The sequence below is a fragment of the Neoarius graeffei genome, chromosome 15 (genome assembly GCF_027579695.1).
Source record: "Neoarius graeffei isolate fNeoGra1 chromosome 15, fNeoGra1.pri, whole genome shotgun sequence".
NCBI classification, from domain to species: domain Eukaryota; kingdom Metazoa; phylum Chordata; class Actinopteri; order Siluriformes; family Ariidae; genus Neoarius; species Neoarius graeffei.
In genome coordinates, this window is record NC_083583.1 from 77309520 (window position 1) to 77453698 (window position 144179).

The 144179-nt window shown below is 44.8% G+C and overlaps 4 protein-coding genes across 8 annotated transcripts in view; 1 reads left to right on the forward strand and 3 right to left on the reverse strand.

Annotated features, from left to right (window-relative positions):
- cmtr2 (cap methyltransferase 2) overlaps positions 1-994 on the reverse strand; it is a 3482-nt gene extending 2488 nt beyond the window's left edge. The window contains exons 1-2 of one of the 2 annotated variants that reach the window (XM_060940637.1): positions 702-994; positions 1-336 (exon numbers count right to left, since the gene is read on the reverse strand). The exon at positions 1-336 is cut by the window's left edge and continues 2488 nt beyond it. In XM_060940637.1, coding sequence (XP_060796620.1) covers positions 1-327 — 327 coding nt within the window. In that variant the 5' untranslated portion in view covers positions 328-336; positions 702-994. Of the gene's footprint in view, positions 337-687 lie in introns of both variants that reach the window. The other variant, XM_060940636.1, reaches the window with a different exon arrangement.
- Positions 995-12129: 11135 nt separating this feature from the next.
- LOC132899756 (helicase with zinc finger domain 2-like) lies at positions 12130-61381 on the forward strand. The gene is given in 14 exon segments (XM_060941880.1): positions 12130-12226; positions 14028-17018; positions 17021-17120; positions 17261-17346; positions 17501-17635; positions 19736-19924; positions 20406-20550; positions 28193-28291; positions 51874-52066; positions 52307-52441; positions 52546-52758; positions 52862-53027; positions 58098-58271; positions 60968-61381. Coding segments are annotated over 13 exon segments (4740 nt in total). The 5' UTR covers positions 12130-12226; positions 14028-14035; the 3' UTR covers positions 61090-61381.
- Positions 61382-64116: 2735 nt separating this feature from the next.
- Positions 64117-80111, reverse strand: LOC132899757 (very-long-chain (3R)-3-hydroxyacyl-CoA dehydratase-like). 4 transcript variants are annotated; one of them, XM_060941882.1, is made up of 9 exons: positions 79690-80111; positions 78405-78478; positions 71445-71493; positions 71243-71353; positions 70960-71087; positions 70378-70490; positions 70196-70290; positions 64827-64958; positions 64117-64710 (listed from the first exon to the last, which is right to left on the reverse strand). In XM_060941882.1, exons 2-9 carry the CDS (start codon positions 78420-78422, stop codon positions 64637-64639), a joined length of 720 nt encoding a protein of 239 aa, XP_060797865.1. In that variant the 5' UTR covers positions 78423-78478; positions 79690-80111; the 3' UTR covers positions 64117-64636. The 4 variants fall into 4 exon arrangements, with proteins under 4 accessions (XP_060797865.1, XP_060797864.1, XP_060797866.1 ...); XM_060941881.1 differs by having other exon boundaries at positions 79666-80111; XM_060941883.1 differs by lacking the exon at positions 79690-80111 and adding an exon at positions 79497-79576.
- A 16260-nt stretch (positions 80112-96371) lies between these two features.
- arih1l (ariadne homolog, ubiquitin-conjugating enzyme E2 binding protein, 1 like) overlaps positions 96372-144179 on the reverse strand; it is a 49043-nt gene continuing 1235 nt past the window's right edge. Inside the window, exons 2-14 of the mRNA XM_060941885.1 lie at positions 126265-126332; positions 122374-122518; positions 118892-118984; positions 117262-117317; positions 117087-117153; positions 110007-110113; positions 109828-109870; positions 109646-109717; positions 109417-109547; positions 107875-107932; positions 104126-104386; positions 100264-100376; positions 96372-99334 (exon numbers count right to left, since the gene is read on the reverse strand). Coding sequence (XP_060797868.1) covers positions 99250-99334; positions 100264-100376; positions 104126-104386; positions 107875-107932; positions 109417-109547; positions 109646-109717; positions 109828-109870; positions 110007-110113; positions 117087-117153; positions 117262-117317; positions 118892-118984; positions 122374-122518; positions 126265-126332 — 1299 coding nt within the window. The 3' untranslated portion in view covers positions 96372-99249. The remainder of the gene's footprint in view (positions 99335-100263; positions 100377-104125; positions 104387-107874; positions 107933-109416; positions 109548-109645; positions 109718-109827; positions 109871-110006; positions 110114-117086; positions 117154-117261; positions 117318-118891; positions 118985-122373; positions 122519-126264; positions 126333-144179) is intronic.

Sequence of the window (144179 nt, forward strand, 5' to 3'; positions counted from 1 at the left end):
AGTCTCGCGAAGGTAGGACGTAACAGTTCCGGCTCGGTTGGTGGAGCAAGTGTGCTGGTGCCATACTGCCAAATCTTTGTCACCGAGCTGATCCTTCACCTCGTTTAAGGAGTTTTTCAGATCCTGGAGAGGTGGGTGACTCCATGGCTGATCGCAGAGGGCCACGCTGGGGTCTGGTAAGCACCATTCGGTTCCGGGCGGAGCGCTGTACCCTCTCACCTTGCTGAAAAGCTGCTTCACCTCCTCCAGAATCGCTTCATCAAAAGACTCGAGCGGGTCTGGCTTGTCTGGAGGAAGCCTTTTCCTGGTGTCGCGTCCCCGGTTCATCCTCCAGCCCTGCAACCCAGACCAGAGACAGGACAAGCTCAGGGTCCGAAAGCAGCAACTCCACAACCTCAGGGTCTAATCAACTGCACATCAAGCTGACAATAAAACACTGAAATGTTTCCCTTACACTTAATATTATTAACACCCTCCTCTGGTTTAATGCAGTATTATTATAAGTGTTTTGTTACACAGCCGACACACACAATATCCTGAATACTAGCACATGTAAGTAACTGCAGAGTAAACACGGAGGACTTTTCAGGAGAGTTTGTTACAATTTTAAGTCACTTTACCATCAGAATAAACTACACCATCACATTAAGCTTTATTTTGGGGAAATAAACTTGAGAAACTCCTCACAGTCAACAACTGACCGCGACTGAATCCTGCAGCGGCTCCGGCTCAGCGGCGGACAGAGAGGCGCGCGGCCGCGCTGTGAGGCGCCGAGTCTGGGGAAGCTCATCAGGAAAACCCGGGGTCGCGTTCCGGGCCTGCTAACGAGCAGCAGCTAACACAACCGCCTCTGCTTTCCCACCCGCGCACACTTACACTCAAAATACTCAAAATCAATAATTTAACGTCATAAATGTTTACTGAGCAAAATATTTCCAGCGCGGACCTTCAGAACACTAACCCCGCCCCAACCCGGAAGGAGACACGCTGGCGTGACAGCGGGGTTGCCAAGTGCTTCTACAAACTCCCCATTTATAGAAAGAGGTTGAATGAGGGCGGAGATCTGAGGCAGGGAGTCTCATCATCATCATCTTACTCCATCGCTGCCCCGGAGATCATTACTCCATCGCTGTCCCGGAGATCATTACTCCATCGCTGTCCCGGAGATCATTACTCCATCGCTGCCCCGGAGATCATTACTCCATCGCTGCCCCGGAGATCATTACTCCATCGCTGTCCCGGAGATCATTACTCCATCGCTGCCCCGGAGATCATTACTCCATCGCTGTCCCGGAGATCATTACTCCATCGCTGTCCCGGAGATCATTACTCCATCGCTGCCCCGGAGATCATTACTCCATCGCTGCCCCGGAGATCATTACTCCATCGCTGCCCCGGAGATCATTACTCCATCGCTGCCCCGGAGATCATTACTCCATCGCTGCCCCGGAGATCATTACTCCATCGCTGCCCCGGAGATCATTACTCCATCGCTGCCCCGGAGATCATTACTCCATCGCTGCCCCGGAGATCATTACTCCATCGCTGCCCCGGAGATCATTACTCCATCGCTGCCCCGGAGATCATTACTCCATCGCTGCCCCGGAGATCATTACTCCATCGCTGCCCCGGAGATCATTACTCCATCGCTGCCCCGGAGATCATTACTCCATCGCTGCCCCGGAGATCATTACTCCATCGCTGCCCCGGCGATCATTACTCCATCGCTGCCCCGGAGATCATTACTCCATCGCTGCCCCGGAGATCATTACTCCATCGCTGCCCCGGAGATCATTACTCCATCGCTGCCCCGGAGATCATTACTCCATCGCTGCCCCGGAGATCATTACTCCATCGCTGCCCCGGAGATCATTACTCCATCGCTGCCCCGGAGATCATTACTCCATCGCTGCCCCGGAGATCATTACTCCATCGCTGCCCCGGCGATCATTACTCCATCGCTGCCCCGGAGATCATTACTCCATCGCTGCCCCGGAGATCATTACTCCATCGCTGCCCCGGAGATCATTACTCCATCGCTGCCCCGGAGATCATTACTCCATCGCTGCCCCGGAGATCATTACTCCATCGCTGCCCCGGAGATCATTACTCCATCGCTGCCCCGGAGATCATTACTCCATCGCTGCCCCGGAGATCATTACTCCATCGCTGCCCCGGCGATCATTACTCCATCGCTGCCCCGGCGATCATTACTCCATCGCTGCCCCGGAGATCATTACTCCATCGCTGCCCCGGAGATCATTACTCCATCGCTGCCCCGGAGATCATTACTCCATCGCTGCCCCGGAGATCATTACTCCATCGCTGCCCCGGAGATCATTACTCCATCGCTGCCCCGGAGATCATTACTCCATCGCTGCCCCGGAGATCATTACTCCATCGCTGCCCCGGAGATCATTACTCCATCGCTGCCCCGGAGATCATTACTCCATCGCTGCCCCGGAGATCATTACTCCATCGCTGCCCCGGCGATCATTACTCCATCGCTGCCCCGGAGATCATTACTCCATCGCTGCCCCGGAGATCATTACTCCATCGCTGCCCCGGAGATCATTACTCCATCGCTGCCCCGGAGATCATTACTCCATCGCTGTCCCGGCGATCATTACTCCATCGCTGCCCCGGATATCATTACTCCATCGCTGTCCCGGAGATCATTACTCCATCGCTGCCCCGGAGATCATTACTCCATCGCTGCCCCGGCGATCATTACTCCATAGCTGCCCCGGCGATCATTACTCCATCGCTGCCCCGGCGATCATTACTCCATCGCTGCCCCGGCGATCATTACTCCATCGCTGCCCCGGAGATCATTACTCCATCGCTGTCCCGGAGATCATTACTCCATCATGTTTATCTTCACTAGTTTTAAATCCTACTGCAGCCAGCAGTCACACTTGCCATCACTATTAAAAAGACCAGGTAATTATGCAATCAACCAATCATGAGGCATCTGTGCAATCCATGATATCATAGAGATACAGATCCAGAGCATCGTACATTACAGTACAAAAGTTAGTTCTGATCCACTAGATTGATTGGATAAGCAGCTTTCCAAGAGTGCTAATATTTATTTGTATAAATACGTGGGTGATTATAGAAAATCACACGCATTGATTGGTTAAGAAATTCAGACTATTTCTCAATAATCACCTCAAGCAAAATGGTGGCCAATCACTTCGAAGAAATACAAATGATGAAAGAAAATGCTGTTCCTAAGAGCACTAAAGATGCTCCAAAGTTTGATCTAAAACTATTCAAAGATAAGGTGGAACTGTGATTTATTTTATCTATTTCAAGTATTTTATGTGACTCGGCATAGATAAGTGACACAAGTCTGCACCGCGCCTTTATTACATTTGCATGCCGCTTTTGAAGTCTGAAATAAATAATTTTTTAATGCAATGTTTTTGAATAATCACTTGCATATTTATACTAAAACAATGATCCACTTCAGGCTCAGTGAATATCCTCGACCTCGTCTTGTTATTATTCACCGATATTCATTTCATCTTTGGCCAATAATTGTTAAGTATAACAGTATTAGGTGTGTGTATTATGCTACTTGTCAGTGTTTGCTGCGTAACATTCCAGCCGTAGCTCCTTTGGGAAATATTTTCATTGATCTAAACAAAATATTTGACTATATTGCGTCTGTAATGTGAGTTATTTAACAATTATTCGCCGAAGATAAAGTGAATATTGGTCGATAATAACTGAGACAAAGTCGAGGTCGAGGTTATTATTCACCGATCTTCACTGAGCCTGAGGCGGATAATTGTTTTAGTATAAATACACAGGTGATTATTAAAACATTTTTTAAATCGTATTTTAAAAAATTATTTATTTCAATCTTCAAAAGCGGCATGCAAATGTAATGTGTACAGACTTGTGTCACTTATCTATGCTGAGTCACAAAAAATACTTTGTTTTGAAATGGATAAAATAAATCACAACTCCAGCTTCCCTTTGAATAGTTTTAGATCAAACTTCAGAGCATCTTTAGTGCTTTTAGGAACAATATTTTCTTTCATCATTTGTAATTCTTCCTCACTTATGGTGACGAAGTGATTGGCCGCCATTTTGCCGAGTCACTTGAGGTCTCGTCTCGTCTTCTTCCGCTTATCCAGGACCGGGTCGCGGAGGCAGCAGTCTAAGCATGGAAGCCCAAACTTCCCTTTCCCCAGACACCTCGGCCAGCTCCTCGGGAAGAACACCGAGGCGTTCCCAGGCCAGCTGAGAGACATAGTCCCTCCAGCGTGTCCTGGGTCTTCCCCGGGGCCTCCTCCCGGGGGGACATGCCTGGAACACCTCCCCAGGGAGGCGTCCAGGAGGCATCCGAAAAAGATGCCCGAGCCACCTCAGCTGGTTCCTCTCGATGTGGAGGAGCAGCGGCTCTACTCTGAGCTCCTCCCGAGTGACTGTGCTTCTCACCCTATCTCTAAGGGAGCGCCCAGCCACCCTGCGAAGGAAACTCATTTCAGCCGCTTGTATCCGCGATCTTGTTCTTTCTGTCATTACCCAAAGCTCATGACCATAGGTGAGAGTCGGAACGTAGATCGACCGGTAAATTGAGAGCTTCGCCTTTTGGCTCAGCTCCTTCTTCACCACGACGGACCGGTAAAGCGACCGCATCACTGCGGAGGCTGCACCGATCCGCCTGTCGATCTCACGCTCCATCCTTCCCTCACTCGTGAACAAGATCCCGAGATACTTAAACTCCTCCACTTGAGGCAGGACTTCTCCACCAACCTGGAGAGGGCAAGCCACCCTTTTCCGGTCGAGAACCATGGCCTCGGACTTGGAGGTGCTGATTCTCATCCCACCCGCTTCACACTCGACTGCAAACCGCCCCAGTGCATGCTGAAGGTCCTGGTTTGAAGAAGCCAACAGGACAACATCATCCGCAAAAAGCAGAGATGAAATCCTGTGGTTCCCAAACAGGATTCCTTCCGGCCCCTGGCTGCGCCTAGAAATTCTGTCCATAAAAATTATGAACAGAACCGGTGACAAAGGGCAGCCCTGACGGAGTCCAACATGCACCGGGAACAGGTCTGACTTACTGCCGGCAATGCGAACCAGACTCCTGCTCCGTTCGTACAGGGACCGGACAGCCCTTAGCAAAGAGCCCCGAACCCCATACTCCCGAAGCACCCCCCACAGAATACCACGGGGGACACGGTCGAATGCTTTCTCCAGATCCACAAAGCACATGTGGACTGGTTGGGCAAACTCCCATGAACCCTCGAGCACCCTATGAAGGGTATAGAGCTGGTCCAGTGTTCCGCGACCAGGACGAAAACCGCATTGTTCCTCCTGGATCCGAGGTTCGACTATTGGTCGAATTCTCCTCTCCAGTACCCTGGAGTAAACTTTCCCTGGGAGGCTGAGAAGTGTGATTCCCCTATAATTGGAGCACACTCTCCGGTCCCCTTTCTTAAAAAGAGGGACCACCACCCCAGTCTGCCACTCCAGAGGCACTGTCCCCGACCGCCATGCGATGTTGCAGAGGCATGTCAACCAAGACAGCCCCACAACATCCAGAGACTTGAGATACTCAGGGCGGATCTCATCCACCCCCGGTGCCTTGCCACCGAGGAGCTCGCAAACCACCTCAGTGACTTCGGCTTGGGTAATGGACGAGTCCACCTCTGAGTCATCAGCCTCAGTCTCCTCAGTGGAAGACATGACGGTGGGATTGAGGAGATCCTCAAAGTATTCCTTCCACCGCCCGACAATGTCCCCAGTCGAGGTCAACAGCTCCCCACCCGCACTGTAAACAGTGTTGGCAGAGTACTGCTTCCCCCTCCTGAGGCGCCGGACGGTTTGCCAGAATTTCTTCGAGGCCGACCGATAGTCCTTCTCCATGGCCTCCCCGAACTCCTCCCAGTTCCGAGTTTTTGCCTCTGCAACTGCCCGAGCTGCAGCACGCCTGGCCTGCCGATACCCGTCGGCTGCCTCAGGAGTCCCGGAGGTCAACATGGCCTGATAGGACTCCTTCTTCAGCTTGACGGCATCCCTTACTTCCGGTGTCCACCACCGGGTTCGGGGATTACCGCCACGACAGGCACCGGAGACCTTGCGGCCACAGCTCCGAACAGCTGCGTCCACAATGGAGGTAGAGAACATGGTCCACTCAGACTCAATGTCCCCCGCCTCCCTCGGAAGCTGGGAAAAGCTCTCCCGGAGGTGGGAGTTAAAGACCTCCCCAACAGAGTGCTCGGCCAGACGTTCCCAGCAGACCCTCACCATACGTTTGGGCCTGCCAGGTCTGTCCAGCTTCCTCCTCCGCCAGCGGATCCAACTCACCACCAGGTGGTGATCAGTTGACAACTCAGCCCCTCTCTTCACCCGAGTGTCCAAGACATAGGGTCGGAGATCAGATGACACGACTACAAAGTCGATCATCGACCTCCGACCTAAGGTGTCCTGGTGCCACGTGCACTTATGGACACCCCTATGCTCGAACATGGTGTTCGTTATGGACAAACTGTGACTAGCACAGAAGTCCAATAACAAAACACCACTCGGGTTCAGATCGGGGAGGCCGTTCCTCCCAACCACGCCCCTCCAGGTGTCACTGTCATCGCCCACGTGAGCATTGAAGTCCCCCAGTAGCACAATGGAGTCCCCAGTCTGAGCACCCCTCAGTACCTCTCCCAGGGACTCCAAGAAGGCCGGATACTCTATACTGCTATTTGGCCCGTAGGCACAAACAACAGCAAGAGCCCTCTCCCCAATCCGAAGGCGCAGAGAGGCGACCCTCTCGTTCACTGGGGTAAACTCCAACACATGGCGGCTGAGCTGGGGAGCTATAAGGAAGCCCACACCAGCCCGCCGCTGCTCACCACGGGCGACTCCAGAGAAGTGGAAAGTCCAGCCCCTCTCGAGGAGCTGGGTTCCAGAGCCCAAGCTGTGCGTGGAGGTGAGCCCGACTATCTCTAGCCGGTACCTCTCAACCTCCCGCACAAGCTCAGGCTCCTTCCCCCCCAGTGAAGTGACATTCCATGTCCCAACAGCCAGCCGCTGTGTCCGGGGATCAGGTCGTCGAGGCCCCTGCCTTCGACTGCCACCCAATCCACACTGCACCAAACCCCTACTGCTACCTCTGTGGGTGGTGAACCCACAGGAGGTCGGGCCCATGTCGCCTCTTCGGGCTGAGCCCAGCCGGGCCCCATGGGCAAAGGCCCGGCCACCAAGCGCTCGCATACGAGCCCCAACCCCGGGCCTGGCTCCAGGGTGGGGCCCTGGCTGCGTCCTACCGGGCGACGTCACGGTCCTGGATTTTTTCTCCATAGGGGTTTTTTGGTGAACTGCTCTTGGTCTGGCCTGTCACCTAGGACCTGTCTGCCTTGGGAAACCCTAACAGGGGCATAATGCCCCCGACAACATAGCTCCTAGGATCATTCAAGCACACAAACCCCTCCACCACAATAAGGTGGCAGTTCTAGGAGGGGCACTTGAGGTGATTATCGAGAAATAGACCAAATCTCTTAACCAATCAGGGCGCACGATTTCCTATAATCCCGTGTAATTATACTAATTGATATTAATTTGTTCACACTCACAGTATATTGGATATCAGCACAGCTTTAATTACATTCAGCCGATGGTTGAATCATCACATCACTCTTGCTCGTGTAATATTACTGCTCAAACATCAGAAAAAGGCTCATACCTTTTTAATAATACACAAGCTGCAAAAAGGTAAAAGATGTTATGAAAAAGTTGAACATTTCAAGCTTTCACAAGTTTGTTGTGTTTCAGAACCACTTCTGATCAAGCGTGGCCCAGACTTTAGAACAACACTGCTATAAATATTACAACACTGTAAATGTGTGTATGCACCATGTGTCCTTCATTTGTATTTTTTTATATACAGTGGCTTCGGAAAGTATTCAGAGTCTTCCAGCGTTTGCACATTTTCTCATGTTATACATATTGAAATTGATTAAAATGAAGAATTTAAAATTGTTTAAACTTTTTTTGGCCATTAATCTATGCATAACAACCAATAACAACAAAGCAAAAACAAGATTTTAGAAATTTCCCCAAATGTATTCAAAATCAAAACTGCAATCTCTCATTTCGATAAGTATTCATCCCCTCTATTCAGTGCTTTGTAGAAGTGCCTTTAGCAGTAATTACAGCTTCACGTCAACTTGGTTAGGTCTCTAAAAAGCTTTGCACACCTGGGTTTGGGCAGTTTCTCCCATTCTTCCTAGTAGATCATCTCAATCTCAATCAGACTAAATGGGGAGCGTCTGTGAACCTCCATGTTCAGTTCTCTTCACATGTGTTCTTTGGGGTTCAAGTCTAGTCTTGGGCTGGGCCTCTTAAGGACATTCAGAGACTTTTTCCAAAGATACTCCAGTGTAGTTCAGCAGTGTATGCTTCAGGTCATTGTCATGCTTCACATTCTTCCCATCCCTGCCACTGAGAAGCTTCCCATAACATGATGCTGCCACCACCATGCTTTACCATCAGAATGGTATTAGCCAGTTTATTAGCATTACCTGGTTTTCACCAGATGTTCAGCTCAACTGATTCATCCTTTGTTTCATCAGAGCAGAGAATCTTTCTCCTCATGCCTGCCATCTACATTTTACTCACCACAATACCACACGGGCCTGACTGATGGAGTATTCCTGATTAAAATATTTCTGACAACATTGTCCTTACAGCAGGTTCTCACATGTCTGTGGATGACTTCTGAAGCTCTGTTAGGGTGGACACTGGGTTTTTGGTCACCTCTCTGACCTAGGCCCTTCTAGTCAGGTTATTGGCCCTTCAAGCCAGATTGCCAGCTCTAAGAAGAGTCCTGGTAGTGCTAAACTTCTTCCATTTCATAATAATGGTATCAGCTGTGTTCCTAGAAACATTCAAAGCTTCAGCAATGGTTTCATAACCTTGCCCAGATCTGTGTCCTGACAAAATTTGTTCGCAGAGGTCTACAGAGACTTCACGGCTTGGTTCTTGGTGTGACACTGTGGGAATTGTAGAACCTTATACACACAGGCGTGTGCTTTTCTAAATTATTTCAATCATCAGTTGATTTCACATTTACATTTATCATAATGTTGATAATCATCAGCATTAATCAAAGGATCGCATTAGCTACACTTATTAAACACAAATTGCGATAGAGGCCGTAATGATGCTCATGATTTAATTATGTTTATCTTAATTACTTTCAAGTCTTCGTGCAGTCAGACACATTTCTTAGCTTAAAAAACAAGCAAGCAAACAAATATATAAACAAATATCTATATATCTCATCACTGCAGTGGAAAAAGCAGTTCACTTTGTACAGAAATGAAACTTAACTAATGGAAAGTTTCTCAAGCTAGCAAGTGAACAAAGGAAGAGGGCAATGGAGAAAAACAAAACTATTTGGGTGACGCATAAGTCACGTCAGTAAGAAGTCAACTGGTAAATCTGGTAAATGTACACCTTTTCTGAAAAGATGCGATGACTGACTGGTTTCACATGTCTCAGTGGAAGCTGGTGAAAGCCTCCACCTTCCCTGGTTCATAGTGAACATGTAATAGAGAAGGGGCAGATGATTTGTGGAAAGGGGAAAGGAAATGTGTAAAATACGTAAGTTATAATTTAACAACCTATGAGCTCCTTTATCTCTGCTAAAAGTGGGACTGCTGCACCAAAAAAATGTCACGAGTGTATTGTGAGTGCATACCACAATGGGGACTGATGACAGTGTGGTATGCACTCGTACACCATGTCAGATCAATAAGAATGAACATCTTGTGATATTTCTTGTAAATCAGTGTGTGGCCACTAAGCAGAAGCATTTCCTTTTTCCTGTAATGCACATGCAAACAGAGATCAAGTCTTATGACAACTGACAATTGTGTAAAAGAAGATTCTAACTTGATACCAATAGCATGACCACAAAATAATCTCATAATCTGCATCGTTGGCAGTGTTCTATGTGACTGGGATTTCTGGTCCAAGCATTTCCTACAGCGTAAATACACCTTGTTAAGTTTCGTTTCCTGAAAGATGATTACAAGTGTTTCCCTGAATACAGTGAACACATGAATACACGCCTACATTCCTAATGTAAACCAATCTAGGTGAAGGTTCATATTAAAACAGTGTTGTCTTTCTGAAAATCCAGCGTTCCTCATGAGTGTGACATCCAAATTCCAGATGTAAATACACTACCGTTCAAAAGTTTGGGGTCACTTTGAAATGTCCTTATTTTTGAAAGAAAAGCACTGTTCTTTTCAATGAAGATCACTTTAACCTTCATCCTACCAAGTGGGGTCCATCTGGACCCCGCACCTATATGTTTGTTTGCCATTTTAAAAATATGTGACATACTGCCTCACCGTTTTATGAATTTGTCGGAATTTATGTCTTAATTAAAACACTAAAGCACCGGAAGATCAGCTTTTTGCATTGTGAAGGTATAATTAATTTGTTACTGGGGTCCAACCGGACCCCAGAGTAAAGTTTATCTGCCTTTCATTTTATAATTGAATAGCACACTGAAAGTTAACTTCTTTTATTTCTTTTATGTTCCATAATGAAACTACCAAGGCATTCCTTCTTGGAGTCCGTGTGGACCCCACTGCTGCAATAAGCACAGGCTGCAAAACAAAAGCCCTAAATTATTTTACAATTACTTTTTTGTTTTAAATTCTGTAAGAAAAGACCTAAGTTGTAATCCAGAATGTTTTACAGCTGCATGAGCTGCAAAAATCATGTATATAATGCCAATTTTTTTTGTGGCGCTATAATTTGCTACATGTATGCTAGTTATTGCAATATTATTGCAATGTTATTGCATTTATAATACATCATTGATATTCAGCCATAGTGGATTTTGTTCTTCAGTAAAGTTATGTCTGTTTGCTGCATTGAATTGGTTCTTACTGCATTGATTTCAAGGTATTCCCTCCTGGGGTCCATACGGGCCCCGCCTGGTAGTTTGTGTATGTAAAATTGGCTGGTAGGATGAAGGTTAAGCGTGTTCTTTATGCCTTGGGCCCTTTAGTGTATTGCTGTTATTAATACAAGATGTTCTGAACAAAACTTATCTGGTGATTTTGTCTTTATAAGCTTTAATTTTAAAGAAAAGTATTGGGGTCCAAACGGACCCCACATGGTAAGATTAAGGTGTAAAATAGCATGGTAGGATGAGGGTTAAACTAATCAGAAATACACTCTATACATTGCTAATGTGGTAAATGACTATTCTAGCTGCAAATGTGTGGTTTTTGGTGCAGTATCTCCATAGGTGTATAGAGGCCCATTTCCAGCAACTCTCACTCCAGTGTTCTAATGGTACAATGTGTTTGCTCATTGCCTCAGAAGGCTAATGGATGATTAGAAAACCCTTGTACAATCATGTTAGCACAGCTGAAAACAGTTGAGCTCTTTAGAGAAGCTATAAAACTGACCTTCCTTTGAGCAGATTGAGTTTCTGGAGCATCACATTTGTGGGGTCGATTAAATGCTCAAAATGGCCAGAAAAATGTCTCGATTAGATTTTCTATTCATTTTACAACTTATGGTGGGAAATAAAAGTGTGACTTTTCATGGAAAACACAAAATTGTCTGGGTGACCCCAAACTTTTGAACGGTAGTGTATGTTTAATCATGAATGAAATCACACCATACCATAACAAGCTTTCTCCTTCATTACATCAGTGAACCATGCACTTAACACGTGCTGATGAATAATGAGATTGGAAGCAATATTTTTAAATTAAAAGTTTTTCAGGGACTCACTGTACATCTTTTTTAATGTTGAATTATCTCATGCTTTTATGTCATATTACATTTGAGAGCAAATAAAACAGCCTTCTACAGTCCATATTTTCTAGTCCTCCAAATGCTTGTATCGAAAGCCGGTACTCTAGATGCTATAGAAGAGAAAATCCGTCTCCGTCACTGCTCCTAAAGAAACATCTGGCAACTCAGAGGCGTGGTCCACATTCAGCAACTTTACCCACCTGAATAGGCCGCCCAAAAATCAAGTTAAACAGCTGCGTAACTCAATTCTACGTAAATATTGACATAGCTTTGAAATTAGGTCACCAGCTCTGAATCCAGCCCTACCACATGGACTGAAATTGTTAAATCATGTTCACCTTATTAGAGAGAGGAGTGATATCTTCTAAGTATTTCATCCTGAATGAGTTGCTGTGTATTTAAGAGCCCAACACTCACACAGGTGAGTAAAGTGAGGGATAAATTTATTAGCTCATATGTTTAAAGTCTTTATTTTTCTGTTAAGCTGTTTTGTGACAATGTCTACTGTTAAAAGCGCCATACAAATAAACAGACTTGACTTAAAGCTTTCCTGTTTATCCGCTGTCATGAATAAAACTTTATGCTTTTTTCTTTTCACTGGAAATAAGATAATGGGTTAATAATAGATGTTTTGTGTTGTTAATAAGTGTAAGTAATTTGTTGTAGAGAGGTAGTAAGTACAGAACATTATATTGTACAGTATTTGCAAGACTAAATTACATTAGCTCAGGATAAAACACTAATTTCACTCTGTAATTACTTTTTGCTTGACACTTTTTGACAACTGTCCGTAACAGTGGTTCACTAAGTGTTTTCAAATCTAAACTGAAGACTTTTCTCTTCCATGATTTATTAGCTTAAGAAAATTTGTGAAAAAAGATAATAATAATAATAATAATAATAATAATAATAATAATAATTTCAATAGCACCTTTCAATATCCTAAGGTTGCTTTACAAGTGGGGAAGAAAGAAAAAAAGACAAAGCAGTAAGAGAGGATGAGATACACCAATCAGCCATAACATTAAACCCACTGAGAGGTGAAGTGAATAACGCTGATTATCTCATTACGAGGTCACCTGTCGAGGGGCGGGGTTTATTAGGCAGCAAGAGAACAGTCAGTTCTTGAAGTTGATGTGTTGGAAGCAGGAAAAATGGGTGAGTGTAAGGATCTGAGCTGCTTTGACAAGGGCCAAATTGTGATGGTGAGATGACTGGGTCTGAGCATCTCCAAAATGGCACATCTTGTAGGGTGTTCCCAGTATGCAGTGGTTAGTACTGAACAAAGGTTAATGCTGACACCTTTCTGTTTTAGCCAGCATTAACTTTTTCAGTAGTTTCTGCTATAGTAGCTCTTCTGTGGGATTGGACCGTATGTGCCAGGCTTTGGGACCCATGCGAATCAATGAGCCTTCAACACCCATGACCCTGTCGCCAGTTCCTTGGACCACTTTTGTTCGGTACTAACCACTGCATACTGGGAACACCCTACAAGATGTGCCATTTTGGAGATGCTCAGACCCAGTCATCTCACCATCACAATTTGGCCCTTGTCAAAGCAGCTCAGATCCTTACACTCACCCATTTTTCCTGCTTCCAACACATCAACTTCAAGAACTGACTGTTCTCTTGCTGCCTAATAAACCCCGCCCCTCGACAGGTGACCTCGTAATGAGATAATCAGCGTTATTCACTTCACCTCTCAGTGGGTTTAATGTTATGGCTGATTGGTGTATCTCATCCTCTCTTACTGCTTTGTCTTTTTTTCTTTCTTCCCCACTTGTAAAGCAACCTTAGGATATTGAAAGGTGCTATTGAAATTATTATTATTATTATTATTATTATCTTTTTTCACAAATTTTCTTATTGTTGTTTTCATCATTATTTGCATTTGGCAGTGTGTCCTGTGGACATGTATTTGACTGCCAAATTTAATCGCATGCACCGAGCACACAGCCCAGTCCTTCAAGGTTTAATGGTAGCACCTTCAGCACTATATAAATGGTATTGCTAGCCCAGTGTCATGGATTTGATTTCTTTGTGCTCTATATAAACTCTCAGGACCAGTTGTAAATAAAATCCATAAACATTTCCTGCTATATGTTACATAACAAACTTTTGAATTAACATTTTATATATTTGGTGGTAGACTACAAATATCTGATTTTTTTTTTTTTTTTTTGTGTGTGTGTGTGTGTGTGTGTGTGTGTGTGTGTTTCCAGGATAAAGTATGGGGGGCAAGAATAAAATGAAATCCTCAAAATCAAAGTCAGAAATGGAGAATGTCTCTTCTGGTACCAGAACAGCTCGTGAGGAAGCCTTAGAAATCCACAATGCCCTTTTTAAATACTCAAGCCGAGATTTCCAGTGGGAATCCCTGTTTGACCAAGAACACAGTCAGGAGGAACTGGAAGAAATGTTGACTACCAAACCTCATGAGTTTAAACGCTGTAAACTTAAAATGGAGAAACATGATCTGGCATATGCCAAACCTCTCAATGATCTAAACTCTAGCATCCGCATCAGTGGAACAGATGATGTGGGCAGATCTTTTCCTGGTGATGTGGTTTGTGTTCAGATACTGAGCACAGAACTTCAGCCACATCGAGATGAATCATTGAAAGGGAAGGTAGTAGGACTGCTCCATAGATCTGAAGAAAGTTGCACCATTGTCTGTCGGATGGAAGGACGTAAACGACTAGTTACGCCTATCAAGGACAACATGACCAAGATAAACATCCTTACAAAAGAGAACAAAATAAAAATACAAAAGCTCAATCCCCAGAGTGGATACTGGCTCACTGAGAAATGTGTAGACATAGTTGAGGATCAACTATTAGTTGTCAAGGTGCTGAAATGGGAAAAGAATCATAGGTATCCTCTTGGAACGGTTACGAAAGTTATCTCAAGGGAAGAGTATTTTGAAGAATTTCTGAAACTAGAATGTGGCATTAAAGGTACTCCTCCCCCTTTTCAACAAGAATGTGACCAAAAAGAAGATGAAAAAAGAGAGAATTTCTGCAATGACGAAACTTTTACCATAGATGACAGTAAGGCGGAAGACTTGGATGATGCCTTTAGTCTGGCTGACAAGGGAGAACAGTATATGATAGCTATTCACATTACTGATGTAGCAAGTTATATCAGGAAAGACAGTGCAGAGGATAGATTTGCAAAGGAGCAAGGTAGGACAATTTACCCTACCCATGAAGTAAACGTCGAGCCAAAGTTCATGCTTTCCAGAGACATGAGCTTGAAAAACTTGAGTTTAATCCCTGATGAGGACCGAAAAGCCATATCCTTGGTAATAATGATTAACAAGGCCACAAACATGATAGAGTCCACCTCTTTTACTCTTTCCTCCATCAGATCTAATAAAAAGCTATCATATGACGATGTAGATAAGATAATAAAAGACCGTTGTTTGGATGATACTGAGGCACCTCTAAATTTTTCCAGTGTAGATGACTGTGTTGCTGTGGCCTATTGCTTTACCAAGGTACTTAGAAAGTTCAGGATGGAGGGGAGCTGGAGCAGTGGACAAAGAAAAGGAGACAGTAGGGCCCACTGCATGGTGGAAGAGCTAATGAATTTCTACAACAATGCAGTGGCTGAAGAACTCATCTCCAAAGACCTAACAAGAGATCTCACCCCACTAAGATGCCACTTCAAGCCAGATCCTGGACAGCTCGATCAGTTTAAAACAAAATACTCTATCTTACTGCCCTTATCTCCTTATCTCTCACAAATCTGTGAAGTTGCAGGGGTAGAATTTGAAAAAACCAAAGCCGAAGTGCCATCCATTCATGTCTTTACACCAGTGTTCAAACAAATGAAAGCTTTGGCACAGAAAAGAGATAACCACAAGCTGCTTCATCTTATTATATCAGATGAAATCCATCCTACACTATGTCGCATGGCAAATGAATTCAAGGAAATTCAAAACAAAGCTGTCATCCTGAGATCATGCTCCAGCTTGCGCTCAAAATTAGGACATTACGACTTGCAACTCAACGCGTATACATGGGCATCATCCCCTATGAGACGCTATCTAGACCTAATTCTTCAGAGGCTTCTCCATAGCATGCTCTCTGAAAAGCAACAACTGAATATGGTTTACACAAAGGATGAAATTGATCAGGTCTGTGACAAATGTGATTGTATTGAGGACTTTGAATTTGAGTCATTAAGATTCGTCAATGCCACTAAATCTAGCTCTAGAGATGTGACCAAACTGGCAGTAGTGACCCAGATTTCTCCAAAAGAATACACATTTGATATCTCAATTCCTCTTGACAGTATGCCAAGGCTGATGATCGAGTACAGAAACCTAAAAGTAGTTGAGCAGCCAACGTACAACAATCAAGGCAATTCCTGCACTCTCAACTGGAAAAGAAGAGTGTATTCATTTAGTAACACTAGCAAGCATCAGCCGAAGTCAGAGAGTAACAAAAACGTAATCCCAATCTCACTTAAAAATTGGATCGAAATTATATCTGCAGTTAAAGTTGAAGACTGGGTTAAGGTCAGTGAGTGCCTTCAAGATGCAGAAGAAGATCATATAAAATCTACGGAAATGTCAAATTCTTGTCCAAATGGGCAGGACCATTTTAAAGAGTGGAATATGAAACTCAAGTTGGAAGAAGTGCTACAAGTGCAGCTTGGCACAGACGTAATCCACGGGGCAACAATGCCTGTAGTAAATCTCCTCACTGTCACCTCGTCCTTTGAGGTCTGTTTGGAGCATGCAAGAAACCCAATCAAGTGTTTCACAGATGGCACAGAATGTCATGCATCAAAAACATGGTACTGGAATTATAAGGAGTACCAGGACATTTGGGGAAAACTCTGTCAAATGGACACTGCTTACAATGCTGTGGAAGAAAATAATAGTGTGATTCTTGAAGATGTGCGTATAACATGGACAGGAGTCACAGGGAAGTCTCTCAAAGGTTTCTTTACAATAACACAAACACAGACCAAAGACTGGTCTCTGGAATTTGATCTAACAAACTGCTACCTGTGCATCAGATTGAGAGATCAATGTGCTGAAAAAGAAGAAGAGACAGAAGCAACACAGAGCAATGGATCTGGTCTTTCTGATTTGCAGAACACACTGCCCTTTACATGGGTTGCACATGGTGTACCTATAAAATCTCAAGCACAAAAGCAAGAAAAGGAAAAGAAGACAAATAAAAAATCACCAATCATCAACATTTTCGAATAAACCACCAAAATATGACAAATGGTCCACCTGAAGTTAAAAAGGAAACAAAGTTCACTGTAGAAGTCATTCCAAAGAAAATTCCATACGTGTATGTGATAAATTATCTCAAAATCTTACGACCTTTTGCACAATATGCACTTGATGATAAAATAAACTGTAATTTGTTCTGTAAGTATTATTCAAGTGTGAATAATATATTGTATGCTTGATTATTGATTTAATTTTCAGGCAATATGAACATGCTATAAAAAACATAAAAAGAGCTAATGACCTGGTGAAGCACATTGCAACTGGGACAGTTTTCGATGCTTCCAGTAAGCTTTATCTTAACTAAATCTTGTTTTTCTTTACATGCCTCTTATTATTATTTTTTAAACAAAAATACCTGCTGATATATTTTAAATACCACTACTTTGTACACTTGAAATCATTTAAAACACTAGACTTATGTTCCAATTTTTTTACTAGGTGAACTTGAAGAGCTATATTCAGTAGATAAGCACATGGATAACAATCTGAACCTGCCACCGTTGAATGAAAGTCAGAAAATGGCTGTGCAGGAGGCTTTGAAAAATCCTTTTACTGTGATCCAAGGACCACCAGGTACACTTTGGTAATACAACCCCGATTCCAAAAAAGTTGGGACAAAGTGCAAATTGTAAATAAAAACGGAATGCAATGATGTGGAAGTTTCAAAATTCCATATTTTATTCAGAATAGAACATAGATGACATATCAAATGTTTAAACTGAGAAAATGTATCATTTAAAGAGAAAAATTAGGTGATTTTAAATTTCATGACAACAACACATCTCAGGGCGGCACGGTGGTGTAGTGGTTAGCGCTGTCGCCTCACAGCAAGAAGGTCCTGGGTTCGAGCCCCGTGGCCGGCGAGGGCCTTTCTGTGCGGAGTTTGCATGTTCTCCCCGTGTCCGCGTGGGTTTCCTCCGGGTGCTCCGGTTTCCCCCACAGTCCAAAGACATGCAGGTTAGGTTAACTGGTGACTCTAAATTGAGCGTAGGTGTGAATGTGAGTGTGAATGGTTGTCTGTGTCTGTGTGTCAGCCCTGTGATGACCTGGCGACTTGTCCAGGGTGAACCCCGCCTTTCACCCGTAGTCAGCTGGGATAGGCTCCAGCTTGCCTGCGACCCTGTAGAAGGATAAAGCGGCTAGAGATAATGAGATGAGATGAGACAACACATCTCAAAAAAGTTGGGACAAGGCCATGTTTCCCACTGTGAGACATCCCCTTTTCTCTTTACAACAGTCTGTAAACGTCTGGGGACTGAGGAGACAAGTTGCTCAAGTTTAGGGATAGGAATGTTAACCCATTCTTGTCTAATGTAGGATTCTAGTTGCTCAACTGTCTTAGGTCTTTTTTGTCGTATCTTCCATTTTATGATGCGCCAAATGTTTTCTATGGGTGAAAGATCTGGACTGCAGGCTGGCCAGTTCAGTACCCGGACCCTTCTTCTACGCAGCCATGATGCTGTAATTGATGCAGTATGTGGTTTGGCATTGTCATGTTGGAAAATGCAAGGTCTTCCCTGAAAGAGACGTCGTCTGGATGGGAGCATATGTTGCTCTAGAACCTGGATATACCTTTCAGCATTGATGGTGTCTTTCCAGATGTGTAAGCTGCCCATGCCACACGCACTAATGCAACCCCATACCATCAGAGATGCAGGCTTCTGAACTGAGCGCTGATAGCAACTCGGGTCGTCCTTCTCCTCTTTAGTCTGAATGACACGGCGTCCCTGATTTCCATAAAAAACTTCAAATTTTGATTCGTCTGACCACAGAACAGTTTTCCACTTTGCCACAGTCCATTTTAAATGAGCCGTGTCCCAGAGAAGACGTCTGCGCTTCTGGATCATGTTTAGATACGGCTTCTTCTTTGAACTATAGAGTTTTAGCTGGCAACGGCGGATGGCACGGTGAATTGTGTTCACAGATAATGTTCTCTGGAAATATTCCTGAGCCCATTTTGTGATTTCCAATACAGAAGCATGCCTGTATGTGATGCAGTGCCGTCTAAGGGCCCGAAGATCACGGGCACCCAGTATGGTTTTCCGGCCTTGACCCTTACGCACAGAGATTCTTCCAGATTCTCTGAATCTTTTGATGATATTATGCACTGTAGATGATGATATGTTCAAACTCTTTGCAATTTTACACTGTTGAACTCCTTTCTGATATTGCTCCACTATTTGTCGGCGCAGAATTAGGGGGATTGGTGATCCTCTTCCCATCTTTACTTCTGAGAGCCGCTGCCACTCCAAGATGCTCTTTTTATACCCAGTCATGTTAATGACCTATTGCCAATTGACCTAATGAGTTGCAATTTGGTCCTCCAGCTGTTCCTTTTTTGTACCTTTAACTTTTCCAGCCTCTTATTGCCCCTGTCCCAACTTTTTTGAGATGTGTTGCTGTCATGAAATTTCAAATGAGCCAATATTTGGCATGAAATTTCAAAATGTCTCACTTTCGACATTTGATATGTTGTCTATGTTCTACTGTGAATACAATATCAGTTTTTGAGATTTGTAAATTATTGCATTCCATTTTTATTTACAATTTGTACTTTGTCCCAACTTTTTTGGAATCGGGGTTGTAGAAGAACTTGACAAAATCTACAATCTTGTTTGAGGTCAATATTAAAGTCTCACTCTTGGGGCTTTTATAAATTTATCCATTCAATAGGTACTGGGAAAACTGTGGTTGGGGTTTATATTACATACCACTTCTACATGAAGAACAACGATCTTGAAGCGGAATGTCCAAATCAGGCACCAAGACTGGTACAAGATGCATCTCTAAATGAGAAAAAAGAAAAGAAGCATGCCATCCTGTACTGCGGTCCCTCCAACAAGTCTGTGGATACTGTGGCAGGTGAATTGTGACTGCAAGATGGCAGAGATGCTCTCAGACAATATTTCAAGTTCAGCACAGTCTTGTAATTTCCTGCTGATTATTAATAAGTTTGAGCAGAATTTATAAATAAGTTCTAAATAAAGAAATGTATTGACCATGACTTTTAACCCCCAGGTCTTTGCCTATGACTTGGCTGAGGTATACTTCTGCATTACAGTTTTATAATATAGAGTAATTAAATTTGCAGCATTTGTGGCCAGGTTTCTCAGTATTCAAGTTCTATAATTTACATGTTGTTGTTTCCTGAAACTGACTCAAATGGCTCATAATCTGTGGCTGCCTATGGAAAGTGTGTGACCTTTCCTGATTGTATGGAAGAAATAAATTAGCCTGCTTCATATGGTATCAAATACCTTCAGTATATGATGTAATGTGGTTGGTCTGCTAATCAAGCATTAATAAAATCAATAAAAGTTATGAACCTGTTACTGTATTACAGAACAACTGTTGAAGCTTAGAGCAGAGCTTAAGCCTCTTCGGATCTATTGTGATCAAATGGAAATGCGGGAATACCCATATCCTGGAAGTGAGCTAAAGCTCTGTCGCAGATCCCTCCGTGATGAGAAGCCAAAGGACGTACTCAGGTAAAAAACAAACACACACACACACAGTGAGATGGACTATCAAAGAAAGAACAGACATTTGGGGAATGCTTTTGTCAAGGGGAATGCTACAGAATAGCCTGGTTATAATTAATAAGTAATAATGTAATAAATAAGTGTTGAAGAACTTGTGGATAGACAAATAAAACTAACCTCAGTGACAAGGCTTTTGTCAGGTTCCAGATATGGTTGCAGTTGCAGGTAAAGCCTCACTCACAACCCACCGTACGTGCTACTACAGGCGGTTTGTGGCAAAAAATTTGGCAAAACCGTGCTTGAGACTTGCCTACGGTCGTGTAGCATATTCATATGTCATATTCGTTTCTATGTCTTCAAAATGCTTTCTATTCGATCATATTCCCTTCTGTTCTCTTATAATATATCCTATTATATTGTCCTAATGATTATCCTATTCTATATTATTTTTTGTCATGTTCTCTTCTGTTCTGTGCACATGCATTCTATTCTCTATGTTCTATCTGAATATATACTAACTTGTCCTATTCTATTCTTCCCTAAGTTATCCTACTCTGTCCTATGCTATTCTCCATTTCTATCCATAATGCATTATACTATCATGCTTAGTCCTGGGTATGACTTTAAACTGCAACCGGTGGTGAGTCTCAGGTCCAGGAGAACTTGAGTATTGGGGAAAGTGGAGTTACCTCTTAATCACCATTGCTCCCAGGTCGGCTCTAACCCGGAGTGGTAGCACCTGCCTGGGTTCCAGCTATGGGTTCAATAGTACATCACCAATAAGGCACTGGCAGCAGGGCGCTTTTCGGTGCAATGTTGCAAATGAACCCAACAGGGTCAATGGCGCACCACCACATGGCATGTGGAAGAGCCACTCAAATGGCCAATGGATGGCATCACTTGGCAAGTCAGTTGTCACTGCGGGGCAACTTCCATACCCGTCAGGTCTGTGGCACTTCCGTGCACCACTTGGCGTCAGATCTGGAGGTCCAGAGAGACAACACAATGGGGGCATGACATCATTTGTCTTACCTTACTGTGCAAGGCGCTTCATTAGGAAAGGAAAAAGAAAGCCCTGTGGCGATGGTGTTAGGGTTTTGCTGGGATTCGAACCTGGTTCGTTGGTGTGATAATCCAGCAAACCCCCACTAGGCCACCAGGGGGATGACTCAAATGCAGAGGCGTGAGGCGGAAGTAGAAAAAGAATCAAAAGGTTTATTTAAACTATATACACTATATACAGGGCAAAACAAAAGACAAAAAAAAACAAAGAGTATAATCCAAAAGAAAAGCAAAGTGCAAAAATTCAAAAGCTAAGAAGATCAAAAAAAACACAGTACAAAGGAAACTGGAGATAAACATAACAGCACAAAGACTCCGTGACAAGAGGACTGAACTCAGGGGTATAAATAGACAAACTAATTAAGGACACAGGTGAAGATAATTAGGCAATTAACACAAACACAAAACACAGGAACAGTGGCGGCCTCTAGAGGCCAAAATAAACACGACATGAAAAGGAAATAACAGCGGCCTCTAGAGGCCAAAACAGTCCTAGTCCTAACAGGACCCCCCCCTCTAGGAGCGTCTCCTGACGTTCCCAGGGCGATCCGGATGGGCCGAATGGAAGTCCCGACATAGTTCTTTATCAAGGACATCCCGAGCAGGAACCCAGCAGCGCTCCTCAGGACCATAGCCCTCCCAGTCCACCAGATATTGCAACCCGCCGCGGACCCGGCGGGAGTCAAGCAGGCGATTCACAGTGAACACAGTCTGCCCCTGGAAGATGCGGGGGGGTGGGGGGTTCCTAGGGGCAGGGGCATACGTAGACGTCAGTACGGGCCGTAACAGGGAAACATGGAAAGTGGGGTTGATCCTCAGAGTCCGGGGCAACTGGAGCCGGTAGGAGACAGGGTTCACCCTGCGCACCACCTTGAAGGGGCCAATGTAGCGAGGAGCAAGCTTGCGGTTCTCCACCCGCAGTGGAAGGTCCTTAGTGGACAGCCAAACACGCTGCCCAGGGCGGAAAGCGTGTGCAGGTCTTCTATGGCGGTTGGCCTGAGTCTGGTTGGTTCTGGAGGTCTGTATGAGGGTCTTCCTGACCTTGCTCCAGGTCTTGCGACACCGTCTCACATATTGGTTGACCGAGGGCACCCCCGCGTCCTCCTCCTGGTCCGGGAACAGAGGTGGCTGGAACCCGAATTGGCACTGGAATGGCGACAGCTTGGTGGCCGATGACTGCAGGGTGTTGTGGGCGTACTCCGCCCATGGCAGCCAGGTGCTCCACGATGTCGGGTTATCCATAGCCAGGCCTCGCAGGGTGGTTTCCAGGTCCTGGTTGAGCCTCTCCGTCTGACCATTGGACTGTGGGTGAAACCCAGAGGAGAGGCTGGCAGTGGCTCCGATGACCTTGCAGAACCCGTGCCACACTCGGGAGGAGAACTGGGGCCCTCGGTCTGAGACGATGTCCTGTGGAAGACCAAAGACTCGGAAGACATGATTAAACAAAAGTTTCGCAGTTTCAAGAGCAGAGGGGAGTTTGCACAGTGGTATGAAGCGGCAGGCCTTGGAGAATCTGTCAACTAAGACCAAAATGACCGTGTTACCTTGTGACTCAGGGAGACCCGTGATAAAGTCGACTGCCACGTGGGACCAGGGACGCCGGGGAATGGTCAGAGGATGCAGGAGACCCTGGGGACGCTGTCGTGGGTTCTTGGTTCTGGTGCAAACCTCACAGGACAGGACAAATGACCTTACTTCCTTCTCCATGTTAGGCCACCAGAAGCGTCTTTTCAGGAAGTCCAGGGTCCTCCGAGCTCCCGGGTGGGCGGTGAGAGGGGAAGAGTGACCCCACTGGAGAACCTTGGCCCGGGCTTGATGTGGGACGTACAAGAGGCCTGGTGGCCCCGTCCCAGGACCGGGGTCCTGGCGTTGGGCTCGTCGGACAGCCTCCTCAATACCCCAGCGGACAGGGGCCACAATCCGGGACACAGGGATAATAGGCCCGACTTCATTCTCCCTGTTAGTGGCAGAGAACAGTCTGGACAGTGCGTCAGGTTTGGTGTTCTTGGAGCCGGGGCGGTATGAGAGGGTGAAGTCAAACCGACTGAAAAACAGGGCCCACCTAGCCTGTCGAGGGTTCAGTCTCTTGGCTTGCTGGAGGTACTCCAGGTTCTTGTGGTCAGTCCAAACCAGGAATGGATGTTGTGCTCCCTCCAGCCAGTGCCTCCACTCCTCAAGGGCCAGTTTGACCGCTAGCAGTTCTCGATCCCCCACATCGTACCGGGACTCAGCAGGACTCAGGCGGTGGGAGAAGTAAGCGCAGGGGTGCAGCTTTCCTTCCGAACGTTGAGAGAGCACCGCGCCGACACCACTGTCCGAGGCGTCCACCTCCACGATGAATGGTTGGGAGGTGTCCGGGAGAACCAGAATGGGTGCCGTGCAGAAGCGGTCCTTGAGGTCTTTGAACGCCTTTTCTGCCTGAGGAGACCAGCCATAAGATCCACCTGTCCCTTTGGTGAGGTCAGACATGGGTGCTGCCACAGAACTGAAGTTCCTGATGAACTTGCGGTAGAAGTTAGCGAATCCTAAGAACCGCTGAACCTCCTTAACGGACTTGGGAGTAGGCCAATCCCGGACGGCCAGGGTCTTGGCAGGGTCCATTTGGAGTTGGCCTGTCCGTACAATAAATCCCAGAAAGGAGACCTCGGGAACATGAAATTCGCATTTCTGGGCCTTGGCGAACAGATTGTTCTGTAGCAGCCTCTGGAGAACCTGGCGGACATGGTGGCGGTGCTCCTGCACGGTCTTGGAAAAGATAAGGATGTCGTCGAGGTAGACAAAAACGTATAGGTTAATCATGTCCCTTAAGACGTCGTTGATTAGGGCCTGAAAAACAGCTGGTGCGTTGGTGAGTCCGAAGGGCATCACCTGGTATTCGTAGTGCCCAGACGGGGTGTTAAAGGCAGTCTTCCACTCGTCTCCCTGTCGGATACGGATGAGGTGGTATGCGTTCCGTAGGTCCAACTTGGTGAAGACGGTGGCGCCTTGGAGCAGGTCGAAAGCTGTGGACATCAGCGGAAGGGGATATCGGTTGCGCACAGTGATCTTATTCAGGCCCCTGTAATCAATACATGGTCGGAGCCCCCCATCCTTCTTGCCGACAAAGAAGAAGCCGGCTCCAGCAGGTGAAGTGGAGGGTCGAATAAACCCAGAGACCAGGGCATCTTTGAGGTATTCCTCCATAGCCTTGCGTTCTGGCTGAGAGAGGGAAAACAGTCTGCCACGAGGAGGGGTAGTCCCAGGGAGCAAGTCGATGGCACAGTCGTAGGCCCGGTGCGGAGGAAGAACGGCGGCCCTGCTCTTGCTGAATACCTCCTTGAGATCCCAGTACTCTGTGGGAACTTGAGATAACTCGGTGAGATCAGGGGGCTCGGCAGGAGACACAGGAGAGCTAGAGAGCAGACAAGAGGCATGGCATGCAGGGCCCCATTCCACAACCTGGCTAGTTACCCAGTCTATGCGAGGGTTGTGGCGAGTAAGCCAAGGAAGGCCTAGAATAACTGGGAACTCAGGTGAAGGAATCAGGTGCAGGGATATTTCTTCCTTGTGACCTTGAGACTGGAGGAAGACTGGAGAAGTAACTTGAGTGACTCTTCCATCACCTAACGCTTGGCCATCGAGGGCAGACACAGACAGAGGGACTTCAAGAGGTGCAGTCGGAATATTGATGCTTTGGGCGAAGTGAATATCCATAAAGTTCCCAGCCGCCCCTGAGTCTATCAAAGCTTGACAAGAGTGGACAGACTCACCCCAGGAGATGGAGACCGGGATGTAGATTCCTTGGCCAGGGAGTCCGGGAGAGAGGGTAGGCCCCGTCACAACCCTCCCTCGGCTGGACGGGGCGGTCCTTTTCCCAAGAGTTCGGGACATGATGCTCGGAAGTGACCAGGCTTGCCACAGTAGATGCAGCACTTGTCCCTCCTTCTGCGCTCCCTCTCAGATGCGGAGAGGCGAGTACGACCCACTTGCATGGGTTCTGGACAGTCACTGAAGGAGGTAGACGGTCTCCAGGTAGAGGTAGGGAGGCTGGGGGGGCTCAAGGCTTGGTGGCGTTCTCTCATCCTGTTGTCCAGACGAATAGCATGTGAGATGAGGGTTTCGAGGTCACTTGGGCATCCAATAGAGGCCAGACCGTCCTTGATGGGGACAGACAGACCATGGTGGAAGGCTGACACCAGGGCAGTCTCGTTCCATCCACTTACTGCTGCGAGTGTTCGGAACGAGATGGCGTAATCTGCGACGCTTCCTCCTTGCCGGATGGACATGAGCTTTCGGGCTGCGTCGGTACTGATGTCTGCCTGATCGAAGACCCGAAGCATCTCTTCAGAAAACAGCTGGAAATCAAAGCACTCAGGTCCCTGTCTTTGCCAGATAGCAGTAGCCCAGGCTCGCGCCTTACCAGCTAATAAGGTGATCACAAAGGCAATCTTGCGGCGATCCGTAGTGTAGGTGGTAGGCTGAAGCTCAAAGGTGAGTTGACACTGGGTAAGGAACTCTCGGCACTCACTGTGCTTGCCGTCATACCTCTGTGGTGCAGGAAGGCTGGGTTCGCGAGGTGAAGAAGGCAGCATTGCAGGAGGCACTGGAGCAGGAGTGGGAGCTGGATCAGGAACTGGATCAGGAGCAGGAGATGCAGGCAGAGATGTCAGCTGTGCCAGGGTTTTCCCAATTTGCTGAAGCAGTTCCTCGTGGCGAGCGAGGGCCTCACGTTGGCTGGTGAGCGTACGTCCATGAGCGTCCATGGTCGCTCCGAAGCGTGTCAAAGCTGCCATAATTCCCTGAAGGTTGGCCGGGTAGACAGTTGAAGCAGCCTCTGCTGAGTCGGTCATGTCGGAGTCTTTCTGTTAGGGTTTTGCTGGGATTCGAACCTGGTTCGTTGGTGTGATAATCCAGCAAACCCCCACTAGGCCACCAGGGGGATGACTCAAATGCAGAGGCGTGAGGCGGAAGTAGAAAAAGAATCAAAAGGTTTATTTAAACTATATACACTATATACAGGGCAAAACAAAAGACAAAAAAAAACAAAGAGTATAATCCAAAAGAAAAGCAAAGTGCAAAAATTCAAAAGCTAAGAAGATCAAAAAAAACACAGTACAAAGGAAACTGGAGATAAACATAACAGCACAAAGACTCCGTGACAAGAGGACTGAACTCAGGGGTATAAATAGACAAACTAATTAAGGACACAGGTGAAGATAATTAGGCAATTAACACAAACACAAAACACAGGAACAGTGGCGGCCTCTAGAGGCCAAAATAAACACGACATGAAAAGGAAATAACAGCGGCCTCTAGAGGCCAAAACAGTCCTAGTCCTAACAGATGGAGTAAACGTGTACCCCGCCTTTCGCCCATAGTCAGCTGGGATAGGCTCCAGCTTGCCTGCGACCCCGTAGAAAAGGATAAAGCGGCTAGAGACAATGAGATGAGATGAGAACATATGAACTAATAAATTTATCCCTCATAAATTTATCCCTAATGAGCAAACCCAAGGCAACAGTGGCAAGGAAGAACTGCCTGAGATGACATGAGGAAGAAACCTTGTAAGATGATATCCTTTAGCAGTGGCATGGGATACACTGAGATATTAAAGACAAGTACAAGCTGATCAACACATTATCTAAGCATCCTTCTAGGTATTGCATTTTGTTAGGACCCATAAATTTAGGTGGGTAGACTCTGGATAGAGTTTTAATGACTTTACAGTGATTTACAGAGCACATCCCTGTTCTTCTGAGCTTCCAACCTTTTTTTTTTTTTTTACATTCAGTGCATCTTGAAAAGAAGGCATCATTGTCACATGAAAATTGCTGTTATTTGCACTGTGAACTTTGCTGTACATTTTTAGTGTCCATGAAGTAAACACAGATTTGCTGAGTGTCTGTGTGCTTTGCCTTTCTGAGGTTAGGAACCTGTTCCCATGAACAGAAAACCATGAGGTTAAATGGGGGTTGATGTGAGTGTGCCTTCACCTGTGGTACCTCACCAAAGGTACCAGTGCCATTGTCCCACTGAGATATGTGTAAAGGAAAAAAAGTATACAAGCAATATTATAATATAATATTATAGCCTCTTCTAGGGCGGCACGGTGGTGTAGTGGTTAGCGCTGTCGCCTCACAGCAAGAAGGTCCGGGTTTGAGCCCCGTGGCCGGCGAGGGCCTTTCTGTGTGGAGTTTGCATGTTCTCCCCGTGTCCGCGTGGGTTTCCTCCGGGTGCTCCGGTTTCCCCCACAGTCCAAAGACATGCAGGTTAGGTTAACTGGTGACTCTAAATTGAGCGTAGGTGTGAATGTGAGTGTGAATGGTTGTCTGTGTCTATGTGTCAGCCCTGTGATGACCTGGCGACTTGTCCAGGGTGTACCCCGCCTTTCGCCCGTAGTCAGCTGGGATAGGCTCCAGCTCGCCTGCGACCCTGTAGAAGGATAAAGCGGCTGGAGATGATGAGATGAGCCTCTTCTAAGGCCAGATTATAATTTGCAAAGAAGTATAAAAATGTGCAGAATCCATTAGAAACTATAAGGAATCCACACTGCAAAAATTCTGATAGCTGAAATTGTGATTGAACTGTATCTTTTGCTGTTTTACAGAGACATCTCTCTGATGTACTTGGTGCGACAACCTGAAAACCCCTTCTCTGAGGAGATTAAAGGTTTTGAAAATGACCCTGTGAACTTTGACATCGAAAGGTAAATGAGATTATAACAGCTTCTTTGTGTTGTATTTTGTTATTACATACACACACATATATATATATATATATACACACACACACACACACACACACACAGGCATGATATTTTCCCGATTTTTATCAGAATTCCAATTTTTCCTCAAAAGACTAATGTTTCCGATTTTTAAAAAATCAAATTTCCCATCCTAGAACCGATTAAAAAAAAGAAAGAAAGAAAGAAAAGTTGGAAATTGCGCCCGATATCAGTGTTTTATCATGTTTTTCAACAATGTGGCAACACTTATTGAGTGAAAAATCTGGCAACATGTAAGTACCCGCCATTACAAATAAGGCCGACAGTGATTGGCTGGGCTAGGTGGAAGTTGCAGTGTTCATCCAATGACAGCATTTCTAAAATTCACATCGATGCTTCCACCAAAAAGGGATAACATTTCATGTCAGCGCACATTGCTTTGCATGGACGGACGGAGTGGAATACTCTGTGTATTGAATCTACATCTAGTGACTTTCCAGACGGGTTTTCAGGAAATAAACATTGACATTTCGAAGGATGGGATCCTAGAGAAAGTTTGTGGAGTGTGGACAGATTAAAAGTGAAAATTATTGACACAAGTTGTCGAGACAAGTGGAATTGGAAATGGGTCCAATTGGAGGTGGACGGTACTCTTGTATCAGAATGAAGAGAAGAAACCGCATATATGTCAGAAACTGTTTGAAAAACGAAATGATACAACGCTGTTGCATCACTAACCGTGAGTTGGCTTAGTGGTGAGCGTGTCCACCTCTCAACCGGGAGATCACGAGTTCTACTCGTGATTGGGTCATACCAAAGACCATCATAAAAATTGTACCATACTACCATCTGGCAAGGCACGCTGTAATACACATGCAAGATTCTGGCATGAGAGGGACTTTGACTTGACTTGTCGCTTCACTTCTATGCTGGTGTGTTGCCCCTTTTGAAGAATTACATACTCATGTTTCAGAAGAGAGAAACACAGATTCACAAGCTGCATGATGAGATAGAAGAAGTCACCTGAAACTTCTTTGCCTGCTTTGTCAAGCCCAAGGTGCTGCTAAATAGCAAGTTATCTGATGTAGATGTTGTGGATGAGGCATCCCTGCTCACTCCTGATGGTATGTTTCTTCCTACTAAGTGCCAGGCAATACTAATGCAAGAGAAGAAGCATGAGGTGAAGGCTACTTTTCTACAAAGGGTACAGGGTGCATACAAAGCAACAGCAAAGTGCTTGAAGAACAAACTACCCATCAAGAACAAGCTATTGATCTACCTTTCTGCACTTGACCCTCTTGTGAGGGGTAATTCCAGAGCCATGAAGTACATGAAGGCACTTCCTACCCTCATAACAAATGTCGTACAAGAGGATGACTTACAGAAGTACACACTTGAAGTACAGAATTATCATTCATCATCAAGGACTGTAAAGTATGGTTTGCAAGCAACAGGGAAGTCAGCAGTGAAGCATTTTCAAAGAAAAGACAAATTGCATGATCCTGTCTCCCCTTCACTGGTTAATAAATAAATAAATAAATAAGAACAGCACACAAACGGTATGCTGAGGAACTTGAGGACATAAAACAGAAGGTGGAGGTGAAGAAACAGAAGTTAAAGGTGAAGACACAAAAGATCATAGCAAAGAAGACGACGAAGGAGCTGAATTTGCTGGCATTTAACAGAGCACATAAAGCGCACCAAGAAGCCCTAGCCTTGAAATCTAAGAAAATTTCTAAGAAAGTTTTGGTGAAACACCATTCAAGACTGAAGTGAAAGGGAAAAATGTTCAAGGTACAAAGGTTTGTATGCATTAGGAAATTGTGATACATGGAAGTGTGTCTAATTCTCAAAACCCATAGGCTTCAGGCCAAAATACTGAAGCATTATTACTTCATAAAAATTATGAAATGTAGAAGAAGAAGAAGAAGGCTCAAGCGTTGTTGGGGACAGGTGCGTCTGGTTGAGGGTGAAGGCCAGTATCCTAGACAGGCACCTCCCCCTGCCTAGTTCCTAATCCACAAGGGCCTCCTGTACTACAACTTCGAGTGATGTGGCAAACCTCCAGATATCCACATGGTTCTCCACTCAAAGGTTGATAGTCATTCACCTCACATATACACACCCTCTTGGGGGCTATGTGGCTGCCTGTGACACCCTTCTTAAGCTCTGTGACAGGTTCCATTGGTCCTGGATGGAAGCAGAAGTCAAAAACATCTGACAGCGCTGCCCTCTGTGCCACAGAAGCCTGCCCCAGCCCCCCTCATCCCCCTGCCCATCATTGGAGTCCCATTCGAGAGAGTGGGTATGGATCTCGTGGGTCCCCACCCAAAGTCCACAAGGAGGCATGAATTCATTCTGGTCATCATCGACTACACCACATGCTACCATGAGGCAATCCCCCTGTGGAAAGTGACATCCAAAAACGTTGCCAGGGAGCTGGTTCTGCTGTTTTCCTGAGGTGGCCTGCCCAAGAACCAGCTCACAGAACAAGGTACGCCTTTGATGTCCCAACTACCAATGATGTGTGCCAGCTGTTGCAGATGAAGCAGGTGCAGAGCTCCATATACCATCCCCATACAGATGGGCTCGTTGAGCATTTTAATCAGACTCTGAAGAGGCTGCTGCAGTGAGCTGTTGACAAGCAGGGATGTAATTGGGACCTCCTTCTCCCCTATATCCTCTTCACCATCAAGTAGATGCTGCAAGCTTCCACCAAAAGGACCCACTCATCTCTGTCACTGTTCACTTGGACTTTGGCAGCAGTCACCTCACGGGGCTCCCCATGCATGCAGGTGACCTTTACTGTGCCGCTCGGTGTAATGTCACTGGGGAGTACAGTGGGGTGGGCCAGGGTGATTGTATTGCCCAAGTCCAGGAGGGTGTTGATGGGCTGCCCCTCGAGTCTGACTTGGATGCTGGGGAGGCTGGTGTCTGGGTGGAGTGGACCACACAGCCTGTTAGCTAGGACTTCATTGCTCAGCCCATGGTGGAGGACTCAGGTGCAGTGGGCATGGGCTCATCTTGGGTGGGGGAGCCTGTGGGCTTTTTGATGGGGCACTGCTAATGCCCGACTTTGCTCCAAATTGTGGGCGCAGGGGTTCTTGGGGCCTTGGGAGGGTCTTAGACTTTGCAATGTTCAGTGCGGTGAGTGTGTACTCCAAGGCCTCCACAAGTTCCTTTGGTGTCTTGGGAGCTTTCATTCTGATGGCCATCCACTCAGCGGGGAAAAGGGAGTGAAGAAATTGGTCCAAGGCAACCTTCTCTGCAACTTGGGTGGTGGAGTGGAACTCAGGTTGGAGCCAGCACTTGGTGATTTGGAACAGAGTGTCCATCTGGGTCTGTGGCGTGATGGGCTGGGCTGATATATTCACCGATGGAACTCTGCCACCACCTGACCAGGTGAGAGTCCACACCAGGTGAGGATTTCCTCCTTTAGGCATTTGTAATCCTCAGCTGCCACTGGAGGAAGAGACAAATTGGCTCACTGGGCCTCGCCAGAAAGCAGGGGAGCTAGCCATTGAGCCCATTCTTCTTCTGGCCAGCCATCCCTGCGTGCCATCTGTTTGAAGACATAGAGGAACACCTCCATGTCATCCAAGGTCCCCAGCTTTGTGAACCGATGCATGGCTCCCTGATGAGGTTCAGGAAGGCAGGAGGAAGTGGCCTGGTGATAGCTCTTTGTTGCAGTACCTCTTGGGTGGTTGGCCTCACACCAGCTCCTATGTAATGTGTTGCTGCTGGAGGTTGGCTTCAAGGAGGTGCTGCAAGAAGGCTTCTATTGTCTTACGGGGGTCCTGTGATTGGACCTCACTTCCACACTCTCTAGGCAAATAAATACATGCATAATTTCTGTTTGCAAAGTCCAATTGTGTTGTTGTTTTTAACCAGCATGGGGCAGCAATACTTAGTCTTCCCATGCCTAGTCTACCAGAAAGTAAAGAATAAGAAAAAGAAATCAAAACTTAATATCACACTTTATTATTCACACTTTAATATGACACTGTTGGCACAGGAATGTGTATGTACTTCCATTCATGTAGAGGACACCAGTTGAGTTGGCAGTCCTTCAATGTGGCCCAGGATACCACTGCATACCTGACAGAATACTTTACAAAGTCTCCGTGAAAACAGTGTATCCCAGGCCCAGATTCTCCACTAGTGTAGTGAGAATGCGAGTATCTGGAAACACAGACACTGACCCAGGGATTCAGATACAAGAAAAAAGTGCTCTTTATTTAAACAGTGTCCTTACATGCACATGCTGACTGCGCTCAAATCAGCATCAGGTGTTTCCTATAATGACTGGGTCCCAAGTGCGCGCACACAATGTGCTCCAAAGGATCCCCAAATGGGAATTTTGAAGCCTGTCATTGCAGAAAATTAGCTGTTGACTTCTAGTATTGGCCGTTGAAAAGATGGGTTGACGGGTCTCTAGATAACATGGAGGTCTCTGATGAAATCAAGTGCATGGGACCATGGTCATTGAACTATCGTAAGGGGTTCAAGGAGCTTAATGAATTGGTTCTTTACTAGCCTCTTGTTTTCATGGCTCTAGTGGAGGTGAGTACCCATTGTAGCATTCATTCTCTCTTGGATCATGGTACACTTTCGTCAGGGGGCATAATCTCTCTTTGGAGTTCTTTGGACATAATCTCTCAGTGTGCTTTATTTAATTAAGGGTTGGAGAATTACAAGGCTGAGGCTATGAGGTGGCATAGTGCAGGCATGTGGAGGGTGAGAGCTGGTTGGGCAGGTGCCATGAGAAGGCTGTGGAGACCCCCAGAGGAATGCATGAGTGACTTCAGACCTTGGCAGGAATCCATAGGGAGCCTGGCATGGTGCCCTGCATGGTGCTCAGGTGTGGCAGATTTTCCTCATCTTCATCATCAGCAAAACTGCCTGAGAGGGAGGAGAGAGTGGCATGAGCTGCAGAGCTGTGCCAAAACTCAACTAACTAACATGGAGGGTGGCAGCACCTTCTTATACTCTCCCATGAGCAGCTGGAGGGTGAAGAGATGTGCTGCTTAAGAAGCATCAGCTGAGGCTGATTGATTGATTGATTTTATTTGCAACAAAGAAATAGACAAACTAAAAATTTACAAGTGCATAGTGCATAAAAAACAACCAAAATACAAATGAAAATTAATAGAATGTCATTGATATTTTAAAAATATAGTTGCAGGATAAAAACGCAATAAAGAGAAAACAGTCTCTTATTTCCATTGCGGTCCTGTATATTGTTATAGACACTAGATGTGATTTGTTAACGACAAGATTAAAATAATATTAAAAGTCACAGAATCATCAATATATTATAATAATTGATTAAACTGAGTAGAATGAATATATAAAAGTTGTAAAAAATTATAAGATGACATATTATAAAATTAAAAATAAATTTAAAGTGTGTCAAACAATAGAAAAATTATGAACAAACAGAAAAGTCAGAAATAAAACATTAAAAACATAAGCATATAAACTAAATATAATTACAACTAAAAATGTGCATAATTAAAACAGATAAACAAGTTAGCATAAGATTGCGCATCACAGATTAGAATATAATATCACATGTGTAGCATTTTTAAGTATAAATTAAATACAATGGACTAAAAAAGATATCACATATAAACTGACAAATATCAGAGATAAAATTAAATACTGAGTGAGTGTAAATAAACTCTTAAAAACAAGGATAAAATGAAAATAAAGGGTAGAAAATAAAGAGTACCAAATGTCAAGGGGAAGAGAAATTCGGGCAAGAAGACCTGAAAAGATTAATAAAAAATGAAAACACTATTTTCACTATTTTCAATTTCCTGTAAAAAGTACTCTTTGACCTTAAATTTGAACAATTTTGAATCAATGATTTGCGTCAAGGAGGTAGGAAGTGCATTCCAAAGGATTTTTGCAACATGACCAAAAGAAACTTTACCATTTGAATTTATTCTGTTTATAACAAAATTTGATGCACTTCTCCTTGTCTGGTAATGGTGATGCTGGTTTACCAGAGTAAAGCCCTTGTACATATAGCTAGCAGCATTGCCCAGAACAATTTTGTAAGTGTGTGAGAGTATAATTTGATCTACCCTTTTTTCAACTGGAAGCCAATTTGTCTGTCTAAATTCTGAAGCACCAATATGAGAAGGCGGAGAGAGTCCAAGAACAAATCTTATAATTTTGTTTTGCAAAATGTGGATTTTGGATTTGTCTCTGGAAGTGAGACTTTTATACCACCAACAACAAGAGTAATCGAAGTGACACTGAATCAAAGCCAAAGCCAAGAGTTTTTTCATAGAGCCAGTGAGAAATTAACTTTGCCTGAACAAAAATTTTAGTCTAGATCAGGGGTCATCAAACTCCGGCCCGCCACCCCCCTTTGACCAGACCCCCAGCCCCCCACCACTTGAACTGGCCCTATGAGGCAATCCCCAAAAGTGGTCATGGCCTATTTTTTTTAATTGCTTTTTGGCGAATAATAACATGTCTGCATCTTGTATTTTGTTGATTTTATCAATTAAAATTTATATTTAGTTATAAAATTAACTATTCATATTTTCTGAATTTTCGTCATATGCTCGCGATCAAGCAGTGACAGGCAGCGCACGCGCAGAGAACTGTCAGTGTTCAGGACAGCAAAATGGCGAGCGGTCAGCGAAAAGCTGACAGAGAGTGCAGAGTTTTTAAAGAGCAGTGGACCACCGATTATTTTTTCGTTCAGTGTAAGGACCGTGCAGTTTGTCTTGTATGTAAAGAAAGTGTGTCGGTTTTCAAAGAATATAATCTGCGTCGTCACTATGAAACCCGCCACAAAGAGTATGCTAGTTTGCGAGGGCAAACAAGAGAAGACAGTATTCAGAGGATGAAATGCGGACTGGCTGCACAACAGAATGGATTCCTTCGCCAAACCCAGATCAACCAGGTTGCTGTCCAAGCTAGCTATAAGGTAGCTCACCTACTAGCTACCCATGGAAAGCCGTTTACTGATGGGGACTTTGTTAAAGTATGCATGCTTGCTGTGGCCGAGGAGGTGTGTCCTGACAAGAAGGATGTGCTCAACGCGGTGAGTCTCTCCGCACCTACTATGACCAGGCGAACCGAAGATTTGGGGGACGACGTGTATGACCAGCTGAATTAGAGAGCGTCAGAATTCGAGTTTTTTGCTTTGGCCATGGATGAGAGCAATGACGTGCAGGACACATCACAACTGCTGTGATCTATTGCTCATATTATAATTTCACTGGTTTTTTTAAATGTATTTATTTTATATGCCTATTTATTTGACCTTTATTAAGTGCTGCACACAATTATTATTAATATTATTAATAATATCAACAGGCCTACCTACAGTTTATAATTTTCCACTCACCTTTGCCAGTGTCAATCACCTCAACTAGGCAGATGTTTCTTACCTTGACAGCTTTGATGTTATTTTTATTAGAAAATAAATAAATGGAATATCTGTGGTATTTCAAATTAAAACAAAGTGTGAAGACTTGATTACTACTTTTGCAAACCACTAGTAAAGACAAACAAATATGTGCCAGGAATCAAGTGGGGGATATAGTAGTGTGGATATAGTAGTGGGGATATAGTAGTGGGGGATATAGTAGTGGGGATATAGTAGTGGGGATATAGTAGTGGGGATATAGTAGTGGGGATATAGTAGTGGGGGATATAGTAGTGGGGATATAGTAGTGGGGATATAGTAGTGGGGATATAGTAGTGGGGGTATAGTAGTGGGGGTATAGTAGTGGGGGTATAGTAGTGTGGGATATAGTAGTGTGGGATATAGTAGTGGGGATATAGTAGTGGGGGTATAGTAGTGGGGGTATAGTAGTGTGGGTATAGTAGTGTGGGTATAGTAGTGGGGGATATAGTAGTGGGGGATATAGTAGTGGGGATATAGTAGTGGGGATATAGTAGTGGGGATATAGTAGTGTGGGTATAGTAGTGTGGGTATAGTAGTGGGGATATAGTAGTGTTGATATAGAAGTGGGGATATAGTAGTGGGGATATAGTAGTGGGGGTATAGTAGTGGGGATATAGTAGTGTGGGTATAGTAGTGTGGGTATAGTAGTGTTGATATAGAAGTGGGGATATAGTAGTGGGGATATAGTAGTGTGGATATAGTAGTGGGGATATAGTAGTGGGGATATAGTAGTGTGGGTATAGTAGTGGGGATATAGTAGTGTTGATATAGTAGTGTGGATATAGTAGTGTTGATATAGTAGTGGGGATATAGTAGTGTTGATATAGTAGTGTGGGTATAGTAGTGTGAATATAGTAGTGGGGATATAGTAGTGTGGATATAGTAGTGGGGATATAGTAGTGGGGATATAGTAGTGGGGATATAGTAGTGGGGGATATAGTAGTGGGGATATAGTAGTGGGGATATAGTAGTGGGGGATATAGTAGTGGGGGATATAGTAGTGGGGGATATAGTAGTGGGGATATAGTAGTGGGGATATAGTAGTGGGGGATATAGTAGTGGGGATATAGTAGTGTGGATATAGTAGTGGGGGATATAGTAGTGGGGGATATAGTAGTGTGGGTATAGTAGTGGGGATATAGTAGTGTGGATATAGTAGTGGGGGTTATAGTAGTGTGGGTATAGTAGTGGGGATATAGTAGTGGGGATATAGTAGTGTGGGTATAGTAGTGTGGATATAGTTGTGGGGATATAGTAGTGTGGATATAGTAGTGGGGATATAGTAGTGTTGATATAGTAGTGTGGGTATAGTAGTGTGGATATAGTTGTGGGGATACAGTAGTGGGGATATAGTAGTGTGGATATAGTAGTGTTGATATAGTAGTGGGGATATAGTAGTGTGGATATAGTAGTGGGGGTTATAGTAGTGTGGGTATAGTAGTGGGGATATAGTAGTGGGGATATAGTAGTGTGGGTATAGTAGTGTGGATATAGTTGTGGGGATATAGTAGTGTGGATATAGTAGTGTTGATATAGTAGTGGGGATATAGTAGTGTTGATATAGTCAGTGTGGGTATAGTAGTGTGGATATAGTTGTGGGATATAGTAGTGGGGATATAGTAGTGTTGATATAGTAGTGGGGATATAGTAGTGTTGATATAGTAGTGTGGGTATAGTAGTGTGGATATAGTTGTGGGGATATAGTAGTGTGGATATAGTAGTGGGGATATAGTAGTGGGGATATAGTAGTGGGGATATAGTAGTGGGGATATAGTAGTGGGGGATATAGTAGTGGGGGATATAGTAGTGGGGATATAGTAGTGGGGAATATAGTAGTGGGGGATATAGTAGTGGGGATATAGTAGTGGGGATATAGTAGTGGGGATATAGTAGTGGGGGATATAGTAGTGGGGGATATAGTAGTGGGGATATAGTAGTGGGGGATATAGTAGTGGGGGATATAGTAGTGGGGATATAGTAGTGGGGGATATAGTAGTGGGGGATATAGTAGTGGGGATATAGTAGTGGGGGATATAGTTGTGGGGATATAGTAGTGGGGATATAGTAGTGGGGGATATAGTAGTGGGGGATATAGTAGTGGGATATAGTAGTGGGGATATAGTAGTGGGGATATAGTAGTGGGGGATATAGTAGTGGGGATATAGTAGTGGGGGATATAGTAGTGGGGGATATAGTAGTGGGGATATAGTAGTGGGGGATATAGTAGTGGGGATATAGTAGTGGGGATATAGTAGTGGGGGATTAGTAGTGGGGGATATAGTAGTGGGGATATAGTAGTGGGGATATAGTAGTGGGGATATAGTAGTGGGGGATATAGTAGTGGGGGATATAGTAGTGGGGATATAGTAGTGGGGGATATAGTAGTGGGGGATATAGTAGTGGGGGATATAGTAGTGTGGATTTAGTAGTGTGGATATAGTAGTGGGGATATAGTAGTGGGGGATATAGTAGTGGGGATATAGTAGTGGGGGATATAGTAGTGGGGATATAGTTGTGGGGGGATATAGTAGTGGGGGATATAGTAGTGTGGATATAGTAGTGGGGATATAGTAGTGGGGGATATAGTAGTGGGGATATAGTAGTGGGGATATAGTAGTGGGGGTATAGTAGTGGGGATATAGTAGTGTGGATATTGTAGTGGGGGATATAGTAGTGGGGATATAGTAGTGGGGGATATAGTAGTGGGGATATAGTAGTGGGGATATTAGTAGTGGGGGATATAGTAGTGGGGGATATAGTAGTGGGGATATAGTAGTGGGGGATATAGTAGTGGGGGATATAGTAGTGGGGATATAGTAGTGGTTGATATAGTAGTGTGGGTATAGTAGTGTGGAGTTTAGTTGTGGGGATTATAGTAGTGGGGATATAGTAGTGGTGATATAGTAGTGGGGATTGTAGTGTGATTAGTAGTTGGGGGTATAGTAGTGTGGATATAGTTGTGGGGATATAGTAGTGTGGATATAGTAGTGGGGATATAGTAGTGGGGATATAGTAGTGGGGATATAGTAGTGGGGATATAGTAGTGGGGGATAGTAGTTGGGGGATATAGTAGTGGGGATATAGTAGTGGGGATATAGTAGTGGGGGATATAGTAGTGGGGATATAGTAGTGGGGATATAGTAGTGGGGATATAGATAGTGGGGGATATAGTAGTGGGGGATATAGTAGTGGGGATATAGTAGTGGGGGATTTAGTAGTGGGGGATATAGTAGTGGGGATATAGTAGTGGGGATATAGTAGTGGGGATATAGTAGTGGGGATATAGTAGTGGGGATATAGTAGTGGGGGATATAGTAGTGGGGATATAGTAGTGGGGATATAGTAGTGGGGGATATAGTAGTGGGGGATATAGTAGTGGGGATATAGTAGTGGGGATATAGTAGTGGGGATATAGTAGTGGGGGATATAGTAGTGGGGGATATAGTAGTGGGGATATAGTAGTGGGGGATATAGTAGTGGGGGATATAGTAGTGGGGGATATAGTAGTGGGGATATAGTAGTGGGGATATAGTAGTGGGGATATAGTAGTGGGGATATAGTAGTGGGGGATATAGTAGTGGGGATATAGTAGTGGGGGATATAGTAGTGGGGATATAGTAGTGGGGGGATATAGTAGTGGGGGTATAGTAGTGTGGATATAGTAGTGGGGATATAGTAGTGGGGGATATAGTAGTGGGGATATAGTAGTGGGGATATAGTAGTGGGGATATAGTAGTGTGGATATAGTAGTGGGGGATATAGTAGTGGGGATATAGTAGTGGGGGATATAGTAGTGGGGATATAGTAGTGGGGATAAGTAGTGGGGGGATATAGTAGTGGGGGATATAGTAGTGGGGATATAGTAGTGGGGGATATAGTAGTGGGGGTTATAGTAGTGGGGATATAGTAGTGGGGATATAGTAGTGGGGGATATAGTAGTGTGGGTATAGTAGTGTGGATATAGTTGTGGGGATATAGTAGTGTGGATATAGTAGTGGGGATATAGTAGTGGGGATACAGTAGTGGGGATATAGTAGTGTGGATATAGTAGTGGGGATATAGTAGTGGGGATATAGTAGTGGGGATATAGTAGTGTGGGTATAGTAGTGGGGATATAGTAGTGGGGGATATAGTAGTGGGGATATAGTAGTGTGGATATAGTAGTGTTGATATAGTAGTGGGGGATATAGTAGTGTTGATATAGTAGTGTGGTATAGTAGTGTGGATATAGTTGTGGGGATATAGTAGTGGGGATATAGTAGTGTTGATATAGTAGTGGGGATATAGTAGTGTTGATATAGTAGTGTGGGTATAGTAGTGGTGGATATAGTTGTGGGGATATAGTAGTGTGGATATAGTAGTGGGGATATAGTAGTGGGGATATAGTAGTGGGGATATAGTAGTGGGGATATAGTAGTGGGGGATATAGTAGTGGGGGATATAGTAGTGGGGATATAGTAGTGGGGGATATAGTAGTGGGGGATATAGTAGTGGGGGATATAGTAGTGGGGATATAGTAGTGGGGATATAGTAGTGGGATATAGTAGTGGGGGATATAGTAGTGGGGATATAGTAGTGGGGATATAGTAGTGGGGGATATAGTAGTGGGGATAGTAGTGGGGATATAGTAGTGGGGGATATAGTAGTGGGGATATAGTAGTGGGGATATAGTAGTGGGGGATATAGTAGTGGGGGATATAGTAGTGGGGGATATAGTAGTGGGGATATAGTAGTGGGGGATATAGTAGTGGGGGATATAGTAGTGGGGATATAGTAGTGGGGATATAGTAGTGGGGATATAGTAGTGGGGGATATAGTAGTGGGGGATATAGTAGTGGGGGATATAGTAGTGGGGATATAGTAGTGGGGGATATAGTAGTGGGGGATATAGTAGTGGGGGATATAGTAGTGGGGATATAGTAGTGGGGGATATAGTAGTGGGGATATAGTAGTGGGGGATATAGTAGTGGGGGATATAGTAGTGTGGATATAGTAGTGGGGATATAGTAGTGGGGGATATAGTAGTGGGGATATAGTAGTGGGGATATAGTAGTGGGGGATATAGTAGTGGGGATATAGTAGTGTGGATATAGTAGTGGGGGATATAGTAGTGGGGGATATAGTAGTGGGGATATAGTAGTGGGGGATATAGTAGTGGGGATATAGTAGTGGGGATATAGTAGTGGGGGATATAGTAGTGGGGATATAGTAGTGGGGGATATAGTAGTGGGGGATATAGTAGTGGGGATATAGTAGTGGGGATATAGTAGTGGGGATATAGTAGTGGGGGATATAGTAGTGGGGGATATAGTAGTGGGGGATATAGTAGTGGGGATATAGTAGTGGGGGATATAGTAGTGGGGGATATAGTAGTGGGGGATATAGTAGTGGGGATATAGTAGTGGGGATATAGTAGTGGGGATATAGTAGTGGGGGATATAGTAGTGGGGGATATAGTAGTGGGGATATAGTAGTGGGGATATAGTAGTGGGGGATATAGTAGTGGGGGATATAGTAGTGGGGATATAGTAGTGGGGATATAGTAGTGGGGGATATAGTAGTGGGGATATAGTAGTGGGGGATATAGTAGTGGGGGATATAGTAGTGGGGATATAGTAGTGGGGATATAGTAGTGGGGATATAGTAGTGGGGGATATAGTAGTGGGGGATATAGTAGTGGGGATATAGTAGTGGGGATATAGTAGTGGGGGATATAGTAGTGGGGATATAGTAGTGTGGATATAGTAGTGGGGGATATAGTAGTGGGGGATATAGTAGTGTGGGTATAGTAGTGTGGATATAGTAGTGGGGGATATAGTAGTGTGGGTATAGTAGTGGGGATATAGTAGTGGGGATGGCTGTGCCAGGCTAGTAATCTCTACTACACAATGAGGCCTGCTGGTGGTCATATTTGTCTGGGTCATACAATTCTGTTATATAGCTGACCCGACCCCGGCCCCCCATCACAGTCAGGAACGACAATGTGGCCCCCAGAGAAAAAAGTTTGGTGACCCCTGGTCTAGATGTACCTTTTTTGATCAAATTTGCAGCCATTAGTTGACCAGTAAGACACTGGTCAAGTTCAGCCCCTAGATATTTAACAGAAGATTTAGTTTGAATTTGGACCCCTTTACAAGTTATACGAAGTGCCGAATTTTGCTGCAAACGTTTTCTAGTGCTAAATAGAATGGATTCCGTTTTGCCTAAATGGATCGACAACTTGTTATCTATTAGCCAATTACAAATGGAGCCAAGTTCATTTTCCAATTTAGATTCAATTTTGTTGACACATTTATCCGAGACTAGAAGAGCCGAATCATCAGCATATAACAAGTCAGAGTCAACTGCGCCTTTCATGTCATTCACAAATTAAAAACAAAAGGGGCCCCAGAATTGACCCCTGGGGTACCCCGCAAGTAATTTTGGCTTGTTCAGAAAATGTCCCATTTATATCCACTAATTGATTCCTATTGCACAAGTAAGATCTAAACCAATTCCTAGAAATCTCATCAAAACCAAGAGCGTCTAATTTTTGAATTAAAATTTGGTGGTCGACAGTATCGAATGCCTTCTGTAAGTCCAGCATCACCATACCAGTAAGCATCCCCTTGTCCATTTGGTTCCTGATATGATCTGTCAAATAGATCAGACAAGACTCCGTTAAGTACCCTTTGCGAAAGCCAGATTGCAGGTCATACATCAGTTTATGTTCATCAAGATAACTCCCTAACTGTTGGCAGACCACTTTCTCTAATACTTTTGACATAATAGACAGAATTGATACTCGCCTGTAATTCCCAACATCAAGGGTACTACTCTTTTTATGGATTGGTACGACTCTAGCAACCTTAAGTTCACTAGGTACAACACCTTGGTTGATTGACATGTTTACAATGAAGGTTAATGGACTACAGACCTGTTTTGCCCCATCTTTCAGAAATTTAGCAGGCAATCCATCTAGGCCAGAAGCTTTGTTTGCACTAATACTGTTGATAATTTTTAGGACCTGGTCTTCTGAAACTGGTTTTAAACAGAAACTATTTTGCTGAATTCATAACCTACTATAGTAAGTTTCAACACATTTTTGACCAAATTTGCCAGTACCCTGTGGGAGCTTTGAGGCTAGCTTGTCAGCAACTGTTGTAAAAAAAAAAAAAAAAAAACTATTAAATTTCTGAGCAACTGTTTTGCTTTCAAAACAAACTTCCCCGTCGATTTAGAGTCCGATCGAAGAGGAAGTAGATCTGGCGCCTTTAATAGGTAATCCTAAATTTTTAAGCACCTTCCACAGTTCTTGAGAATTTTTGGTATTGGCTTCTACATTATGTTGGATGTAGTCGAGTTGTTTTACAATCAGGGTACGCAAGCTAAAAATCACATTTAACACTTATTATCTTCAATATCAAAAGGCTTGACTAAATAAACTTGTTTACTGTAGCCCTGTGATAGCTCTATTTACCATGCAAAAAAAAAATTTGGTGATAGCGTTATTTTTGGTGAATGTATGGCAATATATGTCATATTTAGCAAAATTACTCGTGTCATTTAGAAAAAGTGCTTTTTTGACCACAGGTAGCTCCAGAAGGGATGCACTTACATCATTCTTTATACCATAACACACACATTTGGTTCCATATCATTGGAAACAGAGTTAAGTTTTAATGTTGAATGCCAGTAAGTTTTCAGACTATTTTGATCAAATTATTCTGTAATTGTGTCAAAAAAAAGTCCTCTCCGAGACAGCTAATTTTTCAATATAAAATAACATATCTAAAATGATTATTTTCATCCTAAAATGTGGTCAAGATATTGGGACATAAATATTAGAGACGACTAACACAAAGCTTACAGCCTTATATTTAAAAGCACTATGGAAGCCATGGATTCTGAATTGTCAAAAAAAAAAGTCCTCTCCGAGAATCACTTCATTTGTTTCTCCCATCTTATAGCAGATTACACAAAACTACCATACACACATGTCAAAAAATTACCTGAAATCTGATTGTGGCGTATACAAGGTGTGGGTGGAGCACAGAAGACGGCAGGACAGAGATCAGGATGACAACTGGGTTTTATTGTCAAACTTTTCAGTCTAACACACAGAATTCAGTCTAAGAGGCTGACGCGCACACACAGACTGTCGTCTCCTCTGGAACATCACTCCCCTCTGCTCTCACTTTCCCTCCTTAAATAGGGCGCGGTTTACTGGGGAGAACACACACAAAACATAGGTTAATCACACTCAGGTGAAGCGATTCTGCCACTTACCTTCCCTGACTCCGCCCTCCTGTCACAGACCGGCGCTTGACCACGCCCCCGCTGCCACATACCCCCACCGCCCGACTCAGGCCGGGTGCCCGTCCGGCCCGCAGCTGACTCCCCCCCCCCCCCCCCCTTGACGGGAGAGGAAGTCCGCCACGACCATCTGCGCCCCCGGCCTGTGGACCACCTTGAAGTTGAAAGGTTGGAGCGCTAGATACCAACGGGTGATCCGCGCGTTGGCATCCTTCATGTGGTGGAGCCACTGGAGGGGCGCGTGGTCCGAACAGAGGGTGAAAGAGCGCCCCAGCAGGTAGTAACGGAGGGCAAGGACCGCCCAGTTGATCGCCAGACACTCTTTCTCGATGGTGCTGTAGCGCCCCTCGCGCACCGACAGCTTTCGGCTGATGTATAGTACTGGGCGATCCTCTCCCCCCACCTGCTGGGACAAAACGGCCCCCAGCCCTCTGTCCGACGCGTCCGTCTGTAACAAAAAAGGGAGAGAGAAGTCAGGGGAGTGCAAAAGTGGCCCCCCACACAGTGCAGCCTTTACCTCAGAGAAAGCCCGCTGGCACTGCTCCGTCCACTGGACCGGATCTGGCGCCCCCTTTTTAGTGAGGTCAGTCAGCGGGCTGGTGACGTCCGAATAATTAGGTATAAACCTACGATAATAGCCAGCCAGCCCCAGGAACTGTCTCACCCCCTTTTTGGTCTTGGGCCTCGGGCAGGCCGCAATCGCTGCTGTCTTATTAATTTGGGGACGCACCTGCCCGTTGCCCAAGTGGAAGCCCAGATACTGTACTTCCACCCGCCCAATCGCGCACTTCTTCGGGTTGGCAGTGAGCCCCGCCCGCCTCAGCGACCTAAGGACGGCCCTCAGGTGTTGCAGGTGCCGCTGCCAGTCATTACTATAAATGATGATATCATCCAAGTAAGCGGCCGCATAGGTGGCGTGGGGCCGGAGGACCCGGTCCATCAGCCGCTGAAACGTAGCGGGCGCCCCAAACAACCCAAACGGAAGTGTGACGAACTGGTGTAAGCCGAACGGTGTGGAAAAGGCCGTTTTTTCCCGGGATAATGGAGTCAAGGGGATCTGCCAATATCCCTTCGTCAAATCCAGTGTCGAGTAAAAGCAAGCCGTGCCTAGTCGATCGAGCAGCTCATCAATACGAGGCATTGGGTACGCGTCGAATTTAGACACCGCATTGACTTTTCTATAGTCCACACAGAACCGGACCGAGCCGTCGGCCTTGGGAACCAAGACCACCGGGCTGCTCCAGTCACTGTGGGACTCCTCGACGATGCCCATTTCGAGCATGGCCTGAAGTTCTTCCTGAACCACTTTTTTTTTGTGTTCGGGTAGTCTATAAGGACGGCTACGCACTACCACCCCCGGGGGCGTCTCTATGTGGTGTTCTATGAGGTTGGTGCGACCGGGCAGGGGCGAGAACACATCCGAAAACTCGGCCTGCAACTGGGCGACCTCCGTGAGTTGGGTCGGGGAGAGGTGGTCTCCACAGGGGACCGGAGAGGTGCGAGATGCCAATGACCCTTTTTGAACCTCCGGCCCCAGCTCCGCCTTCTCCGGAACTACCGACACCAACGCCACGGGGACCTCCTCGTTCCAGAGCTTCAGCAGATTGAGGTGGTAGATCTGTAGCGCCCCCTCCCTGTCCGTTCGCCTAACCTCATAGTCGACGTCCCCGACTTGCTGTGTGACCTCAAAGGGCCCTTGCCACTTGGCGATTAATTTGGAGCTCGACGTGGGCAACAGGACGAGTACCTTATCTCCCGGAGTGAACTCTCTAAGGCGCGTGCCCTTGTTGTACAGGCGGGTTTGGCGTTCCTGGGCCTGCCGCAAATTCTCCTGAGTTAAGTGGGTGAGTGTGTGGAGTTTTGCGTGCAGATCCATAACGTATTGAATTTCATTTTTGCTTTGCGAAGGTCCCTCCTCCCAATTTTCCCGCAGTACATCTAAGATGCCGCGCGGCTTACGCCCATACAATAATTCAAACGGGGAGAACCCCGTGGAGGCTTGGGGGACCTCTCGCACTGCAAACAACAAGGGTTCGAGCCACTTATCCCAGTTACGTGCGTCCTCACTTACGAATTTTTTGATAATATTCTTGAGGGTGCGGTTGAACCGTTCGACTAAACCGTCCGTCTGTGGGTGATACACGCTGGTGCGGATCGGCTTAATACCCAGTAGCCCATACAGTTCGGCCAGTGTTCGTGACATAAACGAGGTGCCTTGGTCCGTCAGAATCTCTTTCGGGATTCCGACCCGGGAGATGACGTGGAAGAGGGCCTCTGCAATACTACGTGCGGAGATATTGCGAAGAGGCACCGCTTCCAGGTATCGCGTTGCATAGTCCACCAGAACCAATATAAAGCGGTACCCTCGTGTCGACCGATCTAATGGCCCGACGAGATCCATCCCAATTCTTTCAAACGGGGTCTCGATTAATGGTAGGGGGCGCAAGGGCGCTTTTGGAATGGCCGCTGGATTTACTAACTGGCATTCGCAGCACGCCGCACACCACTTACGGACGTCGCCGTGAATCCCCGGCCAATAGAATCGGGCCATTATCCGGGCGAGTGTTTTATCCTGCCCGAGGTGTCCTGCCATGGGATTAAAGTGGGCCGCCTGGAATACCAATTCCCGGCGGCTCTTTGGAATTAACAACTGGGTGACACGCTCCTTCGTCTGAGTGTCCTGCGTCACTCGGTATAACCTATCCTTTAAAATGGAAAAATAGGGGAAGGTCGGGGTGGCATTCGGCTGGAGCGTTTGACCATCGATTACTCTCACTTGGTCAAACGCGTGTCGCAGAGTTTCGTCTTGCGATTGTTCCAGTGGGAAATCCGCGAGGGACTCCCCAATAGAAAGAGGAGGGGCCGGGGGCTCCTCACTCTGTCGCGGAGATGACGTAGACGGCTCTGCGACCGCAGCTCCAGCCAAAACGACACCGGGACCCCCCCCCCGTTAACGGGCAGGACCCACTCTTTACTAGGTGTGCCATCAACCCCCGAAATCCCGGCCAATCAGTCCCCAAGATCAAAGAGTGGGTAAGGCGAGGATTAACCGCCGCCTTCACTATAGATTTTTCCCCTCTGAAATATATGTGGACCGACACCAACGGGTAGCAGTGAACATCCCCGTGCACACACAACACCTTCACCCCGTGTGCTCCCCCCAATGCCTCGTCTTGCACCAGGCTTTGGCGGATCGAGGTCTGGTTGCACCCCGAATCCACCAACGCCTGATATGTCGCCCCTTGTACACTTACCGGTATGCGATACGCTCCGGCCTGATCGAGGGCAGCCTCTGGCGCGTCGGGGATCCGCACCACCGCCCCCACCTCCATCGCGGCACACTGTTGCTGCAGGTGGCCCGGTTCCCCGCAGCGCCAGCAAACCGGCCCGGGCCTCCCCTCTGCAGCTGTGGATTGAGGGTCACTCACCTGGGGGGGGAGAGACAGACGCAGAAGGGAGAAACGGGAGGGCACCACGGGTGCGGCGGGCCGGCTGGGGTGGAGCCGGCCCCCGCCTCCGAGGTGGGGGAATGGGGCGAGGACGGGACACAGGAGGAGGGGGGAGAGAGAGAGAAGAGGAGAGAGAAGCTGACGTCCTCCGTTGTCCTGCCGCCGGGACAGCCGCCAGATGATCCTCCGCCAGTCCTACGGCCTGATCCAGCGACGCCGGGCGGTGGCACTGGACCCACTCCGCGGTTCCGGCGGGTAGGCGGGCGATGAACTGTTCCAGCGCCACCTGGTCGATGATCCCCTCGGCGTCGCGATCTTCGGCCCTCAGTCACCGCCAGCAGGCGTCCCGGAGCTGCTGGCCGAACGCGAACGGGCTGCCGACTTCCTCCATTCGTAGCGCGCGGAAGCGCTGGCGCTGCTGCTCCGGCGTGCGCCCCACGCGCTGGAGGACAGCCCAGCGAAGGTCGGCGTAGGCCAGCCGGTGGTCGGCGGGGAGCTGTAGTGCGGCTAACTGCGCCTCTCCCGTCAGGAGGGGGAGGAGGCGCGCCGCGCGCTGCTCCATCGGCCACCCCGAGGCTTCGGCGACCTGTTCGAATAACGCGATGAACGCCTCGGGGTCGTCCTGCGGGCCCATCTTAGTCAAGGTGATGGGAGATGGGCCCGCGGCCGGGGCGCTGGTGGATCCCGCCGACGCGAGGAGGCGCCGGAACGCCTCTCGGTCTTCCTGTTGAGCCAGCACCAGGGCTTCGAAGCGGCGCTCCTGCTCCTTCCGGAGCGTGACGAGTGCCTGGTGCTGGCTCTGCTGAGCCGTGGCGAGGGCGTGGACCAAGTCCGCGAACGGGGAGGATTCCATGGGGCTGCAGGACAGGTGCTCCACCTTTCCCGGGTTTCAGCACCACTGTGGCGTGTACAAGGTGTGGGTGGAGCACAGAAGACGGCAGGACAGAGATCAGGATGACAACTGGGTTTTATTGTCAAACTTTTCAGTCTAACACACAGAATTCAGTCTAAGAGGCTGACGCGCACACACAGACTGTCGTCTCCTCTGGAACATCACTCCCCTCTGCTCTCACTTTCCCTCCTTAAATAGGGCGCGGTTTACTGGGGAGAACACACACAAAACATAGGTTAATCACACTCAGGTGAAGCGATTCTGCCACTTACCTTCCCTGACTCCGCCCTCCTGTCACAGACCGGCGCTTGACCACGCCCCCGCTGCCACACTGATCTTTAACTTGTCCTTCACTTAAAAACTGGTACAAGAACCAGTTTGAATCAATTTGAATTTTGGACCCCTGTGACACAAACTTTGTCCCCTGATTGTAAAACAACCCAGGCTGCTTTTGCTTTTTTAACTAGAAATTGAACCCTATTCCTAATTTTATTGAAATTTCTCGTTTTAATTCTAGTTTTATAACAGGATCCGAAGCATTTTTGAAATCATGGTAAGCTTTGTCTCTGGCTCTAAGGGACTCAAGGATGTGATCAGCAATCCAGGGTTTAGTGCGCTGTTTTAAGTGTACTGTCTTGATTGGGGCTAATTTATCCAATACACACATGAATACATTTTTAAAAGCAGACCAAGCTGAATCAGTATTTTTTTCTGAGTAAACTACGGACCAGTCAGCATTTTGTAACTCTTCGCAAAGCAAAGCACTGGAATAGTTTTTGAGGCATCTGATTAATACTGAATTATGCTTTTTAATCTGGCCTCTACAGATTTTCCTTGCGCAGAATATTAAACTATGATCACTAATACCCATGTGTACAACGCCACTCCGGCATATTTTGTAAGGATCAGTAACAAAGATCAAATCTATGATTGATTTAGAAAATGCAGACACTCTGGTGGGTTCAGTAATTAACTGAGTAACACCAAGAAACCGACAAAATGATGACAGAGATTTCATGAGACTATTGCTTTTACTCCACTCCACTGTCTCGTGCCACTCAGCTCTTCAAAACAGTGGTGCCGAAAGGGTGCTGCTCATTCAGCAATCGCAGCGCAAGGAGGTGAGGAGTGAAGCAGAGGTCACATGAGGCACCGCCATCACAACAGACAAGGAAAACCTAGAACAGTGGGTTACTGGGAGGTTTTGTGATTATAAATGAGAAAGTTTCAATGTGCAAAATAGCTGTCTACTGGCTCTGAGCTAATTGTTGGTCCAAATTGCCAGTTGTCCAAACTGAAGGAAACTGTCATCTCTGTATGCTAGCTCTGCTTGGAGCTCTTCATTGAGACCTTGTCTGTACACTGTTTTCAAAGGTGGCTCCTTCCATCCATCTTCTTCAGCAAGAGGATAAAATGTTCGTGCATAATCAGCAGTGGTTTGCTTACTGTACCTCATTTGGGCACTAGCTGTCCTTTACCAGCATCCTTCCTGGATTCAGAGTGATGAAAAACTTTTCAGAGTCTTTCTCATAGTCAGCATAGGTCTGGTTGAGCAGTAGTAGGTAAAGTTTATTTGTATAGCGCTTTTAACAATAGACATTGTCGCAAAGCCACTTTACAGAATTTGAATGACTTTAAACACGAGCTAATTTTATCTCTAATCTATCCCCAATGATGAAGCCTGTGGCAACAGTGGCAAGGAAAAACTCCCTCAGATGACATGAGGAAGAAACCTCGAGAGGAACCAGATTCATTTGGGTGTTAACAGATAGCATGATTATAACATTTTTAACAGTTTTAACATGAAGTCAGCTTTGTTGAAGTTATAACTCTTCACTGATGGAAACTTGACTGAAAAACTGTTCATGTCAACTGTAGTCCTCAGCCATAAAAGCATTACTGTAAGAGTCCAGAGCGTCTTCCAAGTGCGACTTTCAACTGTCCATATGGGGCCGTCCTCCACAGGAGAGATGTGATGAGGCTCCAACCAGACGTAGGGCATCAGGATGGATCAGGCAGGTCTGAGGAGCAGAAGAGGTCAGCACCTCGATCTCAGGATTGGCATGTAACTCAGAGGGACAGACGGGGCAGGGGGAGAAAACACAGGTGGTTAGGTATGCCCAATGTCACCTGAATAAGTAGGAACAGTATACATATTGCGCCGAGTACAAGCAGGGACTCCGGCAACTAACTATGACAACATAACTAAAAGGAGAGAGCCAGAAGGTAACACAGGCATGAGGGGCCCCGGGACATAAAGCAGCAGCCACTACACCGTCAACAAACTCGAGTGAGCAAGCGAGTGGGGACTGACAGCATCCATACATCCCAGTTTACCAAAACACTCTGTCTGAGGACCCTCCAGATCTACTCCTTTACCTCATAAACACTATTAACAAAAGATTAGTAGGTCAAACATTCTGGTCACCAAGGTGAGTGCTCTTCTAGTTAGCAAAGTAAGTATTTGTTAAATTTTGTCCACATCCCTGGAAATATGTGAATGCAAACAGGATGGCACATTGCATACTCACCTGTGTGCCCAGATATGAAGTTTGAGGTGCTCTCTGTTCCCTTACAGTGACATGGATGAACTCATTCATGGCCACATACAACTGCTGGATTCAAGCTGTTCTACTGTATATTAGTCAAACAGCACTAAGTCTGTGTACAGGAATGTGAGTATGAGCGTACGGAGTCTTGGAATGAGCTCAGAACTTTTTTTATGCTTACAGCAGCGGTTCTTACGTGCAAGTCTACAGTGTCCAGGTGACTTTATTCACTGAAATAAGGGTGAGACTTGGGCCTAACCTGTTTTTTGGAAATGCAAATGTTTATGGTATTCATGTGGAACCGTTCACATGAATGTCACAAAGGCAGAATACTTCAAACAGAAGACGTATGATAAATTAGGCAGGTCCAGAGGGTAAGAGAAGCACAGAGAAAGAGGCATCAGAAACTTCTACCTGCATCTGGCAGGAGTATACATATAGCTCAACAAAGAGTTGGAACAGATTATTAGGTGTGCTCTTATCATACAGCGGTTACAGGAGGCTGTACTTTGTGATCAGGGTGCAAGCAGGGACTCCAGCAGGACTATCTATGAAAGCATAAGCAGACAGAGAGCAAGGTAATACAGCTACCGTGGGACTTCAAGTGGCAACAGTGTCCAAACATCCCAGTTCATCAAAACTGTCTGTGCCCATGAACCCTCCAGATCTGTACGTTTACCTACAGTAAAAGGCTTTAATAAACAAATAGGTTTTCAACCGAGACCTAGACTGAGACTGTGTATGAGTTCCTGGAGTTCCTTGCCATGGAACCTGACACAGATTGAGAGGTTCTGCAAAGAGGACTTGGAGATGATCTCCAAAACCAGTTGTGATAAGACTGATAAGCAAAATGAGGAAAAATTAAGGGGTCTGAATACCTTCTGAATGTGTGTGTGTGTGTGAAAAGAAGAAAAATAATACTCATGATAAAAATATGTTTATAGATACAAGAAAGTCTTGAAGAAGGCTCAGAAGCATGAACTCATGAAGCATGATGTAATCTTGTGCACCTGCTCAACTGCTCTAAAACCGATCCTAATGGAGACGATGGACTTCCGACAGATCCTAATTGATGAATGTGCCATGGCCACAGAACCAGAGGCCTTCATTCCTTTAGTCTCACATAAACCTGAGCAGGTGAGAACACAGGAAGTTTGTGACAGTGACGTGTAATTTTCATATATGTCCGAACATCTTTTTTGTTTATTCCTTTTGGAGTAATGTTTCATGTTGCTGTATAATTGAATCCATTGGAGGTGGCCTCATGGGTACTTTTCTGAGGTTAAAATTATAAACCATACTGAAATCGATAGAAGAGTCTGCATTTGAAAAGCAAGAAATTGTAGTTTGAGAATGTATAACATATTTCTTTCGTAGATTGTGCTTTTGGGTGACCACAAACAGATTCGGCCAATTGTGGCATGTGCCCGTGTGAAGGAGCTTGGCATGGAGAAGTCCCTCTTTGAACGATATATGGATAAGGCATTGATGCTGGACATACAGTACAGAATGGTAAACGGATAAATAACTATTTAAAAAATTGTAACTTCACTTACCCCTTTCAAACAATCAAGCCAAAAAGATTTAAAGAATTAAACTTATTTTATCTTTTGTAGCACGAGAGCATCTGTGAATTCCCCTCAAACGAATTTTATGAAGGGCAACTGAAGACTGGAAGGAAGAAAAGCAAGTGCCTTCTGCTTGACAAAAATAACAGCCCAACTGCTATCCTGTTTGGTCACGTTGAAGGAGAAGAGACCAGTTTAGCAGTTTCTACAGCAGCTGGAAATGAACATTCAACAGCCAATGAACTGGAGGCAAAACAAGCAGTAAGATCAAGTCTGATGTCTACTTTCATTGGTCAATGCAAATTTCTGTGAAAGAAGAGAGTGAGCAGTAATTAAAACATACTCTTCACCGTTTTCTATTCAGGTTCGGGTTGCAAATCTGTTAGTCACTCAGTCTTGCTTGAAACCAGAGGACATCATCATTCTGACCCCCTACAATGCACAGATGTCTAAAATCAAGACGATGCTGGCAGAGCAGAAAACTCAGGCCATTCAGAATATCAGTGTTTGTACAATTATGAAGAGCCAAGGTACATTTTCTATCACTACCTCACACAAAATACCATTCAAAAGGTTGCAATCGCTCAGAAATGTTCACATTTTCTATGAAAACTCATACTTTTATTAATCAAATAAGTTGCAAAATGAATAGAAAATATAGGCAAGATATTGACAAAGTTAGAAATAATGATCATTTCTGCTTGAAATGACAATTTAGTGCTTCAAACTTTTGCTTTCATTAAAGAATCCTCCGTTTGCAGTATTACAGCCTTGTAGTCCTTCGGCAGTCTGACCGTCAGTTTGTTGAGGTAATCTGCAGAAAAGTCACGCCTTGCTTACTGAAGCACCTCCCACAAGTCTGGCTTAATGGATACTTTTTTCATACCATCTGGTCAATCTGCTCCCACAACAGTTCAATAGGGTTAAAATCTGGTGACCCATCCCTGACAGACAGAACTCCAGCTCACCCCTTCTTCCTTAGCCCCTCATTTTACCGAGTACGATCTGGAAAAATCGCACGCGACTATGATCGCAGCTATGTTTTCCCGTAGTCGCAGGCAAAATCCGTGCGACCTAAACCCATTATTTTCTGTGCACGCTCTATGTTCGATGTTATCTCGTTTGGCCTGCGTCCTATATGCTCTGTAGACGCTTTACATACGCTCTACTTGCGTCTGTCCACTCGATCTGATGCGATCTTAACACGACCAAGGCTCGTTCTGTTCGACCAATCTGCGACATAGCGTCGATCTCTCGGCGATCTATCCTTGCAAGTGCGCGACCTCAGCCGATCAAGGCTCAATCTTGGCCAATCTAGCTACGTACGAGTTGCAACATACCCTCGATCAATACGATTTATCCTGTGATATAAACGTTCTAGCCTCGCTGTGTACGCTCAATTCTCGATCTTTTCTAGACAGATTCTCGCCTGAGCTACGCGCAAATTTGTCACGGTCGCCCGGATTTGCATGCGACCCACTGTGACCGTATAAAAAGGCCTGGCGATTGGTGGCCGACCATCAGTTTTTGACCAGTCTCCAAAGGGACAACATGGACCCAATCGCTCTGCATCATGCTATTGCGCCCTATTTATATGACATTCAGTAGGCGTAGCTTAATCGGATTAGGCAAAGATAGGTCGCAATTTAAGCGATGGTCGATCTTTATTGGTTGAAGTAGGTCACACCTTAATCTTCTAGAATCCAATTGTGCCCATGGGAAGAATAGGGAGCGTACGGGTCTAGGGAAGGTCTGGGACAGGTTGCGCGGAGCGAGGCTTGATCGCAAAAGAGTGAAGCTAGATCGCACAGATCGAGCGAGTGTTGAGGACGGGCCGAGCAGCACAACCATGCGCACAATCAGTTCTCGCTCGAGAAGACTGAGCATCGCTCATCCCCGTTCTAGCCTCGATTGTCTCTCGACCAATGCATCCTTTCCTCGACCTTGTTCGCTCTTTCGACGCTCTCTGTGCGACTTTTAGGTCAAGGCTCAGTTTTTTGACATGTCAAAAAACCGAGCTACGATCTCTTTGTCGGGGAGACCATTCCTCGACCACGTGCAACCACGGAAGACCAAGGCGTGACCAACCCTCGGTCAACCGTTGACTGCGTACGACCTGCGGCGACCAAGCCACGCTCTGAGATCGCAGCTCGGTCTTACGGGAAGATTTCTCGGTGAAATGACCCCCTCAAGTAGGTCTTGCATAATTTGCAGCAATGCTTTGGGTCATTGTCCTGTTGAAGGATGGAATTAGTAGTCCTGTTACAAAAACCACCTAAACCGAGACCAAGTCATGGCCAAGACCAGAGTGTATTGAGACCAAGACAAGACCAAGATTTAAGGGGTTGAGATCAAGTCAAGACCAAGACCAAAGCAGGGTGAGACCAAGTTGAGACCATGTCAAGACCAGGACCAGACCAGGGTGTGTGAAGGGTTGGGGGATGGGCAACTGACTGTTAACAGTAATGAAAAATTTGAATTCACAATGAGTCATGTTATTGATTGCATTTGAAGCAGGAAGTTTTATCTCCAATCACAGTAATGATGTTAACAAATAAATCAGACAATACATAGGCAATTTAGTGAAATCCCCACAGTTGTGGTCTTGACTGGTCTTGGAATACAATCCTGAGTCCTCTATGTCCAAGATCGAGACAAGACCAAGTAAAAATACAGTCGATTCTCAGATGAGACAGAGACCTTCAAAAAGTGGTCTCAAGTCCTACAACACTGGAAATTAGCTCCAATCAAGCACTATCCACAGGGTATGGCATGGTGTTACAAAATAGAGTGAGACTTCCTCGTTCAAGATTTCTTTTTACCCTGTACAAATACCCCATTTTACCAGCATCAAAGTACCTGATCATCACTTTTCCTCCAGATGGAGTCAAGCTCTCCTCCAGCATTTTTCATTTGTTTTGCCTCACAAATGGTCTTCTCCATGAACCTAGATCCATCTATCTGTAACACTTTTCCCCAATCATTCTCTGTCCAGTGTCCCCTGTTCTTTTGCCCATTTTAACCTTTTCCTTTTATTGGTCAGACACAGATACGGCCTTTTCTTTTTCAACTTTGCCTAGAAAGCCAGCATCTCGGAGTCGCCTCTTGACTGTTGAAGATCAGGCTGGTGTTTTGTAGGTAATGTTTAATAATAACACTGCTAGCTGAGGACCTATGAGGCGTCTGTTTCTCAAACTAGTGACTCCAGTGGATTTATCCTCCTGTATATTTGGACACTGGGGCCAACTACATCTCTTTCTGTGCTCATTAGACTCAGTTTGTGCTGTTCTGTGAAGGGAGTGGTGCAGAATTTTGAAATATATGTTCAATTTCTTGGTAATTTCTATCAGTGCTCAAAACAATAAAAGAGTGAAGGATTTCTCAAAAAAACTTGATTTTTGGTCATTTTGAAACCATAATCGAATCCACAAATGCTGATGCTCCAGATACTCACGTAGCCCAAAGAAAGCAGGTTATATTGCTTCCTTAAACAGCACAATGATTTTCAGCTGTGCTTACATACGTGATATTTTAAAATTATGAATCACCTTGTAGCATGATAAGATTAGCGAACACAATACGCCTTTGGAACACAGGTGTGATGGTTGCTGGAAATAGGCCTTTGTTTGCCTAAGTATATAATTAAAAATAGTCTGTCTCCAGCTATAATATTCAATTATCTAGACTGTATTTCTGATCAATCTCACAAAGATACTTTTTTTTTTTTTAAAAGGTGATGTTTTCTAAGTGATTCCAAACTTTTGAATGGTAATACAGCTCCAAAGCACATCCGGGTCCGTCTCAGAAACTGCTCTCTCATTTGGGACATTTTGGTAAAAAAAAAAAAAAACATTTTCAAATTTTACTATTTTTTTTTGCATTTACCGAACACTCAATGTTTCTTTTGTCATGTTTAATAAGAATAAAGAGAGCATCTTGCTTTATCTGGCCTCCACTGTGGAAAATTTTTTGATTACAATTCAAATGCTTTTGTAAAATTGATTTCTATATAAAATAACTCCATCATGAAGAATTAAAACCCCTCCTTCACAGATGAGTGAAAATATTGAATAAATTTCCTCTTTTTGATTGCTTGGGTTAAAAATGCCAAGTTATGATGACTGAATTGATTATTCACTTAAATATGAATATGATACAGTTTGGGTATTTGTTACGGCGAAATAGGACACAATGGAAAAATCAAGAACACACCGGAAAGATGAGAATAACGGCGGTGGTAAAAGAACAGCGACTGTACCGGCTGAAGGTCGCGCGGGTCTCTGCTGCGGCGCGCGAGCAACAGGACATCACTACCGCACCGCACGGAGCGCGAGGCAGGGGCGGAGCAAAATGACTAGCCGTAGATTCTATCAAAAGTTCGATCTAAATTGACCATGGTTGCACAATATTGGCCAAAAATACGCAAACACTACGAAATATGAAAGTAAGATGAAAACGAAACATTCTGTTGCCTTATACTGCAAGACTAAAACAAAATAAAACTGTCAAAACTCACCTTTTCAGTGATAACGTCCGAACAGATCACCCGCGTAACAGAAAGACCGCAAATGGAAGCACGATCAACTTCTAACTGCTGGAGTGGAAAATTCCATTCTACACATGCAGATTGTTAATGTGTGTCCTTCCCCGCACACAAATAACACGCTACGGTAAAAAATAGACCACAACTCATTTTATAGCTCAGAAATTCATACAAGACCAGCTACCATCGTAACATATTCTGTAAGAAACGTATTCTATACCTAACTTTCAGCTTTCGTTTTAAAAAACAAAACCGCAGATTTATAACTAAATGTTTATATGGCGTAGTGATTTTAAGTTACTACTTTTGGTGAGGTCGTGACCTCGACCCTGAGGCTTTCCGTTTAGATCAAAACACACGATCGTATTGGTTTTGGGTTTGCGGAAAATGGAGTTATGACGGTGATGAAATATTTTGCATGATGTTTTATTACGGTTATGATTATTCTGTGAGCGCACCAATCCTTAGGTGGATAAAGTTACAAATTGAAATACAATTAGTGATAACTGTAGACTTTTCAGTGGACTACAACCTTTTTAAGGGAACGCGATGTAGTCAACCATTTATCATGTCCCAGATCAAGCCGCCATTTTTCCACAAATTTGCAGAATTTTTGCCAAATTCTGAATAGAGTATTCACATCAAAGATTTAGTTTTATCTGTATTATTTCTTTCATCATTTTATTTCAAATTAAAACCAACATCACCATTCAAAACCATATAGTTTATTGACTGAGTATATTTAGTGGGGGACCCCCACAGTACCCAGTTTCTGAGACAGACCCATATGTGAATTGTACACACAAGGCTAAGATCTGAAATAGTCCCACTGTTAAATTACAATGCTATTTTAGATTAAGATGTCAATATCTTTTTTAATTTAGTGAAATTCAGAAATAGTTTTTCTACATTTTGATAAACTAATAAAGATTAAGTGTAATCGCTGAAAAGCCAAGTTCAGAAGATGTGATGTACTAAAACCCATCATTTCAGATTAGAGGGTTACCATACTGTATGCATGATAATGTTTCGTGTGTGTGTGTGTGTGTGTGTGTAGGGAGCGAGTGGCGTTATGTAATAGTCTCTACAGTTCGTTCCTGTACACTTTCTGAGATAAAACAAGAGCCATACTTCAGCAAAGGGTGGCTGGGAAAGAAACTTGGCTTCATCACAGACCCAAACCAGGTCAACGTCGCTATCACGCGTGCTCAGGATGGACTCTGCATTCTGGGTAAAATAACCCTGATTTCACACCAATACAGAGAAGTGTAACTTCAGTAATCAGCTCGCAGTGGGCAGGATGACGGTCTATTACAGGACATTATGCATGCACTCATATGCTCATTCATACCGTACATTCAAGCAGTTTTTAGTATCCAATCCACCACGTGGTAAATATTTTGGCATTGACCTACTGATATTTTGTACCAAACAATAATAAAACTCAGAACTGCCTGGTCACAAAATGATTCTGTGCCGTAAACTGGAGACGTAAGTTAGTGTGAAAAAAACATCCAAAATGAACATAATGTGATGTTCTGTTTATGCATTTATTATAGCATTTTGAGTTGTAGAAGGAATAAATTTTGCCCATGTTTCAGTTCATTTCCGCTTTAATGAATAAGCTGTTACTTGTTCTGTCAATACTGACTGAATTTTTTTTTATGAATAAGAATCTGAATGAACTTTTCTGAGAGTATTGCAGCGGAGTGCTTACTCAGCTTATCCTTCAAACCATCAGCACGTTTTCTTTACAGCAGAGTGCAGCCAATGAACAAAAATATCGCTTTATTCATTTCAACGGGTTTGAACCTCTTAGTTCCCAAAATATGAGCCATAAAGTTTATTACTAAAGCCCAAAATCACAAGCACATGCCCATCTGGCTTCACACATGCATAATACTGATTAAGCCTCAGAGCATGAATGAAAAACTACCTTCAAAACCCATTTTGGGAAAAAAAAAAAATGGAGGAGGGGAATTCAGGATGGGACTCGATTCTGGGCTTGGAATCAATTATGAATAAGACAGACAGACAGACCACTTAACCCAGAGGGAAACCCAGAGGACAGTAGATAATTAGATACAGGTGTATAATATTTTTATTCCACAAGAGACAAAGTTATTGTTTCAACATATCGTCCCACAATGTTCATCAGTTTCAAATAAATGCACCCAAATTCTGTTCGATATACAGTTAGGTCCATATATATTTGGACACTGACACAAATTTAGTTTTTTTACCTGTTTACTGAAACATATTCAGGTTATAGTTATATAATGGACATAAAGTCCAGACTTTCAGCTTTCATTTGAGGGAATCCACATTAAAATTGGATGAAGGGTTTAGGAGTTTCAGCTCCTTAACATGTGCCACCCTGTTTTTAAAGGGACCAAAAGTAATTGGACAATTGACTCAAAGGCTATTTCATGGGCAGGTGTGGGAAATTCCTTCATTATGTCATTCTCAATTAAGCAGATAAAAGGCCTGGAGTTGATTTGAGGTGTGGTGCTTGCATTTGGAAGATTTTGCTGTGAAGAAAACATGCGGTCAAAGGAGCTCTCCATGCAGGTGAAACAAGCCATCCTTAAGCTGCAAAAACAGAAAAAACCCATCCGAGAAATTGCTACAATATTAGGAGTGGCAAAATCTACAGTTTGGTACATCCTGAGAAAGAAAGAAAGCAAGCACTGGTGAACTCATCAATGCAAAAAGACCTGGACGCCCACTGAAGACAACAGTGGTGGATGATCGCAGAATGAAGAGAAACCCCTTCACAACAGCCAACCAAGTGAACAACACTCTCCAGGAGGTAGGCGTATCAATACCCAAATCTACCATAAAGAGAAGACTGCATGAAAGTAAATACAGAGGGTTCACTGCACGGTGCGAGCCACTCATAAGCCTCAAGAATAAAAAGGCTAGATTGGACTTTGCTAAAAAACATCTAAAAAAGCCAGCACAGTTCTGGAAGAACATTCTTTGGACAGATGAAACCAAGATCAACCTCGACCAGAATGATGGAAAGAAAAAAGTATGGCGAAGGCATGGTACAGCTCATGATCCAAAGCATACCACATCATCTGTAAAACACGGTGGAGGCAGTGTGATGGCTTGGGCATGCATGGCTGCCAGTGGCACTGGGTCACTAGTGTTTATTGATGATGTGACACAGGACAGAAGCAGCCGGATGAATTCTGAGGTATTCAGAGACATACTGTGTGCTCAAATCCAGCCAAACTGATTGGTCGGCGTTTCATAATACAGATGGACAATGACCCAAAACATAAAGCCAAAGCAACCCAGGAGTTTATTAAAGCAAAGAAGTGGAATATTCTTGAATGGCCAAGTCAGTCACCTGATCTCAACCCAATTGAGCAGCATTTCACTTGTTAAAGACTAAACTTCAGACAGAAAGGCCCACAAACAAACAGCAACTGAAAACCGCTGCAGTAAAGGCCTGGCAGAGCATTAAAAAGGAGGAAACACAGCGTCTGGTGATGTCCATGAGTTCAAGACTTCAGGCAGTCATTGCCAACAAAGGGTTTTCAACCAAGTATTAGAAATGATTACAATTATTTAATTTGTCCAATTACTTTTGAGCCCCTGAAATGAAGGGATTGTGTTTAAAAAATGCTTTAGTTCCTCACATTTTTATGCAATCATTTTGTTCAACCCACTGAATTAAAGCTGAAAGTCTGAACTTCAACTGCATCTGAATTGTTTTGTTCAAAATTCATTGTGGTAATGTACAGAACCAAAATTAGAAAAAATGTTGCCTCTGTCCAAATATTTATGGACCTAACTGTACACTTGTATACATTTATAATGCTAAAAACTAGAGGTGAATCTCATGATAACTGGAGAAGTTGTGAAAACAGTTGAGCCATCCAGTTAATGAGATTTAATGTTCTGTATGTTTCGCAGGTAATCGTCACTTACTGAATTGCAGCGCGCTGTGGGGAAGACTGCTGTCTCACTACGAAGAACGAGACTGCGTGCTGGACTCAGCTGAAGATATTAAAGTCGTTAAAGTCAGGCGTCACTGACCACTGGTCAGAATTTTTCAGCTGATTGAGATTAAATGGGAGAAGTGTAAATAAGATACGGTGCTTAAGCCTGTAAATACAGTCTATAAAGTATTTTTGTATGACTCAGTGGAAGAACATGGTGAAACTGAAGTGCTTTGTCCCTCTCTCACTGCGTCGTGTGGATTGTGTGATTATAAACAGCAATAATATTTTAAGTATACAGAAAAATCAGTGATGATCTATTCAATGTCCAGGCATAAGGAATGTGACTCTTACAGCTGGCGGAAATAAATGCCACCTTTCAACTCAATCTGATTGTCATACATCTTGTTATTAATGATCATTAACACACACACACAGAGAGAGTATAATCCTAACACCAGTCCATATACTACAAACACACAATGTACAAATTAAAGCGAACTGAATCATGCCCATGGATTACAGCAGAACAGTTTCATAAAACAGCTTAATAAATACATCTTTCAAAAATTATACGATCATCCAATCCCTTAATAACATGCAGTTATGCCTTTAAATGTTGAGCCACGCCTCCCACCTCCTACCTGAGTGGACAGTGAAGCCACACTGTGCTGATACAGACTTCAGCGTGACCCTGACTACTGCTTTCAGCTCTGAAACAAACTTTTGTCTATTTCCGCAAGTAATATTTCATCGTACATCACAAATATGTATTTCAGATATCTATCGTGTCAAGGCGAAGTGTTTTCACTCGCAGTTGCCCAGAGGAGAGAAAGGCTCGACAGTGAATTAGAGGGAAAAAAATCTTTTACAAAACAAAGCTTTTCATTTAATTTGTACTCACGTTTAAATGTAAAGCACTTTGCAGGTGACGCTCAGGCACACCTATTTACTTCATGCAAAAGTGATATCAAAGTGTTAACATTCCATTAAAGAGAAAGGTCATTTATATACACACACAGTACTGTGCAAAAGTTTTTTTCCATACAAACTTTGTTATGGATTTCTATTTTATGACTTCTACATTATTGAATCAGTACAAAAACATTTTAGAGTTCCCAACGTTCGTTCGCTTTCCAGCACAAAATTAAATGTTAGAGGGGAAAAAAAAGTTTGTATCTGAGCAGTATACAGTAGAGCCCCGCCTATTCGCGGTTCAGTATTCGCAAATTCACATATTCGCCGGATTTTATATAGAACATATCTCCTATACATTCACGGAAATCTCAGCAATTCACGGTCATTTGCGGCGAACATATCGAACGTTTACGCACTGCTACATTCTCGGAGCCGAATGCTCGCTCGCGATTGGCTGAAGTTTGAATGGCGGGCTGCTGCTCATTGGCTGATACGAATGAGCGCATTGTACAGTACAGTCTCGCGGTTCCCGTGGTTTAGACTTGTTCACGTGTTGCGCGTACTTGGTATTTTTGAATAATTTTTACGCCCTACAATGGCTCCTAAACGCTCTGCATCTTCCAAGGCTCCTGCCAAGGAACCTAAGCACCAGAAGAAGGTAGGACTTCTTGATATGCTAAAGGAAGGGAAGAGTCTTGCGGCAGTATAGCCGAGGGTATAGGGAGTGTTTTAGACATCAAAATAAGCATTTGTGAGCAGTTTTATGGGGGGGGGGGGGGGGGGGGGGGGGGTTACAAGTATTTGCAATTTTGGCTTATTCGCGGCCATGTTCAGTCCCTAACCCCCGCGAATACTGAGGGCTTACTGTATTCCATCAGAGAGCACTTTTCAGATGAAAAAAGAAAGCATAATGAAGGCTGCTGGGTTTTGGTGTAAAATGAAGGAGTGAGTGTGACAGTCAAAGTGTCCAAAAGAACTGGGGCTGGTTCTGGAAGATGCTCAGGAAAACCTACAGATCATTTCCACATAAAACTGACCTCACTGGACCTGAGATGGATTTGTTTTTTTTAAAGCAAAGGGTCGTCTCACACCTACAGAAGCCGCGAGAGGCCCTTCATATAATCTTTTTTTTATTCACCTTATCCCGAGATAACGACATAATTAATTCAGGATCTCGAGAAAACAAAATTATTCCGTGATCTCGAAAAAACAAAACAATTATTTCATGATCTTGAGAAAACAGCTGAGATTTCTAGCAGAGCTGCGCCCCCTGTGGGTCACACAACAAAGACTTGAGGCCAATTTATGCTGACAACCCAGTCCTCGCAGACGGTGTTGCAGATGGTGTCTGCGTAGCCCCCCCACCTTCGCAGACGCTCTGCGCGCACCTCCCAAAAATTGTGACCACTGCAGAAGCCTCGCAGACAGCGTCGCAGACAAGAGGGCTCTGATTGGTCCACTCTACATCCGCTGTACACACACTTCCGCTTCCCTACTTTCCCGGTTTGGTTTGTTTTCACGACCGGCATTTTTAAAAACACGAGCGAAGATGGAGCAGCACGAAGAGCGGTTGATCGAGGAAGTACGTACATCTATACGACTCCAGTTCTAGTCATTATAAGTAACCGGAGGATAAACACTCCACTAACCACACCCACCAACTACTCCTAGCGATTTCGCGCCCCCTTGCGTTGTGGCGGTGAATAACATCGTGCACGCCTATTACTCCCCACTCAACGATAAATTACAACTGTCTGCGAAAAGCTATCTGCGAAAGCCTTGTCACAAGAGCATGCAGAGGCCCTTAGAAATTGTCGGACATGTAACAGAGCAGAAATGGCTTTTTACGATGCCTTGAGAGAGAGGGCGGGGCGGGCCAGTCTTCTGCGGAGGTGCCGCGGACTAATTTTGAAATGATCCCTTATTAAAAGACTTAATGCAATCTCTCCCTGTGTCAACCCCTGATCAGAATATTGCCTTATTAGGTGATCGATTATTCCAGACATTCTAATGACCAAAGTTGCGTCTATACAGAATGAGAAATAGCGCCAGAGTCAGCATATCACAAGTCTCTTGGCGTACCTGAATGAACCATTTCTCAGCTGTTTACTCGAGATCATGAAATAACAGTTTTGTTTTCTCGAGATCTCGAATTAGTCGTGTTGTTTTCTCGAGATCCTGAATTAATTATGTCGTTATGTCGGGATAACAAGGTGAATAAAAAAAGGATTATATGAAGGGCCTCTCTCGGCTTCCGCACACACCAAACACTGACTTTGTTTCATTTATTATAGCTCACTGATTACTGTTTAGAGTACTTTTTAAAAGTTGAAACATTTCATTTCATTATTTTTAAGCCATTTTTGGTCGACAGCATTTCTTTACACATGCCTAAGACTTCTGCACAATACTGTGCGTGTGTGTGTGTGTGTGTGTATAATTTTTCCCCCCCGTTGTAGTGTTATGCAGTCGACTGAAGAACCAGTTCCATCCAGTCTGAAATATTATCCTGAGCATCTTCTAACACCACGGCTAATCATCAGCTCCTCCCAACAGCAGCGACTCTGGCATGTGTTCCGCAAGCCGATACAAGACTGACAGAACGGTTATACTTATCAAAATACATTCAGAAATACAAAGCAAATAACTTCCCACTGAGTACTTGCTGTGATCCAGACAGCGTACTTTAGATATATTTAAAGAGGAATAGATCACCATGGAAACATCAGTCTGTGTGGGGTTTCAGCCGAAAAGCTCGTCTGCTTGGGTTCACCAGGTGTCTAATGTTTATAAAAAATCCTGCAAGAAAAACACAAATCATGTGCATACAGCAGACCACCAGGAAGATGAGGAATACACAACGGACTTATCTGATCACACACAGGATATGGAGCAAAGCTCATTTTCACTCTCACCAAAAAACATGAGGAGGAGGTAGAGTCGGAGCGAGAAGGAGAAGCTGACGGAGAAGCCCACTGCCTCAGGGAGGGGCACGCTGAACAGTCTGGTCTGATCGAACAGCGGGAGAGACTGGAGCACAGCAACAGCTGGAACACAACCATGTTCAATCCTTAAATAAGCAGTGGGTCATTTTTAAAGGCCTGCAAGGTGAACTGCCACTGCCACCTGCCCCGCCCCACCCCCGAGGCACAGCTCGTATCCAGGCATGTGCGTAGACAAATCAGACAAACCCAGAACCATCACACATGTTCTGGTCAGTACAATCACACGTATATTAGTTTAGTTCTGTGAAACCCTGAGTACCGTCAGAACCGTCACTGCGTTACGGGAATTAAACACTGAATGTGTGTTTGATGTGAATATCATTCATTATTAACACCACTCCAGGGCATTTCACTGGGACTGCGTTAATGTGAAAGACAAACTGTGCTGCTTTTCATTAGCGGCATACAGAAAACCGTTATGACTCTTCTTACCGCTTTAGACTGGTACCAACATTCAAAAACGTGCTTATTTAAGGAGTTAAAGGCATTTTTGAGACAAAGTCGGCAAACAGTCTTATTTTGTCAATTTGGGTGTGCCGAATTCAAATCTGCAATATGCCGAGCTCTATCTGACCTCTGTTGACCTCTAGAGGTCATTGAACTTTGGGCCTGTAAACGTCTCAGCTGAACCCAGTTTCTCAGCTTTCTAAGGAATGAAATGTACTAAAATGATTAATGAAGTTAGCAAATGGCCTTGTTTGTTAAATGTTTGGGTGCTGAATTCATTTTTCATTTGTAAAACGACATATGACCTCTGATAACCTCAAGGTCATTAAACTTGGCCTATAGGCCTATGCATTTAACGGCATTTTTAAACTGACTTTACTCCCCCAAAAAGAATATGAACAGACAAAAAACAAATAGAAAGGAACAAATACAACATTAAATGCCAGTCCATGTACATGTGACTTACTTTTCACAATGAGAATGCCTCGGCGATCACCTTACATAACATTGCATTACATTTAGCGGTTATTGTTTATACAAAGCTACTGAAAAAAGGACAGATTCAGCAGCATACAAAATGTGGGGGCATACAGGGTATACAGGTTAATCAGGGTTAGTATATACAGTGGGGCAAAAAAGTATTTAGTCAGTCACCAATTGTGCAAGTTCTCCCACTTAAAAAGATGAGAGAGGCCTGTAATTTTCATCATAGGTACACTTCAACTATGAGAGACAAAATGAGAAAAAAAAATCCAGAAAATCACATTGTCTGATTTTTAAAGAATTTATTTGCAAATTATGGTGGAAAATAAGTATTTGGTCAATAACAAAAGTTCATCTCAATACTTTGTTATATACCCTTTGTTGGCAATGACAGAGGTCAAACGTTTTCTGTAAGTCTTCACAAGGTTTTCACACACTGTTGCTGGTATTTTGGCCCATTCCTCCATGCAGATCTCCTCTAGAGCAGTGATGTTTTGGGGCTGTCGCTGGGCAACACGGACTTTCAACTCCCTCCAAAGATTTTCTATGGGGTTGAGATCTGGAGACTGGCTAGGCCACTCCAGGACCTTGAAATGCTTCTTACGAAGCCACTCCTTCGTTGCCCGGGCGGTGTGTTTGGGATCATTGTCATGCTGAAAGACCCAGCCACGTTTCATCTTCAATGCCCTTGCTGATGGAAGGAGGTTTTCACTCAAAATCTCACGATACATGGCCCCATTCATTCTTTCCTTTACACAGATCAGTTGTCCTGGTCCCTTTGCAGAAAAACAGCCCCAAAGCATGATGTTTCCACCCCCATGCTTCACAGTAGGTATGGTGTTCTTTGGATGCAACTCAGCATTCTTTCTCCTCCAAACACGACAAGTTGAGTTTTTACCAAAAAGTTCTATTTTGGTTTCATCTGACCATATGACATTCTCCCAATCCTCTTCTGGATCATCCAAATGCTCTCTAGCAAACTTCAGACGGGCCTGGACATGTACTGGCTTAAGCAGGGGGACACGTCTGGCACTGCAGGATTTGAGTCCCTGGCGGCGTAGTGTGTTACTGATGGTAGCCTTTGTTACTTTGGTCCCAGTTCTCTGCAGGTCATTCACTAGGTCCCCCTGTGTGGTTCTGGGATTTTTGCTCACCGTTCTTGTGATCATTTTGACCCCACGGGGTGAGATCTTGCATGGAGCCCCAGATTGAGGGAGATTATCAGTGGTCTTGTATGTCTTCCATTTTCTAATAATTGCTCCCACAGTTGATTTCTTCACACCAAGCTGCTTACCTATTGCAGATTCAGTCTTCCCAGCCTGGTGCAGGTCTACAATTTTGTTTCTGGTGTCCTTTGACAGCTCTTTGGTCTTGGCCATAGTGGAGTTTGGAGTGTGACTGTTTGAGGTTGTGGACAGGCGTCTTTTATACTGATAACGAGTTCAAACAGGTGCCATTAATACAGGTAACGAGTGGAGGACAGAGGAGCCTCTTAAAGAAGAAGTTACAGGTCTGTGAGAGCCAGAAATCTTGCTTGTTTGTAGACGACCAAATACTTATTTTACTGAGGAATTTACCAATTAATTCATTAAAAATCCTACAATGTGATTTCCTGGATTCTTTCCCCCCATTCTGTCTCTCATAGTTGAAGTGTACCTATGATGAAAATTACAGGCCTCTCTCATCTTAAGTGGGAGAACTTGCACAATTGGTGGCTGACTAAATACTTTTTTGCCCCACTGTATGAGAGGTTTTTTCTTTGTTGTTTGTTTTTTGTAAAGGCTTTACCCTGTTTAAAACAGAAAAAAACAAAACAAAAAACAAACAACAAAGAAAAAACCTCTCATTTATACTAACCCTGATTAACCTGTATACCCTGTACGCCCCCACATTTTGTATGCTGCTGAATCTGTCCTTTTTTCAGTAGCTTTGTATAAACAATAACCGCTAAATGTAATGCAATGTTATGTAAGGTGATCGCCGAGGCATTCTCATTGTGAAAAGTAAGTCACATGTACATGGACTGGCATTTAATGTTGTATTTGTTCCTTTCTATTTGTTTTTTGTCTGTTCATATTCTTTTTGGGGGAGTAAAGTCAGTTTAAAAATGCCGTTAAATGCATAGGCCTATAGGCCAAGTTTAATGACCTTGAGGTTATCAGAGGTCATATGTCGTTTTACAAATGAAAAATGAATTCAGCACCCAAACATTTAACAAACAAGGCCATTTGCTAACTTCATTAATCATTTTAGTACATTTCATTCCTTAGAAAGCTGAGAAACTGGGTTCAGCTGAGACGTTTACAGGCCCAAAGTTCAATGACCTCTAGAGGTCAACAGAGGTCAGATAGAGCTGGGCATATTGCAGATTTGAATTCGGCACACCCAAATTGACAAAATAAGACTGTTTGCCGACTTTGTCTCAAAAATGCCTTTGGGTGTCACAGTTCTGGATTTTGGTACCAGTCTACTTATTTTATCCTTCAGGGTTTTGCTTTTTTAAAATTAAACACTGATTCTGGTCTAAAGTGAGCATTGCACTGCATTTCCCTGTGTGACACCTGCAGTGTTGCACCCGTGTCACACTGAAATGCAATCACTGTCCGGGCACAGCCCACGGCTGCAATTAGAGAAGCAGAGTCGGGTCTGAAAGCGCCATCTTCCATCTTCCATGAGCAGCACCATCCTTATACAGGAACGTTCTTCATAGTTTCATATTGTTTCTTCAGTGCTGAACCCTTCAACATCTGGCTTTTCAGAGTTATAACTAAAACATATATAACGAAAGCTCGAGTGCACTGCTTAACAAGGCACAGCAGTTCATTCTTGTTATTAAAGGGCTGAGAAAGCGTCGGAGGAAAATGAACACTGACTGGGTAGTGGAGATGAGGATCTTATTCACAATCGAGTGCAAGAAAGATGCAGCTTCAGCATTTATCAGTGAAAAACCTTTTCATTTTCTTCCCCATAAATAGCAGCTCTGACTCTGTTAAAGGTCCCATGGCATGAAATTTTCACTTTCTGAGGTTTTTTAACGTTAAAATGAGTTCCTCGGACCTTCTTAAGTCACCCCAGTGGCTAGAAATTTCATAATGTGTAAACCAAACTATGCCCAACATTTGAGAATGGCGCGTCAAAATGGCGCGTTGAGAAGCTCTTCCCTTTACTACGTCAGCAAGGGAGATGATCCCCACGCCCCCCCTCTGGATTCCCACCCACTGTATGGATTGCCCCGCCCAGTTGTAGTGAGGAGACCATAGAGGACACAACATGGCATCACCTAAGCGAGCGAAACATGGAAGTTGCGCTGTACATGGATGTGACAACACAGAAAGGAGTCTGTTTTTACTGCCGACGGGAGAGCCCCTGAAGACGCAGTGGCTTCATTTTATTTACTCCAATAATACGCCGTCGAGTCTACCTAAGACGGTGTATGTTTGTTGGAAGCATTTTCCTGAGGAATGTTTCCACAGCTTGGGACAGTACAGGGCAGGTTTTGCACATCAACTGTCACTGAAGCCTGGGTCCGTACCAAGCATCCCTGCCGCATCAGCCACAAACACCCAACAAGTAAGTGTATAACTGTTAAGTCGTTTTGCCGTGTTTTAAAATCGGTGCGTTAGCCTTGCAATGGCTACATTAGCTGTGCAGCTAACCGCTTCCTGCAGTTAGCCAGGTACTCTGCGCTACAAAACTAAAGAGCATGCAGCATGCTCTGTTAAACTGAGTTTAGTCTGGAAATTGACTGTAACTTATGAGCTTATGTTTGACTATTGCTCCGCAATGCATGTCTTCTGTTGGATAAGCGCTATGTTGCTGTAGTTGCTGCTTCTATCCTCTTTGGTTATGGAGTGCGTGTTCAAGCCTAGGGTATTATACGTTCATAAACTACCACTCCGAACACTCTCACTCTCTGCTCTCTGTGTCACGTTGAGTTTACGAAAGGAGTCCGAGGGAGAACGGGGTTTTGTCTTAGCAGCGTGGCTACAGGCGCTGATAGCAGCGAGTATGTGTGTGCGCAGCTTGGTCAAGCCCCTCCCCCTCCCTCCATGGCCCGCCCCCACCCTCTACCCTTCCCCGCCTCCATGCTTCTCATTAGCAAAACGACGCACTGGGAAAAGCGCTGAAATGGGGCTTTCTCCCAGGAGGCTATATCTACATGCCGAGGGTTCATTTCGAGAAAGGCTGCGGATAGAACATCCGGAAACCTCCACGAGCCCGTTTAAAGCATCAACAAACCACCATGCCATGGGTCCTTTAACATCTCAGTGTACATGGATAAAACTGTAAAAAAAAATAAACTAATAGCTGTGTACACACACAGACACGGGCGGGACGGTATTCATCACCTTCTGTCAGAGTGGTGAGGGGATACAGCAGCGTGTGGCGGAGCCAGATCAGCATCCCGAACTTGGCGTCGAGGCTCAGCACAGGAAACGCAAGCCTATTGTGTACACACACACACACACACACACCTCAACATTTAAACTCATGAACCCCTGCAAGTCTTTATACAGGTTTAATGACTCACCTGAAGACCTCAGAGATGCTCCACAGGTAAAAAACCCAGAACACCACACTGCGCTCCTGCATCTCCTGCAAACTGCCGAAAACCACGAACAGAACGACGTTCCTCCCCATCACCTTCACACCACCACCACCACCACCACGGGAAAAACCCGAAACAGCACAGCCGTCAGCACAGAGTGTGACTGCATGAGTTTTAGACTTTTAAAACGTCTGAAGTAAATCAGACAATGCAGCAAGTAAATCATAAGATAGGCAGAGTCGCAGGTTTTTAAGATTTCTTGGATGATAAGATTAAATTAGACAAAGGCATCCTGTCATACTTATTTCAGGAAAAGTGGAAAGAGAAACAAAAATGGAGAAAGACAAAAATAATCTCTACCATCATCAGAGCACCAAATGAGAAAATATTCTAAGAAGGGTTTTTTAAATTTGTCCGTGCAGTCCAGAGCCCTGTAGGATCTACAGCTACACATGGTGTTTAAGTGGCTCGTTGTGGCAAACTACTAAAATATGATGCTTTTTCCTTTAATCTGTCACACACACGTGTGTGCGTATGATGTGGAGCACAGCTGGACAGCCTTGCCTGTATCATGGCGGGGATGACGGGAGTCTTTATGAGACCGACTGCTGCATTAATCACCTCCAGTACCGCCAGCATCTGACAGCCGTAGAGCACAGTGGCACAGGAGCTAAACGCACTGTACACGGCACCTAGAGATCAAATAAACACATCAGCTACGCAGTTACAGGGAGCAGACGTACAGCGTATGACAGAACCTGGGTGTAAATTCACCCGTGATATCAGTCAATGACGTCACCATCTCGAGTTACACACGTTATCTATATTTGTGACGTCCTTGCCTTACCTTGTCCGTGCAGTATGAGGTTGGCTGTCAGGAGGCTGAAGGTCCAGGAGAAGCCCAGGAACTGAAGCAGGTTGTACATGAACAGGTAGTGTCGTCTCAGAGCGTCCAGCACTGCAGCAAATTCAACACAAGCTGCATTTATGCATCTACATTCAGATATTATGAATACAGATGTTCCAGTGCTGAGTGAGATGCGTCTTACCACTGCACTGCTCCTGGCGTTTCGTAGCCGTCATGCTCTCTCTGGCCTCCTAGAACCCATCACAGACACAAGAAAGGTGCTTCAAGTGCTTGGAAACTGTTTCATTTCTGGCCAAGAAAGCTACGAGTTCTGATTTCCCATTATGCACTGTGAGCAGGCCGCAGATTGGTGGTGATGTTACTGCAACTGTTTTCCAAGCTTCGTGAGTTGTTTTTTGGTGCATCTCCACCTCATGTGTGGCCAAAAATGTCACGAAAAATTTCAATGCATGCACTGAAGTCTGGTGGTGATGTTTTCGGTGGCAAACTACACAGTGAATCCTCACAGATGGGTTTGGGAATACTTTCTGAAGCTCGGGAACCTTTGTGAGAGCCTATTTGTCTTGAATCCATAACCGTGATGCTCATGGGAGCCTCGGCGACACAGCAGCGAGACGTAGCCTAACCTTCGCCGAGACTTAAAAAGCGCATTTACATTTCACCATTCTTCATCAAGTTGGGCGAAGGGTTCATGAAGATTTGGCAAATGTTTGGCGACGGTTAGACGACTCATTTGTGATCGTCTCTGATTGGTTGGCGCTGATTAGGGCTGTGCCGATGTCATCCATCACGATGGAGAGCCACCATCGTGATACCACGCCCCCTCCTGTCATAAACATGCATATATCATCTGGGCCTATTTAACCTAAAAAGTTAGTTTTTAGTTAGTTAGTTAGTTAGTTAGTTAGTTAGTTTTGTTTAATATATAAATATAACAATTATATATAAATACATAATTATATAAACCATTATAAAGTAATATCCTATTACCGCTTGTTCACGTAGGCTATGGTGCAGGAACGTGCTAGTGAACATATGTGGTTACACAAATACAGTATGCTACTAATAATAAATGTTGACTTCATTTTTTAGCCTACACCAGGGCTTTTCAAAGTGTGGGGCGCGCCTCCCCTAGGGGGCGCCAGAGTTCTTTGGGGGGGGCGCAATGTGAGGAAAAATAAACCAGAATAAGTTATTATTGCGGACATTTAGCGAACTTCAGCTAGCCTTTACCAGAGACAAAATGGATCGATTTTTAGTACCTAAAGCTACAGTGAGTGAGGAGACTAGTCTGGCTAACGCAACTTCAAAGCTCTGCGAGCATTTGGTCTGGCAAAGATATTAAGCCCAACCGTTTCCCAAAGCGCGTGGTTGACCCGCCTCCCTGAAATGCCTCAGTTTGCTACTGGTCGAAGCCAGAAAAGGCTGTGACGAAGCTTAAACCAATCACATCACTCTTTCCTCTGACGTATGCGACACGACGGAAACTGCTTGAGTAAAAGGAGAAGAAGGAGGAGCTGAAGAGGACGATAATGGCGCGATCAAAGGCGAGACGACCACAACGATAGGATTCTCGCTGAGCCCCATTGATTTGGCTAGCAGCGGGGCTAACTGGTAGATTAAACTCTTACCGAAGCCGGTCGGGAGCAAGGCGAAAACGCCCTTCCTTTCAATAAATACCTCCAGGGCTGCTCTTTGCTCCGTTTTCAATGAGAACTTCCCGCTGAATGCTTTCAATACAGCATCTACCGCTGTGTCAAAGGCTTGCCGCTGCTCCATGTTCGTAATGTTTCTAGTGAATGAAGCGCTTCCGGCATAGATTCTGTAAACAATCTATGGCTTCCGGTCGCAGTTCTACTACGTCAGTGCCTTGAACACGCCTCTACCCAGGGCCATTGGAGATGCTCAAAGTTGATTGGCTCCCGATTTTTCAGGAGCTTGGAAGAGCTGGAGATAGCTTGCCTTGCCAGACTAAGCTCGCAACAGGTCCTCGTGTTGCGTCACACTTAGGATGGGCGGGCCCAGGCTATGAGGAGACAGAGTCTGGGCCAAGCAGAAAAAGAAGGCAGTATGAGCACGATTATTTAAAGTTTGGATTTTCATGGACTGGATCTGAAGATGCTCCACTGCCACAGTGTGTTGTCTGCCAAGAGGTGCTAGCTAACGATGCTATGAGATGTTTAAAATGTGTAAAACAAGATGGGTTTTTTTTTTTTAAAAAGCATAGATGTTTAAAATGTGTAAAAGAAAAAAATTAAAGTGTACAACAACAATTTTTTTTTAAAATACGAATGGAACATTAAGTATAGCAACAACAAAAATTGTAAGGGGGGCGCTGTTGTTTACTTGCTCTCTGAGGGGGGCGGACTCTCCCACACTTTGAAAACCCCTGGCCTACACTATACTTTTAATGTAAAATTTGTCATGTTGTTCAAACAAATAGCCACTATTAGCGACTTCAGTTGGGAAATATTTCACCTTATCAAACGGCAGTGAAGCGCAGACTTCGGCAGAAGTCAAATAAGTTTAATCTGGTAAATAGGCCTACTTTCAGACACAAAATGGTCCACTCTGAGCCATAATGTCAAACCAAATGGAAGAATGAAGGTGATTCTGATAAATGTAAAGACAGTAAAAAAAACAAACAATATTAAATCATGATTTTAAAAGCTGGTGCAATAATTCAAACACTAATAAATTGGAAAAATTAGCGCGTTCAAGTGCGCACTAAAGGCCGAAACGCATCTTCAATTGTTATGGTGTAAATAAACAATGAGTAATAGCTTAAGTGTAGTTTCTTCTCATAGTTTGAATACTAGTCTTTCATCGTTAGAGCCGATTAATATCTTGCCGTGATCAGTGAGTGCTCAGGGAGGTTCATTTCCACCTGCGCTTTGTGCAGCTCATTTCTCCGAAGCCAGCTGTGCGCAAACGCAGTGTTGACTGCTCGGCAAACTCCAAACGCTCGGTCTGTACTGGCCCTCTGGTGCGCAAGCGAGTTGGTTATGGCCAGGTTCAAATTGTGCCCAAAACAACTTAACCACGGCCATTTCAATTGCCTGATGGCTGTGACAATATTCGCCCCGTTGTTATACAGGCGATCTTTTTCTCCTCTATTTTCCATTCGGCAAGTGTCTCGCGCAACGCGTCTTCTAAATTGTCCGCTGAATGTGTCTCTGGCATGAAACTCGTCTGCAGGCATTTGGACAGGGTCTCTGCACATTTCTGACCAGCAAAAATAATACTTTTTAAGACCATTTTAAGACCACTGAGTATAAAAAATAAGACCACTACCGCGGAACAAATACGTACAGTAAAAAAAAAAAGCACACTCTAGGTTAAGTTCAAAGCATTTTTTTTAAATAAATAAGTGCATCTTCTGCAGAACCCACAGTATTTCTGCCTTCAGCGTAGCAGTTGGGGCGAATGCCGCGAAAGCACTTGTGCTGGGACCCGGAGACCAGGGCTCGAAATTAACTTTTTTTCTTTGTGTCCCCCAGTGGTCCCGAATTCTGTGTTGTATTGTCCCGAATGGAAGCAATAGTGTCCCCATTTTTTTCCTCTCTGAAATAACCAGTGGTTAATATTATCATATGAAGTTACTATTATATTTGTAACTATGCGATTTTGAACCCTTTATATCATTTTTACAATAAGTCACAAGACACAAGCGACACATGTCCTATACATCATCTACTTCAAAATTACAGTTATTGCATTTTCAGTTTATTAAACTTTGGCGATCTCACTGTATGAATAGATACCCGTTTATTTAAAGGGGCCAACTAGCTCATTCAGAAAATGTTTCAACTCCCTACATCTGCAGTACACTTTAGTTGAAAATAAGACTCCTTTTATGTTCATTTCATCTACTTATACCTTGAATATCTGTTGGCACTTATAAGGCCAACTTATCATTTTCACCATTACCGTTATCCATTTTTATGAACTTTCCGTTATCCATTTTATCCATTTTTTCCGTTATCCATCCACATCATTCCTGTTGTATTTTATAACGTGTCTAACAGTGTTCATTAAGTTCATTCAGTTGCTCGCGTTGCCTGCAGACCAGGCGATGACACTTTGGATCCTGAGGGTCCCGGAGACGTTATGTCTGGGCTTTCAGTTTCTTCCCCGCGGTCGGTCCGCTTCAACCACTTCAGCATTTTTGTTCTGGCAAGAGTCGGCGCAGCGTGTGCGGTAGCAATTCCATTCCAAGTCCATATAATGCGGACTCCGGCCGAAGATTCTAGAACAGAATGCGCTGCTCTGTAGCCTATGGCTGCAGGGGCATCGGAAGTGTAGCTACTATGTATTTTTCGCTGTTAACGTTTTAAAATTAAAATTGACAAATTAGGTGAATGTCTACGTATGTGTTACGGCTTTGTAAATAATATTAATGTAGAACTTTTTTTCTAGATCTATTTTTTTCCATTGTCCCGGGATTGTCCCAGATATAATAATTTTGTGTCCCGATGACATTTTTTATGGTCCCCGGGTCGTCGGGACACCGTTAGTTTCGAGCGCTGCCGGAGACGCTAAAGCTGGCATTGCACTTTTTGTGACCGTAGAGGCGAACATTGGCATGGGGACTGTTGTTGCCCGACTAGCAGCATAGCGCATATGCTTTTCCCCTTTCGAGTGAGCGTCAAGGGCTTTACAGCCCATTGTTGTTAACTTGATGTCTTTCCGACATACCTTACATCTCGCTTCATATTCTGAAGTTGCTGTTGTTAGCCAACTTTTGTATTTTGGCTCCTCAAGCCACTTGTTACTAAACTTACACTTCCCCATCTCCGCTCATGTTCAAGTTCAACCACTTCTTCCTCGTCTGCTCTACTCTCAATGGTTCTACTACATGGATAAAGGAACACACTGCCCCCTGTGGCGTGGTTCCTGCGCTATTAGAACTAGTGCTAGACACACAACGGCTCTTGTGCTACTTGTTCAGCATCTTGAAAACAAACGACACTGGTTGAATAAATAACGTTAGCGCGGAAAAAAAATCCAGACATATGGGGTTTTTTTTCATTTACCGTAGGCTACCCAGATGAAATTTTATACCTCCCATGTGAAATTTAATACCATAGCTCAAAAAATAGCGAAATATAATGCTTTTTAAGACCTTAAAAAACACATATTAAAAATAAGACTTTTTAAGGATCCGCGGAGACCCTGTGGACTGCATTGCCCACTCTCGGTCCACATAATGTACGGTAGCTGACATATAGGGCATCATGTTGCAGCTGGACCACATATCCGTTATCAAGGCCAAATATTCCACATCACCTAGCGCTTTTTTCTTTACGTGCCAAAGCCTCGGATGAGTATCTAATACTTTTAATAATAATAATAATAATAATAATAATAATAATAAAATATTTAATAATGCGGTATTAAAATCCCCTCCCCCACGATCACGATGTTTGCACTGTAAACATCGTCGATGCCAATTAAGGGTACATCGCACAGCCCTAGTGGCAAAGTGGAAAACTGTTCTGTGGTCAGACGAACCAAAATGTGAAGTTCTTTATGGAAATCAGGGACGCCGTGTCATTCGGACTAAAGAGGAGAAGGACGACCCGAGTTGTTATCAGCGCTCAGTTCAGAAGCCTGCATCTCTGATGGTATGGGGTTGCATTAGTGCGTGTGGCATGGGCAGCTTACACATCTGGAAAGACACCATCAATGCTGAAAGGTATATCCAGGTTCTAGAGCAACCTGACAATGCCAAACTGCATCAATTACAGCATCATGGCTGCGTAGAAGAAGGGTCCGGGTACTGAACTGGCCAGCCTGCAGTCCAGATCTTTCACCCACAGAAAACATTTGGCGCATCATAAAACGGAAGATACGACAAAAAAGACCTAAGACAGTTGAGCAACTAGAATCCTACATTAGACAAGAATGGGTTAACATTCCTATCCCTAAACTTGAGCAACTTGTCTCCTCAGTCCCCAGACGTTTACAGACTGTTGTAAAGAGAAAAGGGGATGTCTCACAGTGGGAAACATGGCCTTGTCCCAACTTTTTTGAGATGTGTTGTTGTCATGAAATTTAAAATCACCTAATTTTTCTCTTTAAATGATACATTTTCTCAGTTTAAACATTTGATATGTCATCTATGTTCTATTCTGAATAAAATATGGAATTTTGAAACTTCCGCATCATTGCATTCCGTTTTTATTTACAATTTGCACTTTGTCCCAACTTTTTTGGAATCGGGGTTGCAAATCTATTTTTGCGTTTGATATATATTGGTGCGGTCTCCCCTCTTTATGTTGTGGCGGCCTTGAGCCAGGAAGTCATGACACTGGTAATATGCAAAAGCGTTTATTTTTTGTCTTATTTACTCAGATAAAAGTCTGATAAGAGAACGTGTGTATAGAGCTGCTGTAATGTGAGTGTTAACTGGAACTAATGCGTCTCGTGGATGTTCTGCATCATGAAACATGAAATGTTTCCTCCAAACTCTGACAAACTTTCGGGTCGATGGATGAGGCGAAACTGGTGTGGGTGTGGTGCACTGTTACCCCTTTTCCACCAAAGCAGTTCCAGGGCTGGTTCAGGGCCGGTGCTGGTTCACAACTTGCGAGCCAACTGAGAACCAGTTTGCTTTTCCATAGCTCAGGGTGCTAAGGGGAGCCACGTCATTATGTCGCTGGGTTTGCATAAACCTTGGAGTGAACATCAAAGCAACAATAATAATAATAATAATGGATGACTTTGCGTTTGTACAGCTGCTGCTTCTCGTCGCTTAAAAATGGCGATCTTTCGCGGTCTTGTTATTGTTGTTGGTCTTAACAACTCCGCCCCCCCGCTGATGTAAGCGGTTCTTTCCTCTGGCCCAGCAGAGAGTTGGTGCTAGCCTGGAACCGGTTTTTCTGGCCCCAGAGCCAGTTCTTTGTCAGTGGAAACAGAAAACCCGGTTCCAAACTAAGCACTGGCCCCGAACCAGCCCTGGAACTGCTTTGGGACTGGCATCCTATCCAGGGTGTATTCCCACCTCGCACCCAGCGTTCCTGGGACAGACTCTGGACACCCCGACAGGTTAGTGCGATTTCCTGAAGATGAATGAATGAGATGGACCTGGAGGATCTGGAACACAACCTGGATGAGCAAAGCCCTAAAGGAAGCTCACCTGCTGCTGCTGGTCCATTTCACACTTTGTTTTGGAGATCAGATCCAGGCACCACAGGATACTGAGCTACATCCCTGAACAAAACACACACACACACACACACGTGTTTAACCCTTTGATGCAAAACATATGCACACCCCTTCTAATGCACAACATGGGTCAAAAATGACCCGCATTCATTTTCCAGGTTATTTCATGCTGACTGAGTTTTTCTTTGCTCTATCTTTTGAAATCAATTTATTTTATGATTGAATATTCCAAGTATTCTTTAAATATCTTGTTTTTAATGACCACAAATCATTAATTTAATTTTTTCTTTCCTACTTTATGAACAAAAATACTTTTTATATTACTACACATGGGTCATCCAAGTGTGATTTAAAATTAAATGTCTTAATACTATAATAATAATTTGTTTCAAGTAATTACTTTAGCAGTGAATGGGGCCAGATATTTATTTATTAACTGTGTCGTTAGCTAAGCCAACTACAATAAAATTAGCTAACTAAAGTAGAATATGTCGACAGCTCAGTAGCTAATAGTAATTACTGTAACTTTCTGACAAGTAATCTACTCACTCTCAAGGGAACCTAAACATCATCAATTTTTTTTCTAAGGTAATGTTAGAACAATTGAAAAACATTACTTGCATGTATGAGATGGGCAAAGGGCGCTGTGCTGAGCTGTGAAATGTCTGACACAAGCACAATTCACAGTTCCCACCAAACGCTGGAGTAAATGCATGCGGGTCGGTTCTGACCCATGTGTGTAAACTTGATGTAGAATTACAAAAGCTGTGCTTGTTCATAACTTAAGAAAGGAAAAATAAAAATGATGATTTGTGCGAAACAAAAACAAGATATTTACTGCATATTTGGAAAAGTAAATGACAAAATGAATTTCTTTCAAAAGTAGATCATAGAAACACTCAGCCATACATGAAATAACCTGGAAAATGAATGCAGGTCGTTTTTGACCCATGTTGTGCATTAGAAGGGTAGTGATACAAAAAGGGGTTTTATTCAAAAAGTAAGAAAGGAAAAAATAAAATGAGGATGTATGATGATCAAAAACAAGTTAATTGAGGAATACCTTGAATACTGAATGATGGAATTAATTTATTGCAAAGATATAGAAGATAAAAACTCAGCCGGGTCACTTCTGACCCATGTTTTGCATCAATTAACAGTCATCAGTCCTGGAAGCCTTCATCATTCTGACATCTCGCGATTACACAGCCTTTGTATTTTGAGCATGTTACCTGCTTCCCACTCAGAGCAGCAGCCTGCTCCCCTGAGGCCCGTGTCCCGGCTGAGGATGCGGTGCGGCTGTGTGAGGAGAGGTGTGGAGAGGAGAGGAGAGGAGTGGAGAGGAGTGGAGAGGAGAGGTGTGGAGAGGAGAGGAGTGGAGAGGAGAGGGGGTTAGTGTGCGGAATGTCCTCCCCACAGCTGTCTCACTGAGGCGCTCAGGAACTCCATGCAGCTTAGCAAGCTAGTCACAGACCATCCACAGGCTAGCAGCTTAGCTAAAGGCTAGCAGGCTAGCTCAAATATAATATAAGAAAATATATATTTTTTTAAAAACGACATATATAACGAAATATGAGCACAACGTAAAAACTCCTCCCGCGAATAATGTGATAAAGAGGATAAGCGGGGACTGCGCTCGCTTCACACACCGCCGTGATGGAGTAACGCAGGATCCGAATCTTCTCACTGAGTCACTTCATTCGGCTCAGCCCAAGAGTCGACTCTTTAGGATCTCAAATGACTCACTGACACATTTTGATGAAGTGATTGTGGTTTTCTTTCTTCAGCTTCAGCTCATTCTGTCAGGAACCATCAGCCAACATCTGAACAAAACTACAACAACTAAAAATACCAGTGCATCTCAAAAGATTAGAACACCATGAAAAAGTTCATTTTTTTCATAATTTAATTCAAAAAGGTAAACTTTCAAGGCAGCGTAGTGGTTAGCACTGTCGCCTCACAGCAAGAAGGTCCTGGGTTCGAGCCCCGTGGCCGGCGAGGGCCTTTCTGTGCGGAGTTTGCATGTTCTCCCCGTGTCCGCATGGGTTTCCTCCGGGTGCTCCGGTTTCCCCCACAGTCCAAAGACATGCAGGTTAGGTTAACTGGTGACTCTAAATTGAGCGTAGGTGTGAATGTGAGTGTGAATGGTTGTCTGTGTCTATGTGTCAGCCCTGTGATGACCTGGCGACTTGTCCAGGGTGTACCCCGCCTTTCGCCCGTAGTCAGCTGGGATAGGATCCAGCTCGCCTGCGACCCTGTAGAACAGGATAAAGCGGCTACAGATAATGAGATGAGAAGGTAAACTTTCATATATTCTCTATTCATTACATGTAAAGTGAAATATTTAAAGCCTTTCTTGTTTTAATTTTGATGATTATGGCTTATAGGTCATGAAAATCAGAAATCCAGTATCTCAAATTATTAGAATATTCCCTAAGATCAATCAAAAAAAGGATTTACAATACAGAAATGTCCAACGTCTGAAAAGTATATTCATTTATACACTCAATACTTGGTCGGGGCTCCTTTACCATGAATTACTGTATCAATGCGGTGTGGCATGGAGGTGATCAGCATGTGGCACTGCTGAGGTGTTACTGAAGCCCAGGTTGCTTTGATAGTGGCCTTCAGCATATCTGTATTTTTGGGTCGGGTGTTTCTCATCTTCCTCTTGACAATACCCCATAGATTCTCTCTGGGGTTCAGGTCAGGCAAGTTGGCTGGCCAATCAAACAGTAATATCATGGTCAGCAAACCATTTGGTAGTAGTTTTGGCACTGTGGGTAGGTGCTAAGTCCTGCTGGAAAAGGAAATCAGCATCTCCAAAAAGCTCGTCAGCAGATGGAAGCATGAAGTGCTCTAAAATCTCCTGGTAGATGGCTGTGTTGACTTTGGACTTGATAAAATACAGTGGACCAACACCAGCAGATGACATGGCACCCCAAATCATCACAGACTGTGGAAACTTCACACTGGGCTTCAGACACCTTGGATTCTGTGCCTCTCCACTCTTCCTCCAGACTCTAGAACCGTGATTTCCAAATTAAATGCAAAATGTACTTTCATCTGAAAAGAGGACTTTGGACCACTGAGCAACAGTCCATTTCTTTCTCTCCTGAGCCCAGATAAGACACTTCTGACATTGTCTCTGGCTCAGGAGTAGCTTGATATTAGGAATGCGAAAGTTGTATCCCCTTTCTTGAAGATGTCTGTTCGTGATGGGTCTTGATACACTGACACCAGCCTCAGTCCACTCCTTGTGAAGCTCTCCCAAGTTCTTGAATCAACTTTTCTTGACAATCCTCTCAAGACTGCGGCCATCCCTGTTGCTTGTGCACCTTTTCCAGCCACCCTTTTCAGCAATGACCTTTTGTGGCTTACCCTCCTTGTGGAGGGCATCAGTGATCATCTTCTGGACAACAGTCAAGTCAGCAGTCTTCCCCATGATTGTGGTTGTGTGTACTGAACTAGACCGAGAGATACACTGTGTTCATACTGTTTTACTCAAACTCGAAATGAAATATTCTAACATTTTGAGATGGTTTTTTAATGTTTTTGTACTGTATGCCATACTGATTAAAATTAAAATAGAAAAATGCTTGAAACATTTTAGTTTATGTGTAATGAGTCTATAATATATCACATTTTCACTTTCTTAAATAACTGATGGAAAATATTGAACTTTTTCACAGTATTCTAATTTTTTGAGATGCACTAGTATATACAGTATCAGCAAGTCTGTTGTGCTGAAAACAGTGTTTAAGTGAATAAGTGCAGGACACAGCATTAGGGCTCCTCACTGTCAAGAACACTGTAGGTATTTGTGGCAGCGGGGGCGTGGTCAAGCATCAGTCTGTGACAGGAGGGTGGAGCCGGGGAAGGTGAGTGGCAGATTCGCTACACCTGACGGTAATTAACCTGTGTTTTGTGTGTGTTTTCCCAGTAAACCGCTCCCTATTTTAAGAGGCTGAGAGAGAGCAGAGGGAGCGCGACCCGGGAGTGGAGGCTGAGAGTGTGTCTGTGTGCTGCGAGTTCTTTTAAACTGAAAAGTTTATTAATAAAATACGCAGTTACTACCTCCAAACGTTGTCCTGCCGTCCTCTGTGCTCCACCCACGCATTGTCCGCGCTACAGTGGTGCTGAAACCCGGGAAAAGGTGGAGCACCAGTGCTACAGCTCCATGGAATCCTCCCCGTTCGCGGACTTGGTCCACGCCCTCGCCACGGCTCAGCAGAGCCAGCACCAGGCACTCGTCACGCTCCGAACGGAGCAGGAGCGCCGCTTCGAAGCCCTGGTGCTGGCTCAACAGGAAGATCGAGAGGCGTTCCGGCGGCTCCTCGCGTCGGCGGGGTCCACCAGCGCCCCGGCCGCGGGCCCGTCTCCCCTCACTGTGACCAAGATGGGCCCGCAGGACGACCCCGAGGCTTTCATCACCTTGTTCGAGCAGGTCGCCGAAGCCTCGGGGTGGCCGATGGAGCAGCGCGCGGCGCGCCTCCTCCCCCTCCTGACTGGAGAGGCGCAGCTGGCCGCATTACAGCTCCCCGCCGACCGCCGGCTGGCCTACGCTGACCTTCGCCGGGCCGTCCTCCAGCGCGTGGGGCGCACGCCGGAGCAGCAGCGCCAGCGCTTCCGCGCGCTGCGGATGGAGGAAGCCGGCAGCCCGTTCGCGTTTGGCCAGCAGCTCCGGGACGCCTGCTGGCGGTGGCTGAGGGCCGAAGATCGCGACGCCGAGGGAATCATCGACCAGGTGGCGCTGGAACAGTTCGTTGCCCGCTTACCAGCCGGAACCGCGGAGTGGGTCCAGTGCCACCGCCCGGCGTCGCTGGATCAGGCCGTAGGACTGGCGGAGGATCATCTGGCGGCTGTACCGGCGGCAGGACAACGGATGACATCGTCTTCTGTCTCCTCTTCTCTCTCTCTGTCTTCCCCCCCTCTCTCTCTGTCTTCCCCCCCTCCTCCCGTGTCCCGTCCTCGCCCCATTCCCCCACCACGGAGGCGGGGGCCGGCCCCACCCCAGCCGGCCCGCCGCACCCGTGGTGCCCTCCCGTTTCTCCCTTCTGTGTCTGTCTCTCCCCCCCCTCAGGTGAGTGAGCCCCAGAACACAGTTGCAGAGGGGAGGCCCGGGCCGGTTTGCTGGCGCTGCGGGGAACCGGGCCACCTGCAGCAACAATGTGCAGCGATGGAGGTGGGGGCGGTGGTGCGGATCCCCGACGCGCCAGAGGCTGCCCTCGATCGGGCCGGAGCGTATCGCATACCGGTAAGTGTACAAGGGGCTACATATCAGGCGTTGGTGGATTCAGGCTGCAATCAGACCTCGATCCGCCAAAGCCTGGTGCAAGACGAGGCATTGGGGGGAGCACAAGGGGTGAAGGTGTTGTGTGTACACGGGGATATTCACAGCTACCCGTTGGTGTCAGTCCACATATATTTTAGAGGGGAAAAATCTATAGTGAAGGCGGCGGTTAATCCTCGCCTTACCCACTCTTTGATCTTGGGGACCGATTGGCCGGGATTTCGGGGTTTAATGGCACGCCTAGTAAAGAGTGGGTCCTGCCGGTTGACGGGGGAGGGTCCCGGTGTCGCTTTGGCTGGAGCGGCGGTCGCAGAGCCGTCTACGTCACCTCCGCGACAGGGGGAGGAGCCGCCGGCCCCTCCTCTTTCTATTGGGGAATCCCTCGTGGATTTCCCACTGGAACAATCGCGAGACGAGACTCTGCGACACGCGTTTGACCAAGTGAGAGTAATCGATGGTCAAACGCTCCAGCCGAACGCCACCCCGTCCTTCCCCTATTTTTCCATTTTGAAGGATAGATTATATCGAGTGACGCAGGACACTCAGACGAAAGAGCGAGTCACCCAGTTATTAATTCCAAAGAGCCGCCGGGAATTGGTATTCCAGGCGGCCCACTTTAATCCCATGGCTGGACACCTCGGGCAGGATAAGACACTCGCCCGGATAATGGCCCGATTCTATTGGCCGGGGATTCGCGGCGACGTCCGTAAGTGGTGTACGGCGTGCCGCGAATGCCAGTTAGTAAATCCAGCGGCCATTCCAAAAGCGCCCTTGCGCCCCCTACCATTAATCGAGACCCCGTTCGAAAGAATTGGGATGGATCTCGTTGGGCCATTAGATCGGTCAACACGAGGGTACCGCTTTATATTAGTCCTGGTGGACTATGCAACGCGATACCCGGAAGCGGTGCCTCTTCGCAATATCTCAGCACGCAGTATTGCAGAGGCCCTCTTCCACGTCATCTCCCGGGTTGGAATCCCGAAAGAGATTCTGACTGACCAAGGCACCTCGTTTATGTCACGAACACTGAGCGAACTGTATGGGCTACTAGGTATTAAGCCGATCCGCACCAGCGTTTATCACCCACAGACGGACGGTTTAGTTGAACGGTTCAATCGCACCCTCAAGAATATTATTAAAAAATTCGTAAGTGAGGACGCACGTAACTGGGATAAGTGGCTCGAACCCTTGTTGTTTGCAGTGCGAGAGGTCCCCCAAGCCTCCACGGGGTTTTCCCCGTTTGAATTATTATACGGGCGTAAGCCGCGCGGCATCTTAGATGTTCTGCGGGAAAATTGGGAGGAGGGACCTTCACAGAGCAAAAACGAAATTCAGTATGTTATGGATCTGCGCGCAAAACTCCACACGCTCACCCACCTAACTCAGGAGAATTTGCGGCAGGCCCAGGAACGGCAAGTCCGCCTGTACAACAAGGGCACGCGCCTTAGAGAGTTCACTCCGGGAGAGAAGGTACTCGTCCTGTTGCCCACATCGAGCTCCAAATTAATCGCCAAGTGGCAAGGACCCTTTGAGGTCACACGGCGAGTCGGGGACGTCGACTACGAGGTTAGGCGAACGGACAGGGAGGGGGCGCTACAGATCTACCACCTCAATCTGCTGAAACTCTGGAATGAGGAGGTCCCCGTGGCGTTGGTGTCGGTAGTTCCTGAGAAGGCGGAGCTGGGGCCGGAGGTCCCCAAAGGGTCATTGGCATCACGTACCTCTCCGGTCCCCTGTGGAGACCACCTCTCCCCGACCCAACTCGCGGAGGTCGCCCAGTTGCAGGCCGAGTTTTCGGATGTGTTCTCGCCCCTGCCCGGTCGCACGAACCTCATAGAACACCACATAGAGACGCCCCCGGGGGTGGTAGTGCGTAGCCGCCCTTATAGACTACCCGAACACAAAAAAAAGGTGGTTCGGGAAGAACTTCAGGCCATGCTCGAAATGGGCATCGTCGAGGAGTCCCACAGTGACTGGAGCAGCCCAGTGGTCTTGGTTCCCAAGGCCGACGGGTCGGTCCGGTTCTGTGTGGACTATAGAAAAGTCAACGCGGTGTCTAAATTCGACGCATACCCAATGCCTCGTATTGATGAGCTGCTCGATCGACTAGGCACGGCTCGCTTTTACTCGACACTGGATTTGACGAAGGGATATTGGCAGATCCCCTTGACTCCATTATCCCGAGAGAAAACGGCCTTTTCCACACCGTTCGGCTTACACCAGTTCGTCACACTTCCGTTTGGGCTGTTTGGGGCGCCCGCTACGTTTCAGCGGCTGATGGACCGAGTCCTCCGGCCGCACGCCACCTATGCGGCCGCGTACCTAGACGACATCATCATTTATAGCAATGACTGGCAGCGGCACCTGCAACACCTGAGGGCCGTCCTTAGGTCGCTGAGGCGGGCGGGACTCACTGCCAACCCGAAGAAGTGTGCGATTGGGCGGGTGGAAGTACGGTATCTGGGCTTCCACTTGGGCAACGGGCAGGTGCGTCCCCAAATTAATAAGACTGCAGCGATTGCGGCCTGCCCGAGGCCCAAGACCAAAAAGGGGGTGAGACAGTTCCTGGGGCTGGCTGGCTACTATCGTAGGTTTATACCTAATTATTCGGACGTCACCAGCCCGCTGACTGACCTCACTAAAAAGGGGGCACCAGATCCGGTCCAGTGGACGGAGCAGTGCCAGCGGGCTTTCTCTGAGGTAAAGGCTGCACTGTGTGGGGGGCCACTCTTACACTCCCCTGACTTCTCTCTCCCTTTTTTGTTGCAGACGGATGCGTCGGACAGAGGGCTGGGGGCCGTTTTGTCCCAGCAGGTGGAGGGGGAGGACCGCCCAGTCCTATACATCAGCCGCAAGCTGTCAGTGCGTGAGGGGCGCTACAGCACCATTGAGAAGGAGTGCCTGGCGATCAAGTGGGCGGTCCTCGCCCTCCGTTACTACCTGCTGGGGCGCTCTTTCACCCTCTGTTCGGACCACGCGCCCCTCCAGTGGCTCCACCGCATGAAGGATGCCAACGCGCGGATCACCCGTTGGTATCTGGCACTCCAACCCTTCAACTTCAAGGTGGTCCACAGGCCGGGGGCGCAGATGGTCGTGGCGGACTTCCTCTCCCGTCAAGGGGGGGGGGAGTCGGCTGCGGGCCGGACGGGCGCCCGGCCTGAGTCGGGCGGTGGGGGTATGTGGCAGCGGGGGCGTGGTCAAGCATCGGTCTGTGACAGGAGGGTGGAGCCGGGGAAGGTGAGTGGCAGATTCGCTACACCTGACGGTAATTAACCTGTGTTTTGTGTGTGTTTTCCCAGTAAACCGCTCCCTATTTTAAGAGGCTGAGAGAGAGCAGAGGGAGCGCGACCCGGGAGTGGAGGCTGAGAGTGTGTCTGTGTGCTGCGAGTTCTTTTAAACTGAAAAGTTTATTAATAAAATACGCAGTTACTACCTCCAAACGTTGTCCTGCCGTCCTCTGTGCTCCACCCACGCATTGTCCGCGCTACAGTATTATAATGTATATACAGTGCCTTGAAAAAGTATTCATACCCCTTGAACTTTTTCACATTTTTCCACCTTACAACCACGAACTTAAAAGTTTTTTATTGAGATTTTATGATAGACGAACACAGACTAGCACATAATTGTGAAGTGAAACGTAAATGATAAATGGTCTTCAAAATTTTAAACAAATAAAAAACTGAAAAATGTGATGTGCATTAGTACTTTATTTTGCCTTCTCCTGAAAACTTTATTAATTAATAACAAACAAAAACGTTCCGAATCTTATACAACTGTGAAAATAACGGTGAAGAACTGGGAGTGCGCTGTGTCTTCTCTGCTCGAGCAAATCCAGGAGCGCGTGATTGTGTTGATCCTGTTTACTTTTGTTTGGATTGGAATATTTGTGCACTTGAACAATGGGAGCTCTTCATAACCTGACGGTGAGTCACCAGTTATCAGAGCAAGAGATTTTTCCCAAACTTCAGGGCAGGGCTCGAAGTAAGAGTAAACTTCCCCAAACAGACATTTCTCCATCATGAGATCATCAGATGCAAGACTGGAAAGGCACCTAGGCCAGATAACATCTCAGCCAGGGTGCTGAAGCTCTGTGCTACAGAACTGGACCCCCTCTTCATGCCATCTTCTGGGACTCGTATAGGTCAGCAACCATACCCACCATCTGGAAAACCTCAGCTATCATCGCTGTACCTAAGAACACACGCTCCTGTGAACCCAACCACTACTGGCCAGTTGCACTCACCTCCATCATCATGAAATGCCTGGAAAAGCTCATCCTCCACACCATACTGCCAATTGTCCGCCCCCTGCTGGACCCATACCAGTTTGCCTACAGGGCCAACAGGGGGACAGAGGATGCTGTTGCATGCCTTCTCCACCCCCTCCTGCAACACCTGGAATCACCGGGCAACTTCGCAGCCATCCTCTTTGTAGACTTTAGTTCAGCCTTTAACACTATTCAACGCCACCAGATGATCAAGAAACTCTGCCACCTCAACATTCCACCACCCCTCATCCGCTGGATTCACAACTTCCTCACCAACAGACCACAGGCTGTCACGATAGGCACAGTGACATCATCCACCATTATCACTAACACGGGAGCTCCGCAAGGCTGCGTTCTTAGCCCTTTCCTCTACACTCTCTACACCAACGACTGCATCAGCCCCTCACCCGTCACCACATATTTTAAATATTCCGACGACACTGCCATCTTAGGTTTGCTGAGCGACAATGACTCCATCACGGCCTATCAATCATCCATCTCCCTTTTTACCCAGTGGTGCACAGATAACTTTCTGGAACTCAATGTGGCAAAAACAAAGGAAATGGTATTTCATAATTCAGACACCACTGTTCTGCCCTCCACTTTCATCCATAATCAGAAGGTTGAACAGGTCAGCCATTTCAAGTACCTGGGACTCATTATAGACAATAAGCTGACATTTGATCAACACATCACTAACATCCACAAGAGGTCTCAACAAAGGCTCTATGTCATCCGCAAGCTCAGTGCTCTCTCTGTCGCCCCTCACCTCCTGTCCCTTCTGTATTCCAGCATCATCCAGCCTATTCTACTGTACTGTTCACCCTGCTTCTATAATATGCTCTCCACCGCCAACAGAAACAAACTGACAAAAATCACACACACAGCATCCAAAATCATTCACCACCCCACACGCAACCTCACTGAGCTCAACCTCAAAGCTGTCACACGCCTCGCAGTGTCAATAATCGAAGACCACAATCACCCTCTTTACCCACTTTTCACACTGCTCCCATCTGGCCGCAGGTATAGGACTTTAAGATGGAGACGGGCACGTTTTAGTAAGAGTTTTGTACCGTCTGCCATCTATGCACTGAACTGCCTCCCCCAGTAACCCTGTACGGACTTTCCTGGACTGGGTAAATAGTGACGGACTGTCTGATGCAGATATGTTGTAGGCCTACTGTCTGAATGGTTTCTTGTCTAAGTGAGCATATTTGATTTGATATTTGATTTGATATCTGTTCAATGTCTTGATGCCTGTCGCTTGTTTTTGTCTGAATGTCTTCTGTCTGTGTGTACACATTTTATACCTGTTTAATGTTGGTTATGTCTTTATTATACTTATATGTTGTAGCTGTTCCAAGTCTGACAGTTGGTGAAGACAAATTTCCCTTGGGGGGACAATAAAGATCGATCGATCGATCTATCTATCTATGAGCAAGTCTGGTCCTGTCACATCATGCCTTATTATCCTTGATGTTGGTACACCTCTCGAACGACGTACAGCTAAATCCAGGTCCTAGCTATAACATCAAGCTTCCTTTGAGGGGACTCAGAGTCTGTCACTGGAATGTGCGAAGCTATAATAATGAGGAATATGAAGAAATTAGGGACATTATGATGACTGGTAACCTTGATGTGCTGATCATCACGGAAACGTGGTTTAATGACACAATAGCTGACTATGAATTTCACATTCCAAGCTATAATATGGAGCGGCGGGACAGGACTGATAAATTAGGTGGTGGTGTCCTTATGTACATCTTTAAGGACATTAATTACACTAGAGCACGGGAATTTGAATCAAAAGATCTAGAATGCTTTGTGTGAGACTACTGCCCTACAAGTCCAATTGTCCTCTTTTTCTTGTCGGCGTACATAGACCTGAATCATCTGCTGACTTAGAGAGATGGAAGAATCATTTGAAAAACTGTATGTAACGGATAAAGAACTTCTCATTCTTGGTGATTTTAATATCAACACCCTTGATGGTCAAAACGCCAATCACCGGCTGATAAAATCGATGTCAAGTCTTGGTCTAAGTCAGCTCAAACAGGAAGTTACCCGTCCTTCTAGCAACACCTGTCTAGATCATGTGTGGTCTAATCGTCCTCACCATGTTTACATGAGACAAGTTTGTAACATTGGACTATCAGATCATCTCCCTGTATGTGTTGTCCAGAAATATCAGAAACAAAACTGACAGCAAAAGGGGCACATAATTTCGTACCGACACTGGAAGAATTTTGACGAATTTTCATTCCAGAGTGATTTTGAAAAGGCTCCATGGAATGTCTTGGACACGTTTGATGATCCAAATGATGCATTACTATTCTTTAGTAAGACCTTTCTTGATGTGGTTAATTCCCATGTGAAGAAGGTCACTAGGCGAGTAAAAAGAAAAATCCAGCCTCCGTGGATGACACCAGATATCTATAGTGCTATTACTTGTCGAGATAAGTTATTAGCAAAAGCTCGCCAAACAGATAATCAAGTTGACTGGCAAGCTTACAAGACTCAACGCAATGTAACATTCCAACTGATTAGAAATGCTAAAGGCAGTTATTTCCAAGAGTCTCTCCAGAATAGTCAGAGTTCAAAGGAGTTTTGGAAACATCTCAAATAAGCCCTTGGTTCGTTAACAAAGCCATCAATATCATTTATTAAGATCAATGGTGGCATCAGTCGAAATCCTGAAGAGATCGCAGAGGCTTTTAACCAATTCTTCATTTCCGTTGCTTCAAAATATAAACCTGAAGGTAGAGGTGAATTAGACCTGAAGGAGCTAAGAAAGTTTGTCAACTCACGGCTTCCCTCTGCTACTACCTTTACTATACCGGAAATAATAGAATCCTTTGTAGCAAAATATCTGAGTCACTTGCAGACATCGAAAGCCACCGGTCCCGACGAGATAAGTGCACGCTTACTGAAGGCAGCTACTCCAGCAATCATACGCCCACTAACGAAGATCATCAACCTATCCCTCTCTCGAAGTATTTTCCCGAATGCGTGGAAAATAGCCAAGGTGATACCAGTCTTCAAAGCTGGGGATTATCTTGAAGTTAGAAACTATAGACCGATCAGCATCCTGCCAGTGATGGTGAAGATACTAGAGCGCCACGTTCATGTTTCGCTGTATGAGTTTTTAAATAAGCATGGTCTAATTTTCAAGAAACAATCGGGCTTTAGACCATATCATTCTTGTGAGACTGCACTTATAGAGCTTGTAGACGACCTGCTCATTAATACGGACAACGGAATGATAACTGGTCTCACCCTAATCGATGCTCGGAAAGCTTTTGATCTTGTGGACCATGATGTGTTACTGAAAAAGCTTGAGGTTTATCAACTGTCCGAAACAGCAATTCTCTGGTTCAAATCATATCTTGAGAATCGGACGCAAAAAGTCTCGATCGGATGTGAGTTATCAAGCTCCCTTCCAGTGACCTCTGGAGTACCACAAGGTTCAGTCCTAGGACCTCTTCTTTTTATCGTTTTCATTAACGATCTCCCTCTGCATGTAAACCAAGGTAATCTCTGCATTTATGCTGACAATACGACTCAAGTGGCATCAGGAGACGGTATTGCAGAGGTGAGATCTACGTTACAGGAGGGGTTCAACCACATCAATAAATGGGCAAGGGATAATATGATGGCACTTAACTCGGACAAGACTAAAACAATGCTGGTCTGTAGCAAACAGATGATGTTGAAACTAGAAAGGGAACATCAAAGTCTGGAAATAACCATCAAGGATAAGCCTATAGAAATTGTTAAATGTGCAAAGCTTCTAGGACTGTACATTGACAGTAACCTCTCCTGGGAAACACATCGATAAAACATGCAAAAAAGTTTCAAAGAGACTGGGTTTGTTAAAACGGACAAAAAAATTCCCGACTCGATCAGCGAGAGTGGCATTTTTTAATGCGTTAGTCTTGCCCGTGATGGACTATGGATGTTCCATCTGGGGAAATGTCACCGCATCGCATACAACCAAGATGGCAAAACTTCAAAAGCGCGCGGCCAGAATAATTATGGACGCTAAGTGGGACGCCCATTCACAGCCACTTCTAAAAGAACTCAACATTATGGAGTTTCAAGACACAGTTGTACATTCTAAACTAAAATTAGTCTTCAAAGCACTTAATGGACTGGCTCCGCAATATATTAGAAATAAGTTTACATTTTTTAGTGAAATTCATGAAAGAGATATTAGAAATAGTCATAATTTAATTTTACCTAAAGTTAAACATAGTTTTGGGCTTCACACTTTTGCATTTAGTGCAGCAAAATTATGGAATAGTCTTTCACTGGATCTGAAAACCTGCAGGTCACTTTCTAGTTTTAGTATTGGGTTAAAGGGATTTAGTAGTTTGTAAGTTTTAGCTCTCAAAAGTATTTTATGTTATTTGTAGGTTTTATATACATATTATGTTTGCTTTAAGTTTGAGGGCCACATGTATATTATCACTATGATATTTAAGTGCAATCCTCAATAAAAAATGTTATTTATTATTATTATTATTATTAGTAGTAGTATTCAGCCCCCCTGCGTCAATACTTTGTAGAGCCACCTTTTGCTGCAATTACAGTTGCAAGTCTTTTGTGGTATGTCTCTACCAGCTTTGCACATCTAGACACTGAAATTTTTGCCCATTCTTCTTTGCAAAATAGCTCAAGCTCAGCCAGATTGGATGGAGAGCGTCTGTGAACAGCAATTTTCAAGTCTTGCCACAGATGCTCAATGGGATTTAGGTCTGGACTTTGACTGGGCCATTCTAACACATGAACATTCTTTGATCTAAACCATTCCATTGTAGCTCTGGCTGTATGTTTAGGGTCATTGTCTTGCTGGAAGGTGAATCTCCTTCCCAGTCTCAAGTCTTTTGCAGCCTCCAACAGGTTTTCTTCCAGGATTGCCCTGTATTTAGCTCCATCCATCTTCCCATCAACTCTGACCAGCTTCCCTGTCCCTGCTGAAGAAAAGCATCCCCATAGCATGATGCTGCCACCACCATGTTTCACAGTGGGGATGGTGTGTGCAGGGTGATGAGCAGTGTTAGTTTTCCGCCACACACAGCGCTTTGCATTTAGGCCAAAAAGTTCAACTTTGGTCTCATCTGACCAAAGCACCTTCTTCCACATGTTTGCTGTGTCCCCTACATGGCTTCTTACGCCTGTCTTTCAACAATGGCTTTCTTCTTGCCACTCTTCCAAAAAGGCCAGATTTGTGGAGTGTACGACTTATAGTTGTCCTGTGCACAGATTCTCCCACCTGAGCTGTGGATTTCTGCAGCTCCTCCAGAGGGATCATGGGCCTCTTGGCTGCTTCTCTGACCAGTGCTCTCCTTGCGTGCTCTGTCAGTTTAGGTGGACGGCCATGTCTTGGTAGGTTTGCAGTCGTGCCATACTTTTTCCATTTTTGAATGATGGATTGAACAGTGCTTCTTGAGATGTTCAGAGCTTGGGATATTTTTTTATAACCTAACCCTGCTTTAAACTTCTCCAGAACTTTATCCCTGACCTGTCTGGTGAGTTCTTTGGTCTTCATGATGCTGTTTGTTCTTCAGTGTTCTCTAACAAACCACTGAGGCCTTCACAGAGCAAGTGTATTTATGCTGAGAGTAAATTACACGCAGTAGGACTCTATTAACTAATGAAATGACTTCTGAAGGCAATTGATTGCACTGGATTGTATTTAGAGGTATCAGAGTACAGGGGGCTGAATACTAATGCACACCACATTTTTCAGATTTTTATTTGTTTAACATTTTGAAGACCATTTATCATTTTCGTTTCACTTCACAATTATGTGCTACTCTGTGTTGGTCTATCACATAAAATCTCAATCAAAAACTTTTAAGTTTGTGGTTGTAAGGTGGAAAAATGTGAAAAAGTTCAAGGGGTATGAATACTTTTGCAAGGCACTGTATATGTATGTATTCTTGACAATAAAATGATGATGAAGTCACTATAAATGTGAATAAACAAACACAGTAAACATCAGTGTATTTGTGTTACTGTTCCTGGGCTTCATTAAAAAGATTAATTTCCGTTTATCCTGATAAATATCACTGATAATAAAACACTGAAAACATACAGTATATCTTTAACAACCACGAAAAGCTCAGATGTTAAAATGATTTTGGGTTTTTTCACTAAATTACACCAAAAAAAGCCGAGAAGCAGCACTGCTCGGTTCTCAACCTCCACCTAAATGAACCGATTCAGAGAGTCGACTCGCGCACACAAGATGCCTCACTCATATAAAATACTAATAAACTCTATCCAAAAGTCAGAGTGTGCACCCCGATCATCACATCACCCATATGTCCTGGCTGAACATCCCATTCTACATTTATTCCCACTCTTCTTCTGCACTGGGCTGCGGGGCGTGGCTGCGGGGCGTGGCTGCGGGGCTGAGAGCAGGAGTGAGATCAGACTCTGATGGTGGGATGTTGAGGAGGCTCCAGGCCCAGTTCATCCCAGACAGAGTTGAGTCAGGGCTCTGTGCAGGACACTCCAGTTCTTCACTCCAAGTCCTCATCTGAACGTGATGCTCAGGTGTCCTCAAACGTGGCCATGTCACATATTTGCAGCGTTCAAATTACTGTACATCTTTATCACAGCAACACTGTGACTCATATAAGAAACAGACTGAAGAGAAATGATTAAATAAAAGTGCTGAGTCCTGTTTCAGTAGCACACCGCCTCAACAACGATGAGCAAAGGAGCAGAAATACACTCTTCACATATTCTTCTGAGAATTTCTATCACAGGAACATAACAAATTCATGAACTACACTTTGTGTTATGGAAAGATATATAATTTTTTTCCCCGATGTAATCTTTGGGGAAAACGCACTGCTACTCAGCTCGGACGTTCAACGTCTAACCGTATAAACAGATTAGGAGGGAATAGAGTTTGATAATTTTTTAAAAGAAGCAGATTTGCACGACTAAGACATGTGGCACGAACTATTTCTCTCTTTTCCTCCTTCTGACGTACAGGTCTCTGCTCGCATCTCTGCTTGCCCACGTGATCTCCAGAACTGGGTGGACAGCCATCACCCAGGCAAGCTGGAGGTGATCCACATTCCTGCTCCATCCTCTCCAGCCCTGGATTTCATAATCTTCCTGGGGGATATAAAGATATCACCTTCATCCAGTGGGAAGAAGCGAGGGGTCATGTTTGACAACAGACTCTCCTCCTCACAGAACATCGCTGCAGTGACCCGGATGTGTAGATTCCTCCTCTACAACATCTGAAGGATCTGCCCCTTCCTCACCATCTACTCTACTGGTCCAAGTACTGATCCTCTCCTTGCTGGCCTTCCAGCATCTGCCATCAGACCCCTGCAGCTCATCTGGTCTACAACCGCCATCATTCCTTCTACGTTACCCCTCTGCTTGCTGCCTGTTGGTGCTAGCTTACCAGGCAGTCAAGGGGTTAGGGCCAGCATACCTCCAGACTGAACCAACCCTACACTCCGCCACTACTGGTCACCTGACCCCTCCTCCTCTCCATTCCTGCCCAGCCCGCTCAAGACTGCTGTCTGTCCTGGCTCCCCGTTGGTGGAATGACCTTCCCACTGAGGTCAGAACTACTGACTCCCTGACCACCTTCAAGCACAGACGGAAGATCCACCTCTTCAGGCTGCACCTCTCTCCTGCCTACTGTGTAATCGCGTATAGGTCTTGACCAACCCAGGCTGTGCCTGGTCATGATGACCTGGGGCTAACCTTTGGAGTTTTATTTTTTTATATTCTATGTAGTTGTACTTTCTCAGCTTATTTGTATGGTTGCTGATTGTTGGTACTTCAACAGAATATTACACAGTTATTCTGTCAGTTGTTCAGTTGGCACAAGAACTTTCTTGTTTAGGGCGGCACGGTGGTGTAGTGGTTAGCGCTGTCGCCTCACAGCAAGAAGGTCCGGGTTCGAGCCCCGGGGCCGGCGAGGGCCTTTCTGTGTGGAGTTTGCGTGTTCTCCCCGTGTCCGCGTGGGTTTCCTCCGGGTGCTCCGGTTTCCCCCACAGTCCAAAGACATGCAGGTTAGGTTAACTGGTGACTCTAAATTGAGCGTAGGTGTGAATGTGAGTGTGAATGGTTGTCTGTGTCTATGTGTCAGCCCTGTGATGACCTGGGTGTACCCCGCCTTTCGCCCGTAGCCAGCTGGGATAGGATCCAGCCCGTCCGCGACCCTGTAGAACAGGATAAAGCGGCTAGAGATAACGAGATGAGACTTTCTTGTTTAGAAGTTCAGCACTCCTTGTCCGTCACTCTGGATAACAGCGTCTGCTACATACCTTTAATATAACGTAAAGGGCCTTGGAGACTTTGTAATAAATAAGTAATACATAAAAAGAAACTCACACTTTTGAATGAGATTTATTTAAATAGGACAATTTTCATTTGTAAGAATGGTTATAACACATGAAAGCCACTGAAGATGAACACTTCTCTGACCAGAGGCAGTATTCATTTTCTTTTTTTTTTTATTTGATATCCACACTTTGGTGAAGAGATCTCCCAGTACAGCCAACACTGGAGTCCTTTAGGCTTCTCACAATGGTGGTATTAAGGAAACACAAATAACTATGTACACTCCAGTCAACAGAAAATCAGTTAGAAAATCGTGAGTGTGAGGATGACGGTTAGTCACAGCTGTCCACTATCTTACAGAGCAGATCATGGGTCGAGTCGGTACATGTCAGTGTCTGATTCCTTAGGGATCGTTACCAAACTTTCAGACAGGTGCGTACAAAAAAAACATAGGAATAATCATAAAAAAAAAATAATAATAATAATAAAAAGACTTGTGGAAACAACTCGCGAAACGAGCCGTTTTACAGCAGGCATGTGCCAATATTAATCTCATACATCACAATGCAGTGCCTTGCATAAGTATTAACACCCCTTTCTGTAGTGCTGAAGAAGAAACGGACTTGATTGGGATTCATCATGAATCAAGTTGTGGTTGCAATTTTGTTTCGGTAGGTTCTCAAACAAACTCTGGGGTCTTGCAGGATCAGATCTATTTCTATTACTCACTTTACTTGCATACAGGTCAACTACTTTCGCAACTCATGATAGCACAAGAACTAATTTAAGGTCTGGGAGTGAATACCTGGGCAATCACAACTCTTTAACTTGCAAATACCTACACTGATTTTCCTCCTACTTGAAGATTATGGGCTATTTTACAGATACACACACCATGTCCGGTCCAGGGGAGTGAATACTTATGCAAGGCCCAGTCTTTTCATTCTTTACAACGTGGCTGTACAGAAAGCATGTGTGTTTTACTGTAGAACACGACATGCAACCATAATCCTTCATGGAATTTTAGATATAGTGTGCATGTTGAACATCAGGTGACACTCCAAAGGTGTGAAGCTGTAGAGAAGCTTCTCTGGTGCCGGTGTGAGGAGCGTCTCATCACTCTGCGCTCAGGGTTTTCCGCTGAAGCGTAGCAGCTTTAGGAACGCGGTGAAGAACCAATCATCGTGTGGTGCTACGAGATCACTACAAACACTCAACGTTCATCAGCGGTTATGATGTGCTGAGGACACGCACCGAGCAACTTCTCACTGCACGGCATTTTCACTTTTAAAGAAAGCCGGCAGAATCTCGCTTAAAAATCGTACTTCGATCGTTTTGTCCAGAATACATCGTCTTAGCCGACTGACTGGCACAGACTCCGCCTCCAGTGCTGTCTGAAATGGCTGACGAATGTAAGAAAGAGGCGCGAGGATATCGCACTCACAGTAAGATACTGCACATGTCCACTATCTCTCTCGGCGATTAATTCTTGGCACATGCCTACATGCAGGTCAGTGACAAAGCGAGGTTTACGCACGTCCAGCCGCCGGAGCGGTTTTAGTCGCCAGCCGAATGCGCAAAACGGACGACTAAAGGGAAAGGTTTGGCTAGAGTACACATTTCCTCCCTTTAAGCCAAAAGTACTCATGATGTGTTTGATGTCCAGCGTGCTTTATTGGTTTTGCATTAGAGCTACAAGACTAATCCAACCCCTAATGGACCTTTATACCAACCAGTGGAAATCTTTTAGTGAATAGAAGCCAGAGAGAGAAACGCTTCCTGGGTGGGAGGGGCATACTCTCTCCCCTCTCCATCACAGGGCACTGTGAGCTCGTGTATGCAGAAGAGGGCCGATAGCTCTCTCCAACAGAGCGCAGCTTCACGCTCAACGAATTTTAATGGTCTTCGTCTCATTAAAGCATGCCATGCAGCATTCTGCCTTCAAACTTTATCGGGGCATGACGCGAGGAATGTTTGCAAACTGCAAAAAAAAAGTTCTACACGTCACACTGCCGTCCCATGCTCGAAAGCAGCGGGTGACAGGAACTGAAGAAACAGCTGCAGTTTGGTGCAGATGTTCCGCCTTAGGATCTTTAGCCTTGTAGCCGAGATGCAGAACTAAAAGACACGGACACACTTGTGACGTGAGCTGATCGACTCCATCCTACAGTAACGTGTGTGAAAGTGCATATGATACCTACCACCCGCCCCGCCCCGCCCCGCCCCCACCCCACCCCCGTCTTTTTAAGGCTACTTTTACGCTGCTGCCTGTACGAGTGTGGTTTCTATCCTCCATCATTGGAGTCTTAACAAAATAAAACCTTACTGTATACGTTTGAAGCTGAGTAGTTTTTCTAGACACACTGGGTTTACACACCTTCTGAATATCTGTAAAAATAATTATTAAAAAAAAAGGAGAGAAAACGTGTCCCACACCATGTTCCATGCACACTAGTTATTTACAGATCGAAACGCAGGACACCTGTCGACACCGAAAAGGCCTTTTGTTCTTCAGGAAAAACTTCAAGAAAGCTATGAGGCAGATGTTCCTGACAAACGACGCACGTGTCACACCACACCATGCGCGAGACAAAACCCATTTGAAACCAAACTGAAAAATATAAGCTTTTTTTGTTTTTATGGGTCTACTGAAGTAGTAGGCAGTCTGCGTGAACGCCGGCGCTGGAGGGAAGCGCGCGGGTCCTTACTGCAAACTCAACTACAATACTGACATTGGGGTTTTGTCTTTAATAAAGCTACATTTTTATTAGAATAAAATTAATTTAGAATCTCAATAAAAACAAACAGAACAGGCATGAAAAAGGATGCGGTGTGTGGAGGGAGTGTGGAGATGGCTGGCTGGCTGGCTGGCTGGCTGGCGAGAGCGTTTTCCAAGCTGAGAGTTTATGATTCGAGGAGTCTTCCTCAGTCCTCTAAATACTCCCATAAGTCCTTCTCGTAGCCCTCGTGCACGTGCTGCAGCAGAACTCGCCGTCGACTCTCGCAGTATCTACACGAGATGAGACGAGACAGCGTGAGACACAGCACCACTGGTACGGAACAAACATTAGCATTTTTATTGCAACAGCCCCGTCAATCTGACCGTTACAAAGCGTTTTGTTTTCAAACTTTAGGGGTGTTCACACGGCAACTTTTACTCCGGTGTAGCGCCGGGGCTGCCCCGCTAGAGCGTTCACACGGTACAAAGTTATAGCGGTGTCGCCCCTGAAAGCTGCTTAAACCGGTGCAAGTCTAACCCTGCTCGGGAGGGGGTTTAAGAAATTGACTCCGGAGTAAATGCTAGTTTGCGGGGCAGCACCGATATAAAATGGGCCGTCTGAACGCTACAGGGGTCGACTCGCTACGCGGCAGGAGAGTTGATTACATACGGGCATTGCATAATTTGCATCCTGGCATGTTGCGCTTCCAAAATGGCGAATATCAACAACAGAACTGCGTGTCTTCCAGTGTTGCCAGATTGGGCGGTTTTAAGTGCATTTTGGCGGATTTGAACATATTTTGGGCTGGAAAACGTCAGCAGTATCTGGCAACACTGGTGTCTTCATCCACGTTGTTTTCCCGGCGCTTGGTGATGCCATGACAACCGGGAAAAGGGAAGTACATTTTCACGCATGCGCATATTTCATTTCCGCATTATTACTATCGTATAGCACGGTCGCAAAAACTACCATGTGAATGCAAGCGGGGCTGCACCGGTGCTAACACGCTTCTCTCTAGTAAGCAGGTTTGTGATGTGTGAACGCTCCACAAAATTTACACCGGTGTAAGATATATCGCAACAAAATACATCGGTGCAGCATCGACGCAAATATATGTGCCGTGTTAATGTGTGTTATCGTTACTACAGGGACAGCTCGTACACACGGACTTGAATTAAAGCCGAATAATAAACAGCCAAAACTACAGACGTCACCTCACCTATATTTATCTTGGACTTTCTGTTTGATATCTTGCAAGGAATCCTGGGAAATGTCTCGCTCCAGGTAGCCCGACAGCACCTCTGTGGCGTTCTCCAGGTCAGCCTGATTGTTCTGAAGGACAGAGAAAAGGGCGTGAGATTGGGCTGGTGCAGATGATGCGTGAATAAGCGTGTGCAGAACCCGGGCTGGGTTCCAACAATACGCCTCACACGCACAGTACAGCGTTTTAACACCCAGCTCCTACACGCGTACAGTAGCGTCTCACACCCAGGAAGTGACACCATTTTGTAGTGCACATTGAAAAAGGATTAACTAGGCATGTTGCGTAGCTAAACACGCAAAATAAAACTAAATGCTGAATTGTCCATGACACGGACGTGCAGTGTGGGAAATAAGGAATCGTTACCGGACAGACAGGTCTGAAAGAACGTCTCGGACCAAATTTCAGCCAATCTGAACGACGGGCCGTGGCTGGAGGTTGCCCCGGAGGCAGAAGGGCTTTCGATGCTTCTCAGCTATTTCCAGGCACATTTTTGTGATCTTCAAAGGCCAAATTATACAAGACAATAGTTGCTAATTACACTACAGATTGAATACAATTTACAAGAAAAACACGTTTAAAGTTCTACCCAAGAAAACAGGAGCGCACGCAGGTCCGTTCCACGTCTAGAGAAAAGTCTGGGGGCCCAAGGATGGTTCCACCTTACTGGTGCTCACATATCAGTACTACAATAACTCATTAAACAGTGTCAACAGTGACTATTTTATGCTACATTTATAATAACTCGATAAGGAATTTAGTAATCAGCAATACGACTATTCTTACATAGAGTTAAAATTTTGAGGACGAGATTCCAAGTAACTCGGCAACAAAAAAAATGACTCAGAACTAGACATGGGAATATCATTTGGCGTTCAGACGAAAACCTGCTGCACTAGAACTTAGAAAAGAGAAGAAAATAAAAACTATTAAAATATAAAATCGACATCCTACAAAGCACATGACTGTCATTCTTATTCTGAATTTAAAAAAAAAAAAAAGGCACATAACACCAGAACCACTGACTGGCACTCAAGAGGTTGTGGGCTCAAGCCCAGTGGCTGTGTGGAGTTTGCATGTTCTCCCCGTGTCTGCGTGGGTTCCCTCCGGGTGCTCCGGTTTCCCCCACAGTCCAAAGATGTGGTTTGGTGAACACGGGGCAGCTGTGGCCTGAGGACGGGCTCAAGTGCCTTTGAGCGAGACACCGAACCGCCAACTGCTCCCCGGGCGCTGCAGCGTAGCTGCCCACTGCTCTGGGTGTGTGTGTGTGTGTGTGTGTGTGTGTGTGTGTGTGTTCACTGCTTCAGACGGGTTAAATACAGAGGACGAATTTCACTGCGCACATGCGACAAATAAAGGTTTCTTCTTCTTCGAACAGAATACTGTACTGCAAGGTTTCATGTAAACTGAACTCTTAAAATCAGCCGACTGGATGAATCCGATACGGTCGACCCTAAAACACTCGCTCAGCTGCATCATGCAATAAAAACTGAATACAGAGTGTATTATTATTATTATTATTGTTTTATTTAGTGTCTTATTATCATCGGGGAGACGGAGGTGCCCTTTTTTTTTTTTTTTAGCACTCTGTTACGACGCTCCTGGACACACTGAACTGATGGGCTCTCGGTCCGGGAGAGGAGCTGTAAAGCCCGCCCACACAGAACACTGATTGGTCTACTTAGCAAGACAGAGCAAGCAGCATGCGCTCGCGCTCTCTCTCAGGGACTTCCGGGAAAGTTGGCAATAATTCAACTCGTCCCATCAGACAAGCAGACGTGGATTCAACTTGTCCGCACCAAACATTTACTTGCACCGCTAATGTCGAGCCCTGATTGTGTTTTAATCGGCCATCCGGGCCGATGCTTTTGAAATACAGACAGACAAATGTGAAAACTACAGGTCAATGCCTGCCGGTCCGGCCTTATTTCCCACACTGGACGTGTGCATTTGTTTGTGTTTGAGAGTGCACCATATTTATTACGTCAGGCAGTGAATTAGCTACCTCAACGTTAGCAGTGCGCTGAGGGCTAGAACTAGCAGACTACCACTTGACTGTGCTCTGAATTTTAACGAGGCTTGATTAGACAATACATTTTATCATCAGTGGTGGGTTTCCCAAAAGCCTCTTAATCAGGGCTTTGAACCAGAATTTTTTTCCTATTGGTTCGTTCCGAACAGAAACGGAATTTTAACATTTCCGGTTTTGGGTTCCACCATTAAATAGACGTTCCCGAACCGGTTAGAACAAAAAAATTTCGTTCCCGGAACGGTTAATTACGTTCCCTGTCAGCTGTTTAACAAATGGCTATAAAGTTATGTCTCTGTCTCATCCAGCTTAAGCCAAATGTAGGCTAATTCTATTACAACCTTCATTAAATAAGACAAGAAATAATTCAAAACAATTATTATTTCAAATGTTGGCGATTTGGATTCTCAGTATGTCTTCCCATCTACACAAACAGAAAAAGTGCCAAAAATGAAAGAGAATTTGTTTAGTGTGTTACCAAAGGCTAGTCAGGCCCTATAGAGGGCTTTCCACAAGCGCCGGCTGCCGGCCATACAGCCGGCACACAATTAAGTCCAGCCGGCTACTTTAATGACTTATTTTTGTAGCCCACAGGCTCTAAATATTAATTTTCGATTTTAATAAAATTAAATGTTTATCTAACGGACTGACAATAATGTCAAACTGAAGCGCACTCATTTAAGTTGTGATTCGCGCTGTTTGTACCGATAATAACCACAAATTCCCCGCCGACTTCGCTGATCCGTGGCCCCGACATGCGGTGTGCGCGTGCGGAGTTTATTTTGTGTTTAACACCCCCCCCGGCTGGCTACTTATTTGTCATGGCTGGCTAGTATGAGCCTTAGTGGAAAGCCCTGTATGCATTGATAGGCTAACAGAGGTTAACGTCATTTAATGTTCGCGAGCCTCTCATTAACGTGGACAAATATATTGATATCGTGTTTGAAATTGACGTTTTTGAATAACGATAGACTGCAATATTTACCTCTTATTTAAGACGTGGAGACGTGATAGTAGTCCACCCTCCCGCTCTCTCCATTCAGTCAGCGAACGTCACACAGGAAGTGAACCCCAGCGGGTAATGGAAACTTGCGCAGGAGAAGAATGACTTTTTTATTTGTAGGCTACGGAAACTTTGAGGAACAAAATAAAAACCGGTATTAACCGGTTACCATTATTTTTAATAAGCGTTTCTGTTCCGGAACATAAAAAATAATAAAGTTTCTGGTTTCGTTTCTGTTCCATGTGAAGTAGAAAAAGTTCCCGGTTTTCGTTCCTTGAACCGGTTCAAAGCCCTGCTCTTAATGCCAAGAGCATCTTAACCAGGAGAGAGAGAGAGAGAGAGTTCATTGTGCTACTCACTCTACCATTTAATGATTCCCTTTGTGCTACGACGTGTTTGGGAAACTCAGCACAGATTAGTTGTGGCTGAAGGTGGACTCGCTCTGAAACTGCCTAGGTTTGTTGGAGCAAAGCTCGCTCCATCACTCCGTTTGTAAACATTAAGGTTACTAAATTTACACAGCATAAAGTTCTTAAAATAAAAAAAAAAGTTTGTAATTTTTCTAAATGAACACAGTGTATTATTTTAACTGTATAATGAGCTTTGTTTATGGGGCGTGTTTTATCTTGTACGTGTGACCGTCACACTCCCAACATAACTAAAGTTCCTTCACAATTTCCACCTCTAGCTGCAATTCCACCCCAGCGCAGGAGATGGCGATCATCATCATAACACTGATGTAAATCAGACGCTTGTATACGAGGCTGATGGAGTGTTCGTGCAGACACCTCGAAAATGATGGACTGGTTGTTCTTCTTGAGGTAGAAGGCAAAGACGTAGGTGAACATGAGCGTGGAGCGGCACTGGCACAGCACGTCCACGGCCTTCTTCAGGAACTGCACCTCGATCCACGACATGTTGTGCTGCTGCATCTCCTCCATCTTCTGCTTGACCTGCGCATACAGCTTGTGCTCAAAGCGCAGGCTCTGCATGTGGTTCATGTAGCGGTTACAGTAGAAAAGGTAACGCTGCAGTGCTGCACGGGAACGCTGGACACCAAACACACACACATATATATATATATATATAAGCTGTACATCATGTTCAGTGCTCACAGCTGTGTTCATGCTTCCTAGTGTTTCAGTCGGAGTGGTTAACACACACGCTCCTCTGCATTTAAACCCATTACAGCGTGTGTAAAGTACAACCCTGATTCCAAAAAAGTTGGGACAAAGTACAAATTGTAAATAAAAACGGAATGCAATAATTTACAAATCTCAAAAACTGATATTGTATTCACAATAGAACATAGACAACATATCAAATGTCGAAAGTGAGACATTTTGAAATTTCATGCCAAATATTGGCTCATTTGAAATTTCATGACAGCAACACATCTCAAAAAAGTTGGGACAGGGGCAATAAGGCTACATTCACACTGCAGGCTGAAGTGACTCAAATCCGATCTTTTCGCCCATATGTGACCTGTATCCGATCTTTTATTGACAATATGAACGACACAGATCCGATTTTTTCAAATCCGACCCAGGCCGTTTGGATATGTGGTGCTAATTCCGATCCCTATCCGATCTTTTCATATGCGACTTCAGTCTGAACCGCCAGGTCGCATTCATCCGACTTACACGTCATCGACAAGCCACAAACGTCACTATTCTGCGCTGAAGTAGGCGGCGGGTCTCTCAAAAAAAGTTACAACATGGCGCATAATCACGGGCGCAGATAGAGGGTGGGACGAGTCAGATTTAAATTCACCTCGCTCGGTCCCCCCCACTTATAGGGAGGAAAAAACGTCTATGCTGTCTTTCTTTGCATAAGGCAAACCTCACGGAAAAATCAAAAGACTAATTACCATTCGGTTTATTGAGGTGCACAGCAGTACAGACATAGTTGCAACAACTCACATAAAACAAAGACTGATATTCGGTTGGTTGAGCTGCGCAGACTGCACAGGTTGCGAGCTCGAGCTTGGTTGCTATGGTAACCCACCACAAGTTTGACAGGCATATCGGGGTTGGGGTTGGTTTGCTGGCAGCTTTGTCCCCCCCCAGTTTTTTGTCCCCCCCAGTTCAAAAAACGTATCTGCGCCCCTGCGCATGACATCAATGCGAGGGACGCTTCGGGCTGTGAAGGTTCTGAATCTTCTCAATGGAAGGACGCAGAGGTTAGGGAGCTGATTTCCATTTGGGGGGATGCAGCTATTCAAGCTAGATTGGATGGGTCATACCGCAACCGGGCGGTTTTACTTCCGTAAACACTGGCCATGCTCACTGCGTGTGACGTCGTCGTATCCTGCAATGCGCATGCGGAACACTTTTAGGTCGCTTTTCGTTCATACTGAGGATCACATACAAGTCGCATATATTTGTTAATGTGAACGACCTCACAAAAAAATCAGATTTCACAAAAAAATCGGAATTGAGCATTAAGCCTTGCAGTGTGAACGTAGCGTAAGAGTCTGGAAAAGTTAAAGGTACAAAAAAGGAACAGCTGGAGGACCAAACTGCAACTCATTAGGTCAACTGGCAATAGGTCATTAACATGACTGGGTATAAAAAGAGCATCTTGGAGTGGCAGCGGCTCTCAGAAGTAAAGATGGGAAGAGGATCACCAATCCCCCTAATTCTGCTCCGACAAATAGTGGAGCAATATCAGAAAGGAGTTCGACTGTGTAAAATTGCAAAGAGTTTGAACATATCATCATATACAGTGCATAATATCATCAAAAGATTCAGAGAATCTGGAAGAATCTCTGTGCGTAAGGGTCAAGGCCGGAAAACCATACTGGGTGCCCGTGATCTTCGGGCCCTTAGACGGCACTGCATCACATACAGGCATGCTTCTGTATTGGAAATCACAAAATGGGCTCAGGAATATTTCCAGAGAACATTATCTGTGAACACAATTCACCGTGCCATCCGCCGTTGCCAGCTAAAACTCTATAGTTCAAAGAAGAAGCCGTATCTAAACATGATCCAGAAGCACAGACGTCTTCTCTGGGCCAAGGCTCATTTAAAATGGACTGTGGCAAAGTGGAAAACTGTTCTGTGGTCAGACGAATCAAAATTTGAAGTTCTTTATGGAAATCAGGGACGCCGTGTCATTCGGACTAAAGAGGAGAAGGATGACCCGAGTTGTTATCAGCGCTCAGTTCAGAAGCCTGCATCTCTGATGGTATGGGGTTGCATTAGTGCGTGTGGCATGGGCAGCTTACACATCTGGAAAGACACCATCAATGCTGAAAGGTATATCCAGGTTCTAGAGCAACATATGCTCCCATCCAGACGACGTCTCTTTCAGGGAAGACCTTGCATTTTCCAACATGACAATGCCAAACCACATACTGCATCAATTACAGCATCATGGCTGCGTAGAAGAAGGGTCCGGGTACTGAACTGGCCAGCCTGCAGTCCAGATCTTTCACCCATAGAAAACATTTGGTGCATCATAAAACGGAAGATACGACAAAAAAAGACCTAAGACAGTTGAGCAACTAGAATCCTACATTAGACAAGAATGGGTTAACATTCCTATCCCTAAACTTGAGCAACTTGTCTCCTCAGTCCCCAGACGTTTACAGACTGTTGTAAAGAGAAAAGGGGATGTCTCACAGTGGGAAACATGGCCTTGTCCCAACTTTTTTGAGATGTGGTGTTATGAAATTTAAAATCGCCTAATTTTTCTCTTTAAATGATGCATTTTCTCAGTTTAAACATTTGATATGTCATCTATGTTCTATTCTGAATAAAATATGGAATTTTGAAACTTCCGCATCATTGCATTCCGTTTTTATTTACAATTTGTGCTTTGTCCCAACTTTTTTGGAATCGGGGTTGTACAATCCCTCAGGATTAATCAACTCATTTCATTTACTCTGCAGTGAAACACCAGTCTTTACTTTTCGTTTCCTGCCACCTAGTGGACACATTGGCATCCCGGCAGGCGTGAAGGCCCGAGCCACCTCTGCTCCACTCGTTCAGGAAGATAAACCAGGCTGGAGCGTGCAAGCGCACAGTAAATTAGGCCCCGTGTGGATTAGTTCATTATAATTAACTTAGCAGGTGAAAAGCTTCCACTAGTGCGGTTAATTAAACAGACCTCAGGATGACCTGCCGCTAGGGAGGAGTGATGGCGCATCGTAACGCTTTAACGACACGCAACACACATCAGGATTCAGCACAGGTTTCCTAACAATCCGTCAACAGGACGGCAGGAACATTTTACAACTTTACTGAATCGGACAAGTGGAAACTTTATCAAATCTGCTTCTAGAGTTTGGGATTGTCATTTACAGAAAAAAAAAAAACCATAAAATATATCTCCTCATTATATTGCGGTAGTGCTCAGCCCCACCCACCACACGCGAGTTTTATAAAAGGGCATAAAGCAAACATGAAGGCTGAACCAGTTACCCACTTCTCACTACAGTGGACTAAACTGTATGCGACTGCATGTTCATCATGATCACGTTCCTCTTCCGTCATGTGTGTGAGAGAGAATCTTAAATACTGTGCACTACCTCCTGGGCGTCTCGGGCCGCCTTGGCGTCGTCTTCGTTATAGCGATTGCAGTTGTACCTGGAGAACACACACACACACACACACACACACACACACACACAGCTGTTGTGAGAGTGTGATACACCCTTCAGTTGAGGTGCAACAATACACTGGTCATGATTCGATTTGATTCTTGACGCAGTCTGAATGAAGAAAAATGACCGAAGACCCCGTTTCTGAATCATAAACAAATGTTCTACGGGTTCAACATAACTTAAAAATAAATTTACAAATTCTCCCAAACCATTAGTGAAATCGACAAAATCTCAGTCTTGAGGAAAACGATCGACTGAAACATAACGAACGTAATCAGTAACAGTGACTGAGGACTCATTTTAACCAGAAATAGAGCTCCAAAGCGGGCTAAACTGACCGCGACCTGGTGTCCAGGGATGAGAATGGGACGTTTAAAAAAAAACTCTGAAATGTCTGCCAACTTTCCCACATTATTTATATATATGAATGTTTTCAAATTCAATGATGGTTTAAAACATTTATAAACTAAGATAACAAATCCCTACAGATATAATGTTATATATATATATATATATATATATATATATATATATATATATATATATATCGTGAGTGATAATGGAGGTAACTGTAACGATATATTAGATTCCTCCTGACTCTATCTTTGACAATTTCAGTAAAACGTACCTTTGTGCTTTTTTGTTTTGATGTGCTCCTGGATGTTTATAGCTCCTCTGTTTCCATAATTGATTGTATCTGAGCACTTTTCGGATATGTTCCGTCAGGCACGTCGTCACAGTTTGTGTCCCTATCTGCACGATAAAGCTACTATCGAGCCATGCCCATCGGAAACAGTTCTTTATCCCGCTTGATTTATCGATTTCCCTGGCACGATCCTCATTTTTGCGGTCCAAAACTTTCGCCATATTGGCGAAGTAACTTTGAAAACTAACCAAAATAACTAGAACTTAAGAAGTGATCAAAACCGCGTACATATAGCTGTTTCTCCGTGAATTATAGAAGTGAGCTGAAACTAGCGCCAAAACGTTGCCGGAAATCGTCGTGAGCTGTCGTTAGCATAAATATTGAAGAAAGCAATGACGATTTCCGTTATCACAGCTGCAACTAATTTTGCGATGAGCGTTGCCGAAAGATGCTGGCGGGCGGTCCTGCCTGCTTGTGCCACCACAAGCTTCGCCTCGCTCCGACCCCCCCCCCGAAATTTTCTCAATGGATTTACATGTTTCACAAAAATGACATTTTCAGCGGGAAAAACTCGGAATTCCGCAGATCCGTGGAAAATTCTCATCCCTGGGTGTCGTGCTCAGGCCCTGTAGATCACAGCACCACAGGACTGCTGTCAGGTTTAACAGCTAGAACACTGTATAGCGTTTAACACGTGCGATTCTGTCACAATCCAGAGCTCAGGTTCGCCCCAGGCCATCACAACGCATCATTACACCCTGACCACATTAACAAGAAAGTGTGTTTATGGTTGTATGGTAATTTGGGTGAAGTGCACTCACCAGGCCGAGCCATGAGGCTCCCAAGAGCCCAAGCACACCCAACAGAACTCCGCCTTACAGTTCTGGTTACGGCAAACCATGTGGTTACAACCGCCATCCTTTTCAATGGTCACGTGGCACTTGGGACACTCCTGATTACACACACACACACACGAGCAGGGATTTGGAGGATGATGATGATGATGATGATGATGATACTTTTCCCATTTCTTTTATAAGGACATTATACCTTGGTGTTTGCTGCAATCCAGTTCGATGTTTCACTGTCATCATCACATTTCTTAATCCACTTCCTCAACCACTAGCGGGAAGAGGACAAATGAACACACACACAATAAGAAAATAAAAACAGCACATTCTTTAACCCAGGAAGACCGTTAACGCTCAGTAATGAGATGGACATGAACGCACCTTACACTTCACCGGGTCGTGCCAGTTCTCTCCACAGTTGAAGCTAGAAGGGAATAAAAAAAAAAAAAAAAAAAAAAAAAAAAGAGTTAAACTGATCAGTCGACATCCAGAAGACACCAAAAGCAGACAGACAGCGTTCAGGGCGCTGCGGTCACTCAGAGCACAACACAGGCTCTTACCAGAACTGTCTCCCGCATTTGCAGCGCACTGGTTTGGCATCTGGATACTGGACCTTCACCACATGGTGGCAGTCAGGAGCCGGACACCATTTTAAAAGTCTATTACACTGCAGGAAAGGGGGGGGAGAGAAAAGAAGAAAAAAAACCCAACCAGTCAGTGAAATGGAATAAAGAACCAGGTGTATATTAGAGCCCAACAGACTAGCAATGTGTTGACAGACCAGGTGTCGGGGTAGCTCACCATCCTGTTTGTGGATTTGCTGAAATCCCTTTTCATCAGAAAATAAACAAGATCAACTGTGAGCTGCTGCTCACTAACGTATCCCCCCCCCCCCCACACACACACACGCGCTTATACCAGAACGCAAGCGATCGAAGGAATAGTACGTCAGAATGCTGTTCATAGACTTTAGCTCAGCATTCAACACAATCATCCCTCAGCAGCTCATTCACAAACTGGACCAGCTGGGACTCAACACCTCCCTGTGCAACTGGCTGCTGGACTCCCTGACGGGGAGACCACAGTCTGTACGGGTCGGCAGCAACTCCTCCAGCACCATCACATTGAACACGTGAGCCCCCTCCTCTTCACTCTGCTGCCACACGACTGCACACCAACATCCAGCTCAAATCTCTTCATCAAGTTTGTGGATGACACGACTGTGGTGGGTCTCATCAACAATGGCGATGAGACAATCTACAGGAGTGAGGTGAGCCGCTTGGCCATGTGGTGCAAGGACAACAATCTCCGCCTGAACGTGGAGAAGACGAAGGAGATTGTTGTGGACTTCAGGAGAGCGCACACCCAGCATGCTCCACTATCTATCGACGGTGCTGCAGTGGAGAGGGTGAGCAGCACCAAGTTTCTGGGTGTGCACATCTCTGAAGACCTGTCCTGGAGCAACAACACCGCATCACTGGCCAAAAAAGCCCAACAGCGTCTGTACTTCCTCCGCAAACTGAGGAGAGCAAGAGTCCTGGCCCCCATCATGCACACATTCTACAGAGGCACCATCGAGAACATCCTGACCAGCTGCATCACCGTGTGGTACGGCGCCTGCACCGTGTCCTGCTGCAAGACTCTGCAGCGCATCATGAGAGCAGCTGAGAGGATCATTGGTGTCTCTCTCCCTTCTCTAATGGATATTTATAACTCCCGCCTCACCCGCAAAGCCATCAGGATTGCAGGTGACCCCACCCACCCATCTCACAGCCTCTTCAGCCTGCTGCCGTCGGGGAGGAGACTGCGGAGTCTCCGGGCCAAAACCAGCAGGATCAAGAACAGTTTCTTTCACCAGGCGGTCAGGAGGCTCAACTCCTTCCCTGTTCTGCCCCTCCTCCCCCCTCTGCCCCCTGCCACAGATTCTGCCCACACACCCCCCTGCCCCCCCTTCAGCATCTGACATGTCACCCTCAGAGTCCCCCCCCCAAACACATATACATCTCATCGTTCATTAACGCACTGAACTCAGGGGCCGCACATCTCACTTTACCTCGCTCATTTGCACTATTCCGCACTACCTCACCTTAACAGCTGCTAGTTTGTTTATACTGCTTATTTCATGTTTACCTGCTTTACCTCAAGTGCCCTTGACTGTTTATTTATTTGAACCAATTTGTGTGTGTGTGTGTGTGTGTGTGTGTGTGTGTTTAGTCTACGTCTAGTTCCTATCTAGTGTTTACACTGTTTATATTGTCTGAGTGTTTAGTCCATGTCTAGTTCCTATCTAGAGTGTTTATACTGTTTATATTGTTTGTTTTTTTCAATTATTCTATTTTTATTTATTGCATTGCCTGTTTGCACCGTGGGTCAGAGAGGACTGATATTTCATCCGTGCTGTATGTCGAGCATGTATAGACCCCTTTCACTGACGTCACCCGAAACCGGAAGTAAACAAACCCTGCGCCATTTTGGAAGACCAACAAACTCGTGATTAGGGGGAAATAACGGAAGCGGTATGTGAACCCACGAGAATAAAGTGGAGTGGCAAATGACTTAAACAAACAAATCTGAGCTGATTTATTTATGATTTATTGGCCCAACAGTAGACTTGAAAGAAACCTGTGTGAGACTTGGCAAAAAACTGTGGATATAATGGATAAGTCTGTGCATGATCTGCGGACACTTTGAGGTAAGCAAACGCAAGAAATTCAGATTTAAAACATGATAAATTGGCCCCAAGTTGATAACTGTATGAGGAGCAAGCCTCCCAGACTTCTACAATTTAATAATAATAATAATTTAGGATGGTTTGGGGCTCGCTGCTGCCAGGTTGGTTGTTGAGTAGCCTGACTGTTTTTTTTTGTTCTTGCGTGTGGTATCATTGTTGACGCGAGGTTGTTTTTTGAACATGCCAATGCGGACACGATTTCCCCTGATGAGTTATGACTTCAGACGCGATGCGTGTGTGGAGTCCGCGTGATATGTGCGTAAGATAGGCTTCTCATGTGTTTGGAGATCCGTGCTCCGAGACAAGTGCAAGCACCCCACCCCCACACCCCCAAGGGAAAAAAAGGGGCCCCCCGAAAATATGGGCATAGTTCGAACACTGAGTGTAGGCACTGGGTGTAAACAACAAATAGTTTACAATGTCTGGGTAGCAAACAGATGGCAGAATTGGTGTCCGGTCCTCCTTATGTTTCCATTCTCCCTTGCCGCGAGTCTTATCATATGGGTCAAACCCATCAATCACAGACAGTTTCTCCACATACCGTGCCGTTTCTGCAGCTGGTAATGTACTCACATAACCCGAATTATCAGCCATCGTGTCACTTTACTCTCGCTCGTACTTTGTTTTATATTGTGAGTGCATGTACTTGGTCTTCCAATATGGCGCCTAACAAAATCTCGCGGCGCGGTGACGTCATGTGAAAGGGGTCTATAGCACATTTGACAATAAAGTTGACTTGATTTGACTTGAATAGGACACATGATGAACCCTGAAACAAGTAAAGAGCCGTGTCTCTCCCCAGGGATTTCAAACAGCATCCTGGGAAACGGTCATTCTGAAATAGCTTCTTGCGTCAAAATCCACCCGATATGTTTCATAAATATATTCAGTCAGTAAACAGGAAGTTGATGTGCGACAGACCTGAACACAGTAAACATGGTATAGAACCCCAAGCTGAAGCTCGGTACCACATGGCTATGATTTGTGGTTGCTGAGAAAAAGGGTGCTTCAGTCAAAAAGAAATACGGACAGAGGTAAACCAGTATAACACACACACACACACACGCACACACACACACTCTCTGTCCCCGGAGCAGGGGCGTAACAAACACCAGGGATGAGAGTGGCTTGTGATGAAAAAATCTGAAAAATTAGCCAGGGGTCTGGGGGCCAAAGGCCCCCAGTGGGGTCCAGGGGCGAAGCCCCGGTGGGGGTCCAGGGGCGAAGCCCCCGGGAGCTCATGGATTTTAGAGATATTTTACCCTAAAAACCATTTATTTTATCACCAAAATTTTACAAATGTTGTTGAAATACCATACCGTGTTTGCTTACAAAATTGACACTTATACAAAAGTAGAACTCTCTTTCAAGTACATACATTACTTAAACTCTCATTTGATAAAGATCAGCTACACCTATGTAAAGGAAACACTGACAGGCCTTTTGTGATAAATTTTGACTCATATACATTCCAGGTGAGCACCAACATGATGCTTCAAATTTGCTGCTCTAAATCCAAACTAAGGTAACACATTCACTGCTATATTAAATGATGCTTTATATGATTTATGAATACATTTTTCCTTTGGTTCTATAGAGTGTTTGTCTATTTACAATATATACAACTATTTACAGTTTCATGGTGCAGAAAATTTATTTCTTCTTTATTTTGAGCTTTTTAGCAAGAGCTAAAAGCTTGTTGGTCCTCTCCCTCTTTTTAGCCAACTCCTCTTGAAATTATTAAAAAAAGTAATTATTATTATTATTATTATTAGTAGTAGTAGTAGTAGTAGTAGTGATACAAACAATTATTCATGGATTATAGATAATTTGTTTTTAATAGTGAACATTAATAACTGAACTGATGATAATAACATGAACAACAAGTATTACTGTTTATTATTATTAGTACCGGTAGTAGTATAGTTATTTTATATCAATGCTCACAATTTAAAAAAAATGATCTATAATCCATGAGTATTTGTTTGTATTCTACCAATTACTACTTTTTAATAATTATTTGTAATAATTTTTAATAACTTAATTTTATGACATTTAATAATCCCTAGTACTTATTAATCACTAATTCATTAGTAATGATTAATAATCCATAATAATTACTATTACTACTAATTATTATTAGTGGTTGTTAATATTATTCTTATTATTATATTAAAAACACTGTTGTAGATGATAGGTAATAAAACTAAAAATTTTGTACAAATTATTTATATTGTACTATATTTAGAATTATTGTATTTTCTGGAGTTCTTTGTAATTGAGTTTTGAAATAAAGGTTGTTTATATATTTATATTAAACTTAGTACAATAAACAATGTTAATTACCGTAAAATACCAAATAATAGCCGAGTTCCAATTAACCGCCGAGTTCCCTTTAACGGCCGGGTGTACGCGTGTGTTGTGACAAATAAAGGCCGGTTCCGAATACTCGCCGGGGTCTAAAAAAAAAAAAAAAAGCGTCCGAACGTTCTATCTAGAATCTTGAGGCCCAGCACTTTTCTGGTTTTCTGGTGTTTAAACGATTTTGCATTGCATAGTTTTCTACCGAAACAATATGAATGAATGAATGAATGAATGAATGAAATTATTTCTATAATACTGTTTACAACATTTTGTTACGTGATAATAAACATGCCATTTCAATGTTATAATCTTGGTCTACCGTAATATTTCTTGAGGAATGCAACTCCGTAACTTTTGACAGATGTCTTAGCCACCCCTTTGGGTACACCCAACGAAAGCCAGCGTGTGTGGTGACATTGAGGACTGCGGGCTTCCAAGGTTGGACTGCTGCTTCTGTTAAACGACCTAAATTGCCGAATGCATGCGTCAAAGCACACACTGAGTTTTATTAAAGACCTTATACCATTTCACTTGCCCTTACCCATTCGGATCTGGAAGACGCTTTACAAAAAAGGTGAGAGCGTTCTAACATGCATTTCAGTCTGCTCGCGGCCAATCTAATCCAAGGGGCCTTTTCAACAAGTAATCTGTCGTGCAAGTTGGGCAGAAGCACGCGTCAGGCAGGCAACATGTAGGCCTACAAGTCAGTAACCTATTCAACTAACTTTCATCCGAACTTTAAGTTTTCTACGGGGTCGAGCCACCGTACCAACTCACTCGGGGAATAGGCTCATATCGGCCAAATAGGGAGACGTCTTGGAGAGAAACGTGAGAATGCAAGATGACAGTATGTAGCCACTGCAGGTCACTTATTTTTCAGCATAAGAAAAAACCCTTTGGTTTGACACTTCGCACCCTAATTATGTTGCTTCAACGTCGCGCCCTCCGTGCAATTTCAGATTGACAGACATCGCGAAGCGCAAAGGGTGGAGGCTGCATGGGTGAGGGTGATAGCAAGTGACCATAACTTTGCAGAGTAATTAAATCACAGTGCTGCGCACAGACAATGGTGTGGTTTCTTGATTATTTTGTAAAGCATGCGCTTAACTAGTCATTAACAGGAAAAGGTGTGTGATTTATCCTTTATCCACCCCGACTGTGCCATGCGAAGATGCATTCTGCGTCTTCAAAATTCCCTGAAGTCGGCACCGTGCTATCTGTAATCTAACTCTAAACAAACTGTAAGTTATACTGGTTAAAAGTAGGCCTATCTGAGAATGATTTTTTTTCCCCGTTTTGAGGTAGATTTTGGGGAAGGTGTTTGTGAAGAAGGAATTAATCGCCTGTTCCAAATAGCCGCCTAGTCTCTAATACGCGCCGGGTCTCTTACGTGATTGAGACAAATAATCGCCCGGGCTATTATTTGGTATTTTACGGTATGTAAAAAAAGGTTAATCATTATTAGTATTATGTTCTATAAGCCCCATTTTCCACCTGACTCTTGTGCGCATGCGCGAACCCCCCTGCGTTTCACTCCGGAGCGCTTGACCTCTAACACGCGTGCGCGCCTCATGTCGGTGAAAAGCCAGTTTCCCAGTGGGCGTGTCCCCAGCGCTGCGGTACCGGCTTTACACACATTTGTGTGATCCAGCGCTTTTTATCGCAAACGATTCTTCTCCTTATTTTGGGGGTATTTGTCATTCCCCAACCACTTGTCGTTAAACAGACATCTTCCCATAATTATCAACGCTTTCTAGCGCCCGCGTAGCTACCTGCGCATCTCTCACTCTTCACAACCACCACACCGCACCGCACTTCCTCCAGTAGCCTCCTAACGTTAGCTCTTGATCTACGGAACGCACAGAACCAATGCTGCCCCCAAAAGCTATGCTGGTCACTTTTAAAATTACAGTTAAAAAAAATACCCCAAACCGGATGGAGACATTTCACTCGTTCGGTCCAAGATTAAATTTAATACCTCCCTTTCGAAAATTCCAGTCATTCCAAACAATTTAAGACATTTTAAGGCCTTGAAAACCGAAAGTTGTATTTAAGACTTTTTAAGGACCCACGGGAACCCTGTGATATATGAGTCAGCTGACGGCGAGTCAGTCCGGCCGCCCAGAAATAGTACCAGACCCTACCCTACCCCCCTAAAATTTTCTCAGTGGATTTGCAGCAATATAAAAAAGGTCCATTTTGACTGAAAAAAAGCGGAATTCCGCCAAAAAGTGGAAAACTCTCATCCCTGAAACACTCACACAAAGGTGAATCTTTCTTCATGAGAATGTTCAGTGGGAATATACCTTGATGGAACGCTGGCCAATCACAGGGCACCACACACACACACACTCATAACTAGGGGCAATTTATCACAGCCAATCCACTCACCACCATGTTTCTGGGGAGGCAGGAAGAAACCAGAGAACCCCGAGGAAACCCACGGGAAGGACATGCAAAAGCATGAGCTCCGACCCGAACACACGGGAGTGGGGGCGTTTACATCACTGAAACATTTCTCGATTCATCCGGAGAGGACTCTTACCTCTACAAAACTATTTGTGATTAGATGTTGGTACTTCAGCTTCACTTTTGAGTCGGTGATCAACCGCCTGCAACACACACACACACACACACACACACACACACACACACACACAGTTCAGCTACTGGTAATGTGCACTAAATGAAGACAATTAAGGTGCTGAAGCAGAACTTACATTACAGTGTTGTCATCAACCAAAATATCACAGTTGTGAGCAGGACATGAGATAGTCTGGAGGGGGAACAACACACACACACACCTGTAACATGACAATATCAGTGTAGAATGAACTGTCAGACTGGGCATGTGTACGATGTATATCTGGGGCTGCAGGACTAGTAATCATCATCATCATCATCATCATCATCATCATCAACGCTCTGCTGGATTTTTAAACACTTGTGTGTCATCTTCAACTTACAGTCCATTAAAGTGCCATTCCACCATTGGATGTATTCTTTGGCATAAAATACAATATATTTTATGACAACATGACCAGACAGAGAAATCTTTTATCTTCAAAATGATATATCAAACATAATTTTTTGACAACGACAAGTATATTAATTTTGCGACCAAAGTCACCTACCCTTTTAATTTCCGCGCGGTAGTGAAACGTGATGTCATCGGCAGGTTCCCCTTCTTGTGTACCACGTGTCGGTCTATTTTTAGACCAGGAAACCCCCAAAGTGAGAGAGTCATTTCTCCTCGTATATGGGGGGCCAAAAAAATTGCGAAAATTTGAGTTAATCTTTCAGTTAGCTAGATTTATTGGTATTAGCTAGATTTATTGGTATTATTTTTATTGTGTTCTATCCACCATTGCTGATAATATGTGCCACGTCACACGTCACGTGGTACACAAGAAGGGGAACCTGCCGATGACATCACGCGCGGAAATTAAAAGGGTAGATGACTTTGGTCGCAAAATTAATATACTTGTTGTTGTCAAAAAATTATGTTTGATATATCATTTTGAAGCTAAAAGATTTCTCTGTCGAGTCATGTTGTCATAAAATATATTGTATTTTATGCCAAAGAATCCATCCAATGGTGGAATGGCACTTTAAGTTCCCTACACATTTAACTGGAAACCACTATATTATACACTACCGTTCAAAAGTTTGGGGTCACCCAGACAGTTTTGTGTTTTCCATGAAAAGTCACACTTTTATTTCCCACCATAAGTTGTAAAATGAATAGAAAATATAGTCGAGACATTTTTCTGGCCATTTTGAGCATTTAATCGACCCCACAAATGTGATGCTCCAGAAACTCAATCTGCTCAAAGGAAGGTCAGTTTTATAGCTTCTCTAAAGAGCTCAACTGTTTTCAGCTGTGCTAACATGATTGTACAAGGGTTTTCTAATCATCCATTAGCCTTCTGAGGCAATGAGCAAACACATTGTACCATTAGAACACTGGAGTGAGAGTTGCTGGAAATGGGCCTCTATACACCTATGGAGATATTGCACCAAAAACCAGACATTTGCAGCTAGAATAGTCATTTACCACATTAGCAATGTATAGAGTGGATTTCTGATTAGTTTAAAGTGATCTGCATTGAAAAGAACAGTGCTTTTCTTTCAAAAATAAGGACATTTCAAAGTGACCCCAAACTTTTGAACAGTAGTGTAGATAAGTACAACGATAAAGAGCTGCCTTTATTTAGAGAAAGAAGTGGCCTTTAACACAGCTTTATATTTCTCCGGCCTGTAAACGATAAGCAGTGTGCCGAACATCTGAAAACAGATATCAGAGCTGAACAAGTTTTCACTGGTCCCAGGAGTGCGAGTGAAACTTGCCTGACCCATCCCCTCTTCTATAATTTTGGTGGTGAGGTAATCCCCCCAGCACTGCATGCAGAACTTGTGTCCACACTCCAGACCTGTGAAATACTGAGGGAGAAAAAGCACAAGGCATCACGCTTCTGAATCACATTCTGAAAGGAGACAGTCAATTCAGTCAGGAAAACCTGCACCGAGCCAAGGGAAGATCAAAATCTCTTCGTGTGAACATTACTCTACGAGAATTATCGGTTTTTAACCGGAGAAATTTATACACTGATGCAAAAACAATGAAAAGGCAAATATATTAGTACACACACACACACACACACGAGCAGACTGAAGTTAAACTAAAATAACAGCGCATACCTGCTGCGTCTTCGTGTTCTAGCTTTAGCATCTGAGTAACAATGAGCCACGGTTTCTAAAATAAACTCTTCAGAAAAGTTGATAAATCCAAAATGCCAGAGTTTTTACATTCAACACAAAATGAGTGAAACCTTGCACTGCCGGGAACAGCGTACAGACACTGGGCCACAGGACTCAAACATGTGGAAAAGGTTATTTTATCTTTTTGGCGCAAAATGCCAAAAGTTTGATGGAAACCGAACCCTGAAGCACAGTGAAGCGTGGTGGTGGTAGCATGGCGTGAGGCGTGACCTCTGGCTTGCTGGCTCAATCTCAGTTTAATCATCTCTTTACCTGATCACTGACTGTTGGTGGACGGGCTCCTCGAGGTTGTGCTATATGGCATGTTTGAAGTTTGGGATGTTTATTTAGAAACAGATCCTGATCGGTACTTATTCAGAACTTTGTCTCAGACTTGTTTGGATGGCTCCTCAGTCTTCAGCATGCTGTTTCTTTAAGCCTAGGTCACAACCGGATGTACGATTTTTTTGGCCGTGCGATTTTTGGCGTTTCCCAAATCGCTGTGGTTTTTTTTTTTTTTTGTTCGTGGAGAAAGACGCACATTGGCCGTAAGTTTGTCTTGCAACCTGAAAAAAACGTAAGCGCCCGTAGAGTTTGTTTGACATGACAAAGAACCTCTACAGTAGTCTGGCTAACGCGACTTCAAAGCTCTGCGAGCATTTGGTCTGGCAGAGATATTAAGCCCAACCGTTTCCCAAAGTGCGTGGTTGACCCGCCTCCCTGAAATGCCTCAGTTTGCTACTGGTCGAAGCCAGAAAAGGCTGTGACGAAGCTTAAACCAATCACATCACTCTTTCCTCTGACGTATGTGATGCGACGGAAACTGCTTGAGTGACAGGAAGAAGAAGGAGGAGCTGAAGAGGACGATAATAGCGCGATCAAAGGCGAGACGACCACAACGATAGGATTCTCGCTGAGCCCCATTGATTTGGCTACCAGCGGGGCTACCTGGTAGATTAAACTCTTACCGAAGCCGGTCGGGAGCAAGGCGAAAACGGCCTTCCTTTCAATAAATACCTCCAGGGCTGCTCTTTGCTCCGTTTTCAATGAGAACTTCCCGCTGAATGCTTTCAATACAGCATCTACCGCTGTGTCAAAGGCTTGCCGCTGCTCCATGTTCGTAATGTTTCTAGTGAATGAAGCGCTTCCGGCATAGATTCTGTAAACAATCTATGGCTTCCGGTCGCAGTTCTACTACGTCAGTGCCTTGAACACGCCTCTACCCAGGGCCGTTGGAGATGCTCAAAGTTGATTGGCTCCCGATTTTTCAGGAGCTTGGAAGAGCTGGAGATAGCTTGCCTGGCCAGACTAAGCTCGCAACAGGCCCTCGTGTTGCATCACACTTAGGATGGGCGGGCCTAGGCTACCTCTACAGCTTGAAAATCAGCATGTTTTGCGCGCGCCCTCCGTGCGTTTCTTGCACGTAGACCGGCCGTAGGAGCACGTAGGGCCGGTTGTGACCGAGGCTTTAGGTATGCTCTCGCAATGGGTGCTTCTGAGCCATTTTTAAGACGCGAGTGTGACTTGCATCAAGTGCAGCACATAGGCCTTGATTCTAACCTGTGTTTCAGGGTGCAGTCGAGCCAGCTACAGCAGAAACTGAGCGTACATCAATACACGTACTGTATACAGTGCCATGCAAAAGTATTCACACCCCTTGGTGTTTGTCCTGTTTTGTCGCATTACAAACGAATTAAAATGGACTGTTGGAGGATTAGCACCATTTGATGTACACAACACATTAAAAGGTGCACAGTGGGTTTTTTTTTTTTATTGTGACACAAACAATAATTAAGATGAAAAAACAGAAATCTGGAGTGTGCATAAGTATTCACCCCCTTTTGTATGAAACCCCTAAATAAGAGCTGCTCCGACCAATTCACTTCATAAGTCACATCATTAGTTGATTAAGATCCACCTGCATGCAGTCAGTGTCACAAGATGTCTGTATAAAATCAACCCATTCTGGAAGGACCCTGACTCTGCAACACGACTAAAAAGATTCTCTGGTCAGGTGAGACTAAAACTGATCTTTTTGGCCATCATGGGAAATGCCATGTGTGGCACAAACCCAACACCCTGAGAACACCATTCCTACAGTGAAGCATGGTGGTGGCAGCATCATGCTGTGGGGATGTTTTTCATCTGCAGGGACAGGAAAGCTGGTCAGGACTGAAGGAAAGATGGATGGCACTAAATACAGGGCAGTTCTGGAGGAAAACCTGTTTGAGTTGGCCAGAGGTTTGAGACTGGGATGAAGGTTCACGTTCCAGCAGGACAATGACCCTAAACATACTGCTAAAGCTACACTGGAGTGGTTTAAAGGGAAACATTTAAATGTCTTGGAATGGCCTAGTCAAAGCCCAGACCTCAATCCAATTGAGAATCTGTGGCATAACTTGAAGATTGCTGTACACCAACACAACCCATCTCACTTGAGGAGTTGGAGCAGTTTTGCCTTGAGGAATGGGCAGAAATCCCAGTGGCTAGATGTGCTAAGCTAATAGAGACATACCCCAAGAGACTTGCAGCTGGAATTGTAGCAAAAGGTGGCTCTATAAAGCATAGACTTTTTTTTTTGGGAGGAGGCAGAATACTTATGCACAGTCCAGGTTTCTGTTTTTTCATCTTAATTATTTGTGTCACAATACAAAACAATGTGCACCTTTAAAGTGGTTGGCATGCTGTGTAAATCAAATGGTGCTAACGCCCCAAAAATCCATTTTAATTCCAGTTTGTAATGCGACAAAACAGGACAAACACCAAGGGGGTGAATACTTTTGCATGGCACTGTAAACACGGCGGTAACTGGGCTTCAGGTGTCTGCGCTGTGAATTCTGCACAGTGTGGAAATGCTCAGAAAGTGTGCGCATCAACATCATGTGCGTTCTGGAGGATGTGATTTTAGAAAGAATGTACAGGTATTTTTTTTATTCAGTCTGTACACCAAATAAAAAAGTTAAAAAAGCAAGGCCAATGTACGGAGTCGCTGCTTTAATTTCAATCCCGAGGAATCAAAGTGTAAAAGCCTCAGGTGCCCTGAAACATCACGGTGGAGCTCCGTTACTGACCGAAGTGGGATAGTTCAGGTAGCAGATCTGGCAGTGCATGTCCTGATTAGATGAACGTGTGCTCATCGGTCTCGTCCTCGCCTTCTTACTGGGGTTAATGACGTGGCACTCTGAGAACAGTTTATCCAGATTCCCGTCAAAGTACCTGAGGAGAAAAACAGACGACAGTCAGAGATAAAACGCAACCTTTTCACTGAGGCGCCTTCAATCAACATGAAGAAATGTCTCATCAGGTCCCATCTCCGACCTGATCACCTGCGTAAAGCTCACGTGCTGATGGTGGTGTTCCAGTGGCATGGTTAGTCCTGGGGCAGGATCTGACTGGGGCTGCAGTTAATCATTACCTCCAGCACAGAGGTTCCGGTTCCGCTGCAGCAGGAGAATACAAAACCTCCTGACCCGATCCGGATGGAACTTGGTGGAAGGACAATAAAGAGCCGGTTCCATTTTGGAGTGGGTCCGAGTCACGGGATGGATCCGCAAATTTAGTTCTACCGTTGTGAGACGGGGCCTTGGCAGAGGTCTGTGCTCTCCGAGTCATCATTATTTTCATACCCGGTTCATCCATGCAGGCTTTGCGCTCTCACTCACTCAACGAGCGTGATTATCTGCTATCTCCCCTTATATTGCTCAGATGATTAATCAGTGGTTTGCTTTAGGCACTGTTCCCATCTCCCTCAAAATTGCTTCTGTTACACCAATACGAAAGAAACCTGGTCTAGATTCTTTTTCACCATCCAATTACAGACCCATTTCAAATCTGCCTTTCCGAGCTAAAGTAATGGAGCGAGTTGTAGCCTCTCAGCTTCATACTTTCCTCGCTCGTAATGATCTCTATGAACCCTTTCAGTCAGGCTTTCGCAATCTGCACAGCACTGAATCTGCTCTCCTAAGAGTTGTTAATGACCTCCTGCTCTCAACTGATGCTGGTCATCTCAATGTCCTTGTTCTCTTGGACCTCACAGCTGCCTTTGACACCGTACATCATGAGAGACTCATTTCCAGACTGTCTTCTTTTGGTATTACTGGCTTAGCTTTAGCCTGGTTTCAGTCATATCTTGCAAACAGGCAACAGTTTATCTCTATTGGTGTTCATAAATCATCCACTGCTACTGTTGCTCAAGGTGTGCCTCAGGGTAGAGCCCTGCACTCCCGCGGGACTCGCGGGACCCGCCGCAAAGCAGTGCGGCGCGGGACAAATTTTGAAAGCTCATTGCGGGCGCGGGCGGGACCGGAAGTGCACATATACGGGCAGGAGTGCACATATGCGGCGCGGGCGGGAGCGCTGATAAGCTGCAGTCCCACTAACTAAAAACGTGTTTGAAATAAAATTTATAAATTATTAATTTATGTCTATCATATATAATTTGTGCTGGATATTTTATTTGGCATTAATAAAAACATTTTAAGATGCCTAAACTTGCAGAGAGAGTCAGATTGCCAGATTGAGTGAGGAATGGCATCTTAAATTTGCCACTGATCACCCTTTGATCACTCTAATGACTCGCCGTTCACACCCAGCTAGCAAGAGTGAAGTGATTTACTGCTTGAGTTAGTCTACAACTCTAATCAGAGAGACAGGCTACACAGTGATGGTAGGCTTGACTCAATGCTATCCCAGAAATCCTTCCTGTAATATGCAAATTTGGCTGTCCAATCAGAGGCTGCCAAATTTGCATATTACAGGAAGGATTTCTGGGATAGCATTGAGTCAAGCCTACCGTCACTGTGTAACCTGTCTCTCTGATTAGAGCTGTTCACTCATGGTTCTCTTGCTAGCTCTGCTTTGCAATTAAAAAAAAACAAACAACACATTGGTACAAAGCAAGCCCATTCACTTTTTTATGCTGATCAGAGAATTACAATGGTTTCTCATGTGACAAAAATGTGCGATTCGCTATTAAATATTTTAATCGCTTGACAGCACTAATTATTATTATTATTAGAGACACTACATGCTGAATTCAGAAACAAGGTAAATAATAAATGTGAACGTGAGCTGTGGATATTTATGCTCAAATCCACTCAAAGTAGGGGGCGGGGCACCATCACGCTGTGTCAAGACAAGAACTTTCCTGAGAAATAACGCAAACGTCTGCATCATGCGGGATTTGCGGGTGGGAGCGGGACAAAATATGGCAGGCGCGGGCGGGAGCGGGACTGAAAATCATAATTCTTTGCGGGCGCGAGTGGGACTGCACAATGCAGGCACGGGTGGGACTGAAAAATCCGACCCGTGCAGACGTCTACCTCAGGGTTCTGTCCTTGGTCCCCTTCTTTTTATATGTTTCTCCTATAGGCCAGATTATTTGTAATCATGGCCTTAACTTTCATTGTTATGCTGATGGCATTCAAATCTACATCACTATCACCCCTTCCGTAGCCTCTGTTCAGCTGCTAAGGACTTGCATCACTGACCTTAACCAATGGCTGCATAAGAACTGCCTTAAACTTAATGCTAGCAAGACGGAGGTTCTATTAGTGGGTACCAAGAGACAGGTTCTGAACGTCTCCAGTTTTACTATTGATGTTGACGGTGTCTCTATTAGTCCTTCCCAAGTTATAAAAAACCTTGGAGTTCTCTTTGACTCCACCCTTACGTTTGAACCTCATCTTAAACTAATTACTAAGAATGCTTTCTTTCACTTCCGCAATATTGCACATCTCTACCCTTTTCTCTTGGAAACTGATGCCAAAATGTTGGTCAATGCGTTTATTTTTTCTCGTCTTGACTATTGCAGTTCTCCCTTTCATGGTCTCCCTGCCACATTGCTCAATCGCCTGCAGTCCGTCCAAAACTCAGCAGCTCGAGTCCTCACACTCCCCAAGCGCACTGCTCACATCACTCCTGTTTTACAGCAACTGCACTGGTTGCCAGTTATTTCTGGGATCAAATACAAAATGTTGCTTTTAACCTATAAAGCTCTTCATGGTTTCGCCCCTTCCTATCTCTGTGAGCTAATTCATTTGCACTGTCCCTCTCGCTCCCTCAGATCTTCTGACTGTCCCACGGTTTAAACTGGATCTATGGGTGGCAGATCATTCAGTGCTGCTGCTCCTGAACTTTGGAACTCGTTACCACAATCGCTTCGTGACTCTTCCACTCTCTCTTCCTTCAAAGCCAACCTGAAAACTTTCCTCTTTACCTCACACTACTCTTCCTAGTGTGGCTCTTTTTTTTTTTTTTGGTAACTCCTGTGTAACGCGTCCTTGGGTTTGTGAAAGGCGCTATAGAAATTGAACTTAGTATTATTATTATTTTTTTAAATCCAAAAATATTGATTTAAAAAACATTTTCCAATCAATCAGTGTTTGAATAAACTGACACTAATCCAGAGCTACAACGATCGTAGCAGCATGAGAATATCACCATGTGTTTACACTTGTGGGCGTGGACTAAGTGCTATGGTTGTCGCTGGTGGGCGTGCACAGACCTTTCACGAGAAAGCGTCACGGCTGAAACGGAGCCGACAGCAGGCGATTTACTCCACAGTACGGTTTATTTGTTGTTAAAAAGCACCTGCATGCCTTCGTGTGCTTCACAATACAGTCCAACGAGCCATAACCATCCTCATCAGTGGCGGGTTTCGTTGCCGGTCTGGTTGATTAGTTGCAGCCTGAGACGCGACGCTCATCTCAGTTCCATCTACAGATTTGCTCCTCTACAGTTTGGGTCCTTTTCCTCTTCAGCCCTTACAGTCTAACGTCCCGCCTCCACTGGACAGACAGAGCACTGAACACACACCAACGTTACAAACGTCCTCTACAAATAAAATATTTATAACACACACACACACACACACACACACACACAGTCTCCATGAGGAGACGATGCCATGCCCACCGTTCTGCTGAACATTTCTCCAGAAGGGGGAAGAGGAGAACACTTGCCTCTCCATGAGCTTCTCTTTGTCCCAGTTGAAGTGACTGAGCAGGATTCTGGTGATCGTCGCTGGGTTCTGCAACAAACAACACCGTAACAGACAAATCACTCAATAACCGAAGCTTGTCGCACATTAACATCTTATCCATGTTCCTGAGAAATAAACTCCAGGAACCTACAGAGACCACCTCGAATCAGATACAAACTTCTTTTTGAAAGCTTGTGAGAAACGTTCACAAGGCATCCGGTTGGGATTAAGATCGTTTTCTCACAAGTGCGAATCAGAGAGACACATCGGTCACATCTGTGAACGCTCCATCACATGAACATGCAGCTCTGCATCCTTAGTAAGCGCCTGGTCAGGGTCACGGAGGCGTTCATTCGGCTAGTTCTGTAATTTGTTAAATAAAACCATCATGACTGAAACCAAATCACTGTGTGTGGGATTAAAGAACGAGTATGAAAGACGATAAACGTCGTGTCTCTGGGTTTTATTGCCAGCATTTTCAGGCAGTAAAGCTCATGGTTTTCCCCAAAGCGTTTTAGCGTGTCGGGCCCAATACACTTGCTCTGCCTGCTGATACGCTTAGTTGCTTTAGTTAAAATCCGATACGCTTAGATTTATACCGATACGTTACATTTCCTACCCACAAGTAACTCGATACACAGGAGAGCAAATAACAGATCCGTTTACATACTGATTGATATTTGTGTTAAACAAGCGCTCTTTTTTTCAGTGTTTGCGTTGATTCTGTCAAAGTAATATGTCTGCGTGGTATGATGTAAACAAACTGTAATCTGTTGGCTACGTCACGATCGCGTGTTCAAACCGTCCAATAAAAATATTGAAAGAAAACGTCAAACATCCTGGAAGTTTCCGATTCATTATGAGCGATCTCATTGGCTGCCGATGTCGTCCCGCACCAGACGGGCAAAGCCGACTGATTTTAATAAGCTAGGAGACTCGCTGGACAAATTAATCCACATCAGCATGGATGACGGCGAGATGGACTATGAGAGGGCTGCCCAACATCGGGCCAAGCAAAAGCCAAGGAGAATTAATCTGCTTTAAAGGAGTAGGAAACTTAATTCATTAGTTTGGGTTTGCAGAAAGATTATGTGCTTATAAACACTCTCACCAAGTGAAGTCGTCCAAATGTGTCAAATACGGCATCATTTCAAATAACAATCATAAGCAGTTTTGGCAGCGTCAGGTCACTGGGATCCATTTAACAAAAGACGGCTCCGGATTATTCTTTTGTTAAAGGCTCACAGTGACATCACACTGCCGAATACGCTTATCGTTATTGTTCGCAATTATGCTACATTTGACACTTATAAACAAATTCCCTTCATGAAATGCGTTTAAAAGCACATAATCTTTCTGCAAACTTAAATGTATGAATTAAGTTTTCTTTTCATTTAAATATGTTTTAATCTTAATCTAGTCCATTTAATAAAGTGCCAAAATGTAAACTTTATAATATGCAGTTGCCTGACTTTTCTTTTCAGTGCATCTGAGTTCTACATATATTACGGTAACTGCATCAGAAACATTCTAAATCATTACAGTTATAGTAATACAGCAACTTATTTTAAGGTGGCAGTTCTTAGGTTCAGATCCCTTTGTGATCAACAGGAGGTCATGATCAAGTCTCTTCACTGGATTGCGTAAGATGGAGCAAACCACTGCTCATATTTTCATGCACATTTTTGTTACAGCATTACTTGATCATAGATAATTAAGTGCAAGGGATCCTCATAGATTTTCAAATCTATCGTAGACCTCAGTAATCTATAACAAAACAGTTTAACTTGCATGTTGAACTTTAAGGTGAAATTTCAAATGTGTTTACATTAATACTATTTAGGTCAGAAATCATTGAAGCACTGGTAAAATCTGTCCTATAATCCAGTGGTTCTTAACTGGAACAGTCTTGGGACCCACAATTTTCCATGGTCATTAGGTCGCGACCCAATTTTTTTTAGCGTTCAAGTCAATTTAATGTAATTCTCAAAATATAACCATAATATGTAATAATAACTATTATTATTATAATAATACCTGTGTTTGCATCTGCATGGCCATTATATGCTGTATGTCTGATCAATAAACATAGGCAAAACGACGGCTTCATGCTCTCATGTGCAAGTGTCTCACCACATACCACACAGATGGGTTTCTGTACCATTTTGTCCTCAACACAACTAAATCCATATTTCAAATATTCGGGGTCGTACCGTCGTTTCAACATGTTGTTCACCACTCAAATGACTAGCACGCACGTTATGTCGCATAAACATTCTGCGTCTATGGCAACAGATGACACGGAGCTGGAATCGTCTATCAAAAATTGTTGCAAATTGTCGCAGAAAAAAGTTGCACTTTTTTTTAGTGAATCAATGAATTAGCATTTTTTTTTTTTTACACCACAGCTCCACGACCCACCCAGGACCCCTCCGCGACCCACTTTTGGGTCGCGACCCACCAGTTAAGAAACACTGCTATAATCATCATGGATCTAAGGCCAAGTTTACATTAGACCGTATCTGTCTCGTTTTCTTCGCGGATGCACTGTCCGTTTACATTAAACCGCCTGGAAACGCCGGGAAACGGGAATCTGCCAGCGTCCACGTATTCAATCCAGATCGTGTCAGCTCCGGTGCTGTGTAAACATTGAGAATACGCGGATACGCTGTGCTGAGCTCTAGCTGGCGTCTCATTGGACAACGTCACTGTGACATCCACCTTCCTGATTCGCTGGCGTTGGTCATGTGACGCGACTGCTGAAAAACAGCGCGGACTTCCGCCTTGTATCACCTTTCATTAAAGAGTATAAAAGTATGAAAATACTGCAAATACTGATGCAAATACTGCCCAATGTGTAGTTATGATTGTCTTTAGGCTTGCCATCCTTCCACTTGCGGGTGGTAAGTGATCTGCGCTGGGCTCACACACACAGCGGCTCAGTCCCGAATCACTGCTCGTGTGCTTCACTCGCGCGCTCTGTGAGCTGCGCAGGGCCGGAGTGCGCACCCTCCAGAGGGCACTCGCTGTTCAGGGCGGAGTGATTCGGAGCGCAGGATGCCTGCGGAGCCGAGCGGATCCGTGTATTGGTGTTGCTGTGTGCACGTGAATCGTGTATTGGTGTTGCTGTGTACACACTAATCGTTTTAAAAACGTTAATCTGATGATCCGCTGATACGGTCTAATGTAAACCCCACCTAAAACCTCTCGGAGACCCTGAAAATGCACCTGAGAGCATCGATTTTCAAAACATTTTCCGGGGGGGCATGCCCCCGCACCCTCTAGTTTTGCTTCGCGACATTGGCGCTCAATTGTCTGTGTTTTATCATGCCAGAATTTAGGGCTTTAATTTTTTTCTGGGGGAAACACTGAGGCTCATTAAATTCATCTAGAACGGTGAGTAAACTCACTATAGAATACACCACCCACAACAACATGTCAACTGGAACTGAAGTTAAAGCTGCACTGCCTTTCAGATTTTAAGTGTAGGTCCTAAAAAGAATTTTCCCGACACCCAATTATTTTTGTTTAGTGACTGAAAGCTACTGAATTCGAATCACAGACTTCCAGTTTTATTAGTTTTTTTTTTTAAATAGAACACTTAATGAGTTTATCTCCACATGGCCCTAAATTCTCCGCTATTTTTTCCTGCTTCACCATGACCCGATACAAGATACTACGCCGTGCATCACATCCCGTGGTGGGCTTTCCCCGTTCACGCAAGGCATTGCGGGATACAAATCTGAAACAGGAGAGAAAAATGGAGGACGTGAGTGTGCGAATGAAACGTGAAAGAGCGACTACAGTAACGGAAAGAAAGTGAGAAGAAAAGACGTTATGTTCTATACGAAGGAAAGGAAACGCAGGACCAAACTAATAAATATGGGCGCTCAGCGAGCACCTCGGTGTGATCAGCTGTTCGTTTAGTGACAGAATGATGGAACTGTCAGTGCACGCTCAAAGGGAAACCTGTAGATGGCAGTAATGCAACACTGTGGATGCCAGCTGCTGTAAAACCCAGAAGAAGAAGAAGGTAAACCTGCGCATGCGCACACGGACTTCCTCTGTCTGCCTGACTGCGCCAAGCGAGCGATTTCATGCACATTATTTGCTTTAATCCCCTCAAATTAAATAACTTCCCAGCCACAGAATGACCTGATATTTTGAGATAAACACATAGCTGCCAACATTCCGAAATTGTAAATAGTAATACAAGGTTGGGTACTGAGTCTTGGGGGGGTGTTTGCCAAAGCTTTCTAGCAAAACTACCCTGAAAAATCACACCAAAACAAAACTGTTTGACAAAATTTATTCTACAAACTAAACTATCATCTTACATTAATTTGCAAAGCTCTTTTCAACAATGGAAACAAATTTACCTGGAACTAGAATACATACATCATCAAAGCAATCTGGCACAGATCAAACACAAAAGGAACCTCTTGTAATCAACACCAAACATAAAAACGTCTCAAAACATGCTCGGCACAAAGTGAAACAGCTCAAAAAAGTGTCAATTTCAACTTGCTTCTTCACATGACTACAAATCAAACAGAACAGAATCAACAACACACCCCGGGCATCAAATCGTGCCCGCCAATCACAACGCAAGGTTTTTGTTTGGACTCTTTGGGCGGGCTTTTGCAGGAATGACGACAAGGCTGCGCGACGCTGGAGAAAGCGCTAGTGAACAGCGCGCGTTTGACTCCGCTTTGGAATCAGTTTTAGAAGAATTAGGAGTTTTTGTTGAAACATGAGCAGGAAGAGGCTCTCCGCTCATTCCATGATCGCCGAATCTTCACCAGAACACTCGACGCTCCAATCAGTGGTTGCGTTAGACTTTTTCATTGTCTGTCATTTTGACGGACAGGGTGGTAAAAATTCCATCACTGTCCATTATTATCTGTCATTTTATTTTAACTTTTAAATGACAATGTATATAGGCTATAAATGCTGTATATTTAATAACTTGTGTTTTCATGGACTCATTTTCATTTAAAAACTAATTCACAGAACAAGCTTGTATTATTTAATCATTTATTTATGTATTTATGATGCAAAAAGATGAACAGAGATTCTGACGTTCGGTCACTTGTGAACCCATTTTCCCTCCGCTAAAACATTGCGGCTGTTGAGCCTTAACGGGCATATGAACAATGTTATTTTACAACGCAGCAAGACAACTGCAGTTAAAATATGAACTACAACGATTTAAGTGACAATCTAATCTGACCGTCGTTGTACACTACTTTTCGTGATGCATTGTGGGATACTTTGAGTGCACTGTATAGGGTGTAAATAATCCTCGCTAAGGTTTCGGGCAGCACTACAAAATGGCGTCCTCGCTATATAGTGAGTAGGAAGCGATCTCGGACACAGGGCGCGTGAACAGTCTTATGAATGTGTAAGTGTGCGCTCAGCGCTCCGACTCCGGTGGGACGGAGGAAGGCGACAAGTTTCATCTAATTTAGGGAATTTAAAAACTAGAATATTATTTGGCCGTGGGCACAGAGGAAAGTGTAAAGTTTGTCAATATGTTTATCGTGCTTGTCTGATAAAAACTCAGATATTTCTCTCAATCCATGACCGACTCATTCTAAACCTGTCGAGCTTCACCAGAGAAGCTCTCGACCCCAAAGTACAACCAAATCTACTTTCACAGAATGCCATGAAATAATAGATACGTGCCATAAAATAAAGCTCTATTACAAGTATTAGATCTATATTAATTCAACGTGTTCTGAAGTTACTTGACTGGGAATCTCGACCCACAGAACGCTGCTCGTTTCCTCGCACCCGATAACCCGGAATCAACGACTGTACGCCACTCCCAGCCGGCAACGGCTGCTCCCCGTGGTTCTGCCTCCGCGGGTAATTTACAGAATAAAATTGTACACAAAAGTGCTTTAACGGTGTTTTTTTGACTGAAGCTGCGCATCGTCTTTTGTCTATAAGTAACACATAACTCATGGCAGTGCGGGGTAAATGTGGTTGATGCCCAATGAAAAAAACTGAACGATCCTTGTGAGATCATGTGCGATACATAATCATCATGGCTTTAGAGCGGCATGGGCTAATAGTGCAAGAGAGGGAACTGGTGCGGGGGACAAAATGCACTCCACGCCCCTGTCGGAACCCTTACGAGTGAAATCCCGCCACACTTCGGACTGGTTAACTTCAGGAACATTAACCTTGTTTAAGGTTGTCACTAGCTGACGGTGGGTGTCTGGCACCACCAGAGTGAGTGTAATGTTCACTAGTGAGGGCGCACGAGGTGCCATGGTGCTGACGGTGACTCGCGGCATTTCAGATTAGATTAGATAGAACTTTATTGATCCCTTTGAGAGGGAGGGTTCCCTCAGGGAAATTAAAATTCAGTAGCATCATTACAGGATAAACAGAGAATAGAAAATCGAGAAAACTTCTAGATAAATTAAATATTTACATATACAAATATAAAAAAAAAAAAGGCCAGCAGGAAAGATATTGCACTTTATATTGCACATTGTCCGGTATTGCTTATTGTCAGGCTAGGCTACTGCTCCTTCCCATCCTCTGTCCTCCTGTCCCCCCCCCCCAGAGAGGAGTTGTACAGTCTGATGGCGTGAGGGACGAAGGAGTTTTTGAGTCTGTTCGTCCTGCACTTGGGAAGGAGCATTCTGTCACTGAACAGGCTCCTCTGGTTGCTGATGACGGTGTGCAGAGGGTGACTGGCATCGTCCATGATGTTCAGTAGTTTGTCCATAGACCTCTTCTCTGCCACCGTCACCAGAGAGTCCAGCTTCATGCCGACCACAGAGCCGGCCCGCCTGATCAGTTTGTCCAGCCTGGATGTGTCCTTCTTGGATGTGCTGCCCCCCCCAGCACACCACGGTGTAAAACAGGACACTGGCGACCACAGACTGATAGAACATCCACAGGAGTTTCCTGCAGATGTTAAAGGACCGCAGCCTCCTCAGGAAGTGCAGCCTGCTCTGTCCCTTCCTGTACAGGTGGCTGGTGTTGCAAGTCCAGTCCAGCTTGCTGTCCAGCCACAGCCCGAGGTACTTGTAGGAATCCACAGCCTCCACCTCGACTCCCTCGATCAGAACTGGTCGTGACCTTGGTCTGGACCTCCCAAAGTCAATGACCAGCTCCTTGGTCTTCGAGGTGTTGAGCTGCAGATGGTTCCTGTTGCACCAAACGGCAAAGTCCCTCACCAGACTCCTATACTCCTCCTGTCTGGCGTTCAGAGAACCACACGTAAATATTTCCTCAACAGCATTTCAGCGGCACCAAAATCTACAGTGCAATGAGGTCCGGAGATACCGATCACACAGGAACCGGCGCAATATCGGCACTGGGTTCTGGTACCAAACCCGAGTGAAGAGAGGATTGTTAAAAGACGCCGAGTCTCAAACACTTTCCCAGGCGTTAAGGTTGGTGTTACACCAAATGATGATATAATTCCCAACGTCAGAATAAAGTCATGAGTAATCGCTTGGTGTAAAGCCGATGTACCTCTGTGACTAACGACACACTGTCCTCCAACGTGAGAGGGTCAGACTTTTAAAAGACCGTTCAAGGACTTTGCAAAGACGGGTCACTAGATGAGCCAAGACTCTTCTTCTTTCAGCAGCTCCTGTATGTTCGGGGTCCCTACAGCGGATCGGTTCCGCATATTTGATTTGGCGTAGGTTTTACACCGGATGCCCTTCCTAACGTGACCCTCCCCAATCTATCTGGGCTTGGGACCGGCACTATTTATGCACCGTCTTGTTCAACCCCAGCGGCTGGGGATTGTAGCGAATCTGCATGTCTTTGGACTGTGGAGGAAACCCACACAGACACACATGGGGAGAACATGCAAACTCCGCACAGAAAGGGGTTCGAACCCAGAACCTTCTTGCTGTGAGGCGACAGTGCTAACCACCACCAGAGATTAATATTAAAACAGGTTGATTTTACTGAAAAGTCAGGAATAAACCGGTTTGAGCCGAGACAGCTTTCCTGATCGCTGTTCACTGAGCGATGGTGGTAACAGGAGTGCTCAACAACTCGAGCAAAACTCCGACGATTTTATTCCGACACTGTGTTTGGTGTTCGGCAGAACTTCACGGCTGGGAAGTGAAACTCCACCTGCGACAGCGCGAGTGATAACGGGACCGAGCTTCTTCTGGGCGGTTAAAAGGCACCAGGTGGGTCATTAGTGAAACACTGTAACTGGGGGAAGACTGCTGTGGTTTTATTGAGAGGATGAAATAATCACTTCAGGAAGTTTAGATACCGGAAAACATGAGCTTCAGGGTCGGCGTCAGGCTGCAGCACCCCACCCTGGGGTTGATCATTTTCCTGTAACAGCACAGCCCTGTGATGGTGACCGTTCCCGTCATTAAATAACGTGGTGTTTTATCAGTCCACAGTCCGGACAGGCAGAACGACAGACGGCACGGTGCAAAACATCAAGCAGAAAGCACAGAACAGACTGAAAGTAGAACTGAATAAAGATAAATAAAAAGTGAATGAATCGGGGCTCTCCTCAGTCAGGACACGTTACACGCAGAACCCAATATAAACCAAACAAAATGAAAAGGACTCCTTAACGCCGGTGACTGAGCACTAGGGCTGGGAATCAATCCAGATTTCCTGGATCGATTCGATTCCGATTCATAAGGTCACGATCCGATTCGATATCTATCTACTTAGATATTGCTGGATTGTCACGTTAAAGTAAAAACTGTCCCTACTGACAGGAACAGCCCCATATATTTTACCTCTATGTGGCACAGTCTGCACACTGCTTTTGTTCTGTCGACTTCGTCTCTGTCCTCGTAACATTTGAATCCAAAGTAATGCCATACATCAGCTTTCAGGCCAGGCGGTGATTTTAGCTGTGCAGCTTCAGCCATCTCGCATTCTTAAGTTTCGGTTTCGTTTGCTGGCACCCGCTTTTTATAGCGGTCCTTGCACGGTCGAGAAAATAGTGCCGATTGAGGTATTTCACCTGATGTCACAGGGTCACGTGATGCCCCGGTGTCCGCCATTTTGAAGGTCAAGCTAGCTAATGTCAACAACAGTAGCTGGTATGTTACTGTAGCAATGTTTACGTTCAGTCATTTGGATGACTGTTAAAACCTTTCAGTCTCAAGTTTTTCCTTTACTGGATTTACTAGTTTACTGAGATAGCGCATGCTAGCTCCCAGCTTGCCCGAGCGCGCTAGCTCAGTAAACTAGTAAATCCAGTAAAGGAAAAACTTGAGACTGAAAGGTTTTAACAGTCATCCAAATGACTGAACGTAAACATTGCTACAGTAACATACTAGCTACTATGTTGTTGACATTAGCTAGTGCTAACAGCTAGCTGCTAGTACACTGCTACAACTACACCGACCCTAATAATACAGTTCTTGGTCATTGCCTGGTAACAGCAAATTTATAACGGGCCATGTCTCAACAGACTAAGAAGTTATTTCAATGACATTTAATAACATTTTGTTTATCCTGAGGACCGAAAGTAAATGAAAATGTGAACAAACCTTAGCTGTAATAAGATGGCGACCACCGGCTCCAGGGACGACCCGCTGATGTAGGCATGTTACCCAGCCTGACACAAAATATTTGTAGGCATCCAAACTCTTATACGCTTTCAGATCAATACCTGTGTATGGCGATGGGTTTTTAACGACATAGGCATACAGATCATGTGGGCCGAAGTCAGGTAAAGACGAGGGCTTCGTGTACTTCCGTACGTCAGTGAACAATCCTGGTGGAAGCAGGTAAACGTCGTTCTCTAAGCCTGCTAACCTCAATTTTTGCAAATCCCTCTCCCTCTGCTCGCCCTGTAAATGCCCTACGTCGCTGGATAGTGAAGGTGTTTTCTGCATCTCGCTCCTTTTTCTTTTATGTTTTTCGTTTGTCGCCTTCCTCGCATTCAAACCGATTCAAGCCGTGACGTCCAAAATGGCAGCATCACATGACTTGGTCACGTGAGTGAAAAACCTCAATAGCCACCTGGAAGAGATCGATCCACACATTTTTGAATCGATCTTGTATTTTTTTGAAAGTGAATCAATATCGGATTGTGGATCGATCTTTTGAACCCAGCCCTACACGCTGGGTAACACCGAGAGACCGTTCACTATCGGTCAGGAACAGAACATTTCTCTGTGTTTAATCACGGCTGGAGCGGCAGCGAACTCGGAGTCTGGGACGTTTGAGGCTCGCCAGATGAAAGCTACGTCACACAGTATAAAAGCTAAATCACACTAATGCTAAAGCTAATGTTTGTGGCAGCGGGGGTGTGGCCAAGCAGCAGTCTGTGAATGGAGGGCGGGGTCAGGGAAGGTAAGTGGCTAAGTCATTCCACCTGCTGTCAATTGATGTGCGTGTGTTCCAGGGACGGAGCCTAAAAAGAGGGAGAGAGCAGAGAAAAGGGGCTCCCTCCCTCCCGAACACAACGCGTGAGTGAGTGACTGTGTGAGTGAGTGATGAAAAGCTGAAATAAGAAAAATAAAGCGTTTGTGTGACCATCAGCTCTCGCCTGCTGTGCTTCTGTGCTCCACCCGCATCAGGAACTGCTACAGCGGTGCTGAAACCCGGGAGCACAGAAGCACGGCAGGCTGGTGGTCACACAAACACTATTTTTCTTTTTTCAGCTTGCGCTCTCTCTCGCGCGCACTTTTTTTTTCTCTCTCTCTCACTCAAAACGCACTCATGCATTGTGGTCGGGAGGGAGCGAGGCCCTTTTCTCTGCTCTCTCCCTCTTTTTATGCTCCGTCCCTGGAACAAAAACACACAGCAGGTGGAATGACTTACCCACTTACCTTCCCTGACCCCGCCCTCCATTCACAGACTGCTGCTTGGCCACGCCCCCACTGCCACAATAGGGGTGTTCACACGGCACATATATTTGCGTCGATGCTGCACCGATGTATTTTGTTGCGATATATCTTACACCGGTGTAAATTTTGTGGCGCGTTCACACGTCACAAACCTGCTTACTAGAGAGAAGCGTGTTCGCACCGGTGCAGCCCCGCTTGCGTTCACACGGCAGTGTTTGCGACCGTGCTATACGATAGTAATAATGCGGAAATGAAATATGCGCATGCGTGAAAATGTGCTTCCTTTTCCCGGTTGTCATGGCATCACCAAGCGCCGGGAAAACAACGTGGATGAAGACACCAGTGTTGCCAGATACTGCTGACGTTTTCCAGCCCAAAATATGTTCAAATCCGCCAAAATGCACTTAAAACCGCCCAATCTGGCAACACTGGAAGACACGCAGTTCTGTTGTTGTTGATATTCGCCATTTTGGAAGCGCAACATGCCAGGATGCAAATTATGCAATGCCCGTATGTAATGAACTCTCCTGATGCGTAGCGAGTCTACCCCTGTAGCGTTCAGACGGCCCATTTTATATCGGTGCTGCCCCGCAAACTAGCATTTACTCCGGAGTCAATTTCTTAAACCCCCTCCCGAGCAGGGTTAGATTTGCACCGGTTTAAGCAGCTTTCAGGGGCAACACTGGTATAACTTTGTACCGCGTGAACGCTCTAGCGGGGCAGCGCCGGGGCTACACCGGAGTAAAAGTTGCCGTGTGAACAAACTGGAACCAGTTCATGACGAAAACACAAAACTGAAGCTTTTTTTTTTAGTTTAAAAAAAAAAAAAAAAAGTATTAACACGTCAGTAAACAGGACCATGTCTCAGTGTCGGCGTGGAGTTTTATTAGGTTAGCTTAGCCTCATGAGGTAAACTACAGTGCTGTGAAAAAGTATTTGCGCCTTTCCTGGTTTGTCCCATTTTTGTATATTTGTCACACTTAAATGTTGGTCATCAGACTAATTTAAATGAGACAAAGATGCCCAAATAAACACAAAATGCAGTTTTCAAACGATTTCTTTTATTGACTGGGAAAAATTACCCAACCCTACCTGGCCCTATGTGAAAAAGTAATTACCCGTCAACCAATTAACCAAACTTAACTGATAATTAGGTTCAATTTCACGAGCCACACCCACACATGATTACTGCCAGACCTGTTCAATCTAAATATCACATCAATACACCAGGCTGGGGCTGGCAACGTGAAGCACGCTCATACTGGTGATCTTAAAAGGATGCCGTAAAGTAAAGAACAGATGCGCAACAAAATAATTGAGCTCCATCAGTCTGGAAAGGGTTACAAAGCGACTGCCAAGGCTCTGGGACTCCAGCGAACCGCAGCAAGAGCTGTGATCTACAAATGGAAACGACTTGGAACAGTGGCAAACCTTCCCAGGAGTGGGCCGGCCTTCCAAAATTCAACCAAGAGCACTTCAACGACTGATCCAGGAGATCACAAAAGAACCCTAACGAACATCTGAAGAACTGCAGACCTCACTTAAAGGACATGGGACATGAAACATAAAAGCATGCTATATCAGTTTCTTTCCATTAAAAATATGAATTAATTGCATCAACAAATACAAAATCATCTATTAAATTCAGCAAAATCGTTATATTCGTGATGATTATATGGCATTTCTGCTCGAGCTCCGATATGCATATTTTACAACCGGAAGAGCCGCTGTCACGTGATCATACGTCACAAAAACTTTCGGGCACAGCACAAGCGGGTAGATGAATGGAGAAGTGGATGACAAGAAAATTGTTTTTATAGTCTTTAAAGTACATTGAACATCATGGTGTATTGTGCTGCTTATGGTTGCAATAATTCCAATGGGAAATGCCCTGGAGTAAGTTTTTTTGCATTCCCCAAGGACCCGAAGCTGAGGAAAGTGTGGGCTCACTACTGCCGTAGAAAGAACTTTGCACCTACTGTTTCCCACAAACTGTGTTCGGACCATTTCACTGAGGATTCTTTCAACATTAATACTCAGGTGCTGAGCGATATTAATTCATGAAACAGGAAGTATAAGGATGAGAAAAAAAAAAAACAGTTTAAATCAGGAAGCTGCGCACACCTGCGCCAGGCTGCACAAATGCGCGCAGCTTCCCGATTTAAACTGTTTTTTTTTTCTCATCCTTATACTTCATGTTTCATGAATTAATATCGCTTTTTTTTTTTAAAAATTGGATCTGTGCGATTCAGCCGTGAAAAAGGCGGCATCCGCTGAAAGGCGTGCTGTCTGCATCCCTGCACGGAGGCCAGGGGACAGGGCAGGAATATTTTTGTTGATATGAGTGATCCGGTGCGATTTCGCGACCTCCCTGTTGAAGACCTCTGCGCTAAGCGACTGAAAGCCGAGGTAAGGATTAGTATTATAATTCTGGGTGTATCAATTATTGATTATCATAATTCTGACTCGTTTCGCCATTTTGAATGTTTTCATCTCGGACTCTGGAAGCATTGTATCTCAATCAATCTCGAAAAATATCAGCAAAAAAAAAAAAACTAGCTTACAACGGACTTTAGCTAGATCTATGATGAACTTTCAATGTATGATACAAAAATAATACTTCTTTCAACAGATCATTAGCCTTTGAGCAGAATTGTTTTTAACTTACCAGGAAGTGTTATCGAGCCGACCGCTTTCAGTTTCATGGGGATTGAATGAACTCACTCTCAGAATCATCTGACCCGTCAGAGTAAAGACAAGATCCATGTTCATGTGAATTTCCAGCTATCGGTTCGAATTGATAGGGTCTAACTTCACATCTCTGTGAAACATCGGGAATGTCACTGTCGATGGTGTCCATTCCGGTAACCTGTTTACATTAGATACCCAAGCGCTGGCTCCTTGGAAAGTTTTTGTGACGTCACGGGTCACGTGACCACCTAGCTCATTAACGAATCCTTGTTTTACGCTGATGTATAAAAAAGTTGAATAATGTGGTGATTTTCACATTTTTGACGCCCTGCAGTGATTTAGATGGCATTTCTTATGTCCTTTATACATAATTATACCCAGAAAAAAATCCATGTCCCATGTCCTTTAAGGTCCGTGTTCATGATTCTACACTAAAGAAGAACACAAAGGCTCATCTTACATTTGCCAAAAAGCATCCTGATGACCCCAAAGACTGTCAACTGAGGAGTCAAAAATAAAACTTTTTGGAAGACACGGGTCCTGGTTCATCTGGTGTAAGGCTAACACAGCATGCCAGAATAAGAACATCATACCAGCAGTGAAACATGGTGGTGGTAGTGTGATGGTCTGGGGCTGCTTTTCTGCTTCAGGACCTGGGCGACTTGCCATAATTGATGGAACCATGAATTCTACTCTGTACCAGAAAATCCTGAAGGAGAACGTGCGCCCATCAGCTCGTGACCTAAATCTCAAGTGCAGCTGGATTCTGCAGCAGGACAATGATCCGAAACACACAAGTCCGTCCACTTCTGAATGGCTCAAAGGGAATAAAGCTAATGCTTTGGAGTGGCCTAGTCAAAGTCCTGACTTGAAGCCAGTTGAGATGCTGTGGCAAGACCTTAAACGGGCAGTTCATGCTCAAACCCTCCAGTGTGGCTGAAACAACTCTGTACAGGACAGTGGGCAAAACATCCCTCCACAGTTGCGTAAAAGACTCGGCGCAACTTATTGCAAATGTTTAATTGCTGCTGTTGCCACCAAGGGCAGCCCAACCAGTTATTAGCAGTGTTGCCAGATATTGCTAACGTTTTCCACCCCAAAATATGTTCAAAACCAGCCAAAAAGCACCTAAACCCGCCCAATCTGGCAACACTGGTTATTAGGTTTAATTCACATGGGTGATGCAGGGTTTGATTAACCCTTTACTTTTAATAAATGGAGTGATCATTTAAAAGCTGCATTCTGTGTTTACTCACATCGTCTCGATCGTAGATTAGACCGAGTTGGAGGACCTTAAACATTCAGTTGTGACAAATCAGCAAAAATGGAAGAAATCAGCAGGGGGCAAATACTTTCACAGCACTGTAGCTCTGATGCCCCTTTTCCACCAAAGCAGTTCCAGGGCTGGTTCGGGGCCGGTGCTTAGTTTGGAACCGGGTTTTCTGTTTCCACTGACAAAGAACTGGCTCTGGGGCCAGAAAAACCGGTTCCAGGCTAGCACCAACTCTCTGCTGGGCCAGAGGAAAGAACCGCTTACGTCAGCGGGGGGCGGAGTTGTTAAGACCAACAACAATAACAAGACCGCGAAAGAAAGCAGCAGCTGTACAAACACGAAGTCATCCATTATTATTATTGTTGTTGTTGCTGCTTCTTCCGTGTTGTTTTTGCTTCAATATTCGCGCCAAGGTTTATGCAAACGTAGCGACGTAACTGACGTATACAGCGACGTAACTGACGTATACAGTGACGTAACTGACGTATACAGTGACGTAACTGACGTGGCTCCCCTTAGCACCGCAAGCTATGGAAAAGCAAACTGGTTCTCAGCTGGCTCGCAAGTTGAACGAGTTGTGAACCAGCACCAGCACTGGCCCCGAACCAGCCCTGGAACTGATTTGGTGGAAAAGGGGTAAGAGTGAACAGAAACCTGACGTCAACAAACACTGAACTTATTTTAATTTAATAAAAACAGACACATGATGTGCCTTTTTGGGGTTTCTTTTTTAAAAACTCTAAGCACAGGAGAGGACTCAACTAAATTTTTTTTATTATTATTATTAATTTATTTTCCCTCACCGGGACCATGCTAGGCTAACAAGCTAACACGCTCCGTGTTCTCACATCAGCAATTAGGAATAAATTAAATGTAAATAAATCAGGAAAAACTATTAAAGACTTTATATCTGAAAGGAAATAAACATATGAAACCTGGCATTGAAACTAATGTCCGAGTATATTTTTATTGAACTGTTTAAAATTTTTTTTTAATTTAAAAAAAAAAAAAAAAAAAAACCCACACACACACACGTATTACATTTTCTGTAGATAAAAGGATCAGGACCTAAAGTTTATTTCACCCTGTGGTGTTTTTCCTCTCCCTCTCAGTACTGAATGGTACTGTCTGAGTCCAGAACCCCGAGGAGAGCAGAAAGGATTGTGGTCGACCCCCCTCAGCCCCTCCGACTCCCACCCTCGACACAAACTTTTTGAATGACTCCCCTCTGGTAGGAGGTCGCGGTCCATTAGAACCAAAACCTCACACCGTAAGGCCAGGTCTCCTCCTACTGCAGCTTCCTCATCAATAAGGTCTGAGCCCCCACTGACTCGAACCTCACTTTCATTCTGTGACATTAACACACTTCGTCTCTGAACTACGGTTCTGCACATTTCAGAGTCCTCTTCATCCTGTGACCTGTTATTTTTTGCACATTCCGGGTCATACTGCACAGCATGGACTTCAAAACAATCCATACACATACTCCTTCAACTCAGAGGCGGCGGCAATGTGTTGCATGCCGATGACGCACCAAATCTAGGGGGGGGGGCATGTCCCACTGGGAAATTTTGGAATTTTCTTAACTGTTCAAGCACCGATCACCAAAGCAAATTCCTTGACGCAAGAACATACTTGATTCTGATAATTCAAATAATCACTGATATGGTGAAGATTTCTGTAAGGATATCCCTCATCTCATCTCATTATCTGTAGCCGCTTTATCCTGTTCTACAGGGTCGCAGGCGAGCTGGATCCTATCCCAGCTGACTACGGGCGAAAGGCGGGGTTCACCCTGGACAAGTTGCCAGGTCATCACAGGGCTGACACATAGACACAGACAACCATTCACACTCACATTCACACCTACGCTCAATTTAGAGTCACCAGTTAACCTAACCTGCATGTCTTTGGACTGTGGGGGAAACCGGAGCACCTGGAGGAAACCCACGCGGACACGGGGAGAACATGCAAACTCCACACAGAAAGGCCCTCGCCGGCCACGGGGCTCGAACCCGGACCTTCTTGCTGTGAGGCGACAGCGCTAACCACTACACCACCGTGCTGCCCTGTAAGGATATATTTATTTATTTATAAAATGAACCTTTTGACCCCTGTGGTTTCCTAATAACAGGACAAGAGGGGTGTTCACACGGCAACTTTTACTCCGGTGTAGCCCCGGCGCTGCCCCGCTAGAGCGTTCACACGGTACAAAGTTATAGCGGTGTCGCCCCTGAAAGCTGCTTAAACCGGTGCAAATCTAACCCTGCTCGGGAGGGGGTTTAAGAAATTTACTCCGGAGTAAATGCTAGTTTGCGGGGCAGCACCGATATAAAATGGGATGTCTGAACGCTACAGGGGTCGACTCGCTACGCGTCAGGAGAGTTCATTACATACAGGCATTGCACAAGTGTTGCCAGATTGGGCGGTTTTAAGTGCATTTTGGTGGATTTGAACATATTTTGGGCTGGAAAACGTCAGCAGTATCTGGCAACACTGGTGTCTTCATCCATGTTGTTTTCCCGGCGCTTGGTGATGCCATGACAACCGGGAAAAGGGAAGTACATTTTCACGCATGCGCATATTTCATTTCCGCATTATTACTATCGTATAGCATGGTCGCAAACACTACCATGTGAACGCAAGCGGGGCTGCACCGGTGCTAACACGCTTCTCTCTAGTAAGCAGGGTTGTGACGTGTGAACGCTCCACAAAATTTACACCGGTGTAAGATATATCACAACAAAATACATCGGTGCAGCATCGACGCAAATATATGCCGTGTGAACACCCCTATTGTGATTTATCTTGAGGATGCTCGAGAACATTAAATGTAACTCTAAAAAGTACATGTTCATTAATACATTAAAAAAATACATATATTGTTGACAAATTGCTGTGGGAAAAAACAGCAGATCTCACACCATGGCACTGATTCATTTTCTAAAAGCATGCGGCTTGAAAAGAATAATGTGTGTGTGCATCACATTCAGAAAGGCAGAGAAACTGTTGGACTGATACTTTATCATGTTTCACATTTTAAACCGTTTGCTTGTGATAATAAATGAACAATTCTGAATACAAACTTTTTTTTTTTTTAATTCTATTTAA

Bases quoted from the DNA above. Each gene is read 5' to 3' on its own strand.
- LOC132899757 (XM_060941882.1), bottom strand. The intron at 70,291-70,377 runs GTGAGTCATTAA...TGTACACAATAG, and splicing joins AGCATCTCTGAGGTCTTCAG to GCTTGCGTTTCCTGTGCTGA. The intron at 64,959-70,195 runs GTGATGAATACC...GTTGTGTTCCAG, and splicing joins CCTCACCACTCTGACAGAAG to CTGTTGCTGTGCTCCAGTCT.